Here is a 124,264-nt window from a genome sequence, read left to right as displayed (position 1 = left end):
TCAGGTGGAGAGCAGGTCTGTCGAGTAGACAGAGTCTGAATAGAAGAGCCAAGACAATTTAATATTAAACTTTCCTTTCTCGCCACGGACCATCTTCACGTGATGCCACGCGTTACGTACGTGCGCGTGTGTACGTACGTCTAACTTATTTCGCCACCGTAGGTAGCCAACGGCGCTAATCGGAGGTGAAAGGGCGGTGCTGACGCTTGCCCAACGTGCTCCGGCGTGCGAGGAAAGGCCCTGGTTTCTTTCGGTATGGGGAGTTAAACGATGAATTGGGAATTAAATCGGTTCACAGTCGCTACTTGGGCTCGGAGTTCGATGGCAGCTTCAGTTTTTGTCGTTGTTGCTTAAAATCAAACCGCGAGCCCAGTATTACATCGCTGAAGATGGCTCCGCTGTGGGAAAAAGGTGCGCCGCAATATTGTCTACACAAAAACAACGACCTCAATTTGACCATCGTTTAGGATGCATTTAAAATGTATTGCGCAAAAGAGGACACGTAAAACATTGATAAAAAAAAAATAAGAGCAATATTTAAAATGTACAGTCCTGTACAAATGTGGTTATAAAAGCCCCCCCCCCACCCCGCATGACATCGGGCATTGTTGGTTGTTTTGTCCATACTTCACCACGCTGGTCAGTGTGGGATATCGCTCGCCACCGATGTGAGCCGTGGCCAGGAATTTGAACGCGGGTCGTCCTGTTTCACGGTCCGAGTGCGCCAACCTCTGCACCGTCGCTCCACTGCTGGATGAAGGCCTTCCACACGCGGTCGCCACGTCCATCGTGTGTACGTGCAGCGGTGGCAAATAAAATTGATATTAAAGATAAAACTAACTTGAGCGAATTTGCGCCATTTTGCTTCCCGCTCGCGGCTCACCACCGCTCTCTGGATGTGCCAATCAAACAAAACAGTCGCTTTTGAAAGGAGTCGGCTGTGACGATCCCCGCGTGATACACAACGTACGTATGAGGCGCAGAAAAAATTAGAACTCTAATTAACGTCGCGAGAGGCAATTTCAACGTCGCTTCTGTCGATCAACCCATTTAAACGCCTTTATTTTATCATATTTCTTGGTCGTAGGAGATATTTTATTTTAAAACCACGATCGTCAATTAACGGGGGGGGGGGGGGGGGGGGGGCAGAGAGCCCGACCCCCCTCCCCCCCCGACCACCCCCCCAGATTCCGTTCTTGTGCCGAGAAATTTTGATTCGGAACCTCGTGCCAATCCGGCACGGTGCTCCTTGCCGGAGGGCACCTCGGGGTGGAGGGGGGGGGGGTGTGTTTGTTTGGCCTACTCTTCCACGCCTGCCGGACATGTTGGAGTAGTCGGTGGGTGGGAGAGTAGCCACACTTCTTTACGCCACCACACGTGACCTGCCGACTATAACCGAGCAGCACCCAATGCCACAGCCTTCATCGCAGCATTGTACGCAACAACAAAAAATCGCGTTCAATTAAAGATTTGGCCTTTTTTCATATATGCAATGCAACACGTGTATTTTATGATTTCATATTTTATTATTTGTTTATATGCAGCTTAGGGAGGGGGGGGGGGGGGTATCGGGTGGGACGGCGGCTTGCGCGCTGCGCTGTGAACGCGGCCACCCGAGTTCGGCTCCCGGCCGTGGCTGACATCAGCGGTGGCGAGCGAGTGACACCCAAAACCGATCCCGGACCTCCCCGTCTCCTTCGCAAACGCGCGCTGACCATCGAGGTGAAGTATGGTCAAACAAAACCCACATTATCCATGCGGCGTGGGAGGGGGGAGGGAGGCCACTCATCCAGCAGCGGATCGATAAAAGGGCCGTTTGTGTCGTCACGTGACGAACACGATCGCTCGATGACACGCTTGTGTAAATGTTCATGGTAAAAAAATATCACGAATAAAATAAAGAAACCAGAAGTTGGGCCTAGGCGCGTTGCTAAACGCTTCAAAGATCACGTGACGATTCAGCTTGTTTGGCCATGTCGAGTGGTGGAGGGTGTTACGACACAAATCCGGCCTTATCGTTAGCAACGCGGCCAAACCAAAAGCAATTAAGAATCTAAACCGTTGCTGCGATGTAACCATCCACTTAATTTTGACAACCTTGGGCGTTGTATGTGTGTACGTTGAACTTCTTTCGCACCATACGTAGCGAACCGCGCTAATCGGAGGTGCGGGGGCAGGACAACAAACCAACCACAAAAATCAGTGCCGAAGAAATTCGTTTTCAATCAAGACGACTTCAAAGTTGCATATCTCCGGTAGGCTTCCTAACAACATTGAAAGGAAGAGCGTTCCAGACGGCCGCAGAAGCGCACCTGAACGGCGGCGACGCGGCCACAATCTCTGTCCGATCAGCCAGCCAAAAATCCGCTGCTCCTCCGGCTGCTGCTGCTGCTGCGAGGGGCGACTGGAGTTCGGGTGACGATGGTTGATGCACCCCTCGACGAGTTCGGCGGCGGGGGCGGTTGCAGGTTCGTTTGTGGCGAGCGCCTCCGCGTCGTTTGGAGACGCGGCGATGAAGACGGACGGGGAGATCGCGAATTTACCGGAGCTGAGGGATTTCACAACGGGAGTCGCTGGCGATGCGGCACCCTTCTAGAAACTAGAACTAAGAAGGAAACTGTAGACTTTTTGGATTTAAAGCTTTCGTGACTGCATGGATTCGTATTCTTGGTTCTTTCGGTAAAGTCACGTAGAAGGGAAATAATAAAATAATAAAAATAAAACGCAAGATAAAATGCTCACGACGTTTCGGCCACAACGCAAGCAGCCGTCTTCAGGTGAAGAACAGGGCTGTCATTCAGACGCTGTCTTTCCGACAGACCTGTTCTTCACCTGAGGACGGCTGCTTGCGTTGTGGCCGAAACGTCGTGAGAATTTTATCTTTTTATGTTGTATTTTTATTATTTCCCTTCTACGTGACTTTACCGAAAGAACCAAGAATATGAACGATAGACTATTTGTTATTTTACCAGGGAAGGCCCACTGAGCCGTGTAGCTCTTTTTCGGAAAGTGACCGGGCCACAAACGATAGCTCAACGGAAGTGGCTTATCGTCACGTGGACATTTCTTAGTTAAATACCAAATACACTAAACACGTGATGTTCATTCTTTAAATGTCGACGGAAAAACTGGGGGACCTGGAGAAAAATCAAAGTGACCATGCGGAGAGAGAGACACGCAAACTCCAAATATACAGCAGCAGGCATCAGGATTGGGATCGAACCCACGACCTCCTGTATACCAGGCGAGGGAGTTAACTAACTATACTAACTATTTTTATTTGATCACGTAAGGGCCCACTGATCTATGTAGCTCTTTTTCAGAAGCGCCGTGGCCACATGATAGCTCAGCGAAGTGGCTTATCACGTGGAAATTTATGGCAGTAGTCAAATATTCTAAACGTGGGATGTTGATTCTAAATGTGGAGTGAAAAAACCGGACGACCCGGAGAAAAATCCATACGACCATGGTGAGAGAGAGACCGAAAACTCCAAATATACAGCAGGCGTCAGGGTCGGGATCAAATCCACGACCTCCTGCATACCAGGCGAGGGAGTTAACATCTCATAGCCCCCGTGATGATCATGATGAGAGAGAGAGACACACACACGCAAAGTCCAAATATACAGCAGGCGTCAGGGCCGGGATCAAACCCACGACCTCCTGCATACCAGGCGAGGGAGTTAACGTCTTATAGCCACCGTGATGATCATGATGAGAGAGAGGAGGAGGAGGGGGGGGAGGAGGGGGGGGCGAGGAGGAGGAGGGGGGGCGAGGAGGAGGGGGGGGGCGAGGATGAGGAGGGGGGGGCGAGGAGGAGGGGGGGGCGAGGAGGAGGAGGGGGGGCGAGGAGGAGGGGGGGCGAGGAGGAGGGGGGGCGAGGAGGAGGAGGGGGCGAGGAGGAGGAGGGGGGGGCGAGGAGGAGGAGGGGGGGCGAGGAGGAGGGGGGGCGAGGAGGAGGGGGGGGGCGAGGAGGAGGAGGGGGGGGGCGAGGAGGAGGAGGGGGGGGCGAGGAGGAGGAGGGGGGGGCGATGCGCCGCTCACTGCGATACTCACGGAGCGCTTGCCTCCGCGTCGCTCTCGAAACCACGCCGCGAACGCAGCCGGGAAGTCAAATCCGCGCCCTCCTCTCCGTTCCCAATCGCCGACCGCCTCTCTCTGCGCCTCCCTCGCCCTGCTGCTCGTCACGCGCTCTCTCTCTCCTGCTCCCTTCTCGCTCCCATCCACTGGAGCCAACTCCCACTACAGCACACGGAGCAATCGTCTTCACTGTAACAACGACGACGACGATGTGGGCCTGCAGCTTCAGCTCGGTGTTAAAACGACCGCCGTCTCTTCTCTCTCCCCAGCCCCATTCTGCACCTCCTACCAGCCCCTACCCCGGCCCCTATCACTACCCCAACCCCTATCACCACCCCAACCCCTATCACTACCCCTACCCCAGCCCCTATCACTACCCCAACCCCTATCACTACCCCAACCCCATTCTGCACCTCCTACCAGCCCCTACCCCAGCCCCTATCACCACCCCAACCCCTATCACTACCCCAACCCCTATCACTACCCCAGCCCCTATCACTACCCCAACCCCTATCACTACCCCTACCCCAGCCCCTATCACTACCCCAACCCCTATCACCACCCCAACCCCTATCACTACCCCAGCCCCTATCACTACCCCAACCCCTATCACTACCCCTACCCCAGCCCCTATCACTACCCCAACCCCTATCACCACCCCAACCCCTATCACTACCCCAACCCCTATCACTACCCCAACCCCATTCTGCACCTCCTACCAGCCCCTACCCCAGCCCCTATCACCACCCCAACCCCTATCACTACCCCAACCCCTATCACCACCCCAACCCCTATCACTACCCCAGCCCCTATCACTACCCCAACCCCTATCACCACCCCAACCCCTATCACTACCCCAACCCCTATCACTACCCCAACCCCTATCACCACCCCAACCCCTATCACCACCCCAACCCCTATCACTACCCCAACCCCTATCACTACCCCAACCCCTATCACCACCCCAACCCCTATCACCACCCCAACCCCTATCACTACCCCAACCCCTATCACTACCCCAACCCCTATCACTACCCCAACCCCTATCACTACCCCAACCCCAGCCCCTATCACTACCCCAACCCCTATCACTACCCCAGCCCCTATCACTACCCCAGCCCCTATCACTACCCCAACCCCTATCACTACCCCAACCCCTATCACTACCCCAACCCCTATCACTACCCCAACCCCTATCACTACCCCAACCCCTATCACCACCCCAACCCCTATCACTACCCCTACCCCAGCCCCTATCACTACCCCAACCCCTATCACTACCCCAACCCCTATCACTACCCCAACCCCTATCACTACCCCAACCCCTATCACCACCCCAACCCCTATCACTACCCCAACCCCTATCACTACCCCAACCCCTATCACTACCCCAACCCCTATCACCACCCCAACCCCTATCACTACCCCTACCCCAGCCCCTATCACTACCCCAACCCCTATCACTACCCCTACCCCAGCCCCTATCACTACCCCAACCCCTATCACTACCCCAGCCCCTATCACTACCCCAGCCCCTATCACTACCCCAACCCCTATCACTACCCCAACCCCTATCACTACCCCAACCCCTATCACTACCCCAACCCCTATAACTACCCCAACCCCTATCACTACCCCAGCCCCATTCTGCACCTCCTACCAGCCCCTACCCCAACCCCTATCACTACCCCAACCCCTATCACTACCCCTATCACTACCTCAACCCCTATCACTACCCCTATCACTACGCCAACCCCAATTACTACCCCAGCCCCTATCACTACCCCTATCACTACCCCTATCACTACCCCTATCACTACCCCAACCCCTATCACTACCCCAACCACTATCACTACCCCAACCCCAGCCCCTATCACTACCCCAACCCCTACCCTTACCCCAACCCCTATCACTACCCCTACCCCAACCCCTACCCCAACCCCTATCACTACCCCTACCCCAGCCCCTATCACTACCCCAGCCCCTATCACTACCCCTACCCCAGCCCCTATCACTACCCCAACCCCTATCACTACCCCAACCCCTATCACTACCCCAACCCCTATCACTACCCCAACCCCTATCACTACCCCAACCCCTATCACTACCCCAACCCCTATCACTACTCCAACCCCTATCACTACCCCAACCCCTATCACTACCCCAACCCCTATCACTACCCCAACCCCTATCACTACCCCAACCCCTATAACTACCCCAACCCCTATCACTACCCCAGCCCCATTCTGCACCTCCTACCAGCCCCTACCCCAACCCCTATCACTACCCCAACCCCTATCACTACCCCTATCACTACCTCAACCCCTATCACTACCCCTATCACTACGCCAACCCCAATTACTACCCCAGCCCCTATCACTACCCCTATCACTACCCCTATCACTACCCCTATCACTACCCCAACCCCTATCACTACCCCAACCACTATCACTACCCCAACCCCAGCCCCTATCACTACCCCAACCCCTACCCTTACCCCAACCCCTATCACTACCCCTACCCCAACCCCTACCCCAACCCCTATCACTACCCCTACCCCAGCCCCTATCACTACCCCAGCCCCTATCACTACCCCTACCCCAGCCCCTATCACTACCCCAACCCCTATCACTACCCCAACCCCTATCACTACCCCAACCCCTATCACTACCCCAACCCCTATCACTACCCCAACCCCTATCACTACCCCAACCCCTATCACTACTCCAACCCCTATCACTACCCCAACCCCTATCACTACCCCAACCCCTATCACTACCCCAACCCCTATCACTACCCCAACCCCTATCACTACCTCAACCCCTATCACTACCCCAACCCCTCCTTAACCACTCCCGCCTGTCCCCCCTGTCACCACAGTCACACCTCCCCATAATGTTGTGTGAAGCGCCTTGGACGAAGGCGCTGCTGCTAGACGCATCTACTATATATCAGGTGTATCCTTAGAGGAGTTCAATGGACCCCCAAACAATAAACAAAACAAACATAGATTCGCCTCTTACACACAAAAGGTTTCCTTTGTTTTTCTGAGACACGTTTGGCGACGCGGTGTCGTCGAACCGGTTTTTTTGCGAAGTCGCCGTGAACCGTTTTTTTTTACGAAGTCGCCTTGAACCGGTTTTTTTACGCAGTCGACGTGAACCGTTTTTTTACGAAGTCGCCGTGAACCTGTTTTTTTTACGAAGTCGCCGTGAACCGGTTTTTTTTTACGAAGTCGCCGTGAACCGGTTTTTTTACTAAGTCGCCGTGAACCGATTTTTTTTTTACGAAGTCGCCGTGAACCAGGAACAGCGTCGTTCCCGTAGCCTCGTAACCCTCACGAGGAGTCACCGGCACTGCGGTAAACGGCTGTGTTCGATTCTAGATTTGAAGCTTTCGTGACTGCAAGGATTCATACTCTTAGGTTTTTTCGGTAAAGTCACGTAGGTAAAAAATAAAAAATAAAAATAATAATAGAAATAAAATAATAATACATCAATTAAATCACGACGTTTCGGAGGCAACACAAGTCTCCGTCTTCAGGTGGAACCGTCACAGCTAAAGTAAATTAGTAATACAGTAAATTTAGCTGTGACGGTCCCACCTGAAGACGGAGACTTGTGTTGCCTCCGAAACGTCGTGATTTAATTGATTTATTATTATTTTATTTCTATGATTTTTTATTTAAATTTTTTATGATTTATTATTATTTTATTTCTATTATTATTTTTACCTACGTGACTTTACCGAAAAAAACCTAAGGCTGTGTTCGAATCCGTGTTTCAGTCGCCTCGTTATTAAACCGAGCCCTTTAAAAAAAAAAAAGTCGTGAGCGATTTGATGGTCTGAGCTTGTGCCGCCGATGACCGCTGTTCAAAAATAACATCGAACAAAACCCATCGCGTAAAAATGTACTTCTGTACTGAACTTGACTCAAGTCCAGCTGTGAGGATTAAATATAAGGTTTGACCGTCCACGCCGACGAGTATTAACTAGCCTCGATTCTGTGTGGCAAGGCCGTAATTATAATATAAATATGTTGAAAATGTCTCCCCCCCCAATATATTGCTATAAACAATATTTTTTTTATTCTATGCTATGTAAATAAAAACAACAATTTGCTAAACCTTGGCCACAATATCTGGACTTGCTTGTCTTCATATAACAATGCATATATTTATTTTCATATGATTGTGGTTATGGTTGTACTTTATTAATCCCTAATCTCTGTCATTACATACAATGAAACAAGAAAAGGTAAAAAAGAAAAAAACAGAGCAATGTAATGCAATACACTATTAGACATTATTTTAAAGAAAACATTAAAAGTCCATCCTGTGTGTTAGTGAATTAGTTTTATATTTTAGGCAGGAAATTAGTTTCAAATTTAGATTTTTTTTCTGGGGGGGGGGGACCCCAGACCCCCTGGAAGATTTAGTCCCCCCCAATGTTGACTCCATGGCTACAGCCTCTTGCTGTGTGGACCAGAGGTCATTTGAAGAAAGACATCTCAGAGGCGGCTCTGTGCTATCCACTTTCGCGGGACCATTCTGCGTGGACCAGAGTGTTGACCTGAAAACGAAAATCTTAGAGGTGGTTTTGCGATATCCACTTCCGCGGGCCACTGAGTGTACTCAGTGCGCGAGTGGAACGCGTGGATTGTTGCCTCGCGCGTCACGCCGTTGGCACAACCGCGACGAGATTTGGGAGGAGGGGGAGGGGGGAAGATGAGGGCGGGGGGCGGGGGGCGGAAGGAGGGGGATGAGGGGGGGGGGGATACAAAAACATATTTTAAAAAATATTCACCAGCCCACAATTCCGTGCGGCTATCGCAGGCGGTGATGTTTCTAAAAAAAAAATGTTAAATGTTGCAACAAAAAAAATTTCGCAATCGGAGAAGGAGGGAAACCTCGCGCGGGCACGGAGCGTCACGCGGCACGGAGCGTCGTCACCGCCTCGCTGCACGCGACGGAGCCGGCGCGCGCCCCCCCCAGCCCCCCCCCCAGCCCCCCCCCCCAGCCCCCCCCAGCCCCCACTCGAATTGTAGCCCTGCGCTTAATTCCGTTTTTATTATCGCGGCTCCGACGGGCCTCTTATTTTAGTTATTTATATTCATTCTGTGTGTGTGTGTATATTTATACACACACGCGCACAAATAATCCACCGCACGTACACATCGGGCAGATTCGAGGCACGGAGGGTGGGGGGGTGGGGAGCGAGGGAGCCGTCACGCGGTCCGTGTTGTCGTGGTTGGTTTGTAGTTTTTTTGGGGGGGCGGAGTTCTGCTTCAGAATCAGAATATTCATTTGCACTGGAGCAATCCGAAAAGCTATGAAGCTCTTCCCCCCCCCCCCACACAGATGTCCAGCAGACGCGGCATTGCGGCCGGTCCTGCGATGTTGGGGTGGGTGTGGCCAGCGCCACACCCGACCGCCTTTGTCTCCCCAGTGGCGATGTCTTTACACACCGCACCAGGTACTCATTTCAGGCGGAGTCGACCTAGGGGAGGCCCAGGACCGGTTTAGATAATCGTCACTGCTGTTGGCAGTGAGCGGGAATGGATATGGATACATGACACTACGTTGTGTGTCTGTCTTGTGACCCACGCATTATTTGGCATATATAAGTGTGTAGGGTGTTTTGTAGCGCAGTGGTTAGCACGCTGCGCTTTGAACCCGGCAACCTCAGTTTTGATTCCCGCTCACGGCCAACACCAGTGACGATTATCTGAATCGGTCCTGGGCCTCCCTTAGGTCTACTCAGCATTAAATAAGTACTGTACCAAGGTGCGGTGCGTCAACATCGCCACTGTGGGGAGACAAAGGCGGCCCGAGTTGGTGAGGATTGTTCTGTTTGTCGCGCTCAGCGCCTGTTGTACGCGTTTGTTTGTCTATGCAGGGTGGTGGAGGGTTTCACGACGAAAATAAATGTGTGTCCAGATCGTCACGTGGCATAAGGGGCCGTCTATAAATGACGTCACGCACCTCGGTGGGGGGCAGACATTTTTGACGATGTGTGACGAGGGGGGGGGGATTTGAGAAATGTGACGTCACATCGAAATGCGCAACTTTAAATCAATATAGACAACACGTTCTACTTAATTAAATAGACGTTTTATTAAATGTTTTCTCCTACAACATCAGAGTGCAGCGCCACATTAAATACGCACTACAATGACAATAGTTTAAAGCGATTTCAAGCATGTTTTATTTGGGGGGGGGGCAGAGCTTTGTGACGTCATATTTGAAGGGGGGGGGTCTGACTTTTTGTGACGCCGTGTGACAAGGGGGCGGGTCAGAAATCATCCAAAATCGCGTGACGTCATTTATGGACGGCCCCTAACACAAAATAAATAATTCGTAAAATTGTCCACCAAAAACCCACGTGTTAGTCTTGGTGGTATATGTGTGTGTGTTTGTGTGTTGAATGTGCCTATGTGTGTGTACACGTCCTTATACATACGACAAGACAAAGATCCCCCGTATAGCCTTCAACAGACTGTTGGGGCAAGTGCTGTTAGCGAGCACCTATTGAAGGCCGGTACGGCACACGAGGTGGCCACCACGCCCGGCCGCCCTTGTCTCCCCAGTCGCGATGTTACACATCGCACCAGCTACTCATTTGAGGCTGAGTCGACCTAGAGGAGGAGGCCTAGGACCGGTTCAGATAATCGTCACCGGTGTTGGACGTGAGCGGCCTCTGTATGTCAATGTGTGTGCAGGACGTCTGATTAGCATTTTCTCTATGTACCAATAACACTGGTCAACAAAAAAAAAACATTTTTTTCTGGCCTGGATTTTGCAGCTGTTCTAGACTAATTTCAGGGTGCTGATTCCAAATCTGATCTTAGATTTGCTCTATCACATCTCATTTTTATGCTATCGGCATACCCCATTTTCATTGATTTTACCCGAAATTAACTCTGTCACTTATGATTGCAAGTTGTTGCGAGTCAGTGACTGCTTTAGTGTTAAAATATGGTGCTGTATTTTTAAGATAGTGTGTTTATAATATCATTTTATGTAGATATCCACATTTATTTAATATTTTTCTTCTGCAGTTTTTATTGGAAATGCAATATTTTATATCTCAAAAACCTGATGTGATAGACAAAAACTGATGCCAGATTTGGGATTAGCACCCCAAAATTACATTTAAACCGTTGGAATACCTTATGCCAGAACAAGTGTGTTGACCAGTGTAATATTTGTACAGTGCAAAACCACAACGGCACTGAATGAAACTAATTGCGTTAAGCATAAGCAAATAAATACATGAACATTACATCTAATTTTTTTTGCTTTAATGTATTGCAATATTAAATATATGTTTTGTCCCATCAACCCTATTCGCCATTCGGAATACATTTTATTTCTGTTTGTTCCGCCAGAATTTGTTTTAAGTGACGTTATTCTGCGCTGTTTGCCACTGAAGTTGCCATCATAGCGGTTCACATCCACGATGCCACTCCACTGCTGGATGAAGGGAGAACCCCACCACGCCCACGTGTCGATCACGGCCATCGTTTCACCATACTTCACCACCCCTACCACCACTCAGGGCTGGTCCACTCCACTCGACACCGGTTTGGTGAATATTTTTTGTTAAATATTTTTTTTTACTTTTTGTTTAATTGACCAGGTAAGGCCCGCTGAGTTGCTCACATTATATATCGCTTTTTTTCCAGAAGCGACCTGGCTATCACAAATGAAGTGGCTTGTCATCGTGTGGACATGTGTCGCGTACCAAATACTTTAAACGCGTGACGTTGATTCTAAATTGCGGAGGGAAAAACCGGAGGACCCGGAGAAAACATCCACGCGAGCACGGGGAGAGAGAGAGAGAGACCACAAACTCCTAATACAGGGTGCTTAAAAAAGGTTGTTAGCACTTTTTATGGCACTACAGTTTTTAATGGAAAAATAACGGGTAATAATACACTGTAACGTGATAGCAAATGTATGCCAATAGCTTCAAAAAGTCAAAGAGTCTCCACTTTTTCGCCATCATTGTCAACGCGTGTCTGGGAATCTTCTCCAGATGGTCTCCAGAGCCCGAAGGCAGCGCATTTCCCGCGGTGTTGTTGCAAATTCTCAGAAGTGTAAAAAAAAATGTTTGGAACACCCTGTAATACAGCAGGCGTCAGAGTCGGGTTCGAACCCACGACCTCCTGCGTACCAGGCGAGGGAGTTAACATCTCTTAGCCACCTTGGCACGCCCCCTCTGCAGGGAGTGCATGGGAGAGGTTCAGATTTCATCGCCGCTGATGTCAGCCGGGACCGGGTGTCAACCTGTGTTGGTGACCGAGTTAAAAGGATAGTTGTGCTAACCGCAGCGCCACTAATCGCCAGCTCCCCACGTATGCATGCATCATGGATGCATGAACGTATACCATATGCATGCGCACGTATAACCTTTGCACGTGTATGTACGTATACCATATGCACGGATGTGTATGTACGTATGCATTGGAGCGGTGGCGCAGTGAATAGAGACCCATTCTAAAACATGTGATCATTACTGCGTCCGCATGCTTCATGTCTGTTTGTAACTTCTGCATTGTATAAATATAAGCTAATGGTTATATATATATTTTTTTCAGTTCAATGCATCACGGTATTGCAAGCAGGGGAAAGCCATAGACAATGGTGTTACGTGGAAATTATAAAAAAAAAATTCCATGTGTTACAATACAGTACTGTACGTAAACATACGTGTTTTGTATTTGTTGAATGTTATAAAATCAATTCAACGTTCCGGGCGACATCCTCTTTAAGCCACTACTGTATTTCAATGGCTCCGTGTTACTTACGTCCTTAGCATCAGCGAGTCGTGGGCGTCTGCCTACAAAGACAAAGATCCCCCCTCGTATAGCCTTAGCAAACTGTTGGGGCAAGTGCTGTTAGCGAGCGCCTACGAAGGCCGATATCTACGCTGTACACGCGCGCCTACTGGGTGATAGGTCAATGGAATTGTGTACAACACATGTGGGCAAGTTTTTGGTAATTTGTTAGCATCAGCGAGTCGGCTATCTTTTGTTTCATCACGTGATCGTTATGGCGGTACCCCGGGGTAACCAAATCATACAAACTGGCCTAGGCAATTAAATATGTTATTTCTGGGATACAGTTTTTTTCCAGGGGTGTACTGAACTCCGCGTCTGGGGTACCGATCAATCCGAAATCGGCGGTGCTACTCCGCTATGTCGAAACGCCAAACATTTTTGCATTAAAAAATCCGTGATCGAAAAATTCAACTTTGAATCGTGCATCGTGTACAGCTCGTCGAGATGAGTCGATTGCCGCATCGCCGACCATCAACAACAGACTAAACGTGACTGCATCACGGACACGATGCGGGTACCGCCATAAGGTGCATGCGTATACACGCATATTATATACACACACACACACGTGTTTATACACAGACATAATTATTCACAATATGATACTCGTAATATATAGGCTGTGCGTTTTCTGAGCGTGTATGTTTTTTTGCCGATATTGTTGGACACACGTGTGTACACACGTGTCAATTTTGTGACTGAGGCTAATTTTTGGGGGGGGGATTAAGCGATTTTTAGATCATTTTAAACACCACCATCACACATTCACTAATAGTATTCGTGTAATTACGTCTCGTTAGTTCGAGTTTACCGGTTCTCGGTATCCCACGTCAGTGCAATACAACCCTCTGATGGACATCGCGTGTTTACGCGTGGCGATTACTCCGCGCGTAATGTTTGTTAATTTCCACGTCAAATTAAAACAAACAGCACTTCTGCAGCGTGCGTCACGTCACGTGTGTGTGTGTGTGTGTTTATGTGCGCCCGCCTTCATAGGCGCTCGCAAACAGCGAACTTGTCCCGAAAGTCTGCCGAGGCTGTACGGGGGATCTCTATCTATGTGTTCGTAGTGTGGGGAGCGGTGGCGCAGTGGTTAGCGCGCAGCGTTACGAACCCTGCGAGTCGAGTTCGATTCTCGCTCAACGGCCAACAGCGATGACGAGTGTCTGAGCCGGTCCCTATGCCTCCTCGAGGTAGACTCAGCCTCAAATGAGTACCTGGTGCGATGTGAAAACGTCGTCACTGGGAGAGACAAAGGCGGCCGGGCGTGGTGATGGACATCCACCCCCTCGTGTGCCCTGCCTTCATAGGCGTATACGTACATAGCTAGCAGCACTTGCCCCAACAGTCTGTGAAGGCAATACGGGGGATCTGTATCTTTGCTTCATGTATAAATGTTCTATGTGTATACACGGTATTGTGTGTACTGTATACGTCTGCATATGTTCCATATATAATGTGTTCGTGTATTTAGTAATTATTGTTGTGTGCGTGTGGTGTGTTTCCCGGTGTATGTACAAATATATGATGTTTCTGTGTAATATCCACACGTGTGTGAGCGTGAGCGTATAAATAAAAATGTGTCAATTGTGTATTTGAGTGTACGTGTATGTAGAAGTCTACATATATGTTCGTGCCGATACCTGTACATATGTAGTGTATTTATATTGTGTATTTGTGTTTATACGTGTAGTGTGTACGTGTGCGATTGTGAATGCTCCTGTGTATGTGTACATCTGTATCATATGCATTATATATGGGTATATGTGCGTGTCCGTGAGGTTGTCTTTGTGTACATGTATGTATCTCTCTGTGTAAAATATACTGTGTAACTGTGAATGTATATGCATTTATTATGTATTCGCTGGTGTGTTTTGTGTGTGTGCGCGAAATTGATACGTATATATGTGTGTGTGTGTTTGTATTTGTATATATAATACAACATATATATTGTGTGTATGTTATGTGTGCCAGTCTAATATCGACGAGGTTAACCCAGCCTCAAATTAGTACCTGGTGCGGTGTGTAAACATCGCCACTGGGGAGACAAAGGCGGTCGGGCGAGGTGCTGGCCACCCACCCCTTCGTGTGCCGTGCCGGCCTTCATAGGTGCTTGCTAACAGCACTTGCCCCTACAGTCTGTTAAGGTTGCACGGGGATCTTTGTCTTTGCTTGTTTGCCAGTCAAATGTCGTGGTGGTGGTATCATCATGAATCATGGTCGATCCACTGCTGGATGTCGTCCGCACTACGCAGTCAAATCCATCGCGGCGGTCCCACGATTTCACAAATCATCTCGCACACCTGGCCAGCTTTTTCATAATAATAATAATAAAAGTGCTATGAAGAAGTGGCATTGCCCGAAACGTCGCCTACCACTTAAGTGTTTAATTGTAAGGCCACGCATGTACTGGTACTGTTGCTAATGACGAATGTGTTAAAAGTTGTATCGATAATTTGTGCACCACTACCAACGCAGCAGCAGCATCGTCAATATTTAATATTTGTTAAAATCATAGGCGGAATTTAACTTCCATATTTGTGGGAGGGGGGGCATAATTATTCATTAATTAAATATGTATTGTTAACTACTGAAAATAAATTTAAAAATGTGCCCATCCATAATAGAGATTTTTAGATTAGACCGCGTAAATATAAATGTGTCGTTAAACCCGCCACCACCCGACACAGCCAAATTAGTAAGGTTTGTCACATAAACGGAACGTGTCAATTCGTTACTCGTACAGCACACCGGGGTTGTGTGCTGGAGAGTAAACCCACAACATTTACAATTCGTAATCAACGTTTTTGTGTTTAGATCGCGTTATTTATAAATGTGTCGTAACCCTCCACCACCCGACATGGCCAATCAGTAAAAAAGTGTCACGTTGACAAAAGACAAATAGTTCACTGCTTTAGCCCACCAGTGTGTTGAAGCGGGTGGTGGAGGGTTACGACACATTTATAAATAACGCGATCTAAACCCAAAAACGTTGATTATTAATAATATTGGTCGCGAAAGCCTCACAAATTTATAATTCGATTGCGACGTTCCCCCGGTAACTACAACCAGCATCATCAGGCTGTCGCCTGTCGCCCGATGATGATGATGGTTGTGATTGCTACTGGATGTCGGGGCACTCCGCAGTCAAATTTGCAATTACTGGCGAAACATCTGGCGGTCGCCTGATTATGCTGGTTGTAATTACCGGCGAAACGTCGCACTCGAATTGTAAATGTTGCGGGTTTACTCACCAGCACACAACCGGTGTGCTGTACTAGTAACGAATTGGCACGTGTTGGGTGGTGGCGGGTTTAATGACACATTTATATTTACGTGGTCTAACCCAAAAAATAACTTTATCATGGATAATATTGGTCGCGAAATCCCGACCACGTGTTCATAAAGGTGTCCATTTTGGGCGAGGCATTGCCCCCCGTGCCCCCCCCCCCCCCCCGCAACCTCCGCCCATGGGTAAAACCCATACATGATTTTTGTATTGATGTTGAATATACATTTAGGGAGAGAGAGAGATACGTACTCAACAATGCGCTCAAAGAGGATATAATTTCAATCGGTTGCGCGCTCACCTCCCTACGACGCGCAGAATCGACCGCGTAGACATTTGGTCAAGGGGGGGGGGGACGTGGAGTGCGCAAAAGAAGCGTGATGGTGGCGGTGGTGGTGGCGGTGGCGGTGGTGGAGACGGAGGGGGGAGACGGAGCGCTGCGTGGAACCACCACGGAGTGGTCGAGGGATGAGAGAACACGTGACGGTCTGCTGGTGCGAGAGCTGCAACGGCGTGGCAGTCGACGGCGGGAGGGGTGAAGGGAACGCGCCCGGACTGGGCTCAAGTGCGCGGCTGGGTGATTCACACGGCAGGGGGTAGCGTTGGTTTGAGCGGAAGCCTCTCGTCCAGCAGCAGCGGATCGATCGTGGCCGACAGAGACGGTGAGATGGTGAGATGCGCGTGACAACGAAGACCCCACCACCACCACCACCGTATAGCCTGTAACAGACTGTTGGGGCAGGCGATGTTAGCGAGTAGCACCGATGAAGGCCGGGAAGGCACACGAGGTGGTCAGAACCACACCCGGCCGCCTTTGTCTCCCCAGTGGCGATGTTTACACACCGCACCAGGTACTCATTTGAGGCTGAGTCGACCTCGGGGAGGGCCAGGACCGGTTCAGATAAGTCACCGGTGTTGACCGTGAGCGGGAATCGAACTCGGGGTCGCCGGGATCGTAACGCAGCGCGTTAACCGCTGCACCACCGCTCCCTACACACACACGCACGCCTACGCGTGCCGTCCAGCGCTTTGGAGGCAAGGGTTGGTGGGACGCGTAAAGAATTGTATATGAAACTCCTTAACCCAATGCTAAGTAAGCTGCTGTGAAGTTCAGGCTGATACTGGGCAGTACAGCAAGTTGGATTCAAATATCCTGCCCATTGTCTGCACTGCCGCGCCTGGAGGTCAAACCGACTGCTGTTGTCGTGTGATTACCATCACACCACGGGCCAAAATCCATAGTACTTCATGTCATATATATACCACGTGTACATTTGAGCTCATTAACATAATTGGTTTCACCTGTCACCTGGACAATTGCAGGGCGTGGTGCGTGTGTGCGTGGCGAGCGGTGGCGCTAGTGGTTAGCGCACCGCGCTACGAATCCGAGACTGGCGTTCGGTTCCCGGTCGACGACCAATATCAGTGGTGAATATCTGTACCGGTCCTGGGCCTCCCCCTAGGTCGACTCAGCCTTAAACCAGTACCTACTGCAGTGTGTAGCATTGGGGGAAGACAAAGGCGCCCGGGGCATGGTGTTGGCCACCCCATCCCTCGTGTGCCGTGCCGGCCTTCATCTACGTCTACTCGCTAGCAGCACTTGCCCCAAAAGTCTATTGGAGGCTATACGGGGGGGTGGGGGGAGGCCTTTGTCTTTGTTGGGGTTACGCTAGGCCATTCGGTCTTAACAGACTGCAGCGAAATGCACAATTACACACTGGGGCTGCCAATCTTATAATCACGAGCCATTCATTCATAGAGCAGTACGCCTCGAATTACTCAATCGAGCCCGCCGCGGGGGGGGGGGGGCTCCGCTCGTCTGTTGGGATGCGTTGCGTAATTTCGTGTCCCGAGCTCTGTTCTTGCGCGTCTACCGACGGCGCATGCGCGGGCAAAAGGCGCAGCGCTGCAAGCGCTCGCTCGGCGACTGCCGCAGATGTCGGCACGATGTCGCGAGGTGCTCTGGGAAGAAGGGGCACGTGACCCGAAACGTCACCTTTTATTCTCATTCAGACGCTGTCTTTCCGACAGACCTGTTCTTCACCTGAGGACGGCTGCTTGCGTTGTGGCCGAAACGTCGTGAGAATTGTATTTTATTATGTTTTATTTTTATTATTTTTATTATTTCCCTTCTACGTGACTTTACCGAAAGAACCAAGAAGATATTATTCTCTGTTACAATTTTAATGTAATCCTTATTTTTTTTAATAGCCACGGTGTTATTGAAGAGCTGGAGGAGATCCAGCGATTTCGTTTTGCATTCAACTGGGGTGTCTGTAAATGGATCGCCCCCCGTCTTATTCCATGAATATCAAAAACGCGCGCGCGTTGGATCACTTCTCCTGCACCACCCCCCCTCCTCCTCCTCCTCGCCACTCCCCCTTCACTCGCCCACGCTGACCGGAGAACAGCCCGCGAGAGATGGATGAGGGAGGAGGAGGTGGTGGTGAGTCGTCAAAGAAGATGAGACTTGGAAAGACGGGAACAACGAGGTTGGACTTGAATCATCATCATCATCATCTTTGACTTGTTCAAGGAAATCGCACCGAGTCATCTTTTTTTGCAGGATGCTCCTACATTTGGGGGGGGGGGTTCCTTTATTTTGTTTTCTTCAAGACGTTTTAAGCCGACGAACGAGCGGTCAATCCACTGCTGGATGAAGGCCTCTGGAATCACGGCCTTGTGTGGATCTTGGCTCGTGGGAGGTTTTTGAGCATACTTCACCACGCTGGTCAGTGCCGGTTGGTGGAGGGTGTCGGAGCAGAGAAGTTAGTGCAGTACAACTACTACATAGAAGTTAGTGCAGTACAACTACTACTGGACTGAGTTTGCCGCTCAGCTCTGCGTTGCACACAATGCAGGCCCGCAGCATGTAGCCTATAGCACCTGCTATGCATGGTAGTCGTCAATCCAAGTACTCATCCAGTGGCTAGATTATTCAAATTATTTATGTAAATAAACATCACGTCGTTAGCGCACTGCGCTATCAGCTCCACAGGGTTCGATTCCCGACCACGGCTAACATGAGTGTCGAGTGATATGAAGTGTGTGTGTGTGTATATATATGAATCGGTCCGAGTTGTAAACCTTCATCCACATTCGTCATTCACCACCCAGCGCTGACCAGCGTGCTGAAGTAGAGTCAAAGCCCATGACAGATACGACGTAGCGGAGAGGGAGGCCTTCAGGCAGCCAGCGGATTGATAAAAAAAACAAGTTGAAAAACAAACAACGTACACTTAAATTTCGATTTAAAGCTTTCGTGACTGCAGGGATTCATCTTCTTGGTTATTTCGGTAAAGTCACGTAGAAGGGAAATAATAAAATAATAAAAATAAAACATAGTAAAATACAATTCTCAATTGAAAAATAAAACATAATAAAATACAATTCTCAATTGTGAGAATTGTATTTTATTATGTTGAATTTGTATTATTTTATTATTTCCCTTCTACGTGACTTTACCGAAAGAACCAAGAAAACGTACACTTAACTACACGGCAAGGCACTGCTAGGGCTGTTGGGACAACTTGTGTTATCGAGGACTAATTAAGAGCCGAGTGGTCAATATCACGAAGCAAATGAGTGATCATTTAATGCCGATTTCACCTAAGCGGAGGTCCACGCTAGCCACGGTCAGAGACCACCGCCAGAAATCGAACCCAGGTAGATTAGGTTCGCAGGGCGGTGCGCAAACTATTGTAACACCGCTCCGTCCAAAAGAGATTGTGCCAGGCTAGGTGCACCCCGAGGCCATCACGCGAAGTGCAGAGGGGGATCGTTATCGTCAGCTCACTGGACCGATCCAGGTGCTGTGGGTTGGCTGAAATGAGTTTGCTGACACACGCGGGAGACAATGAAAAAGATCCCCTCCCCCCCCCCGTGGAGCCTGAACAGACTGTTCGCGAGCACCTATTAAGGCCGGCACAGCGCACGAATCGGCGGTGATGCCAGAACCCACGCCCGGCCGCCTTTGTCTCTCGGAACTGATATTTACACACCGAGCCAGGTGCATTAGACCCAATTAGGACCGGGTATACCATGGTTAGTCGATAGGGAGGTCGCGTGCAGTGGGGTAAGGGGCCGTCCATAAATGACGTCACGCAATTTTGGACGATTTTTGACCCCCCCCCCCCTCCCTCTCTCGTACCACGGCGTCACAAAAAGTGAGACCCCCCTCAAATATAACGTCACAAAGCTCTGCCCCCCCCCCTCCCAAAAATTTAACATGCTTCAAATCGCTTTAAACTAGTGTCATTGTAGTGCGTATTTAACGTGGCGCTGCACTCTGATGTTGTAGGAGAAAACATTTATTAAAAAGTCAATTTCATTAAGTAGAACGTGTTGTCTATATTTATTTAAAGTTGCGCATTTTGATGTGACGTCACATTTCTCACCCCCCCCTCCCTCCTCGTCACACATCGTCACAAATATCTGACCCCCCCCCCCCTAGGTGCATGACGTCATTTATGGACGGCCCCTAAGGTGTGTGGGTGCGTGCACCCCCCCATTTTGATATGACGTCACATTTCTCAAACCCCCCCTCCCTCCTCGTCACACATCGTCACAAATGTCTGACCCCCCCCCCCTAGGTGCGTGACGTCATTTATGGACGGACCCTAAGGTATGTGGGTGCGTGCATCCCCCCCCCTCCTTTACAGTCTTGACTGCTGCTATAAATGTGTGATAGGCTGGTCGCTTCTAAAAAAAATAACTACGAAGCTTAGCGAGGCCTCACCTGGTAAACAAAAACAAAAACTACCGTAGCTTTTAGTTGTTCTAACACGTCTCGTTGACCAAATACCCCGCTACCCGCACTGCTCCCTCCAGTCGAGGAGGCTTCGCCATCAGCGGCAGGAACCTCCTTTAAACAGAGCCATGAGACTCGGTGAGATGTCTCCTGGCTAAACAAGTTGAATAACAACAACAGCAACACTTAAAATGGAATCGAATCAAATAGGCGACGTTTAGGGGCAACGATGTGCCACGAGGAAGAGCCATTGCCCGAAACGTCGCCACATTTGTGGGTTACACGGTGGTCCAGATGTCCTGTGACCCCCCAATTAATTGACCTCTAAAAAATACTTTGCATATTCATTTATATTTCAAATAAAGCTTACTTTAAAAACCATATATTACGTTTTACAGAATTAAAGGGGCAGAGGGGGGGTCACAAGACATCTGGAACATCCTCGACTCTGAAGGCCACACAGTGGTATTGATGGATGTGTTACGGTTTGGGCTATTTAATCTTTAAAAAAACAAAAATCAAAGGTGAGATGACATCACCGTGTGATTTCACTGGCACTAATCTCCCCCACACACAGCCCTGCATCAGTGATGGAAATTCCACATTCACATGGCGGGTGGAGGGGGAGGGGCACGTTTATTAATTGTAAAACCATTGTTCACCTCGCTTCTCCCCACAAAGTAGTTACCCATTTTATCGACTCTGGAGGGATGATTGGCTGAGTCCAATCCCCACAACCAGGATCTGAACTCGGAATCTTTCGATTGGGAGCCGCTCGCTCTCTCGACACCTGAGCCACGTGGCCGGTTGTGTGTTTGTGTGACTTTGTGAATGATTGTGTATGTTTGTGTGTGTGTAAGAGAGACGGTGTATTAGTGTGTGTGTATATACAGTGGGGAGTGGTAGTGCTGCACTACGAACCCGGCGACCCGGTCACGGCCAACACCAGTGACGATTATTTGAACCGGTCCTGGGCCTCCCCTAGGTCGACTCAGCCTCAAATGAGTACTGTACCTGGTGCGATGTGTAAACATCGCCACTAGGGAGACAAAGGTGGCCGGGCGTGGTGTTGGCCACCCACCCCCTCGTGTGCCGTTCTGGCCTTCATAGGTGCTCGCTTACAGCACTTGCCCCAACAGTCTGTTGTGTGTGTCTGTGTGCGCCCGGGTGAAATTTGTAACGTGGACTGGCAAGGGTGATCACGATAATAACCGCCTTTTATTTCGTTCGCGACAAATGACTCTAAATGGTTAAGTAAAAGGGACGTCAGTCACGAGAGATAATGGATCTCAGAGGGACCTCACCTGGTAAGAAATTAACCCGTAAAAACAAAGTTTTTCACTATAAATCCTTTATATGCGTGCCGGCTAGAGTCCTCTCGTCTTCTGGCTTGAAATGGCTGCCACCTATGGGTCAGATGATTGTCTGCCACCATTAAGCAATTGGTAATTAAATATTTAAAAAACATTTCCTAAAAGGTGTAAAAATTTTGAAAAAATGTTTTCACGAAAATAAATTGTCACGCACAACGAGTCTGTGTGCAAAATGTCAGCTCGATTGGATCACGGGAAGTGGGTTAAAAAACGACCGAAAGATTTGCACGGTCGTAAGCGCGCAAGCAAGCAAGTGAACTTAATATAAAGGATTTAAAAAGAAAAAGCTGCGCCCATCGCAGAATGTAACGAATCTCAAATGGCCTCTCACCTGGTTAAATCGAGGACGATAGTCACATGAGACAATGCATGGATCTCAGTCGGTCCTCACCTGATTAATTAAATGCCGTCAGTCAAAAGAGATAATAAGGACTATCAATTGGGCTCTCGCCTGGTTAAATAAAGGACGTCGTATTGATTTGGATCAAGCGAAGGGGGGGGGGGGCTGGGGGGAGAGAGGAGGATAGAGGGAGACGCGAGAGTGTGGCAGCGGCGAGGGAATGAGAAAAATGGTGGGGGGAGATAAGATAACATACAGGAGACGAGAAGAGATAACGGGGGGAGAGAGAGGAGAGAGATGGAGGAGATGGAGGAGATGCAGCCGAAAGGAGAGCGGCACACAGAGAGAGAGAGAGGAGAGCAGAGCGTGACATCTCTTGTGAAATATTTCATTTCAAAAGGGGGGGGGGGTTACATAAAGCAAAGCATTGAAAAAAAAAACTAAATGATGAACGAAGCAAAGTGCCGAATACACCGAGCATCTTCTTGTTTCCTCTGATCGTAAAAAAGAGAGGGATGAAAAAAATAAAAAAAAATAAAAAAAGAGAGGGATGGACAGCGAGTGAGGGAGGGAGAGAGAGAGAGAGACACGAGACGGGGAAAGGGGTGGAGGCAGTGAGGGAGAGAGGCGCGGGGAGAGGGAGGGGGAGGGAGGGGGAGGGAGGGAGAGGGAGGGAGAGAGACGCGGGGAGAGGGAGGGGGAGGGAGAGGGAGGGAGGGAGAGAGACGCGGGGAGAGGGAGGGAGAGGGAGGGAGGGAGAGAGACATACGGGGAGAGAGGGGAGGATGGAGGGGGGGTGTAGAGTCGCCTTGATAGAGCCTTACCCGTGACCGCATCTGCGTGACCCATTGGCACCGCGCGTGAGTCGTGCTCACACCCCACGTGGGGGGGGAGGGGCACGGGGGAGGGGGGGAGACTGGATTTGTGGTGGTGGCTGGGATGGGGGGGAGGGGGGACACGGCAGGGGGGGACACAGGGGGGGACAAGGGGGGGGGGGACACGGGGGTGCGACTGGATTTGTGGTGGTGGTGGATGGGGGGTGGTGGGCTGGGAAAGGTCGGGGAATGTGGAGATGTGGTTAGTGGTGGTGGTGGTTGTTGTTGTGGTTGTGATGATAGTGGTTGTGAGTGGTGTGCATTGTATTCGTAATAATCGTAGCAGTGCCCTTGGTTTAGCCAGGAAGGCCCACAGCGAGTCTCACGGCATCATGTTCAGGAGGGTCCTGCCGTGCATTCCAGGACAAACACGCGTGTTTAGAAATCATCAGGCGCGTTGCGTTGTTTAACTGCTTCGAAGCTTTATGTTTGTTGCCGAATGTAAAACGTTGCTAATCGAAACGAGACAGACAATAAAGAATAATAATACTGAACTGATTATGTTGGTGCTGCTGCGTTGCCATTGGTGCACAAGCACAGTCAACAACAACAACTCAACACATTCGTCACCAACATCACTGTGCTCATTGAAAATAAATAAATTATATAATAGGCGACGTTTCGGGAAATGGACCGTCTTCACAGCACAGAGAGAGAGAGTCCAGGGATAGTCTTAATATTAATAACAATCGATTCGTGACTAGACTCGCGACACTTAATCGACTCATCAATACGTTAAATTGTTGCTCCAAGATAAACATTGTTTCCGTATTTGACTATAAAGATATTGGTTGCACGTTGAGGCTAATGTGATGGCAGTGATAGTGGCTGTTTGATGATTATGATGAGGATTAGGGTGATATGGGTGATGATAATGGTGGTAGTGGTAGTGGTGATGATGGTGGTGATGATGGTGGTGGTGGTGGTGATGATGGTGGTGGTGATGATGGTGGTGATGATGATGGTAGTGGTGGTGGTGATGGTGGTGATGATGGTGGTGATGATGATGGTTGTGATGATGGTGGTGGTGATGATGATGATAGTGGTGATGATGGTGGTGATGATGGTGATGACGGTGATGATGATGATGGTTGTGATGATTATGACGATGGTCGTGGTGATGATGACAACGATGTCGATGATGATGATGGTGGTGATAATTTTAATGCTCGTTATTATGATGTCTCAGACATCTCTCTGTCTGTGCTACGAAGAAGGGCCATTCTCCGAAACGTCGCCTTGAGTTGTATGGCAGTGATGGTGTTGGTGGCTGTGTGCGCACGTGTGTCTTGGACTGGGTCACGTTCCCTCGCCTCTTCTCAGCCCCTTGCCGCTGATCTCCATTGTGATGCTAAACTATTTCATCTGCCAACCCGCGTGGAAACTTACATCCATAGACACGGAGAGGGAGAGAGAGGTGCGGGGTTAGGGGTGGCGGCGGTGGGGGGGCTAGCGAAGAGTGTGAGAGAGCGTGAGAGTGTTTGAAAGTGTGTGTGAGAGTGTGAGAGAATGTGTGTGAGAGTGTGAGAGCGTGTGTGTGAGAGTGTGAGAGTGTGTGAGAGAGCGAGTGTGTGTGAGAGTGTGTGAGAGTGTGAGAGAGTGTGAGAGTGTGTGTGAGAGCGTGCGTGTGAGAGTGTGTGAGAGTGTGAGAGTGTGTGAGAAAGCGAGTGTGTGTGAGAGTGTGTGAGAGTGTGAGAGAGTGTGAGAGTGTGTGTGAGGGCGTGCGTGTGAGAGTGTGTGAGAGTGTGAGAGAATGTGTGTGAGAGTGTGTGTGAGAGCGTGCGTGTGAGAGTGTGAGAGAGTGTGAGTGTGAGAGTGTGAAAGTGTGTGTGAGAGTGTGTGTGTGAGAGTGTATGAGAGTGTGAGAGAGTGTGAGAGTGTGTGTGAGAGTGTGAGAGTGTGTGTGAGTGTGTGTGAGAGCGTGTGTGAGAGAGTGTGAGAGAGCGTGAGAGTGTTTGAGAGTGTGTGAGAGAATGTGTGTGAGAGTGTGTGTGAGAGCGTGCGTGTGAGAGTGTGTGAGAGTGTGAGAGAGTGTGAGTGTGAGCGTGTGAAAGTGTGTGTGAGAGTGTGTGTGTGAGAGTGTATGAGAGTGTGAGAGAGTCTGAGAGTGTGTGTGAGAGTGTGAGAGTGTGTGTGAGTGTGTGTGAGAGCGTGTGTGAGAGTGTGAGAGCGTGTGTGAGAGTGTGAGAGTGTGTGTGAGAGTGTGTGAGAGTGTGAGTGTGTGTGTGAGAGTGTGTGTGAGAGTGTGAGAGTGTGTGTGAGTGTGTGTGAGAGCGTGTGTGAGAGTGTGTGTGAGAGTGTGTGAGAGTGTGAGTGTGTGTGTGAGAGTGTGTGAGAGTGTGTGTGAGAGTGTGTGAGAGTGTGAGTGAGAGTGTGTGTGAGAGTGTGACAGAGTGTGAGAGGGCGAGAGTGTGTGAGGGAGTGTGAGAGAGTGAGAGAGAGTGTGAGAGAGCGAGAGTGATTGAGAGAGCGTGAGAGAGTGTGAGAGTGTGAGAGAGTGTGTGAGAGTGTGTGAGAGTGTGTGAAAGTGTGTGAGAGTGTGTGAGAGTGTGTGAGAGTGTGAGAGTGTGAGAGAGTGTGTGAGAGTGTGTGAGAGTGTGAGTGAGAGTGTGTGAGAGTGTGAGAGTGTGTGTGAGAGTGTGTGAGAGTGTGTGAGAGTGTGAGAGTGTGAGAGTGTGTGAAAGTGTGTGAGAGTGTGTGAGAGTGTGTGAGAGTGTGAGAGTGTGAGAGAGTGTGTGAGAGTGTGTGAGAGTGTGAGAGTGTGTGTGAGAGTGTGAGAGTGTGTGTGAGAGTGTGTGTGAGTGTGTGTGAGAGCGTGTGTGAGAGTGTGAGAGTGTGTGTGAGAGTGTGTGAGAGTGTGAGTGTGTGTGTGAGAGTGTGAGAGTGTGTGTGAGAGTGTGTGAGAGTGTGAGTGAGAGTGTGTGTGAGAGTGTGACAGAGTGTGAGAGGGCGAGAGTGTGTGAGGGAGTGTGAGAGAGTGAGAGAGAGTGTGAGAGAGCGAGAGTGATTGAGAGAGCGTGAGAGAGTGTGAGAGGGCGAGTGTATGTGACAGAGTGTGAGAGTGTGAGAGAGTGTGTGAGAGTGTGTGAGAGTGTGAGAGTGTGTGAGAGTGTGAGAGTGTGTGAAAGTGTGTGAGAGTGTGAGAGAGTGTGAGAGTGTGAGTGAGAGTGTGTGAGAGTGTGAGAGAGTGTGTGAGAGTGTGAGAGAGTGTGTGAGAGTGTGTGAGAGTGTGTGAGAGTGTGAGAGAGTGTGTGAGAGTGTGTGAGAGTGTGAGAGAGTGTGAGAGTGTGAGTGAGAGTGTGTGAGAGTGTGAGAGAGTGTGTGAGAGTGTGTGAGAGTGTGAGAGAGTGTGAGAGTGTGAGTGAGAGTGTGTGAGAGTGTGAGAGAGTGTGTGAGAGTGTGTGAGAGTGTGAGAGAGTGTGAGAGTGTGAGTGAGAGTGTGTGAGAGTGTGAGAGAGTGTGTGAGAGTGTGTGAGAGTGTGTGAGAGTGTGAGAGTGTGAGAGAGTGTGTGAGAGTGTGTGAGAGTGTGAGAGAGTGTGTGAGAGTGTGTGAGAGTGTGTGAAAGTGTGTGAGAGTGTGTGAGAGTGTGTGAGAGTGTGTGAGAGTGTGAGAGTGTGTGTGAGAGTGTGAGAGTGTGTGTGAGAGTGTGAGAGTGTGTGTGAGTGTGTGTGAGAGCGTGTGTGAGAGTGTGAGAGCGTGTGTGAGAGTGTGAGAATGTGTGTGAGAGTGTGTGAGAGTGTGAGTGTGTGTGTGAGAGTGTGAGAGTGTGAGTGAGAGTGTGTGTGAGAGTGTGACAGAGTGTGAGAGGGCGAGAGTGTGTGAGGGAGTGTGAGAGAGTGAGAGAGAGTGTGAGAGAGCGAGAGTGATTGAGAGAGCGTGAGAGAGTGTGAGAGGGCGAGTGTATGTGACAGAGTGTGAGAGTGTGAGAGAGTGTGTGAGAGTGTGTGAGAGTGTGAGAGAGTGTGTGAGAGTGTGTGAGAGTGTGTGAAAGTGTGTGAGAGTGTGAGAGAGTGTGAGAGAGTGTGTGAGAGTGTGTGAGAGTGTGAGAGAGTGTGTGAAAGTGTGTGAGAGTGTGTGAAAGTGTGTGAGAGTGTGAGAGAGTGTGTGAGAGTGTGTGAGAGTGTGAGAGTGTGAGAGAGTGTGTGAGAGTGTGTGAGAGTGTGAGAGTGTGTGTGAGAGTGTGAGAGTGTGTGTGAGAGTGTGTGTGAGTGTGTGTGAGAGCGTGTGTGAGAGTGTGAGAGTGTGTGTGAGAGTGTGTGAGAGTGTGAGTGTGTGTGTGAGAGTGTGAGAGTGTGTGTGAGAGTGTGTGAGAGTGTGAGTGAGAGTGTGTGTGAGAGTGTGACAGAGTGTGAGAGGGCGAGAGTGTGTGAGGGAGTGTGTGAGAGTGTGTGAGAGTGTGAGAGAGTGTGTGAGAGTGTGAGAGAGTGTGTGAGAGTGTGAGAGAGTGTGAGAGTGTGAGAGGGCGAGAGTGTGAGAGAGTGTGAGCGACACGAGTGAGAGTGACAAGAGATAGTGAGATAATTCATTCATGTCTGTAAATGACGCCAAAATACCAACGCAACAGAATGATACCATGGTCTGTTTGGTGAGATGGAGAGAGTGAGTCAGTGCGAGATAGAGAGAGAGTGAGTCAATGTGAGATGGAGAGAGAGTGCGAGAGAGAGAGAGTGAACGAGAGAGTTAGAGACCTGGGTAGAGGATATACGGTAGAGTTGGAGGGGTGGGTTTAGAGAGGGGGGAGGGGGTGTAAGAGGGTAGACTGTGGGGGGGGTGGGATGGTGGGTGGGTGGGGGTAGATTTAGGGGATGGAGGGTAGAGTGAGAGACGCAAGCTCGCTCCCCACAAATAATCCATTATACACCCAGTGGGTGGGGTGACGTGGAGGGGAGAGAGGTGGGGGGAGACGTGGGTGGAGGAGGGATGGGGGAGGGGGGCTATACAATGACCCCCCCCCACCACCACCCCCCAGCATGCGGGATTTATGTCTGTATGCCGGGGTGGGATCACGGGAGCTGTGGTTTTTCCCACCAGTGTTCGCATTGAACGCGTCCCAAGTACGTCTCCGTATTCATGATAGCGCATTCACAAAGACAAAGGTTCAGCAGCCCCCCCCCGGCCCCACCGCCCGTATAGCCTTCGACGGACTGTTGGGGCAAGTGCTGTTCGTAGCGAGTAGCGACGGGCACCTATGACATGTCACCGGCGCTGTGGCGCACCACGCCCGGCCGCCTTTGTCTCACCGGTGCCGATGTTTTTACACACCGCGCCAGGTAATTATTCGAGGCTGAGTCGACCTAGGGGAGGCCCAGGACCGGTTCAGATGAAAGTCACCGGTGTTGGCAGTGAGCGGGGGAATCGAACTCGGGTTTGGCGGGTTCGTAGCGCAGCGCGCTAACCACCACGCCACCGCTCCCCAATGATCGCACATTCACACACACACAGACACATCCGCGCAGAGATGCATACAAGCAAACAGAGAGATGCATACACGTGTACAGATACATACACACAGAGATACATACACAGATACATTCACACGGAAAGATACACCCACAGAGATGCATACATACACAAAGACAAAGATCCCCCGAATAGCCTTCATATACTGTTGGGGCAAGTGCTGTAAGCGAACGCCGATGGAAAACCGGCACGGCACACGAGGGGGTGGGTGGTCAACACCACGCCCGACCGCCTTTGTCTCCCCGGTGCCGATGTTTTTACACACCGCACCGGGTACTCGTTTTCGGCTGAGTCGACCTAGGGGAAGCCCAGGACCGGTTCAGATAATCGTCACTGCTGTTAGCCATAGAGCGGGAATCGAACTCGGGTTTGGCGGGTTCGTAGCGCAGCGCGCTAACCGCTGCACTACCGCTCCCATAAATACACACAAATATTCGTGCACACAGAGAGATACGTACAGATACACGCCGAAAGATACTTACACTTAGAGAGATGCATACACACGTAGGAATACGTGCACACGTAGAGACATACACCCCTCGAGGTGTATACGCCCATAGAGACACATCGTTATTCAGAGTACATGCACACGGAGATGCATATACATTGAAATACTTACACACGTACCGATACATGTACACGTGAGATACGTAGACACATGGAGATAGCGAGGCACGTATCGATTCGCACGTAGAGATATACAGACACACGGAGCGATGCAACGGACTGTGTTGGGGCAAGTGCTGTTAGCGAGCCCCTATTAAGGCAGACACGGAGGTGGGCTACGTGCCGTGCGAAAGAAGTTCCAAATACCAACGTACATTTTATGAACAATTTAAACGCACGCTACTTCCTTTAACCTGCACAAAGTATAGCAGCCATATATTGTGAAGCAAGATGCAATGTATACATCAAGAAACTAAACTACATTTTTATTTTACCAGATAAAGCCCACTGAGCTAGGTAGCTCTTTTTCAGAAGCGATCTGACCACAAATGATAGCTCAAGTCAAGACCGTAATTATAATATATATAATATATATTCAAATATGCTCAAAATGCCCCCCCCCCAATATATTGCTATAAAAAAAATTATTGCTATGCTATGTAAATAAAAACAACAATTTGCTAAACCTTGGCCACAATATGTGGACTTGTCTTCATATAAATCAATGCATAGATTTCTGTTTATATGATTGCGGTTATGGTTGTACTTCATTAATCCCTGATCTCTGCCATTACATACAATAAAACAATGAATGGTAAAAAAGTAAAAACAGAGCACTGTAATACAATACACTATTAGACATTATTGTAAAAAATTAATAAAAAGTACATCGCGTGTGTTAGTGAATTTTGAAATATTTTAGGCAAGAAATGAGTTTTCAAATTTAGAAACAAGAAATGAGTTTTCAAATTTAGAAACAAGAAATGAGTTTTCAAATTTAGAAATGTTTCTGGGTTGGGACCCCCAGACACCCTGGAACATTTGGTCCCCCCCCCCCCAATGTTGACTCCATGGCTACGGCCTTGGCTCACTCAAGAAGTGGATTATCATCATCGCGTGGAAATGTACAGCCGCAGCCGAATGCTCTGAACGCGCATGATTCTCACGATCAAGCAGTCAAACCGGCACAGCCGAGATCCTGGATTCGAATCCGGGATTCAGTCACTGCCCGTGATCAAACCCTGGTTCTCAGATTGTCGCGAGATTGCGGCCTCAGCTCGCTCAGCACGACACGAACACATGAAGCCATCTCAAATCAGCTCTGAGAATGTCAAATATCGAGTTGACTTTTCGATTTAAAGCTTTCGTGACTGCAGGGATTCATTCATCTTCTTGGTTCTTTCGGTAAATTGACGTAGAAGGGAAATAATTAAATAATAAAAATAAAATACAATTCTCACGACGTTTCGGCCACTTTATTTTTTATGTTCTTCACCTGAGGACGGCTGCTTGCGTTGTGGCCGAAACGTCGTGAGAATTGTATTTTATTAGGTTTTATTTTTATTATTTTATTATTTCCCTTCTACGTGACTTTACCGAAAGAACCAAGCAGATCGAGTTGACTGTTACGCGATGAACCTCAGAGGTAGGTAAGCCCTACGATATTCACTCCCCTTAAGCGATATCCATCTTCCCCACAACTCCGTATTAGTACGGTTGGCGACGTACGGTGCGAAAGAAGTTCAACGTACATACGCACCACCGCCTTCATCATTACTGCGGAGTGCATAACAGCCCGCCGTCTGCTCCACAGCGGACGTTAAAGATCCCGTGACGTTATTCAAAAGAGGAGTGCCCTGCCATCATCAGGGTCCACATTTGCCATACTAGAAAAACTCGCATTGCAAATGACTCAATTTGGATTACACAAAGACAAAGATCCCCCCGTAGCCTTAACAGGCTGTTGGGGCAAGTGCTGTTAGCAAGCACATATTGAAACTGCACACCAGGGAGTGGGTGACCAGCACGACCCCGACCGCCTTTGTCTCCCCAGTGGCGATGTTATTACACACCACACCAGATCCTCAGTCGACCTAGGAGAGGCCCAGGACCGGTTCATATAATCTTCAATGGTTGTTGGCCGTGAGCGGGAATCGAACCCGTGTTGACCGGGTTCGTAGTGCAGCGCGCTAACCGCTACCCCACCGCTCCCCACACACAGCAGCAGCAATCAACGCCGCCTACTGAGAGAAGAACGCAAAATGAGACTTGTTTGCTAGTCTCTTGAGTTCTCTCTCACCTGGTTAAACAACATAAAGTTATCACAACCATCGTCGCCACCACCCCCTTGTCGCATCTATCCCATCACCCCATTGCTGCCCCCTAGTGACACCACACAGCGCGCACTGAGCTTTATCGCAGAAGCAGAATCTCTATTTAGACTGAAGGAATCCGATGAGCTATGAAGCTCTTTTTTCACAGACGACCGTACTTCATGTGTGTATGTTGAACTTCGTTCGCACCGTACGTAGCCAACCGTGCTACTCGGAGGTGCGGGGGAAAGGGCAACAAACTGAACACACGCGCAAAAAAAATCAGTCCTAAAGAGATGAGTTTTCAACCTCGATTTAAAAGTGCGTAAGCTCCAGCGGCTTCCTAATATCGGAAAGGAAGAGCGTTCCAGACGGCCGCAGAGGCGGTGACCTCCGCCGTCTTTGTTCGACGGCTCAACCAAAAGCCGCCAGAATGACCGCGGTGCCCGTGACGATGGCGCATCGCGTTGGCTTCGTCAAAAATGCATTGAACGTGTGGAAGCAACAGCAGTGGAGTTCTCTACGAGTTATGAAAAACATTTTTATTAATGAATTTTGCTTCGCTGCCCTCTGCTGCCCGCTCATCTGAAACACTGCCCAGGCTCCCAACCGCTCAGAGCTTCTGGTGGTTGTGAGGCCAAATTGTGAATTCGCTGACCGTGTGAGTTGGCTTCAGTGCAATCTCTTAACCCAGGGATGGTTAACACCCTCGACCAACCCGCCTCGAAGTCACATCAACTCGAGTCGGCTCCGAGTTCAATTCCCGCTCACGGCCAACACCGGTGACGAGTATTCGAACCGGTCCCGGTCCTGGGCCTCCCCTAGGTAGACTCGGCCTCAAATGAGTATCTCGTGCGGTGTGTAAAAATATCACGATCAGGGAGACAAAGGCGGTCGGGCGTGGTGCTAGCCACCCACCCCTCTGGTTTACCGTGTCGGCCTTGATAGATGCTCGCTAACGGCACTTGTCCCAACAGTCTATTCAGGCTATACGGGGGATCTTTGTCTTTTGGTAGTGATTTGATAACGGGGGGGGGGGGGGGTGTGTAAACACCTCTTTCTGGGGAGACAAAAGCGGTCGGGCGTGGTGTCATCGGTGCTACTCGCCAACAGCACTCGCCACATAATCTTAGGTTTTTTCGGTAAAGTCACATAGGTAAAAAATATAATAAAAATTTACTTAAAGTAATAATAGAAATAAAATAATTGTATTTGAGTAATAATATTTTATTTTATTTCTATTGTTACTTTTAGTAATTTATTTTTTTATTTTTTAATAGAATTTTTTTTATTTTATTTTAGTTCTATTATTACTTTTAGTAATTTTTAATTTTCTTTTTTACCTACGTGACTTTACCGAAACAACCTAAGAGTATGAATCCTTGCAGTCACGAAAGCTTCAAATCTAGAAGCACTCGCCACAACAGTCTGTTAAAGGAGGCACCTTAATGGGGTTGGCATGACGTGCGATCGAGTCGAACTGTCCTACTGCTTATGTGGATGCTGCACCTTTTTATTGTACACGCTTTTCATTAACTCACTCTGTTCTCAAATCTTGTAACTCAATTTTAACCCACTTCCCAATGTGGTATCGACTGCAAACTTGGTATACGTATGTCATACTGATGACAATACTATATTCTATCATTAAAAATAAAATGAAATATTTTTAAACATTATTTTATATATGTTATGTTTCGGCTTGGGTCTAATTGTCCACGCTCAACTCACGTTGGCTGTAATTGCCCACGTCCCCTTAGGTTATGGCAAGCTTCGGGGCCACTTCCTGGAGTCGTGGAGTTCTTCCATTACGAGTAGGGTACATTTCATTAAAGCGTGTTTTAAAAAACGTTTTTTTTATATTACTTATTTTGACCACAGTTCACGAGTAACAGGCTCAGAGGTCAATGCGCCAAACAGCAATTAACCAGCAGCACTATTCACGTTAGAATATGCAAGCGTTGTTAACACACAGTGTGTCAACGCGAACGATTTCTCAACTGATCATCGAAGCATTGTTGCTCATCTGCTTTACAATCCTGAGCCAAGTGGTGGCAATTCCACATTGCTATGGCGGAGGGCGAGTATATCCAAAGGATAAGAAGCTATAATAAAGGTGTTTGTTTTGGGTTGGATCGCGTCAATATATGTGTCGTTAAACGGTATAAGAAGCCGGTTACTTCGCCCACAGCATTTACTTCCCCACAAATTGGTCCCTATGTCTATCGAACCCGGAAGGATGATGGGCTGAGTCAAGCCCCTACCAGGATTTGATCTCTCAGCCTTCTCGATTGCGCCATCGCTGAGCCACGTGCAGTGTACGTGTGTGTGCGTGTGTGTATATAAGAAATCCTTGAAAGATCTGGGCAAAGTCCCATCGGTGAGCTCCTTCGGCAGGCAAGGCTGCGTTGGCTGGGTCATGTAGCCCGCATGCCCAGTCACCGCATGCCTCAACAGCTTTTGTTCGGCCGGATCGAGGGGGCTAAACGGGCGCGGCACGGGCTAGAGAAGAGATGGAGTGATGTGGTACAGGAGGACGTGGAGCTGAGTGGACTTGCCGATGACTGGTACCAGCGGTGTCAAGATCGGCCTTTGTGGAGGAGGCTCGTGAAGGACGCTGCTAGGCAGTTGGAGGCAGTCGCCCTCCAACAACAACGGAGGGCGGAGGAGCGACGCTCACAACAACTAGCGGAGCGCCGGGTGGCTAAAGCACAGCAAGTTGGCACAGTAGGGGGCACAGGTGGTGCATCAGCCAGTCATCTCGGTCGTCTCAGTCAGTCGACCCGTGGCACCTGCTGGGTCTGCCCAGTGACCTCCTGCCAGCGGGCGTTCGACACTTCACGTGGCCTCAAGGGGCACATGGCCTGGCACAAGCGTCGTGGTGACGTCACCGCCACTTTGTGGCGAATGGCGGTTGTTGTTGTATATAGTCTGGTAATCACAAACTAGTACCTGGTGCGGTGAGTAACCATCAGCACTGGAGAGACAAAGGCGGCCGGGCGTGGTTGTTGTTCCACATCAGCCCATTGTGCACTGACTGTTCTGGCCTGGATAGGTGCGGCGAATGGAACCTGCCCCAACAACCCGAGTAGCCTACACGGGTGATCGTTGTCTTTATAGTACATGTATGTATATGTCTATGGATAGTACACATGTTGTATTCGTTTATAACAATTGCATGCCGGTGTGTAGAGATGATATATTGTGAGACTGGGGAGCGGTAGTGGAGCGATTAGCGCGCTGCTCTACGAGCCCTGCGACCCGAGTTAGATTCACGACCAACACCAGTGACGATTGTCTGTACCGGTCCTGGGCCTCCCCTAGGTCGACTCGGCCTCAAATGAGTACCTGATGCGGTGTGTAAACATCGCCACTGGGGAGACAAAGGCGGCCGGGCGTGGTGCTGGCCACCCACCCCCCAAGTGTGCCGTGCCGGCCTTAATAGGCGCTCGCTAACAGCACTTGCCCCAACAGTCTGTTAAGGCTATAGGGGCATATTTGTCTTTATCTTTATATTGTAAGATAAAGTCCACAATGATCGTATCTTGTGTTTTTCATTTTCTGAAAGATATTATCTCGGGGGCTAAATATTTCTGCAATTACTAAATTCTAAATAAATATAATAGCCGATTTAAAATTGAGTGTCGTGTTAGGTTACGTGGTTTTATAGCCAAAATGTTGTCTTGTAAGACCCTCCCCCAACCCGAAATGTACTAACAAATAAAAAAACGTTTCACGTGTCCATGCGTTCAGCTCCCAATCATCATTGCTTAAGTCGAAGAATAATTCTCACAAACAAATGTAACAAGTATTATATTTTCTAATGGATCAGTGCTTTGTGTTGCGTGGCTTAAATACAGCACCCTGCACGCATTACACTATGTGCATGTATATGTGGGTTTGCGTATGTGTATTATATTTGTCAAAATTGTTTATATCCATGATATATATATACGTTTGTGTTTATGTACATACAAGCACGTATGTGTACAGCATATGTGTACATATTTATATGATTTGATGTATTATCCCTTGTAGTATATACATAGGCATATGGATACGTACGTTTATATGTATCATAGCAATTATTTAAAAATACAACACATTCGTCCATAGCACTGACTTAAAAATATATATAATAGGCGACGTTTCGGACGTTTGCCTATATCAGGTTTTTCTTTTTGACAGATATATTGTTAATTGTGCACCACTGCCAGCCCGACTGCAGTTTGTAAAAGACGAAATACCTTTACATATATATCTGTGCCAGTGCGTGCGTATGTGTAAACTAATTGTATTATTTTATGTATTATACGTACAGTATATATTTATAGTGCATGTGCATTAGGATCCACTGATGATTGACAAATACATATGCTACATACATACGTATACATAAACATTTCAAGATCACCCATATAACCTGTCAAATTCTGGGGCGTACAAGGGGATGGGTGGCCGGCACCTCGCCCGGCCGCCTTTGTCTCCCCAGCGACGATGTTTACTACACACCGCACCAGGTACACATTTGAGGCTGAGCCGACCTCGGGGAGGCCCAGGACCGGTTCAGATAATCGTCACTGGGTGTTGGCCGTGGACGGGAATCGAACTCGAGTCGCCGGGTTCGCATACACGTACTCAGGCTATACATAACACGTATGTATGCTACACGTGTGTGTGTGCGCCGTACGTACGCATACACATTCACACTTCGTCCAAGACCTATCTCCAGAGCCTCCCTCTCAAAAAGACCCATCATCTAGCAGTGGCGTGAGTCATTTGAGGGCTTCACTTTCACCCTGTGTGTGTGTGTGTCCAAGTCTCTGATCATCTGCGTAGCTGCTAGCGCTACGCTGCGCTACGAACCCGGCCACCCGAGTTCGATTCCCGCTCACGGCCAACATAAGTGGCGGTTATCTGAACCGGTTCTGGGCTTCCCCTAGGTCGACTCGGCCTCAAGTGAGTGCCTGGCGGGTTGTGTAATAAACATCGACGCTAGGGAGCCGAGGTAGTTCGCTAACAGTACTTTCCCTAACAGTCTGTTAAGGCTAAACGGGGGATCTTTATCTTTCTATACGGGGGATTCATCTTCTTTCTATACGGGGGATTCATCTTCTTGGTTCTTTTCTGTAAAGTCACGAAGACCAGGTCTGTCGGGGAAACGCTGTCTCTGAGGACGACTGCTTGCGTTGTGGCCGAAACGTCGTGAGAATTATTTTATTATGTTTTATTTTTATTATTTTATTATTTCCCTTCTACGTGACTTTACCGAAAGAACCAAGAAGATGAATCCCTGCAGTCACGAAAGCTTTAAATCGAAATCTATACGGGGGATCTTTGTCTATGCGATATGAACGCGGCAAAAGCCGAGTTCGATTCGTCGGCCACGGCAGTGGCGAGTGATGTTTAAACTCAACCCGTTCTGGGCCAATACCCCCTCCCAGCGAGGTGAAGTATGGTCAAGCGAGTCCATCCAGCAGTGGATTAATTCGTCCGTGCAAGTGTACGCGGCGTAGAATAGGAGGAGTGCTGTGTACGATGCTGGTGATTTGTACGCTGGCCCCCGAAGGACGCTGCCGTTAACACGGCTAACAAACGCGCACGTGTATTTAAAGTGCGTTCACGGCCAAGTGTAACAATCAAAACAACAACGAAATAAATAAACAATCCCGGATGGACATCCCTTCCCCCACCCCCATCCATGGGCTCCACGCACGTTCACAGAGACGGGGAGGAGGCTCCATTCGCAAGGAGGGACCCAGAATGTTCATGCCCTGAAAGCTGAGATCTCCCCAGAGCCTGGCCCAGCCTCACCTCATCCTCCTCCACCACCACATCATCCACCACCTCCTCAACCACCTCCTCAACCTCCACCACCTCATCCTCCACCACCACCACCACCACCTCATCCTCCTCCACCTCAACCTCCACCACCTCATCCTCCTCCACCACCTCATCCTCCACCACCTCCTCATCCTCCACCACCTCCTCATCCTCCTCCACCTCATCCTCCTCCTCCTCCACCACCACCTCATCCTCCACCTCCTCAACCTCCACCACCTCCTCAACCTCCACCACCTCATCCTCCACCACCACCTCATCCTCCACCACCACCTCCTCAACCTCCACCACCACCTCCTCCTCCACCTCCTCAACCTCCTCCACCTCCTCAACCTCCACCACCTCATCCTCCACCACCACCTCATCCTCCACCACCACCTCATCCTCCACCACCACCTCATCATGCTCCACCACCACCTCCTCAACCTCCACCACCACCTCCTCCTCCACCTCCTCAACCTCCTCCACCTCCTCAACCTCCACCACCTCATCCTCCACCACCACCTCATCCTCATCCTCCACCACCTCCTCAACCTCCACCACCACCTCCACCTCCTCAACCTCCTCCACCTCCTCAACCTCCACCACCTCATCCTCCACCACCACCTCATCCTCCACCACCACCTCATCATGCTCCACCACCTCCTCAACCTCCACCACCTCATCCTCCTCCACCTCATCCTCCTCCACCTCATCCTCCACCACCTCATCCTCCACCACCACCTCATCCTCCTCGATCTCATCACCCTCCCTCCACTGCGTCAACACCGCCGCTAACTAATCACCACCGCCACCAACAATCTCAACGCTCAGTTTTTGTTGTTGTTTAAACACGTAGGCTTTCGCGATTATTGTCATCGATAAATGTCGTCGGTTTATTATCCAAACACACCGGTGTGCTGAAGTAGCAACTAATTGACACGTTTTTGTCTACGTGACAAACCTTGCTAATTAGCTGTGTCGGGTGGTGTCGGGTTAACGACACATTTATATATTTACGCGATCAAACCCCCAACAACAAATCTTTATTACGGCTCAACTCTCAATGCTTCTCCTATCCATCCGCTCACTACCACAACCACCCCAGTTTCTACTACCACCACCCATCCACAACCAACGTTCCCTTATCTCACCACCACCACCACCATCATCATCATCACAACTCATTGCGCCTCCATCATCCCACCTCCACCAACACGACCACAACTACTACCATCATCATCATCATCTTCCCCCCATCGCTCATGCAACCCTCCCACTATCATCAAAGACCCCCCCCCCCCCCGTGTAGCCTAAGGGGCCGTCCATAAATGACGTCACGCACCTAGGGGGGGGGGGTCAGACATTTGTGACGATATGTGACGAGGGGGGGGGGGGGGTTGAGAAATGTGACGTCACATCAAAATGCGCAACTTTAAATATAGACAACACGTTCTACTTAATTAAATATACTTTTTAATAAATGTTTTCTCCTACAACATCAGAGTGCAGCGCCACATAAAATACGCACTACAATGCCAATAGTTTAAAGCGATTTGAAACATGTTTAATCTTTTTTTGGGGGGGGGGCAGAGCTTTGTGACGTCATATTTGAGGGGGGGGGGTCTGACTTTTTGTGACGCCGTGTGACTAAGGGGGGGGGGGGGTCAAAAATCGTCCAAAATCGCGTGACGTCATTAATGGACGGAGCCTTAACAGACCGTTAGGGGCAAGTGCTGTTAGCGAGCACCTATGAAACCCGGCACGATACACGGGGTGTGGACATGTCAGTACCGCACCCGGCCGCCTTTGTCTCCCTAGTAGCGATGTCTACACCCTGGTGTTTGCTGCGAACGGGAATCGAACTCGGGTGGTCGGGTTCGTAGCGTAGCTCCCTAGCTGCTACACCACCACGCCCCACCATCAACCACAATTACCACAACCACCATCAACCACAATCACCACAACCACCATCAACATGAACCACAACCACCATCACCACAACCACCACCATCAATCACTATCACCACAACCACAATCACCACAACAACCATCAACCACCATCAACATCAACCACAATCAACCACAATCACCATCAACCACAATCACCATCAACCACAATCACCACAACCACCATCAACCACCATCAACATCAACCACAATCACCACAACCACCATCAACCACCATCAACATCAACCACAATCAACCACAATCACCATCAACCACCATCAACCACAATCACCACAACCACCATCAACCACCATCAACATCAACCACAATCACCACAACCACCATCAACCACCATCAACATCAACCACAAGCAACCACAATCACCATCAACCACAATCACCAAAACCACCATCAACCACCATCAACATCAACCACAATCACCACAACCACCATCAACATGAATCACAATCACCATCATCACTGCAATCGCCACCAATCACTATCAACTACAGCCACCATCAACCACAACAACCACCATCATCACCACCACAATCATCAACCACCATCACTACAATCACCACAACCACCATCATCACCACAACCACCATCATCCCCATCAACAACCATCATCCACCACAACCACCATCATAATCACAGCCACCATCAATCACAACCACCATCATCACAACCACCATCATCATCACAACCATCAATCACCACAACCACCACAACCATCACCACAACCACCATTATCACCACAACCACCATCACCATCATCACCACAATCACCATCATCACAACCATCAATCACCACAACCACCACAACCATCACCACAACCACCATCACCATCATCACCACAACCACCACCAATAACCACCATCACCACCACAATCACCATCATCACCAGCACCACCAACAACCACCACCACCATCAACACAACCACCACCATCAACCACAACCAACCGCCCTCCCAACCCCGATAGTAGTCACGTGACGTGCCAGGCGGTTGCCATGGTGACGTCATGCAGATTTATGCAAATCGCGCGAAAACCGCCAGCGAGGCGGCTCTGAGGGCCCCGCGCGGTTTTTTTTTGATGCCAGAAATTTTTTGTTTTTAAATAAAATTGTCCACCCTCACTGACGACATTTCTCCCTTTCTCTCTCTGTCGTTATCCTCAATAAATGCGCAGCGCCCACGCAGTGGTGGCAGTAGTGGCAGTCATAATCATGACGACGTCCAACTTGCTCGCGCGCCGTTAATAAATTGACGGTTGACCAAACATTTTGAGCATTTTTTGTCGTAAATTTATTTCCACCTCCAAACGATTAATTGACGATTCACCAAACATTTTGAGCATTTTTTCGTCGTAAAATTTTTTCCCCACCTCCAAACGATTAATTGACGTTTCGCCAAACATTTTGAGCAATTTTTGTCGTTAATTTATTTCCACCTCCAAACGATAAATTGACATTTGACCAAACACTGAGCATTTTTTTGTCGTAATTTTTTTTCCACCTCCAAACGATAAATTGACGTTTGACCAAACATTTAGAGCATTTTTTTCGTCGTTATTTTTTTTCCACCTCAAAACGAGAACGTCACCCACAGTGTGTGGACTGTTGCGCGGCCTTTTGACGCCAGTACGATTGGCATTGTCAGTGGGCACGAGAATAACCTCGTACCGTTCCAGTGCATCGCTACGGTGCCTTTGTGTTTGCCGGACAGGGCGACCTCGTGTGACCCCTTCTCTGAGGCTCTCGTGTCGCGTAAAAGGAGGTTAATACAGCCCCTCGGTCCGAATGTTCATTTTTATATTTTGGTCTTCACGGTGCCACGATTAAACGTTCGGCGTGGTGCGGAACGTGGCGAAAGAAAGCCACGCACACAGAGACACCAACACACACACACACCCCAACACACACACACAGACACACACACACCAACACTCATACACACCAACACCCAGACACATCCACACACACACCAACACACACACACACACCAACACATACCCCAACACCCAGACACACCAACACCCAGACACACCAACACCCAGACACACACCAACACCCACATACACCAACACACACACCAACACACACACACACACCAACACATACCCCAACACCCAGACACACCAACACCCAGACACACCAACACCCAGACACACCAACACTCAGACACATCAACACTCAGACACACCAACACACACACACCAACACACACACACACACCAACACTCACACACACCAACACCCAGACACACCAACACACACACCAACACACACACCAACACTCACACACACCAACACCCAGACACACCATCACTCACACACCAACACTCACACACACCAACACCCAGACACACCAACACACACACCAACACCCAGACACACCCACACACACACCAACACCCAGACACACCAACACTCACACACACCAACACACACACCAACACTCACACACACCAACACCCAGACACACCAACACCCAGACACACCAACACACAGACACACCAACACCCAGACACACCCACACACACACCAACACCCAGACACACCAACACTCACACACACCAACACACACACCAACACTCACACACACCAACACCCAGACACACCAACACACAGACACACCAACACACACACCAACACCCAGACACACCCACACACACACCAACACCCAGACACACCAACACTCACACACACCAACACACACACCAACACTCACACACACCAACACCCAGACGCACCAACACCCAGACACACCCACACCAACACCCAGACACACCAACACTCACACACAACAACACCCAGACACACCAACACCCAGACACACCAACACTCACACACACCAACACACACACCAACACCCAGACACACCCACACACACACCAACACCCAGACACACCCACCCCCAGACACACCAACACACACACACCAACACACACACACACCAACACTCACACACCAACACCCAGACACACCAACACACACACACCAACACACACACACCAACACTCACACACACCAACACCCAGACACACCAACACTCACACACCAACACTCACACACACCAACACCCAGACACACCAACACCCAGACACACCAACACACACACCAACACCCAGACACACCCACACACACACCAACACCCAGACACACCAACACTCACACACACCAACACACACACCAACACTCACACACACCAACACCCAGACACCCCAACACCCAGACACACCAACACACAGACACACCAACACACACACCAACACCCAGATACACCCACACACACACCAACACCCAGACACACCAACACTCACACACACCAACACACACACCAACACTCACACACACCAACACCCAGACGCACCAACACCCAGACACACCCACACCAACACCCAGACACACCAACACTCACACACAACAACACCCAGACACACCAACACCCAGACACCCCAACACACAGACACACCAACACACAGACACACCAATACCCAGACACACCAACACCCAGACACACCAACACTCACACACCAACACTCACACACACCAACACCCAGACACACCAACACCCAGACACACCAACACACACACCAACACCCAGACACACCCACACACACACCAACACCCAGACACACCAACACTCACACACACCAACACACACACCAACACTCACACACACCAACACCCAGACACACCAACACCCAGACACACAGACACACAGACACACCAACACACACACCAACACCCAAACACACCCACACCAACACCCAGACACACCAACACTCACACACACCAACACACACACCAACACTCACACACACCAACACCCAGACACACCAACACACAGACAAACCAACACACACACCAACACCCAGACACACCCACACACACACCAACACCCAGACACACCAACACTCACACACACCAACACACACACCAACACTCACACACACCAACACCCAGACGCACCAACACCCAGACACACCAACACTCACACACAACAACACCCAGACACACCAACACCCAGACACACCAACACTCACACACACCAACACACACACCAACACCCAGACACACCCACACACACACCAACACCCAGACACACCCACCCCCAGACACACCAACACACACACACCAACACACACATACCAACACTCACACACCAACACCCAGACACACCAACACACACACACCAACACACACACACCAACACTCACACACACCAACACCCAGACACACCAACACTCACACACCAACACTCACACACACCAACACCCAGACACACCAACACCCAGACACACCAACACACACACCAACACCCAGACACACCCACACACACACCAACACCCAGACACATCAACACTCACACACACCAACACACACACCAACACTCACACACACCAACACCCAGACACCCCAACACCCAGACACACCAACACACAGACACACCAACACACACACCAACACCCAGATACACCCACACACACACCAACACCCAGACACACCAACACTCACACACACCAACACACACACCAATACTCACACACACCAACACCCAGACGCACCAACACCCAGACACACCCACACCAACACCCAGACACACCCACACCAACACCCAGACACACCAACACTCACACACAACAACACCCAGACACACCAACACCCAGACACCCCAACACACAGACACACCAACACACAGACACACCAATACTCACACACACCAACACCCAGACACACCAGCACCCAGACACACCAACACTCACACACACCAACACACATACCAACACCCAGACACACCAACACACACTCACACCAACACTCACACACACTAACACCCAAACACACCAACACACAGACACACCAACACACACACACCACAACCCAGACACACCCACACACACACACACCAACACACACACACACCAACACCCAGACACACCAACACACCAACACCCAGACACACCAACACTCACACACACCAACACCCAGACACACCAACACCCAGAGACACCAACACCCAGACACCCCAACACACAGACACACCAACACACAGACACACCAATACTCACACACACCAACACCCAGACACACCAACACTCACACACACCAACACCCAGATACACCAACACACACACACCAACACTCACACACACCAACACCCAGACACACCAACACCCAGACACACCAACACACATACACACCAACACCCAGACACACCCACACACACACCAACACACACACACCAACACTCACACACACCAACACCCAGACACACCAATACCCAGACACACCAACACTCACACACACCAACACACACACCAACACACACCAACACCCAGACACACCAACACACGCACACACACCAACACTCAGACACACCAACACTCACACACAACCAACACTCACACACCAACACACACACACACCAACACACACACACACCAACACTCACACACACCAACACCCAGACACACCAACACACACCAACACCCAGACACACCCACACCCAGACACCCCAACACCCAGACACACCAACACTCACACACACCAACACCCAGACACACCCACACCCAGACACACCAACACCCAGACACACCAACACTCACACACACCAACACCCAGATACACCAACACACACACACCAACACTCACACACACCAACACCCAGACACACCAACACCCAGACACACCAACACACATACACACCAACACCCAGACACACCCACACACACCAACACACACACACCAACACTCACACACACCAACACCCAGACACACCAATACCCAGACACACCAACACTCACACACACCAACACACACACCAACACACACCAACACCCAGACACACCAACACACGCACACACACCAACACTCAGACACACCAACACTCACACACAACCAACACTCAGACACACCAACACACACACACACCAACACACACCCACACCAACACTCACACACACCAACACCCAGACACACCAACACACACCAACACCCAGACACACCCACACCCAGACACCCCAACACCCAGACACACCAACACTCACACACACCAACACCCAGACACACCCACACCCAGACACACCAACACCCAGACACACCCACACCCAGACACACCAACACACAGACACACCAACACACAGACACACCCACACCCATACACACCAACACACAGACACACCAACACACAGACACACCAACACCCAGACACACCAACACCCAGACACACCAATACTCACACACACCAACACCCAGACACACCCACACCCAGACACACCAACACACACACACCAACACACACACCAACACCCAGACACACCAACACACACTCACACCAACACACACACACCAGAACCCAGACACACCAACACCCAGACACACCAACACTCAGACACACCAACACACACACACACCAACACACACCAACACACACCAACACGCACACACACCAACAGCCACACACACCAACACTCACACACACCAACACCCAGTCACACCAACACCCAGACACACCAACACTCAGACACCCCAACACCCACACGCGGTTTGCCCACCGCTAATTGAATGTCCGTTCGTGAACGCGGATCAGCATTTGAATAAAAACCACGCTCGTTCCCACGCCAGCCTTGATTGTCTGTCCAGACAAGATGAGGATTGCCCTTCCATGTAGCCTTGACAGACTGTTGGGGCAAGTGCTCTTAGCGAGCACAGATGAAGGCCGGCACGGTACACAAGAGGGTGCGTAGCCATCACCACGCCCGGCCGCCTTTGTCTCCCCACAGTGGCGATGTTGACTACACACCGCACCAGGTTACTCATTCGATGCTGAGTCGACCTAGGGGAGAGGCCCAAAACCGGTTCAGATAATCATCACCGTTGTTGGTGGCCGTGAGCGGGAATCGAACTCGGGTCGCCAGATTCCTTAGCGCAGCGTAGCGCTAACCGCTGCACCACCGCTCACTCCACTCTGCTCACCATCCTAACCATGACCGCCCACCACCGCTTGCAAACCTCTTGAACAACTTTTAATAAGAACAATTGCGCCCGTCTGGAACGTTCAGGCTGCTCCGGCCTTCGATCCATCCTGGCTCAACCAGACTGGATCGTGTGAGGAACTCGCAGATACATTTTTAAAGATCTGGAAACACCGTTCCATAATTATCAGTGAGCTCCTCCGGCAGGCGAGGCTGCATCGGCCGGTGTCACGTAGCCACCGCACGCCCAAGCAGCTTCTGTTTGGCCGGATAGAGGGGGAGCTAAACGGGCGCGACACGGGCTGTAAAAAATTTACCCGTAAAAACAAAGTTTTTCACTATAAATCCTTTATATGCGTGGCATCGGTTTTATTTTATTATTCATTTCTGTTTTTTCTTGAGTAAGAGTTTCATTTTTATCACATTGGTATTTTAAATTAAATATGAAAAAAAAATTCTTCCTAAAAAGTGGAAAATTGTGGAACATTTTTTTCACGAAAATAAATTGTCACGCACAAACGAGTCTGTGTGCAAAATGTCAGCTCGATTGGATCACGGGAAGTGGGTTAAAAAACGACCGAAAGATTTGCACGGTCGTAAGCGCGCAAGCAAGCAAGTGAACTTAATATAAAGGATTTAAAAATAGAGACAGAGCTGAGGTGTGTCACAGAAGGACGTGGAGCTGAGCGGACTTGCCAATGACCGGCACCAGCGGTGTTAAGGTCAGCATCTGTTGAGGAGGCTCGTGAAGGACGCTGCTGGGCAGTTTGGAAGCAGTCGCCCTCCCAACAGCAACCGGGGATGGAACGCCGGGAGGATGAAACGCAGCAACTTTGCGCAGTGCATGTGCCGGTCACCCAAGTTAAGTCGACCCATGGCACCTGGGTCTGTCCTGTGATCTCCTGCCAGCAGCGAGCTTATCGACGCTTCAACGTGACCTCGAGGTGCACCAAGCTTGGCACGAGCGCCGTGGTGACATCACTGAGAATTCGTTGATAATGGTGTATGTTAATATTTTTCACCGTGTGTCTGCATGTGTACTCTACGCATAGATATATGTGTGTGTGTGTGCGCATCTAAGTACTACGTGGGTATGTGTGTGTGGTTTTTTTACGGTCGTCTTCAACGTGCGCGTTTCTCTCCCAAGCGAATCGCGAACCACAGCCCATTTTATATTGAAAAGACATTAAAAAAAAACCTCGGAGTCCCATAGAAGACGCGCAAGAAAGGCGTTCACAATGGGCCCTTTTCAGCTCAATTTAGCTCTGGGAATACAAACCCAGCCTCTGAGCGTCCTTAAGCTAAACCACAGGCTTGCGAGTCGCTGGTCATCAACCCCACACCCCCCTCTATCCCCTTTCTCTCTCTCTCTATGCCCCCATCATCACCACCGCCCCTCTCCCCAAACTCTCCAAAACAATCTCTCACGCTCACCCCCACCGCCACCCCCCCCCCCCCCAAGGCTCTTCCCTTACTGCTCGCACACGCTGGGGTCTGCCCGTCGTGATGTGCATACCTAAGTACGTCTTTAGAACAACAACAAAAACACGCACGCGCGCGCGAGAGAGAGAATCCCAGGCACGGTCATCACCGCCGCCACCGCCACCACCGCCACCACCACCGCCACCATTCAATGGAATTCCTCCCTTGCCCGCCCGCGTTCCACATGGAGGTAACAAAGGACCGCCCGTGGAACCAGGCAGAACAAAGTTTTCAATCGGTTACTTTAAATAAAAAAAAAAGTTTTCTTTTGGGTCCAGGTGAGAAGAGAGAGAGCAGTGTGTGTTGGATACAAAGTGGTCTACAGCGATGCGGACACGACTGGGGTTTGAAATCGACCTAAAATGTTGGCGACGTTGCACCGCCACCTCCCCACTCTGCCCTGCCACGTGACCGAAGTGGTCTTGTACGCGTCGCGTCTCGCCTGGTTGAGTCTGGTTTTCACACTTGGATGGGTGACAACAACAACAACGACGACAAAGACAAAGATCCCCCATATATCTTCTTGGTTCTTTCGGTAAAGTCACGTAGAAGGGAAATAATAAAATAATAAAAATAAAACATAATAAAATAACAATTCTCACGACGTTTCGGCCACAACGCAAGCAGCCGTCCTCAGGTGAAGAACAGGGCTGTCGGACAGACAGCGTCTGAATCAAGGTTCATTCCGACGCTGTCTTTCAAGAAGATGAATCCCTGCAGTCACAAAAGCTTTAAATCGAAAAAAATCCCCCATATAGCCTCAACAACTGCTGGGGCAAGTGCTGTTAGCGAGCACCTATGAAGGTCGGCACGGTACACGAGGGGGTGGGTGGCCAGCACCACGCCCGGCCGCCTTTGCCTCCCCACAAATGGCGATGTTTTTACACACCGCACCAGGCACCCATTTGAGGCCGAGTCCACCTAGGGGATGCCCAGAACCGGCTCAGATAATCGTCGCTGGCGTTGGCCGTGAGCGGGAATCGAACTGGGATCACCGGGGCTTGCCAGGTGTTGTAGGCGTGGGGCTGTGGTCCAGGTGGTGACAGTGCCGAGTGTCTATCCCATCGCGGTGTTGGGTTGTCTCGTGCTCTCCGGCCTCCTCCTAACCCCCCTCTCGTGAACAATGGGATTCATGGGCAAACATCCCAATGTGGCCGCACCCTCCTGATAATGAACCTCGAGACTCAGCGATTGTTCCGCGGTGGCTAGGAGATGTTAACTACCTCGCCTGGTATGCGGGAGCTCGTAGGTTCGATCGGCCACAACTGCTTGCGTTGTGGCCGAAACGTCGTGAGAATTATTTTATTATGTTTTATTTTTATTATTTTATTACTTCCCTTCTACGTGACTTTACCGAAAGAACCAAGAAGATGAATCCCTGCAGTCACGAAACCTTTAAATCGAAATTTAAATAGGTTTACTTTTGGTCTAGTTAAGTTTTCATAGAATATACAGAATTGTATACCCACATCACGTTACAAATGTGTCCCAGACGGTTCTGATATCCCTCGCCGTACTGACGTTAGCCGTGGTCGGGAATGAAACTCACTCAGATCGTGTCTGGCAGCATGATGCAGTGCGCTCACCTTATTCTTAGGTTTTTTCGGTAAAGTAACGTAGGTAAAATTTTTAAAATAAAAATGAATAAAAGTAAAATAAAATCAAAATAAAATTTAAATCCCCGCACTCTGTGATTTTTTTTATTTTTTTTTATTTTACTTTTATTAATTTTAATAGTTTTTACCTATGTGACTTTACCGAAGAAACCTAAGAATATGAATCCTTGCAGTCACGAAAGCTTCAAATCTAGAATTAGTGCGCTCACCGTTTCACCACCGCTCATCAGCTCAGCCATGCTTGATCCACCGTTGGCTGAGACCCTCCCTAAGCCGCTAATCTGTCACGTATCCTTCCCAACGGCAGTCGGTGCATTCTCAGACAATGCCCGACCAAAGAAGAAACCCCACAACACACGCACATCGCACATTGCGCACCGGGTAAGGGTCCATTAAGGGGCACTTTATAGGTCTCAATAAAGTTTTGTAGGGGCGCCTTGTTGTGTCTCGGTGGGGTGGTTGGGTGGGTGGGCGTGGGCGGCTACACTCCCAGCGGACGGGACGCAAATCCACACTTGTTCTCATCGAGTGGCTCCCTGTTTGTTTAAGTGCGCGCTAACCACATTGCGTCGTACGCCCGCCCGCCCGCCCGACCACCCACCACCACCACCAACCAACCACACAACTCCCGCCTTTTGTCTCCCGCTGTGTAAACATCCTAAGCTGCTTGGACACACAGCGGCGTGAGTCGCCGCCGTCGGGACGGGGTTGTTTGGCCATTGGCCGCACAAAAGAGGCCAGGCGCGGTCTTGCTTGGATTGAATCGAAGCTGCTGAAATGATGAAATCTTTAAAGGCGACGCCGGCCGATGAGTTATGTGAAGAGGAAAGTTAAAAGATTGTGTATGCAGAGACACGGATACATAAATGACACATTGTCCGTTTAGCGTATTTTGTTAATATGAAAAAAAAATTATTGCTGTGGTTTTCCCACCTGATGATGATTGCTTGTGTTGCAATCGAAACGTCGTGATTTATTTTATTTTTTCCCTACGTGACATTACCGAAATAACTAAAGAGTATGGATTCCTGCCGGCACGAAAGCTTCAAATCTGGTTCAAAGCCAAGTTTTTTAATACTATTATAAATTATATAAAATATATTATATATTAGACGTTTCAGTTCATCAGCCGATCACAGTGACGAATTCAAGACCCAGAAAATGTGTATTTATTGACAGTGATGTTTCTTACACGAAATTTGTTTTATTAATGTAGGGTCCGATTTAAATATCTTTTAAATTCTGGACCATAATATGAAGAAATCAATATTTAGTTTATGAGACGATATTTTGCAAAAGGGACGATACGATTACCATCGACCTTATATCGTACATTTGCCACTTACTGTGAATCTGCGAAAAAGAGCTTTATAGTTCATCGGATTCCTCCAGTAAAAACACACATTCTGTTATCGCGGCAACCGTTAAAAGTAACAAAACAACTGAGCAGACAATACGACTCCTTGCCACATCTGTCCCTTCACATGAAACATGTTTTTTTACGCATCACATCAGACACACAGCTTTCGAGGAGTGCATACTGTATGCAATCAGCATTGGTTCAACACAAGCACACGACTGTGTTATGGACCGGTTTCGACGTGCAGTGTCTCATCAGCAGAGCGAGGCTCTAGATTTGAAGTTTTCGTGACTGCAAGGATTCATACTCTTTGTTTTTTTCGGTGAAGTCACGTAGGTAATTTTTTTTTAAAATAAACTAAATCACGACGTTTCGGGCGCAACAGAAGCGTCCTTCTTCAGGTGGGTACAACTTAGCGAAGGCACAATGCTTAAGCGCTTTAATTTAAATTTCGATTTAAAGCTTTCGTGACTGACCTGTTCTTCACCTGAGGACGGCTGCTTGCGTTGTGGCCGAAACGTCGTGAGAATTGTATTTTAGTATGTTTTATTTTTATTATTTCCCTTCTACGTGACTTTACCGAAAGAACCAAGAAGATGCTTTAATTTATTTTAATTTCTTACCTACGTGACTTTACCGAAAAAAACTAAAAATATAGAGCCAGGCTCGCTTGAACCCAATTCAGGCTCGCTTTAACCCAATGCTGGTGAGCTTGCCAGATGTGTATAGACAAGGCAGTGGCGTAGTAACGACATCATGAGATCAGGGGTGGCTGCGGCAGTCGGTCACGTTAGTGCCCCATTATTTGATTTGTCTCGCACGGTCGCACCTACAGACTATTCTACATCGCTGCTCCTCTTCCCCAACCACTTAATCACGCACACGGTCTCGAACATTTGACGCTGTAGGGGCACTCGGTTTTAAATAAGATTTGTTTTAATGGTGCTTGTCAAGGGGGGTCTAACTCGTCGCTTTGGCCACCAGGTGGAAGGGAGGGGTGGATGGTGGCGGGAGGGCACCCACTGGCTCCCCACGCGAGTCAAGCTGCTGAGATTCGGGTCCGTGTGGCTCCTGATGACTTTCGGAGTCATCTCGCCCGCTGCCTGCGCGCGTTCCTCGTGAAGCGCTACCGCCGCGCGGTGGCTGTGTGCGGTAATGCGCCGTGAACGTGGTCTATACACTGCTGGAGGGTTAGGGGTTTTAATGTTATCATTCATAATTTTCCTGCTTAACAAAAAAACTAGGGTTTCGAACGTTTACATTCCTCTCGTGCATTGTCAATTAGATTTTTTTTTAAAGTTGAGCATTAAAAAAAAAGCATTCGTTCCATTGTTTTGTCTTGTATTCTTAGTTTTTTCGGTAAAGTCACGTAGGTAAAAAATTCAAATTAATAAAAGTAAAATAAAAGTAAAATAAAAAATCACGACGTTTCGGAGGCAACACAAGCTTAAAAATGTAATAAAAGTAAAATTAAAATAAAATTAAAAATTACGACGTTTCGGAGGCAACACAAGCTTAAAAAATTAATAAAAGTAAAATTAAAATAAAATTAAAAATCACGACGTTTCGGAGGCAACACAAGCTTGTGTTGCCTCCGAAACGTCGTGATTTTTTATTTCCTTTTTATTTTACTTTTATTAATTTTAATTTTTAACCTACGTGACTTTACCGGAAAAACCTAAAAATATGAATCCTTGCAGTCACGAAAGCTTCAAATCTAGAAGTTTTGTCTTGTGACATATGCTACGAAGAAGGGCCATTGCCCGGAACGTCGCCTATTATATATATTTTATTTTTAAGACCACACAGTGATATTGACAAACGCGTTCAGTTGTGTTTTCGTTGTTAAAAGTGCTTGTTCACCGCTACCAACGCAGCGCCAATAAATAATTTGTTTAATTTCACTGAACGTCGATGTCTTCATTAAAGCCGTTGGTGGCGGTTCGATAGATCGACGTTTTTATTTCAATGTCCCCATCCCTCCTCTCCCGGCTGCCATGGCAACGAGAGTGTGGCTCCAGTGGTACGAGTCATAGGGAGGTGGGTTCAAATCCAACTATACTCTTTGTTTATTTAGGTAAAGCTATCTCTGGTGTGGACCAATCAGTTTACAAGACAATGCATAAATGATCAGAGTATTGTTTTTTGTTTGCATTTGACTGCAAGTATTGTGGTTAATGTAAGCTTGATTCCTTGCAAAAGGTATCAGTTTTGTTGCCAGAAAAAAGGGGAAAAACCCTATTAGTATATTTTGGTACTGGCAAAGGAGGTCCCATGATGTTTGTTGTTGTTGTTGTTAAATATGCCACTTGCACGTTGATGTCGTCAAGCGAACTCCAATCACGACAGCCGCCTCAAGCCTCGTGGGAGCTGTGGTGGTGCAGCCCGCTGAGCGAGAGGCCGGCAACGTGGACGGAGCCTGGGTTCGAATCCCACCCACGAACAAAAACCGTGGAATAACACGGCCCATCGACGCCGGACTTCAAATAGAGAGGCGCGTGATTCACTTACGAATAAAGTGCGTACGTGGGATTTGTTAACGTGCGTCTCTGTACCAATGACAGGTGCTGTGGTGTGTGCAGGAGGGGGATGGAGAGGACTACGCCGGGGAGGATGTAACTTGGAAGAAGATGGGGGAAGCGGAGAGAAGCAGATGGGGGAGAAAAAAAAAGTGAAAACTTTTCTTGGAACTTAAAAACGTTTGTCCACTAGGGAGCGCTGTTCCGTCACTAGGTGGCGCTGTTCCATTACATTGTATCTTACAAACGCTCCTTTTCAAGCATATTTAGCGATTTCCGCTGGATTCCCGACACATTAAGCCGTAAGCGAGATGTCATGCAAATATCAACTTAGGGGCGCTAATATCAAATTCAAACTGCTTATTTGTGCAATTAAAATTGAACAGAAATTTACAAAAAAATAAAACGTACATTTGCGAAATAAAAATGCCTCAATTCTTAGATTCACTTTCATTTCACGTAAAACGTATGGCTTACACCTCAACATGTTGGATAATCGATGTATTTTCTTTAAAATCATCGCTTTAAAGGCAAAATGTCGTCAGACGCAGCAGCACACCACGGACAAATTCAATGGAAGTTAATCTTGACTTAAAACTTTCGTGACTGCAGGAATTCATACTCTGTTGATCTTTGAGTGAAAGACCATTGCTTGTGTTGCGATCGAAACGTCGTGTTTTAAAAAAAAAACATTTTAGTATTTTTCTATCTACGTGACTTTACCTAAAGACCCAAAGAGTATCAATGTAAGTGGCTTTATCACCGTGTAGAAATGTAAATGCACGTTCATTCACACCCTACAGGACTCGTGACGGGGCAGCAGGCACATCGCTCGGTTGACTGATGACCACGAGACTTGAAGCAACATAGAACACAGGTCACGCTCACCTCACGGTCCGCTGCTCCAGGTACGGGATTTCCAGGTGACCCGTGACCCCGGGTTGCCCAGGTGCAGGTTCCCCGGATTTCCCCGGTGGCCCAGGTGTGCCCAGCAGCCCCTCAACTCCATCATCCTGACCCATCCCTACTGGACACCTGTGAAAAAGAGCTTCATAGCTCATCGGATTTCTCCAGGATAAATAAATACTCCGATTCTGATCTTCTCCGCAGTGAAGGAGCGGTCCGGGCAGACCCCCTAACTCCCGAGTCGCGTCTTGGCCTCCACTGAGCATCTGAAGCAACCACCTGGACTCGGAACTCAGGTGGCGAATTCTACCCAGAGTCCAACAGGGTGTGTATGGAGGCGTTAAAGTTGCGTGTCGACTCAGCCTCAAATGAGTACCTGGTACGATCTGTAAACATCGTCACTGGTGAGACAAAGGCGGCCGGGCGTGGTGCTGGCCAACCACCCCCTCGTGTACCGTTCCGGCCTTCATAGGTGCTATTCGCTAACAGCACTTGCCCCAAAAGTCTGTTAAGGCTACACGGGGGGGTCTTTGTATTTGTAGGAATGTGAGTAAGTGGTGGAGTCGGGGTCGTGTTTATGGAGTAGGAATGGGCAAACACATAGGTACGGTACACCGGTCACATCGATGTCCTGCTTTCGATACATCAATGTTTTGGGACCTGGACAAGACAAGACTGGGACACTCAGGATATCTCCCTGGCCACGGCGACCAAACGGTGATCGAACCCTGGGTCTCCCTTCAACCCGCGATGACCAGCATGGTGAAGTATGGTCGAACAACACTCGTGACCGACATGGCGTGTGGAGGGGGGGGGGGGGACCTCAGCCAGCAGTGGATTGACCAAAGGACCGTCAAGCTGTGATGATCATCACATGGGCGAACATCGATTCCCTCTCCTCCAGGAATCGAGTCTTTGCTGCCTCTCAAACATTGAACACATTCGAGCATCTTCTTGGTTCTTTCGGTAAAGTCACGTAGAAGGGAAGTAATAAAATAATACGAATAAAACATTATAAAATAATTCTCACGTTTCGGCCACAACGCAAGCAGCCGTCCTCAGGTGGAGAACAGGTCCGTCAAGAATTTTATTTTATTACTTCCCTTCTACGTGACTTTACCGAAAGAACCAAGAAGATGAATCCCTGCAGTCACGAAAGCTTTCAATCGAAAGATTCGAGCAGTTCACCGGCACTGCTCGAAGAAAGAATGCCCCTGGCTGATGAGACAACTGAATGTTTAACAAAAAAAGCAACAAACGCGGCTGAAATAATTCACTGCTAGAAGAAGGCCGTGGTGGCCGATGTGATGTGAGAGGGTAAAAAAAAAACGTTATTTATTTATGCGACGGAGGAGGAGGCGGCGGAGGGGGCAGATATGGGAAAGAGGCTGCGTATTGTCTGATTATTTCTATCCCATTCAACCCCCGATTCCTTTTGGAGACTTGGAATCCAGTCATATGCTAATGCGCTTGGGTCAGGCATGACTTCACTCTGTACACAGCTCTTTCACAATGCACAATGGGTCAAGCACACACATAACTCTTTCCACCTCAATGCAGCCTACCCCTCCACCACCACGCCCCCCAATTCAAATTTTCATCATGTTACTTTTTTTTATTCCAGGGCACACATACGGGTGTCGACATTTTGACTTACACGGTGGTGGTGGTGGTGGTGTAGTTTAGTGAAACAGAATCCATTGCTGTGTTCGGCTACACGGCCATTCACCGAGCCGTGTTGGTGAAGTATGGTCAAATATACCGCCCTCCACGATGACGGGAGGACGGACATCATCTAACAGTGGATTGGCACTAGGCATGTACCGTCTGCACAAGGGTCCTCTTTGATTTTATAGGTCCGCCAATAACAAAACTGTTGCATGTCAAATCAAAACATTTCAACTTAAACATCTGCGTTTATTGATGCGTTACAATCATAAATTTGACGCGCAAGTCAATTTATGCTAATTAATTAACCATTACACGCCTTCACCAAAGCCCCAAAGAGTTGGAGGGTATTTTTCAGCAGTCCCGATTGCAATGTTTGGCCAATTACTTAAAAAAATAATTTGAAAGTGCAGCATCATTACTGGTGTGAAAAGAAAAAAAAAGTGCATTGAGAAAACCCACACGTACAATAGGCAGAACCACCTACTTGCTGTACTCCAACAAAAATCACGATTCATCATCAGCCGATGATCTATCCCAGGCGTTGGCAACATGCGGCTCATCAAAGGAACGGATTCGTGACGTCACTTACCAAGGGCCCCACCACGTGACCTCGTGTTCACCACGCAGTGCATCGTGGGCTCTTGAAATATTGAGTTGTTTCTTTCAACAATACCGACTTCGACACAAAAATGATTCTTGTTATTTTTTTTTGGTTTGCCGGGCGAACTTTATTGCTCCATCTCCACAAATGGAACGTTCCTCGCGACGTTTCGAGCCCCCCACCTCTCGTCTGTCTCTCGGTGTAACTCCGAGCGTGCACCGACCTCTCCATGCTCCGGCAACATTACAATAATAATAAACACATTCCTGCGGAGGGAGCTGGTAGGAACGTTGGGTTGCTCGGTCAATGGCCTGCAGGGTCAACGGCAGCGTGGTGTATTCCGCAAATATGCCCGACTGTGAGGGCGGGCACAAGCCGGCGTGAGTAGGTTAAACATTTAATTTTATAAGGGCACCACGGGGTGACCAGCCCCTCCCCACCCAGCCCCACCCCCCACCCAGCCCCTCCCTCCCATCCCAGCACCTCCCTGCACGACGGAAGGACGGACACAATAATCCCCTGTGGGCTAGTGTAACCTCCCCAAGCCTCCTCACCCAGCCCCTCCCCACCCACCCCTCCTCCCCACCCAGCCCCTCCCTGCACGACGGACGGACACAATAATCCCCTGTGGGTTGTTGTAACCAGGAGGTTCCTACCAGTATAACAGTCTGCGCTGCTATAACGCTGCGCGTTTTCATAACGCGAATTGGACAGAACGCGATGAATGTATTCGGGAAGACATTTTTTTAATATAACGCGGATGCGAATCGGATATAACGCGATCGAGTGAACAGAACCACGTTGCGCGAGTGGGAAGAAGCGGCAGAAACGGCTGCCTCGCAAGGCGGGATGCTGCTGGATGCTTCTGGACGCTACCCACGAGCCTCAGCCTTTATTCAGCCTGCGTACGCATCTCACGTGTTATCGCGTACTGTGCTCTACCCGACATTATTCATTTGCAACGCGATTTTTCCATAACGCGGTGTTCTTCAGGAACGCAACTACCGCGCCGGAGGAGAACAGACTGTAACAAGAATGAACAATAAGCCAACGCTCGTGCTGTCGCCGCGTTAGAGAACAGCTGACAATGCTCGGGCCGACAGCCAATCTGTGGCTGGGACCAGTAAAGCTGGGGTTTGAGGGTCACGTTGGTCAGAGGTCAAATGCCACCACTGACCCCGTGCCATTGTGGAAGCTCAGACACTCGGCCGCGAGAGCCGGTGCACAAACAGAAGGCGTCTAGACTGGGGGCTCTTCGAGGATTCGTTGAGACAGAGACACCCCTCCACCCCCCGCATTGTACGCACAGCGGTTAAGAGCACCGCACTGTGAACCCGAAGGCCCTCGTTTGATTCCCATTCATGGCTTGACATTCGTGGAGAGCGATACCTCAACCGGTCCTGGGCCACCTCTTCACAAACTCCACGCTTACCCCCACCCACACCCACCTATGACCGACACAAGCAGTGGGAAGCCTTCATCCGGCAGCGGATTAATACAAAGTTGGCAATACTTTGATGTGTTGTGGCCGGCTCAGATGCCGCTCGACCCTCTCATACAATTTCAATTAATACAGCCTCTGCATGAAACTGCATCTGAAGACATTGTACATCGTGTGGAAATGTGTCGCAACCAAATACTTTGAACGCGTGACGTTGATTCTACATTGCGGAGGGAAAAACCGGAGGCCCCGGAGAAAAATCCACGCGACCACGAGGAGAAAGAGACACGCAAACTCAAAACACAGGGTGCTTTAAAAAACGTTAACACTTTTTGAGGGAATATCGTTTTTAATGTAAAAAGAACGGATAATACACTGTAACATGATAACAAATGTAATGTTAATAGCTTCAGAAAGTCAAAGAGTTTCCACTTGTTCCCCATCATTGTCAACACGTGCCCGGAATCTTCTCCAGGTGATCTCCAGAGCCCGAAGGCACCACATCTCTCGAGGTATTGCTCCAATTCTCCGAAGTGTTAAACAATTTTTTGAAGCACCCTGAATATACACATACGGATACGCAGGCAGGGCGGGTGGCGGTGGGGTGGGTGCTAATAGTCAGAGAAAGGGAAACACACAGGAGAGAGGAGAGAGAGAGAAACGCTGCAGCACAGCCTGGGACCAAGCAAACCAGACCCCGACACCACCACTCCGACAAAAACGATGAGCCCCAGGGGCATCCAGGGCAAGACCAAACGAGTCCCGAAGCATCCAGAGACACTGGGAGCCATTCACTCACAAGCCCTGAGGGCAGCACAATGAGTTTCAAGGCAACCTCCCCCCGGGGCATTAGACAACGCTCTCGACAGAAATATGAATACACAACTGTGAGTGGGTCAGACTCAAAGCTACGCACAGATGGGTGCACACAAAAAGCCTCGATGTACTGCCACCTCCTGGCCACCTCGCAGCCGAGGGGATTTGAAGCGGTAACTCCCAAAGAGAGCGAAATCAGGTAATTATTGATTTCCGTCGGCGTTTTTCACTTTAACGGAACGTGGTTGTGAGAAGCAGACTTTACAGAACTACTTTCAACATCGCTCCCAGTGACTTCGTCCACACACACTAGAGGGGTCAACACATTCCCACGCACTCTGCCGCAGAGGAAAAATGTTCATCACACATCAAAAGCCAACGTTTGATTCCGAGAGAAGCAATTTTTTTGCTCCCAAAATAAATTGCAAAAAAACAAATGTGTAACGCGACCGTTTGGCGTGCGGTCATTGGTGACCGCGTTACGACCATCGACTCTCTCCACTTGGCAGGACCCTCCTGGAATAAAAAAAGGCATGTGACTTGGTGGGTAAACAAGTGGGGGTACAAACAAAAAATGATCTCATCGGTGGCTGACTCCGCACCCATGACCTCCGAACTACCCAGCAGCCACCTCGCGTGGAAAAAAAACAAATTCAAAGCGACGATCTTTCTTTCTTGGTGTGCGAACGTCGAGCGACCGTGCTGACCGAAACCCACCGCCTCTATCCACACTGGAGACCCCCCCCCCCCCGCGCTCATGTCACGGTCGAGTAGCCGCCGACACCCGGATTCAAATCCAGGATCTCAACATCCACAACAAAAAATAAAAATTTGGGTTAGATCACGTAAATTTAAATGTGCGTCGTTAAAGCCGCCCACCACCCGACACAGCCAATTAGTAAGGTTTGTCACGTAAACAGAACGCGGCAATTCGTTACCACTTCAGCACACCGGTTGGGTTGTGTGTTGGAGAGTAAACTCACAGCATTTAAAATTCGAGTCCTGTGACGTTTCGCCGGCGATTACAACCAGCTTCATCAGGCGACCCTCTCCCCTCCCCTCCCTGACCACCTCACAGGGCATCAACAACAACATCAACAACCAAACAGTTGACGTAGTAAAGGTAACGAGGGCTAAACGCTGTGACGGATGGGTTTTTTTTTCCCCTTAAAACCTCAGCAGGTTCACATGGTGCTCTCGAGGGTGCGGTAACTGTCCTTGCTCTTGAGCTCCAGGAAGTGTTTGGGTCTCCGCGTGCGGGGCCCCGCCGCCGGGAGGTACGTGACCTGCACGGTGGCGGCTGCGGCTGCGGCGGCGTCGGAGGTGTTGGAGGCCGCCGCAGCCGTGGCTGACGAGGACGACGAGGGGACGTTGGCGGTGCACGTCGACGACGACGGAGACGTCGGGGAAGCGGGCGACGAGGTGGAGTTGCCCGCGGCTCTCCGCGGGCCGGAGGTGCTGTGACGCCCGTCCGAGGGAGGAGAGTTGGTGTCGCCGCTCGTTGACGAGCCGCCGCCGCCGCCACCGCCGGGGAAGCCGAGTTCGCGAGCAGCTGCCCGGTGCTGCTGCTGCTGAGCGATCGCCTGCGACTGCACGCTGCGGGGGTTTCGGCAACACAGAGTAGCGGCCGTAGTTCACAGGTCGCAAACGGGTTTAGATTCCTTACCCGTACCCGACCGCACCAGGGTCGCAAACGGGTACCCGTACCCAGCCGGGTATCGGGTAGGGTACGGGTATCGGGTACCCGGTTGCGACCTCTGCCGTAGTCAGCTGGGCGCAGTGGTGGTGAGATGTTAACTCCATCGCCTGGTGTGCAGGATGTCGTGGGTTCGACCCGGACCCTGACGCCTGCCGTATATTTGGGAGTTTGCGCGTCTCTCTCCCCGTGGTCGTGCGGATTTTTCTCCGGGTCCTCCAGTTATTCCCTCCACATTTAGGATCGACATCAGGCGTTCAGAATATTTGGCTGCTATAAATGTCCGTATGATAAGCCACTTCGTTGAGCTATCAATTAGCGGCTAGGTGGCTTCTGAAAGATATCTATATAGCTCAGTGGGCCTTACCTGGTGAAATAAAAATCAGTTTAGTTTTTAGTTTAGTTTGTTCGCTATTGACTGAAGGCCACGCCCGAAGCCGTCGCCTTCCGATGGCGTTGCCGGCCGACACAACGTACGCCGAAAATTATGTACTGCCGCCCCCTGGCCCTGCTTGGGCCCAAGCTAGACCAAGATGTCTCATGAGGCCAGCGTATCACGGGCTTGTGTCTGGCTCGGCTCGGCAAAGTCAGTGGGAAAGCACCCATACCCGTGCTGGCTTGGCTAGGAGAATACAAGACGTCAAACGTTACACATTCATTAAAATATTATTGCATTGTATATTTTTTCACTCGCTTGCTTACCCATTCATGAGCTCATTCAGGAGATCCATGTACTTCTCAAATTCCACCTCTCCAAACTCCTGGGAAGGACAATCAGGACACGGATGTTACATTAATCACAGGACGTTCCTTCCAGCCCTTCCGATCTGAGTACCGTCTAAGTGTAAATCCGGTACAGGATTTCCTTAAACACACAACCAGAGCTGGACTTTGCAGGATTGAAAGACAAACCAAATTTAATATTACGATTTAGCCAGGTGCGGTGACACACACCTACGATACGGAACCGTGAAGGCAAAGATTGGTGGATCACGAAGATTTGTGAAAAACTCCGAACCCACTTCACTGCGAAGTTGCCAGGAGAAACTATTTTTATTTTACACCATTGGTACCTCATTTGCCAATAAAAAATACGATAATTGTTTTTTTACCCTTTTATCTGGCAACAAAACTGACACCTTTTTTTACGAGGAGTCATGTTTGCATAGACCACAATACCTGCAGTCATAATGCAAACAAAAAACATGTTTTCAGTCATAATGCAAACAAAAAACATGTTTTTTTTTGCATTATGACTGCAGGTATTGTGGTCTATGCAAACATGACTCCTCGTAAAAAAAAGGTGTCAGTTTTGTTGCCAGATAAAAGGGTAAAAAAACAATTATCATATTTTTATTTTACCAGGTAAGGCCCACCGAGCTATGTAGCTCCTATTCAGAAGCGACCTGGTGACAAGTCATAGCTCAACGAAGTGGCTTATCATCGTGTGAAAATTTATAGCAGCCAAAGACTCTAAACCAGTGGTTGTTAACCTTTACTGCAGCGTACCACCACTCACGGAGTGACTGATGCGAGATGCAACTCTGCTTCTCAGAAAGGACATCTCGCACCCCCAGGGGGTGAGCGCACCCCACGCTAAGAACCAAAGTTCTAAACGAATGACTTGAAATGTGGAGGGAAAAACCGGAGGACCCGGAGAAAAAAACCACGCCACCACGGGGAGGCGTCCTGGTTGGGTTCGAACCCCCGACCTCCTGTATACCAGGCGAGGTAGTTAACATCTCACCATCACGGCACCCCTAAGTGGGTTAGTCAACCCGTCTTACGGTGAGTAAAAAATTAACCCGTAAAAAAAGTTTTTCACTATAAATCCTTTATATGCGTGGCGGCTAGAGTCCTCTCGTCCTCTGGCTTGAGATGGCTGCCACCTATGGGTCAGATGAATGGCTGCCACCATTAAGCAATTGGTAATTAAATATAATTTATTTTTTCCTAAAAAGTGTAAAATATTGGAAAAAAAATTTCACGAAAATACATTGTCACGCACAACGAGTCTGTGTGCAAAATGTCAGCTCGATTGGATCACGGGAAGTGGGTTAAAAAACGACCGAAAGATTTGCACGGTCGTAAGCAAGCAAGTGAACTTAATATAAAGGATTTAAAAATGGCATTTACTTGCCGAGGAAAGCCTCACTGAGTATCGCGATTATTTTTCAGGAGGGTCCTGCCACGTTTTCACAGTAGGGGGCGATAACACGATGTAACACGATTTTTGTTCCTGGGTAGGAAGTGTTATTTTCTAATCGCTTGTGCCTCAAAAGTACAGAAAATGGCTGTTATCCCCCACAAACTTTGCTTTTGTGACCAGGACTTTACGTGATAGACGACCGAAAGATTTATACGGTCGTAAGCAAGCAAGCAAGCAAGTGAACTTAATATAAAGGATTTAATAAGTATAACCCGTAAAAACAAAGTTTTTCACTATAAATCCTTTATATGCGTGGCAGCGAACTTAATATAAAGGATTTAAAAATATATTCGCCTGTGGAGGACGCGGGGATCGATCCCGCGACCTTTGGCATGGGAAGCGAGGGCGCTACCAACTGCGCTACTCCGCCACGGCCTGTGGAGGGGTTACGCTCTGGGCTCTTACACTGTGACGTTCAGCCAAAGCCATGAATGAGTTCTATTTGAATATATGTAAAATAATTTTTTTTGCCTAAAAAGTGTCTCGCCCAACGAGTCTGTGTGGAAAATGTCAGCTCGATTGGATCACGGGAAGTGGGTTAAAAAACGACCGAAAGATTTGCACGGTCGTAAGCAAGCAAGCACGCAAGCAAGCAAGCAAGCACGCAAGCAAGCAAGCAAGCCAACTTAATATAAAGGATTTAAAAAGGCCCCCCCGCCACCCACTCCCACCACGCCTCCCTCTACTCGCCTGCGTGCCGTAGCGGGCGTGATCGTAGGCGTCTGCGAACGCGTGCACGGTGCTGTCGCACACGGTCAGCTCCCCCGGGTGAGTCCTCAGCAGGTCGAGGAGGTGCACCCGGAGGTTGCGCGCGTGGCAGCGCATCAGCGGCTCCAGCTCCTGCAGCCGCTCGTCTGTGCCAACCCCAACGTTGTTGTGTCAGGGGTTAGGGCGACGCGGTGGAGAGATGTTAACTACCTCGGCTGGTACACAGGAGGTCGTGGGTTCGATCCCTACCCTGACGTCTGCTGCTGTGTATTTGGAGTTTGCGTGTCTCTCTCTCTCATCATCATCACAGTGGCTAGGAGATGTTAACTACCTCGCCTGATGTGCAGGTCGTGGGTTCGATCCCTACCCTGACGCCTGCTGCTGTATATTTGGAGTTTGCGTGTCTCTCTCTCTCATCATCATCACAGTGGCTAGGAGATGTTAACTACCTTGCCTGGTACGCAGGAGGTCGTGGGTTCGATCCCTACCCTGACGCCTGCTGGTGTATATTTTGAGTTTGCGTGTCTCTCTCTCTCTCTCATCATCACGGTGGCTATGAGACGTTGACTACCTCGCGTGGTATACAGGAGGTCGTGGGTTCGATGCCGACGCTGACGCCTGCTGTATATTCGGAGTTTGCGTGTCTCTCTATCTCCCCGTGGTCGCCTGGATTTTTCCCCGGGCCCTCTGGTTTTTACCTGCACGTTTAGAATCAACATCGCGCGTTTTTTCCACGCGAAGATAAGCGACTTCGTTGAGCTATCGCTTGTGGCCAGGTCGCTTCTGACAAAAAAGCCGTGTAGCTCGCTGGGTCTGGTAAAATAAAACATAGTTTCGTTTAGAGAACAAGGCAGCTTAAGTCGAGGGGGTGGGTGGGGGGTTTCATGTCGAGTGACGAAGGTGGCCGGACGGGCCTAGTGCCGATGCCACTCCGCCCCATCGTGCACCGCGCTAGCTCACAGCTCTTGCCCCAACAGTCTGTTAAAGGCTATACGGGCGATCTTTGTCTTTGTGTGTGTATGGTGATGGGGAGCGGTGGTGTAGCGGTTAGCGTGCCGCGCTACGAGCCCGGCGACCCAGGTTCGATTCCCGCTCACGGCCAACAACACCAGTGACAAATACCTAATCCGGTCCTGGGCCTCCCCTAGATCGACTGGGCCTCAAATGAGTACCTGGTGAGGTGTGTAAACATCGCCACTGGGGAGACAAAGGCAGCCAGGCGTGGTGCTGGCCACCCACCCCCTCGTGTGCCGTGTCGGCCTTCATAGGTGCTCGCTAACAGCACTTGCCCCAACAGTCTGTTAAGGCTATACGGGGCATATTTGTCTTTGGTGGACCCCAGAATGTTCGACTCAAACCTCAAACAACGCAGCACATGTTCAACTCACCCAGCTGATCAACAGCATCAAGCGCTTTCATTCTGTACAAGTAGTTATATCCACCTGCAACACAACCCACAGACACACCGTCAACAGGTCGTGATCCATCCACTGTTGGATGTAGTAGTCCTCTCCCACCCTCCCGCACCAAGTTGCTCCTAAATTTCCACGTGATAAGCCACTTCACTGAGTTATCATTTGTGGCCAGGTTGCTTCTAAAAAAGCTAATAGCTCAGTGGGCTTCTCCTGGTAAGATAAAACATTGTTTAGATTTATTTGTATTTTTTTTTAAGTGATGTGTTTACCTTTCCTATACTTTACACTGCTACTGTGTTTTTGCACTGTTTGTTGTTGTAACGATCTGACCCCGTGCCCCTGACTGGACCATCTGTCAAACAAAGCTTCGAAGCTCATCAAATTCCTCCAATATAAACAAAGATCCTGATTCTGTCTCGCTTGGCTCTCGCAGCGATCCACTGTCCGCACAAACAAGCCCCGATTCCTTCGCTCTCTTCCCGATTCCTTCGCTCTCTCCCCGAGTCCATGGTGGACGTCTTCTCTGGTGTTGTCCCCTCCGTTGGCTGCCACTTCGGTCGTCGAGTCTCAACCAGTGGTCCCTTCGAGCGGCGCGTCTCGCTCAAACCCATCGGGGAGGCCGCTAATACTAACGATGATGACATTTTCACGCGCCACATTTTGCAGACAAGTCAACAACTCAAGTGGCGCGGAGGCGAGCTCAGGGCTGCTCGAAAGCCTGACCCAAACGGAGAGAGAGGCCTTCAGATGTTCCTTGAAAGTCACAGTGCATTTGATGTTACGGATGTGCAAAGGATATTTAAGTCGATAAACAAGAAGCCAACGTCACGCCCCCACGGGTGGGGTAGGAACTCCTCCGCACCACAGGCGGTTGGGTGACCTTTCGCGGCTCGGCATCGCGATCTGATTCAAGTGGCGTGTCGGTTTTTAGTTTGTATTCATCTCCTTCGTGTTATTACATTAAGTTGTCAGCGGGCTGGGCCAGGGTTTGGCAAAAGATGTTGCTCACTTTTCACTCGGGAAGCCAGAGAGCAGAGTCTCGCCGCTAAAACAACGATTACTTATATTTAACGCACAAGTAACAAATATACTCTGAAAGAGAATTAAAATTTAAACAACTTCAAACATTGATGATTGCCAATGATTCTCATCGTGTTATCTGGGACACTGTTCCAGTATCCAATCAAGCTATTATTTACAACACCGTTAGATCCAACTGATCTTCGAGGAGAGAATTTTTGCAATTTAAATCCAGTGCTTGAACACCATCTGTCTGGGTGCACAGTAAGATAGGTAAACTTTTCCTTAAAATTATTTTTTTCTCCAACAAATAAAATCTCGCGTATAAAGAAGAGCAAAGTGTTCCCTTTCCCTTACGTCTGCAAATGAGATTTAGTTTAACTTGAAGAGATCAACAAGGTGCTTCCTGCTGTAAGGTACCTAGCATCCGCCATATTATTTCCCTCCCTCGTCTCATTTGTAGGGTTTTGTTCACGGGATGAAGAGTCTGGCAACGGATATTTTTGATCGATTTTGCAGAGTTGGCGTGAATGCGCCCTCAATCAATCGATTGATCCCAGTTTATCACGCTCTAAATTAAGGCGGTTCTGGTTCCTGTACGCTTTAGAGATCAGATTAGATTGAAAACTCGTTTCTTTAGAACTGCTTTTTGCGTTTAGTTTGTCATCCTTCCCCCGCACCTCCCATTAGCACGGTTGGCTATGTACGGTGCGAAAGAAGTTCAACACACGTACCCACGTACAGTATTGTTCTTCTTCTTCTTGGTTCTTTTGGTAAAGTCGTCACGTAGAAGGGAAATAATAAAATAATAAAAATAAAACATAATAAAATACAATTCTCACGACGTTTCGGCCACAACGCAAGCAGCCGTCCTCAGGTGAAGAACAGGTCTGTCGGAAAGACAGCATCTGTATTGTTCTTGTGAGCACTACATCCGCCTGTGAGAATGCGCCGCAAGGGAAGCTTACGCACAATTTGGCCCGAGCTCCTGCAGCTGCTGAAGGCGTGGGTCGGACTCCGTCAGGAATTTGGGTGCCCACGAAAGCTCCTGGATACGACTCAACCGCCTCTCGATCTCCTCCCTGAGATCCTGGAGACACACAAAGAGACAAAGATCCCCACCCCCACCGTATAGTGCTTACCACATTGCATTGGCCCTTCCGGTTTCTGAACGAATACATTACAAGGTTGCACTCATTACCGATCGCTCGCCACAAATGAACCACAATACCACGCCGATCTCGTCGAGGAGTATAAACCATCACGCCAACTCCGGTCATCCTCGCAACGGCTTTTGGCTAACCATCGAACAAAGATGGTCACTGCATCGCGCGCTCCGGATGCGCTTCTGCAGCCGTTTGGAATGCCCTTCCTTCCGATATTAGGAAGCCATTGGAGCGATGTGCTTTTAAATGAAGATTGAAAACTTATTTCTTTCTAACTGCTTTTTTGTGTTTAGTTTGTTGTCCTTCCCACGCACCTCCGATTGGCACGGATGGCTTCATATGGTGCGAAAGAAGTTCAACATACATACATACACTGTTGGTGGGGCAAGTGCTGTTAGCGAGTAGTAGTACCAATGAAGGCTGGCACGGCACACGAGGGCAGTGGGTGGGTGGCCAGCACCACGACCAGCCTCCGTTTCCCTCCCCATGTTTACAAACCCGCACCAGGTACTCGTTTAAGACTGAGTCCAGCTAGGGGAGGCCCAGGACTGGTTTAGATATTGGTCGCGAGCGGGAATCTAATTCAGGACGCTGGGTTCTCGTAGCACGGTGTACTAACCACTACACTGCCACTCCCCTGTAGAAACGCACATGGGGACACACACACACAAACACCACACTCTTACAGCCAGAGCTCCAGAGGTCTAGAAAATCAAACAAACTATTTAGTGCTGGCAGTGGTGCACAAGTAGAAATAACAAAACACTCAAGACATCCGTCAACAACGTAGTGTGTTCTTAAAAGGAAACAAATATTGAATAGCTGACGCTAAGGGCAATGTCACATCTTCATTACGCATCAATGGGCTCACCGGAACGTGAATAAGGGCCAAAATATTACCTGTTATATATATTACTTTTAAGGCCAGTGTTATTGACGAATGCGTTGAGAGGTCACGAGCAAGGCTACCATTCGGAACGGAACACACGGAGGTCATAGTGAGCACGGAAAATCTATAAACCAAACTATTTTTTCTTTTATTTTATCAGGTAAGGCCCACGGCGCTATATAGTTCTTTTTCAGAAGCGATCTGGCTATCACAAATGATAGCTCAACCAAGTGGCTTATCGCGCGGAAATGTATAGCAGTCAAATACTCTTAAACGAACGTTGATTCTAAATGTGGAGGGAAAAACCGGAGGAGAAAAATCCACGCGACCACGGGGAAAGAGACACGCAAAGTCCAAATATACAGCTGTCAGGGCAGGGATCAAACCCACGACCTCCTGTATGCCAGGCGAGGGAGTTAACATTATCGCTACCGCGGCGCCTAAAATCGCGAATTTAAATGAAGCCTAAAAGCGAAATTTAGCAAATTACTCTTAGTCACACATTAGGGTTAGGCGCTTCCAAATATTTATTTTCACAAATAAAATGTCCGCACATCGTGCGCTGAAAATACAAAGATACTAGATTTGAAGCTTTCGTGACAGCAAGGATTCATATTCTTAGGTTTTTTCGGTAAAGTCACGTAGGTAAAAAATTTAAATTCATAAAAGTAAAATTAAATTAAAATCACGACGTTTCAGAGGCAACACCTGAAGATGGAAGCTTGTGTTGCCTCCGAAACGTCGTGATTTTTATTTTATTTTTTATTTTACTTTTATTAATTTTAATTTTTTACCTACGTGACTTTACCGAAAAAACCTAAGAAAATACAAAGATACCTCTGTACGTTTAGAATGTCCCTCTCTTTACCTTGGGTGCGTTGTGACCCACGGCCACATGGGGGCCTCTGTGACTTCGCATGGTGAAGCGCATGATCTGCCGCTTGGCGAAGATGAAGAGCAGCACGAAGACCTGGGGCCACAGGAAGAGAGACAAAGACGGCTCAGCCGTCGCATTCGGCGTCGTCTTTTTGTGCGCACACACACGTGTACCTGAGCAGCGGGTAAAGGGTGCAAGCCCTTCGTAGTACTTGGCTCACACCGCTGGAGAACCCCTCTTAGAAGTCTCTCTTCATAATCAACGTTTTTGGGTTGAGATCGCGTTATTTATAAATGTGTCGTAACCCTCCACCACCCGACACGGCCAATCAGTAAAAAAGTGTCACGTTGACAAAAGACAAATAGTTCACTGCTTTAGCCCACCGGTGTGTTGAAGCGTGAAACCACAACATTTACAATTTGAGTAGCACGACGTTTCGCTGGTAATTGCATCCAGCATCATCGGGCAATTCGCCAGAATGGTGAGGCTCTGCTCTGTCTCCCGTTCTTATATAGAGCAGCAACAGGGTGACGTCATCATTAACTCATTAACTCATCAGGTGCAACGATTTGAGGGGGGGGGGTTATTGTAATTATATACTCTCTTCACTAACTTTCACTGGGATTTTTGCACAGCGGTTTTTTTTTTGGAAGATTTGCTGGTTTATCCCAGGATGTTTCTGTTGTGCGTCGTCGCTTTAAGATGTTCTTCGTTCATATTTTGTTTGTTACGGTTGGACCCGACTTAAGAGCCGCATGGCTCATAGGGCTATGCCAAATAAATTAAACTGGAAACTAATAACTCTTTGGTTTTTTCGGTAAAGTCACGTCAGTAAAAATAAATAAATGAAAAAACTAAATTAAATCACGACGTTTCGGAGGCAACACAAGCTTCCGAATTGAAACTAATTTTCACAAGGGAGACCGCTTTGGCCGATAATTAATACATCGACTTAAAACTTTCGTGACTGCAGGAATTCATATTCTATGGTTCTTTCGGTAAAGTCACGCAGATAAAAAATAAAACATATATTTGTATAATTTTTTCATTTGTATTATTTTTATTTTATTTTCCATCTACGTGACTTTACCGAACGAACCATAAAAAAATGAAGACATCATCAGCGTGAGGGCCCCGCCACACATTTGAAACCATTGTGGGTTTGACAGCAGCACGGTGATGGGCGTTAACGTCACACGTTGTGTATCGTCTGGGGCCGCACTACAGGCCACCAGGGGCCACACTAAAGGCCACCGGGGGCCGCACTACAGGCCACCAGGGGCCACATAAAGGCCATCAGGGGCCGCACTAAAGGCCACCAGGAGCCGCACTAAAGTCCATCAGGGGCCGCACTAAAGGCCACCAGGGGCCGCACTAAAGTCCATCAGGGGCCACATAAAGGCCATCAGGGGCCGCACTAAAGGCCACCAGGGGCCACACTAAAGGCCATCAGGGGCCGCACTAAAGGCTACCAGGGGCCACACTAAAGACCACCAGGAGCCGCACTAAAGTCCATCAGGGGCCGCACCAAAGGCCACCAGGGGCCGCACTAAAGTCCATCAGGGGCCACATAAAGGCCATCAGGGGCCGCACTAAAGGCCACCAGGGGCCACACTAAAGGCCACCAGGAGCCGCACTAAAGTCCATCAGGGGCCGCACTAAAGGCCAACAGGGGCCGCACTAAAGTCCATCAGGGGCCGCACTAAAGGCCAACAGGGGCCGCACTAAAGTCCATCAGGGGCCGCACTAAAGGCCAACAGGGGCCGCACTAAAGGCCATCAGGGGCCGCACTAAAGGCCATCAGGGGCCGCACTACAGGTCACCAGGGGCCGCACTAAAGTCCATCAGGGGCCGCACTAAAGGCCATCAGGGGCCGCACTAAAGGCCACCGGGGGCCGCACTACAGGTCACCAGGGGCCGCATTAAAGGCCGTCAGGGGCCGCACTAAAGGCCATCAGGGGCCGCACTAAAGGCCACCGGGGGCCGCACTACAGGTCACCAGGGGCCGCACTAAAGTCCATCAGGGGCCGCACTAAAGGCCATCAGGGGCCGCACTAAAGGCCACCGGGGGCCGCACTACAGGTCACCAGGGTCCGCACTAAAGGCCGTCAGGGGCCGCACTAAAGGCCATCAGGGGCCGCACTAAAGGTCATCAGGGACCGCACTAAAGGCCATCAGGGGCCGCACTAAAGGCCAACAGGGGCCGCACTAAAGGTCATCAGGGACCGCCAGTGACCCGCGGGCCCTGCAATGAAGACCACCAATTCAAGGAATGAACTTTAACCTCGTAGTCCTGGGAGTGGATGGGTGTCTCAAGAGGTCAGGGGTCGCTGAGCCTGGCACCGCTCAGGGCCAGGGTTCAAATCCAGATTTCGGCCGCACGTGATTGAAGCAAGGACTGGACACTCACCCTCACCCCCTACCACTCACTATCTCTCACACACAAGCTAAAGCCGAGTTTCAAGATCCAAAACCTCATCTCTCACGTTCACCCAAGCGACACAGCTCACTCGCAGGCAAGGTAAATACTCACCCACCCTCACATCTCTCCCGTCACTCAAACTCAACCACCTCACCCTCACCAAAGCTCGCCTCCGTCTCCCCCTACAACCCCTTAGAGATCTCTCCCCTCGGCCAAGCTCAACCCTGAGACCCTCACCCCGTTACTCACCAGGGCTCCGTACGCGATCACGAGCACCGCGTTCACCCCCGCGATCCTGAACCGCTGCCCCTCCTGACTGCTGCTGTTACCGGCCATGGTAAGAGGCTCCCTCCGTGAGTGAGTCTCCCTCCGTGAGGCTCCGTGAGTCTCCCTCGGGCTCCCACGTGAGTGAGTCTCCCTCCGTGAGTCTCCGTGAGTCTCCCTCGGGCTCCCACGTGAGTGAGTCTCCCTCCGTGAGGCTCCCTCCGTGAGGCTCCGTGAGTCTCCCTCCGTGAGGCTCCGTGAGTCTCCGTGAGGCTCCGTGAGTCTCCGTGAGGCTCCCTCCGTGAGGCTCCGTGAGTCTCCCTCCGTGAGGCTCCGTGAGTCTCCCTCCGTGAGGCTCCGTGAGTCTCCGTGAGGCTCCGTGAGTCTCCGTGAGGCTCCGTGAGTCTCCCTCCGTGAGGCTCCGTGAGTCTCCCTCCGTGAGGCTCCGTGAGTCTCCGTGAGTCTCCGTGAGGCTCCCTCCGTGAGGCTCCGTGAGTCTCCGTAAGGCTCCGTGAAGCTCCCTCGGGCGTCAGGAAGAAACTGTTTGTGTACAGCGCGTGTATCGATTCACAAATCGCGCTCCTTTGAAAAGATTTCGGAATCGAGTGTTGTCGATTCCTCTTGGTTACAGCTGGAGTTCACCCCCATGCCTGTTTATTGGACCTGTGGTAGTTAGTTACCTGTTCCAACTCGTTGGTAGTGCTGTTTGTTGCTGGCTCGTTTACTCTCTCTAGCCCCGAGCTCAGAAACTGCTTTCAGCAATCGATTCTCACATTCACGATTCTATTGGGTACACGTTAATCGCGATTCTAAGGGGCTAGGTACACGTATCGATTCTAAACGCGATCGACTCTGAAACCTCGCGAAACGGGAATCGATATCGGAATCGCGTGAGAATCGATTCCTGTATTGAGTCTATTTTTTGACAGCTCTGAGCCGGTGGTGGAAATTCCACGTTCCGATGGCGGGACAAAGATCATCCATCGAACCGCAAATTGGTAGTTAATTTATCGGCCCTGGATGGTCGATGGGCTATCATACCGCTCGCTCTACCAGACCCCATACGCACCCTATATATCCCCACAAAGTGGTAGGTATTTTATCGACCACGGTGTGATAATGGACTGAGTCAGCAGGATTTGAATTCTGCTCGCGTTACCGCTGAGCCGCCTGGCCAGTTAGCTTGTGGGTTCACACCACCACAGACTGATTCTATTTCGATTTAAAGCTTTCGTGACTGCAGGGATTCATGTTCTTGGTTCTTTCGGTAAAGTCACGTAGAAGGGAAATAATAAAATAATAAAAATAAAACATAATCAAATAATTCTCACGACGTTTCGGCCACAACGCAAGCAGCCGTCCTCAGGTGAAGAACAGGTCTGTCGGGAAGACAGTGTCTTTCCGACAGACCTCAGGTGAAGAACAGGTCTGTCGGAAAGACAGCGTCTGAATGAACACCACCACGCTTGGAGCGTATATTTAAGCTGGGTTGGAAGGGGAAGAGCGCCTTGACAAAATAATTAGCATATCAAGAGGAATTTAGCATATTTATCGGAAATGTAGATATGGGATTATTTTATTAGTTTTATTTTTATTTCCCTTCTACGTGACTTTACCGAAAGAACCAAGAAGAAGACTGATTCTATTCACCAGAATACAAAAGTATAGCAAATAAATAATAAAACATGTATTTTTAAATCAAATCAGGATTTGTGATTATTCATGGCATCTTTGATAACGTTCGTCAGGACTAAATCATTATGACCGGACATATCACACCACAGTTTCGTTTGTTATTGAAATTGTTTAATTTCAACTTAACAGTCATTCGTTTAAAAATATGCACGGCTACATCGTGAGCTGCAGATGGCAGGGCCGAATTCTAATTTCGCACTTGCATTTCCTACGATTCGGCTTTACAATGATCGCAAGCCACCAAACTCAAAAAAAGCACAAGTTCAAACACTGGCTCTGCTTTTCGTTTCCATTGCAACTGTTAACACTAACAAAATGTATGCGGATAAGACAGCGAAGGTCTGACAACCGCAATAAAACCAGGAGCAACTCGTTAAGACAACCTGTTGCTCATCACGCTCATCTCCAAAAAGACTCGCTTTGATGCATATGATTGAAAAGGATTTCCGAGCTAAAGGAAAAGTAACCACGTAAACTTTTGTCGAAAGCTATTTGAAATGCCCTTCCTAAGGGTGAACGGTCTCCCAACCCTCAAATCGAGTCACCACATTAATTTATAATACAAAAGTACAAAATGAAGGGCTGAGAAACGAGCGTTTGAAACGTGCTCACCGCAGCCCGTGATCCTAACCAAGGAAAGCGTTCACACGCTGGCAGGTTAGACGGGAAACGTTCCCCCGTTACAGCCGATGAATACGACCCAACGTTTCTCCACTACGCGGGTTTTAAACGGCCGTGCCTCCGCGTGGCTCTCGGTTGCGTTTTTGAGTTGTGCCGCGTGCGGTTCGGCACGGTGCCGCACGACGACGTTTCGTTACAACGGAGCCGTGGGGTTTTCTTCTGGAGCCGAAGCGAATTCATCCCTGGAGAAGCGCGTGGGGGGGGGGGGTGGGGAAACGTCGGGACGTCAAACCGAGCACGCGGTGCAAAATAAACTAAAACTCAACGGAGGGTTACGATCTTTTTCCCGGCTATTTGAGAAGAGAGTCGCGTGTTGAGAGGCACCCGGGCGTCACTGTAGGTCAAATTCCTCCTCGCTCGAGATGTCGTCCTGCCGAACAAAAACATAAAATCACAAAACAATAAGCACGCTTCAGAAACAGGCACGTCTCTGTACGTTAACGAACGAACATACGAAGCATTTCCCCCTCGCCGCTGGGGACCGAGGTCTAGGCGGATATGTGAAAAGGTCAGTTATGTAAACATCTAAATAAAGCAGACTGCCTTGAACATTAGAAAATAATGTTTTTAAAAGTGAATGCGCACAAGACTAGTAACACATTACCGTGCGTGAAAAGGTCAGATTGGCGAACATGTATAGAAAGCTATAGTTTCATTATGAAAAAACAATGATTCAACTTGTAATGCACCACACGGTATGGGGCCATCCATTTAGCAGGTACGCAAAAATCTGTCAAAACTTGACCTCTCCTCCCTGTACGCACGCGTACTTTTAACATCCCCCCCACCTGCATAAGTTCGCTTGACGCAGCCCCCCCCACCCCCCCAAATCCGATATTTAATCCACGCAGAAACGACCAAGAATTAACAATATTAACGTGTTTAAGCAAACAGATAGTCCACCACCGGACTATCAAACTCATTTGAAGGCCAATGTAGACAAATTATTATCGAGGCTTCACCCCCCACCCCCCCCCCCCGTTTCCTATGCGTAGATTGTCAGTAGACCCCCCCATACGTAACCGTACGCATTTGGGTTAAACCCCACCCTCCCCCCTCCATGTGTAACGTACTAAATGGATGGGCCCTATTCATTCCCTCTCGATGAGCAAGAGCTGCAGTTAAGCAGTAGACGAAGTAGCCAGGCCGGTGAGCTGGCACCATCAATTGCCCAAGCTCTGTGGACCTCTACACATTAAGGTGTTTTCAGCCAATTAATGAGTGTTTATACATTTGGGAGGAACCCAGAGCGCACGGAACAGACCCAGCCATGCGAGGGGGAAACACTCTACCCCATACAGGTGGAACAACAGGCGGTCGGATATGCGACGTTGTACTCAACGACGCGAGTGAATGTACAGAGAAATTCACGGGTCTACCAAGTTCACCTTTTGCAGTTTGGCCCTTTTCTGCACGTTTCCATCCGAGTGGTCGTCTTGAGCGGTCTTGCGCTTATTCCTGAAGGAAAGCAGGGAAACGTGGAAACGTGTCACCAGCTCCACAGTGCAGTGTATCTACAAGCATCGTCATCATTGTCGCAGGATATCCCAGGTGAGCAGGAAGCAGAGGTCGCAAACAGGTTTTGATTCCTTACCCGTACCCGGCCGCACCAGGGTCGCAAATGGGTACCCGTTCCCTACCCGTACCCGTACCCTACCCGAAATGAGTGACAAACGGTTACTCACCAGTGACTCACGGCCTACCCGTACCCGTACCCGGCCGCACCAGGGTCGCAAACGGCTACCCGACCGGGTACGGGTAGCCGGGTATCGGGTAGGGTACGGGTATCGGGTACCCGGTTGCGACCTCTGGCAGGACGTGGTGGCACGCAGGAGTAGTCATGTACTTGTGGAAGAAAACAGAGATGACACACAGAGAGACTTGGAAATCGAGAGACACACATGGAAACAGAGACAAAGACAGCAAGGGAGACACAGAGGCATGGAGGGAGACATCGACACAGGGATTACAGTCACAGAAACACGAAGAAAGACACATGGACAAAGATATACAGAGAGACATAGAAAACAACATCATAGAGAACGACGACAATAACACACACACGGAAAATAAGACACAGAGACACCGGGACTTATGAACACGCGTAAAAAGACACAGAGAGACACTGCGTGACGTGAGCTGTGGGATGGCGTACAGGCCACAGGGTGAGCCCAGGGCCTGGCAGTGAGCGGCACACTGCTCCAGATGCTGCTTGATGGTCCCCACCATCTCCGCTTTTGGCAGCTCCACACACTTCACCATCTTCCGGAGGTCTGCAACAGCAGCAGCAACAGCGATAGCAGTAGTAGCAGTAATAGCAACAGTGGCGGCAGCAATCATAGCAACAGCAGTAGCAGTAGTAGCAGCAACAGCAGCAGCAACAGCGATAGCAGCAGCAGCAGCAGCAGTGATAGCAGCAACAGCAGCAGCAGCAGCAGTGATAGCAGCAACAGCAGCAGCAGTAATAACAGCAACATGAGCAGCAACAGTGGCGGCAGCAGCAGTAATAGCAGCAACAGCAGCAGCAACAGCGATAGCAGTAGCAGCAGTGAAAGCAACAGTGGCAGCAGCAGCAGTAATAGCAGCAACAGCAGCAGCAACAGCGATAGCAGTAGCAGCAGCAGCGAAAGCAACAGTGGCACCAGCAGCAGTAATAGCAGCAACAGCAGCAGCAACAGTGGCGGCAGCAGCAGTAATAGCAGTAGCAGCAGCAGTAATGGCAACAGTGGCGGTAGCAATCGTAGCAACAGCAGTAGCAGCAGTAGTAGCAGCAACAGCAGCAGCGATAGCAACAACAGCAAGGTCAATGATAGATCAACATATGACACAAAGTTTAACGTGAACTCTCTTGAAATTAAATATTTTTTACATTAATTTTACCAATCGATTGCATCAATATAATGATATCAGCAGGGGATTGCTGGGTGGATCAAGGGTTATAGACTGGGTCAGAGACACTTAGTCCATTGGTAGGCACCACCCAAAGGTAGAAATCTTTAGTCGTACCAATTTATTTATACGACTAATACAAGTTAATTATTTCATAACCCACTCATGTCAAGTGCTTATCACATGATTCACTGTTATTGGTCACACGAAGAAACGGGAACCACTTAAGCGTTATGACACCTAAGGTGAGACTGACAAGTAAAATATCTGATTTGGGGGCTCATGGGCTGAACCGGCAAAACTGAGATCCTAAGATCAAACATGGGCAGTCCCCTTCTTGAGCTTCATAGGTAATGGGATTTTTCCAGGATAAATACAGGTTTTGCTTCTGATGAAACTGGAACTCAAGTGTGGCGAGTTGGAGTATAAAAAAATTAACCCGTAAAAACAAAGTTTTTCACTATAAATCCTTTATATGCGTGGCATCGGTTTTATTTTATTATTCATTTCTGTTTTTCTTGAGTAAGAGTTTCATTTTTATCACATTGGTATTTTAAATTAAATATGAAAAAAAATTTTTCCTAAAAAGTGGAAAATTTAGAAAAAAAAATTTCACGAAAATAAATTGTCACGCACAACGAGTCTGTGTGCAAAATGTCAGTTCGATTGGATCACGGGAAGTGGGTTAAAAAACGACCGAAAGATTTGCACGGTCGTAAGCGCGCAAGCAAGCAAGCAAGTGAACTTAATATAAAGGATTTAAAAATGGCATTTACTTGCCGAGGAAAGCCTCGCTGAGTGTCGCGATTATTTTTCAGGAGGGTCCTGCCACGTTTTCACAGTAGGGGGCGATAACACGATGTTACACGATTTTTGTTCCTGGGTAGGAAGTGTTATTTTCTAATTGCTTATGCCTCAAAAGTACAGAGAATGGCTGTTATTCCCCACAAACTTTTCTTTTGTGACTAGGACTTTATGTGCAGGAATGACACAAATGCACACCACGTTTTCTCATTGAAAATATGTAAATTTCAAAAAATCACTGTCTTGGTCACAAAAGCAAAGTTTGTGGGGAATAATTTTCCTGTACTTTTGAGGCATAAGCAATTAGGAAATAACACTTACTACCCAGGAACAAAACATAAATATTTATTTGTTACACAGTGAATTAGTTGTTGCTGTGTAAATACCTGCGGAGGTAATTTTCACGTTTGCCTAATTTGGACTGCGATGGCGGCACACGATGCCTTACCCTTGCTAGCAACATCACAGGATCTTTTAACGTCCGCTGTGTTAATACACCCCGCAGTCATAACCAGGGTGGCCGTTTTCTGACACGTGGCAGTACACGGCTCTCTGCGTGAAATGACTCCGCTTCGCGACGCCGATGAGACCAATCGGGATAAAACTGCTGTGGGCAATTCAGGGGCGGTGCGACATCATCACTCGAGGGAGCAGAGACTCACTCTGCACGGTGTCCATCAGACAGGTCATGTCTTCCTTGAACTCGTCACCGCACAGACACTCCTTGATGTATCTGCGTGAAACGGAGACAGTGACAAGAGGGTTCGTAACGGAGTCGAGCACAGCCGCTGAGTGTTGCCCACCCACCCACCCTACCTCCCCAAAACCCAGTGGGTTTTCTTGGGGTGCTCCAGACGCTGTCGCCTCGACAGACCTGGTCTTCACCTGAGGACGGCTGCTTGCGTTGTGGCCGAAACGTCGTGAGAATTATTTTATTATGTTTTATTTTTATTATTTTATTACTTCCCTTCTACGTGACTTTACCGAAAGAACCAAGAAGATGAAGGTTTTTTGGGGTTTTTTTGGGGTTATTTGGGGTTAGATCGTGGAAATATAAACGTGCGTCGTTAAAGCCGCCCACCGCCCGACACAGCCAATTAGTAGGGTTTGGCACGTAAACAAAACACGCCAATTAGTTACTACTTCAGTACACAGACGTGTTGGAGAGTAAATCCACAACATTAACAATTCGAGTCCTGCGATGTTTCGCTGGTGATTACAACCAGCTTCATCAGGCGATAGCCAGGTTTAACTACACATTTATATCTACACGATCTAACCTGAAAAACATGTATTATGGATATTGGCCGCGAAAGCCAAGGTGTTAACTCTTTCCCGTTCTGTACATGGACGTCATCAGTTTTTCTTCTGATTCCGTTTGGATTATGTACATTTACGTTATCGGAACGGAATTGATTCCGAACAGAATCTAAAGTAAAGGGCCACCACGCGGGAGGGCGCGTGGCACAGTTTGGCGCCAGCTATCGTAAACTGCGGTTGTGTGTTTAGTTGCTGCAGCTCCATACTATTAACATTCCTTCCCTTTATTAATGCTAACCCTACTCACTCCCTTTGATGCTGCTAATCCTGCATAATGCACGGGCATAATATGACTTTGAAACCCCACACCCACCTCCTACGCATTCCACAAGTAGTACTAATCACATATCTGCATTTCCCATAAATATGCTAAATTCCTCTTGATATGCAAATTATTTTGTCAAGGCGCTCTTCCCCCTCCAACCCAGCTTAAATATACGCTCCAAGCCTGGTGGTGCCCATTCAGACGCTGTCTTCCCGACAGCCCTGTTCTTCACCTGAGGATGGCTGCTTGCGTTGTGGCCGAAACGTCGTGAGAATTATTTTATTATGTTTAATTTTTATTATTTTATTATTTCCCTTCTACGCGACTTTACCGAAAGAACCAAGAAGATGTGTCACTACAGTTTTCTGCGGTGAGTACAGTGTCTTTAAAAACAGCGGCGCTACGCATTCACAAATAAAATCAACGCTGAAACTGCTCGCGCGTTCCTAGATTCAGCGGCGATTCAACGGGGGAGCCGCCCCGCGTCTTTCAGGCGTCTCGGAACAGGAGAAAAAGGGGTTAACGGACGGCACTCACCGCTCGATGGAGACGGAGGTGCGCGACGCTCCGGCGAGGAGGGCTGCGAGGGCGATCTGCGCGGGGCTCGCGAGGAGACACGCGTCCGTCGAGAGCGCCCGCTGCAGGAACTCCTCGGCCCCTTTACGCAGAGCCTCGGCCTGCGCGACTTCCGCGAAGTTTGTCTGCCGTTGGCGGTGCCGTCGACGGCACAGGTGGAGAGGGTGAACATGGATTCATCGTTTAATTTTTTTTTTTTTGGGTTGGTCACGTAACTGTCCGTTAACAATTCTGGGACAATTTTCCTGATGGAGCTGGTTGTAATTACCAGCAAAATGTCACAGTACTCAAATTGTAAATGTTGTGGCTTTACTCTCCAACACTGAAGTAGTAACGTCACAAACAACCTTACTGATTGGTGGGTTTACGACACATTTAAATTTACGCAATCCAACCCAAAAATACTTTTATTACGAGTGACGGTCTGGCCAAACACGTGTCATAACACCCTCCACCAGCTGACACAGTGGACACAGGCGAAAAATATTTGTGCCCTCAAATGGGCAGGCGAACATGTGTGTACACCACGGGTCTGTCTGTAAACTAATTTTTTTTTTACATTTTACCAGGTAAGGCTCACTGAATATATAGATCTTTTTCAGAAGCGACCTGGCCAAAAATGATAGCCTGACAAAGTGGCTTATCACGTGGACATTTATACAGGTAGGAACAACAGTTCCACACTGCCCACCAGGGATTATTTGTCTGTCTGTCTGTCGTGCATAGCCACGCCCTCGATTTGTATTTCATAGAGCACTTCGGGCGGGCTCAGCACCACGTGACGCAGCTTACGCCGCGTCACACGGACCGCGCGAATGCGCTGTCCAACCAAGTTCCTACCTGCCCCTCCGAAGGAACGTGTTAGCAGGCAAATACGCTAAATGAGGAGGGGAAAAACCGGAGGACCCGAGAGAAAAATCCATGTTGACCACGGGAGAGAGAGACACATGCAAACTCCAAATATACAACAGGCGTCAGGGTGAGGATCGAACCCACGACCTCCTGTATACCAGGCGAGGCAGTTAACATCTCGCCACCGTGGCGCCCGTCCGCGTATCTCCATGGCACCGCATCGGCCACACCTTGATGTGAATGAGGAAGCCCTCGAGCGGGCGGTAGGGCGTGTGAACGGTGAGGTGAAAGCGCAGCTCCTGCGTGAGCAGCAGCTCGTGGGCCAGCACCAGCTGCAGCGCCTGCTCGCGCCCGCTCTCCGCCTCCTGCTGCAGGTTGCCCACGAACTGCATGCTCGACACGTTGAACTCGTCCGCCTTGCACGCCAGGAAGGCGGCCGTCAGCCTATCGCGGGGGGGAAAGCCGGGTGGTGGTGGTGGGGGACGTGTTTAAGGAAATTGTGAGTATGTGCGACGGTTCCAACGCGAAGCAGTAGGGAACCTACGGGCCGTGACTTCACACGTTGCATATTTGGTGTTTGCGTGTCTCTCTCTCCCCGTGGCCGCGTGGATTTTTCTCCGGGTCCTCCGGTTTTTCCCTCCACATTTAGAAACGTGCGTTTAGAGTGTTTGGCTGCCATCAATTTCCACGTGATAAACCACTTTGTTGAGCTATAATTTGTGTTAATTCTAGATTTGAAGCTTTCGTGACTGCAAGGATTCATACTCTTAGGTTTTTTCGGTAAAGTCACGTAGGTAGAAAATAAATAATACAAATAAATAATAAAATGATGGAAATAATAATAGAAATAAAATAATAAATCACGACGTTTCGGGCGCAACACAAGCGTCCGTCATCAGGTGGGACAACCGCAGCACGAAGCAATTGCTGCAGTGGGCTATAATTTGTGGCCAAATTGCTTCTGAAAAAGAGCTACATAGCTCAGCGGACCTTACCTGGTAAAATGAAAATTGTTCAGTTTAATTTTGTAAACGGCCTGCGGACGATAATTATAATCCATCGCTGCAAGCACCTGAACCATGCGCCGACTTGGTAACTGCGACCCAACATCAGCAAGGCGTCAGGGCGGTTGGATTGGTTTAGGATCGAGGGTTAGTGCAGGGGTGAGGAACCTATGACGCACGACTTCATTTCATATTTCATTTCATTCAGCCCGTGACTTCATTTCAAATGGCTTGCGGCATAATTTCATACGGACCGCGAGTTCATTTCACATGGCCAATGGCTTCATCATTTCATGCGGCCCACGATTACATTTTAAGTTTTTGTTCAGAAACCTTGTGCTTAAGATGTAAGACTCGAGTGACTGCATAGCCCGTATGTTGGCATTCATCAAATGAACTCATCACTTAAAGGTAATGTTGCATTTTACCCGTGATTCACGCACATGCTCTACTCACTAAAAAATTGAAACATAAACTACTGAATAAAAAAACCTATCTGGGCCACTTGGTCACACTGCTGTCAGAACTGACCTCACTAATGGAATGTGATAACACTCACAGGATGTTGCGTGGATGATATTCCATCACCGAGTTGTTGAGATAAAACCTCTTAAAGTAGCAGCAGGCGATAGCCTGCAAGTCACACACATGGGAGACACGAGTTACGTCAATCATTTATCCCGTCGTCTTTTTCCCAATGTTATTCCAATCGTGCCAAAGGCGTCACGGGCACAAAGCGCTGCAGCAGGAGTCGAACCTGTGTGGAGCGGGGCATGGGCGGCTTGAACTTGGTGCACAGGTCTTGGAGGCAGCGCTCGTAGTGACGACAAAGGGCGAGCTCTTCCGACGGGGTGAGAAGCAGAGAGTCGTTGACGGGGCCCTGGGAGCGAGCGGTGGACAAGCGGTGGACACGCAGGGGAGGGGTGGACGACGCACACACATTGCTGAAGATTCCTCAGGGTTCTGTGGAAGTGCATAGGGCCCAGAGAACCAAAATACAAAATAAAAAATCATCTATCTTTCCCCCCAATTGTGTTATTGGCATCAGGTCGTGGAGATGAAGAATCCGTTTTGATGTCTCGCAGAGCAGTGACACCCTTCGTCGCGAACAACCAATGGCAGTGATCACCAACAGGGCTACCTCCAAGATCCTTTCAAGCGCACACTTTGGAATGTAGCTAAAACCAAGTAGACAACTAAATCTAATGGGATGGATTTACTCTTTTTCCAGTTGTCCGTGACCGGGTTGAGACCATGAACTCAATGCCCTTGAGAACCCGGTCTAATCGCAGGTGGCTGAAACCCAGATTTGAAGCCCAGGATTGTCAACGACGCCGGCTCAGTGAGGCCTGCCACCAGTAGTGAGATGTTAACTACCTCGCCTGGTATACAGGATGTCGTGGGTTCGACCCCGACCCTGATGCCTGTAAATTTGGAGTTTGCATGTTCTCCCGAAACGTCACGTGGATTTTTCTCTGGGTCCTCCGGTTTTTCCCTTCACATTTAGAATCAAAGTGCGTTTGGAGTATCTGGCTGCTATGAATCTCCATCATATGATAAGCCACTTCGCTGAGCTTTCATTTGTGATAGCCAAGTCACTTCTGAAGAAGAGCTGTATAGCTCAGGGGGCCTTAACTGGTATAATAATAGTCCATCGGTTAAGTGACATTGGTTAAGGTTTTTGTGGTTTATGTTTTGCCTCCTATAGGACCACGTGGTTTCGACAAATGTAAAAATTTTGACTAACGCACGCGGGCGCCAATTTCGGCAAATCCGAGCGCTGGTAAGTGGGCTGAGCATGCCTCAGCCGATTAGCGATGCCCATTTATGAGACCTCGACTGGCTTTGTTTACATTGTTCCCTGTTATGGCAGCGAAAAAACTCTCTTGCAGACTCACGTAATTCGTATATTCGATGCTATTTCGGTTAACCGTAGTTTTCATGGAACGGATTAAAAACGCTAACCGTGGGACTACTGTAGCTGAACAGTTTTTAGTTTCTCCTACCTCTGAACAGACATCATTCAATTCAATTAAATCATCGATGCAGGGAACTCAGGTCCCACACCTTAGCATTCTTCCTGAGCTTGGTCTTGAACCTCTCGTTGGCTTCCCGCCTTAACGCCGTAATCTCCTCCTCCTTGCCAAACGTCCAGTGCGTCTTCTGCGTGCTGTTGTGGTACATCGCGACCGCCGCTCGCCGCTGTGCGGACCAGAGCGGAGGGTGGAGAGAAAAGTTAAAGAGTAATATTTTAAACAACTTTTTTTTTTAAACACGCTTTTATGAAATGTCCCGTACTAGTAATGGAAGAACTCCACGACTCCAGGAAGTGGCCTCGAAGCTTGCCACAACGTAAGGGACCGTGGGCAATTACAGCCAACGTCAGTTTACCGTGGACAATTAGACCCAAACCGAAACATAACATTAAAAAAGACTTGTTTTAAAATATATATTTTTTGATAGAATATAGTATTGTCATCAGTATGACATATGTATACCAAGTTTGCAGTCGATATCACATTGGGAAGTGGGTAAAAATAGAGTTATAAGATTTGAGGATACGACAACAGACAGAGTTCAGGATATAACAGACAGAGTGAGTTAAATAAAAGCGTGTAAATAATTATAAAAAGGATGACTGGGTTATAAGCACGGGGGGGGGAGGGGGGTAATAGCTGAGCGTAGGTGTTGACCTTTGGTTAAGGTGAGGAATAGGTAGTGTGGTTGGTAAGTGTGGTTATGGTTAAAGATATTTAGCTTTAATTTAATTTGGATAGTGTGGCTATGGTCTGGTTGGCGCGTGTGGTTAGCATTGGAGGGTAATGGCTCGTGTTTAGTGGGTCTGTGCGCTGGGGGTTAGGGTTCGTGTTTGGTTAGTTTGGTTACGTGCAGAACGAGTGCAAGGCTTTAGCTGGTTGGCATGTTACAGTGTAGAGATATGGCTGGTGGTGGAGATGAAGGTTCGTGTGGTCGGATTTAAGAGTTATCGGTTAAGAGCCTGGGGTTGTCATTCAGACTCTGTCTCCCCGACAGACCTATTCTTCACCTGAGGACGGCTGCTTGCGTTGTGGCCGAAACGTCGTGAGAATTATTTTATTATGTTTTCTTTTTATTATTTTATTATTTCCATTCTACGTTACTTTACCGAAAGAACCAAGAAGATGAATCCCTGCAGTCACGAAAGCTTTAAATCGAAATTTAAATCGAAAGTTGTGTAACAGCTTGTTCGGCTCACGTACTCTCTCTATTACAGTACAAACAAAATCATTATACATTGTCTATCCATGGCTGGATGACCGCCTCATCGCCACCTAATGTCTCATAAGGAAAACCCCACACATGGTAAAACGAATGGTGGAGTATGGTGGAGTATGGTGGAGTGGTGGAGTATGGTGGAGTGGTGGAGTATGGTGGAGTGGTGGAGTGGTGAAGTGGTGGAGTGGTGGAGTATGGTGGAGTGGTGGAGTATGGTGGAGTATGGTGGAGTGATGGAGTATGGTGGAGTGGTGGAGTGGTGAAGTATGGTGGAGTGGTGGAGTATGGTGGAGTGGTGAAGTATGGTGGAGTGGTGAAGTATGGTGGAGTGGTGAAGTGGTGGAGTGGTGAATTATGGTGGAGTGGTGAAGTATGGTGGAGTGGTGGAGTATGGTGGAGTGGTGGAGTGGTGAAGTGGTGGAGTGGTGTGGAGTATGGTGAAGTGGTGGAGTGGTGATGTATGGTGGTATGGTGGAGTATGGTGAAGTGGTGGAGTGGTGAAGTGGTGGAGTGGTGGAGTGGTCCCTCACGGTGTGACGACGGCGTGGTGACTTCCACACTCACACACGGCCTGAGTTCAAGTACTCGTGTCACTTGCTGAGGCACATCGGCAGACTCGAGCGCAGGGGATTCCGAGGGTTCAGGCGAAGCGTTGCGATCGAGAAGAGGCCTCACAGCAAAGACAAAGATCCCCCGTGTAGCCTGTAACAGACTGTAGGGGCAAGTGCTGTTAGCGAGTAGCACCTATGAAGGCCGGCACGGCACACGAGGGGGTGGGTAGCCAACACCATTTAGCCCGGCCGCCTTTATCTCCCCAGTGGCGATGTTTACACACCGCAACAGATACTCATTTGAGGCTGAGTCGACCTAGGGGATGCCCAGGACCGGTTCAGATGTTGGCCGTGAGCGGGAATCGAACTCGGCTCGCCGGGGTTCGTATCGCAACGCGCTAACCGCTGCACCACCGCTCCCCATCAGCGCGCACACAGCACAAAATCCCCCCTCACAGCAGAACTTAAGCAGCAGGAGACGAATGCGTAGAGCTCACTTTACCGGCAAAGGGGCGCGCGTTCTGTTGAGTTCCAAACGCAGGGCGTCTTCGTCTTTAATTTGGACGACGATAAGAATTTGCGATCGTCAGACGGGCTGATTTCGACATTTACTATGACAACAACGTGGGTGCAACCACGGTCACTCGCCGCGGCGAAATCGTCCGGGGGAAACGCGCGGCACGGAGGTTTTGGTTCCGGGTCAGGCTTGCCACCAACGCGAAACAACGTGGGGCATTAGCTTGATCTTCTTGGTTCTTTCGGTAAAGTCACGTAGAAGGGAAGTAATAAAATAATAAAAATAAAACATAATAAAACAATTCTCACGACGTTTCGGCCACAACGCAAGCAGCCGTCCTCAGGCGAAGAATGAAACACCACCAAGCTTGGAGCGTATATTTAAGCTTGGTTAGAGGGGGGAGGAGGTGGGAAGAAGAGCGCCTAGACAAAATAATTTGCATATCAAGAGGAATTCAGCATATGGAAAATGCGTAGGAGGTGGGCTGGGGGGGTTCCAAATCAATACTATGCCCGTGCATTATGCAGGATTAGCAGCATCAAAGGGGGGGGGAGGGGGGTAGCATTAACAAAGGAAAGGAATGTTAATAGTATGTAGCTGCAGTTACTAAACAACCACGTAAAAAACTAAAGTATAAACAGCATAACAAACTAAAGTATAAACTACATAGCATCATCAGTATACTTACTATATTCTACAATAAGCTGAGTTACTAACAGTAAGCAATACATACAAAATTCTACGTTGTAAAAAATTATATAATATGCTTCCATCTAAACTTTATTCTCTTACATCACACGCGTCTATACCGTACTATATACTGCCATAGACAAACCCAACATTAAATTACATACTGTATTGCTATAAACCACTTATACATTTTAATATAACACTATGTATTATTCTACCCACCCTAATGTGTATCGAAATGGTTTATTACGTCCTTCCAGTGATTGCTAAGCCAGAATCCATCTTCTCGGTTAAGATTGTCTCTGTGTTTGTATATGTGGATCGCCTCATGAACGAATCTCTCATGATAGCCAGATGGCTTGCAGAGAACCTCTGTCTTGGAGAAGTCAATGTCATGTGAGCCCACTGAGTTGTAACAGTGATATGCCACGGCTGAGGTGTTTGTCCTACCGTGTTTCAGGTCAGCTTTATGTTCACGGATGCGGTCCGAGACATGTCGCATTAGCTTGACTTGAAGCTTTCGTGGCCGCATGGATTCATATTCTTTGGGTCTTTCGGTAAAGCCGCGTAGATAGAGAAAAATAAGAAAAGTAGTTGGATATTTTTTTTACCTGATGACTAATTGCTTGTGTTGCGATCGAAACGTCGTGATTTTTTAGGATTTTTTTTTATATTACTAGAGCATGTTTGTTTGCAAGTTTTTGCCACAAGTACGTGTGGTTAATGCAGATTTGACGCCTTGGCAAATGCATTCATTTGGTGTTTCAACATCTTTAACACCTGTTTTATTGCCAAAAAAAAGAGGAAAAAGCCAATTCTTATTTTGCATCATTTTGGATACTGGCAAAAAGGTGCCATAGGGATTACTGTACAACACACTGCAGCAGCAATCGCCGCCCACTATGAAAACTTGGCAGGACCCTCCTCAAACAGTCACGAGTCTCAGTGAGGCTTTCCTGGCTTAAGGACAACAATACTGTAATGAATCTTGACTTAAAGCTTTCGTGACTACAGGAATTCATATTCTTTTGGTATTTCGGTTAAGGCATGTAGATAGAACAATTATACAATATAAAAAAATAGAAAATATTACTTTTCTATCTACGTGGCTTTACCAGAAGACCCAAAGAACAATAGTGTAATGATATTCTGTAATACCACAACCACGCCGGCCAGTGTGGGTTGATGAAGGTGGCCAGCCATTGCTAATATTGAATACAAATTATGGTGTTTCGCCGTGAAAATTATCAACAATAAAGTTAACACGTTTACAATATTTCCACCCAAATTATCCTTCGTGCTGCACAGAATGGCCCACGGAAGCAGATGAGACAGAGCTACATCTGAGAACCACCCCGTGACCTCTGCTCCACGCACAGTAGAGGGCAGCACTTGCGCGATCACTTTGCTACCAAGGGTAATGAAATCTATGGGGAAAACTTATTTCGCATCGTACGTAGCCAATCGTGCTAATCGGAGGCGCGGGGGAATGACAAACTAAACACAAATATCAGTTTAATTGGACCTCCTTTGCCAGGACCAAAATATGAGAATAGTTTTTTCCCCTTTTTTCTGGCAACAAAACAGGTGCTAAGTTGTTAAAACACCAAACTGAAACCTTTTTAAAGGAATCATGTGTGCATTAACCACAATACTTGTGGTCAAAATGCAAGCAAAAAACACTCTGAAAATATATGCATTGTCTTTGAAACTGATTGGTCCACACCAGAGACGGCTTTCTTTTGAGCCTCGTCTCAAACGGTGTTAGACCTCTGGTGGGGTTTGTGTGTTCCAATGATCTTCAGAGCGATGTCGCTTGGAGTATTGCACTCCTGGTAGGGTCTCCCTTGGCGAACAGGTCTGGGGGGGGGGGGGGGAGCTTCCAGACAAATAACGGTCCAAGAAAAAGCCACTCACGGATGGTTAAAAAAGAAAAAAAAATCAGAGAACCTCGACCGAACAAGGTATAGTGGGACACCCCCCCTGGAGCCAGGCCTGGGGCTTGGTGTACGCCGCCAAGCGCCTGGTGGCCGGGTGACCCTGGGTGACCCCGGGTGACCCCCGGTAACCCCGCCCCCCACGTAGCCCGGTCGGGCCCGCTCCGTGACGCCGTATTGTGGGCCCCACCATCCGAACGGACGAAGGATGAAGGGGCCGGTGCGATGCCAGTCTGGCAGGAAGAGAGATGGTCTCAGACGGGAGAGGGAGGTGCGGACCGCCACGACTCAACAACACGCTGCAGACTGAGACCGGTGCAGCATACATTGAGAGGAAATGCATTTTTTTATTATTAAATAACCAAAGCACGATTTATTTTGAACATTTTCTTATTTATAAAATATAATCGAGCAATAGTCTCGTATCACTAGTATAAAATTTTCTTTTACTCATGCACTTGAGCAATCTTTAAAAAAAATGTATCAGCGTGCCGCCCACAACACCGGACGGACGTACATAATTCGAAGTCTGTTAATTCCTCTTCATCATTGGCGACAAAAGCAAAGGGCGCGCGCGTAGCGTCTTAACGGCCGCTAAAAAAAAACCATTTGACTCCCAACAGCAACTCAAAATTAATTCTACATCAAAACTAATTTGCGAAAGGTCCGCCCCCGGTTGAGTCATTGCTGTTGGTGACAAGAGCTGGTGGTATGTTAGCGAGTAAAGACCCAAGGGCAGGTAACACACACACACAAGTGCAATGTCATATCGTGCCAACCACCATCGGCATCACCGACCATCACCTATCCACTGCTGAATAAAGGCCTCCTCAAACGGTCGACATTTCCCACGGGTTTTTGCAATTTCAAACGCATCCACCCTGCTCCGACAACACGAGTCGATTTCATTTCTTCTATTTCCTAAGTAATCGTCCTCCCTCCCTCCCAGGTGAGCGAGCTCCCTCATTTGGCTGTGGTTCCGTCGTTAGTCTCGACCACCGGTGTCCATCATCCCCCCCCGACCCAACTCCCCCCACTTCAAGCGAGCCTGCGTTACTGCCCGAACCCACTTAATTCTTAATTCGTAAATGTCGCAAAATTGCGTCTGCTCTCTAATCCCACGTGTGCTCCTCTTCGTGTGTCTCTGTGTAATTCCAAGCAGGGGCTCTCTCTCCATGCCTCTTTGATGAGAACGACATTTCTGAAAAGGTGGACAAATTAAGCATGGAGAGGCGCTTGCTTGGAATTACACGGGAGATGTGTGAAGGGACACGTGCAATCCACTCATTTGCAACAAAACGCAACCCCGGGATTTAATAAAGAGACGTGCTCACATTTGAATAATGGAGATGACCCAGGTGCGTGTTGGGAGGCCCAAGGGAAGAGATATCCTTAGAATGATTTTACAACTTTTATAGGCTTCTAAAATAAAACAATCCCTGGATCCACTCACATTCCAGTTATTCCAGTCAGGAACATAAAAAAACAATGACATACAAATAATAATTGAGGCGTGTGACAATACACCGACATATGTTAACTGACTGGGCATTTTACACACACGCGGGCTTAATGGCAGTTGCTGCCACATCTTTGCACAGGCAAACATGTGTTGTACTGTACTCATATGCTCCCCCGTCTTCACCAACCCACGCTTGACCGGCCAGTTTTTCAATCCACTGCTGGATGAGCGCCTCCCTACGCCGTGCGGGCCGTGGTTATTTGCCTCACCTCGCTTCTCCACGCTGCTCACAGCGCGTGTTGGAGGCAGGGAGGCACGCACCTAAGTATATAGCATAGGTGGGACAAAGTCATTGTTATGCAAGTCCAAGTCGAGTCGCAAGTCATCAAATTCATGACTCGAGTCTGACTCGAGTCCAAGTCACATGACTCGAGTCCACATCTCATAGGTGGGACAAAGTCATTGTTATGCAAGTCCAAGTCGAGTCGCAAGTCATCAAATTCATGACTCGAGTCTGACTCGAGTCCAAGTCACATGACTCGAGTCCACACCTCTGGTGTATAGTACATGCGCTTTCGTTGCAACCGTCCGAGCAAAGCCCCACAGCCTCCCGTGACAACTTGGTGTGCACGTTTTGTACGCTCATCCAAGCAATGTCCAGGCTCAACCCCGCTTAGCTTCCGAGATCCGGTGCAAGCCGGGTGGGGGGAGGAGGGGGGGTTTATTTGATCAATGGCAACTCGTTATTGAACCGAGGGGAGGAAAATAAAATTAACCCGTAAAAACAAAGTTTTTCACTATAAATCCTTTATATGCGTGGCGGCTAGAGTCCTCTCGTCCTCTGGCTTGAGATGACTGCCACCTATGGGCCAGATGATTGCCTGCCACCATTAAGCAATTGGTAATTAAATATAATTTATTTTTTCCTAAAAAGTGTACAATTTTGGGAATTTTTTTTCACGAACATAAATTGTCACGCACAACGAGTCTGTGTGCAAAATGTCAGCTCGATTGGATCACGGGAAGTTGGTTAAAAAACGACCGAAAGATTTGCACGGTCCTAAGCAAGCAAGCAAGTGAACTTAATATAAAGGATTTAAAAATTATCGTCGGTCGGCGAGGTCGTGCCGGGCAGCTCTGGGGTCAGCTTCGGGGTCAGCTCCAAACACGAGCGGCGGTGTAGCACCGAGACTCACGGGACACGGGGGACCGACCACGTGCTCTGAACTGCGATGTTGGGGAGGATTGGGGGCGAATTCCCCGCACTGGGGCCCACGCCAGCCACGCTTTTATTTCTTGTCGCACGGCCGCTGATGTAGTTGCAGCAACAACTTCACACTAAGGTGGTCAAGACGGACAAAGGGCATCAGGCGTAGCGGAGTGCATTGCTGTGATGTCTCCCTTTCGTATTTGTGCATCGGGCATTGCGTCCTCATATCTTGTATGGTCTGTTCGGGATGAGCACAGTCGCGCACTGGAGAGTTTTTAATTTCCCATTTGTGCGTCGGGTATCCGCATCTGCCATGGTTTTCGCAGTGGATGCGGCTTCGGGTGGACCGTGAGCCTCGTGGAAGATCAAACCCAGGGATATTTTGTTTGCGTTGGGTGTTTCACAACAAGGTGCTTTGCTTGCGAGTTCTTTTGAATTGCATTCCGCTAACGCCGATGGACACGCCGCCGTACGTGTGCAACTCCGACACGGCACAAGAGCTCTCACCTCGTGAAACAAATACCCTCTACTTAGCCTCCTCGGGCAAAGGATGTTTAACAATGGATCGGGCGATTTAATTCATTTGCCCCAGGGCCTATGCCACTAGGATCACATACTCATATTGAACCGATATATATATCGAGAGCGTTAGCATCGGGAACCATCGGCCAACGTGAATGGGCCCCGTGGCGTGGCTATCAAGTGTGCGGGCGGTGCAACTGCTGCACCAGGGCTCACGGGCACTTTTTTAAGGTGGGGGAGGTGGAGATTGGATAGAGGGCATTTCATTCGTTGCAACAGGGGCCCCAAGCCAACCTCAGCTACGACACCACTGCGGCTACACGTCACGTGATAACCATAATCTGCAAACAGGTGGGTGGGGGAGGGGCATTGAATGCGCTTGCGATAATTACATTAAATGCTCGAATTATTTGTAACGTCTACATCACTGAAGGGTAGATAAGGCAGAGAATTAATCGAATATTTTTCTGAACATTCACGGGATTTTTGTTGTGGAAAAACACTACCACACGCTCGCTCTCTCTCTCCCCCTGCTGAATAAACTCGAGGCAATACGCTGCATTTGGGTAGAACGGGGAATGGGGGATTTGAAAAACCTTGAGCACGGGACGCACATTCATTCCATCTCATGTCCACCAAAACCGACCTACATCAACAATGACCATTCGCGGTGGGCAAAGGACCAAGCGCACGCACACAGCATCGGTAACGAAAACCACCGTCATCTATGCTCGGCTCCTCGAGCAGACGACACCGGAGCAGATGGGCGAGCGGGCATTGTCCGCTCGCGGTTCGTGTGTTCTGGGTACGTGGCCGGGCCGCACTTTTAACGCGCGCGCGCCAAAGGCGATCATCTCCTTCCGGTTGCTGCAAGACATCCTGAGAGTGTTGCCAAGGTCATCGAAACATTCTCCCCTCTAGCATCCAATTAGTGCACCTCTAGGACGCATGCTCTTCTACTCCTTCTTCTCTCTTCCTGTCCGCCCGCTTTACCGACACCGCTGGCATCGCAAACGCCTGGCAGTGGCAGCAGCAGCAGCGCTCCTCCTCTGCGGTTGGCGATCGTCGTCACGCCCCATCCGTTTCCCGATTTTTAAATGACTTTCACCCTCCGTTCTAGTTAGTGCTGCCACCTGCTCCACCAGGCAAGTCCATATTATTGGAGACCCTCCTCCTACACCCGCTGGGCCATTTCCAAGCGGGAGGGCCTCGTGTTGCCCTGGCCGTTTGAAATTAAGTATCGGGACCCATCCGACCCATGGGCCATGTGTTCCCCTACCCCTGGAAAAAAAGGCATAAGCGTGTGTACGTGTGTGTGTGCACCCGTGTGTACTCGTGTGTATACATGTGTGGTCTACTCAGAAGCTATGTGCATCATAACAAAATGGTACCAAACGTGATTTGACATCAGAGGTCATGCTTTAGCGAATGCGCCAAGTTCTTTTAAGCGAAAAAACAATATATACTGAAATTATCATTTTCTTTGAAAACCCACAAGAAATCATTTTAATTCAACTCAAGCGAAACAAAAAAGACAGTAGAAATGTAATGATTCATCGACTGAAATCGATTGTAAGCACGATGCGTGCGGTGGGCTGTTCGCGCAAGAATCTGTTGGGCCACTCCACAATTTTTAGACGCAAATTTCAGCTTTGTGGGCAATCGTTCACATAATCACGGGGCGGCTTTCTATTTGGACAAAGGACGTGAACCAATTAGGGCTGTAATCCATATAGAAATCATTTGTCCACCTTTCTTGATAAAGGTAAAGACGTTCATGAATTTACACGGCGTCCGACGTGCTTGCACAAATTGACTTTTTCGTTCACGATGGTAGTTGTCAAGCCGTCGACTTATTCCACGGGTCATGTTTTCTACAGGCACAATTACCCCGAGGGCGATTTAGTCATTTGGACCACGAGGCTGCCGAATTTGTGGGACTGCCCAATTAGTTACGACCCCGTCCGAGCCAGAACTCCTCTTTTCCTTTTTGCCCACCGCAGCGAACGTGTCCCCCGGCAGGAGAGGTCGCAACCGGGTACCCGATACCCGTACCCTACCTGATACCCGGCTACCCATACCCGGCCCGGTATGGGTACGGTTACCCATTTGCGACCCTGGTGCGGCCGGGTACGGGTACGGGTAAGGAATCAAAACCCGTTTGCGACCTCTGCCCAGCAGCCGCCGAACCACAGCGGTGCACACGTTGGAAACTTGCAACACGCGTCGGAAACAGCCGAGTGGCGCGCACGCATTACGCCGTGATCACATAAACGAATCGATTTCAAATCGGCAAATCGACGAGCCGTGCTGCTGCCCACAACGACGCTCTCACCACCCCCCGCCACCCCACCACCACCACTATCTTCGGACGATTAAAGGGCAAGCCGAAACTCGCCTGCTCACATGCTCACTCACTCTCCAACTCACTCGAGATCCCAAACCAACAAGAGACATCACCCCCCTCCCGCATTGCTGTGTCCTCGAAATAACTCTGGTGGATAAAGCGTGGTGTCCCGCATATAACAGCGTTGATCGGGAAGGAACTCTAAAAATGGGAAAAAGTTTTTTTTTTTATTAATTCGTATTTTGTACTCCCAAAGAGCTCGGTAGTGCGACCAAAAGTCAGTCTTGTCATCTCGCCGTGTCCCCACGCGGCGCTGAAACGTCACGTGCCAGAGCTGTCCCCACTTCCGTGACTGTCCTGCGCAATGTCTGCCGTCGTGTTGAATTCTGTGTTCCAGAAGTGGTGGTTGTCAATGGTGGGTTTGTTTGTTTTTACTTTCATTCATAAAGCTAACAGTATTCTTACTTTCATAATAGCAGAAAGGCCGCGCAAATAACATCGCACGCTGTAAACTGCCTAAATTTGGCCTTTGTGAGCGAATGTGGGTTTTCGTAAAGGAGGTGGCAGAGGCGCACACACCCGCCCGCCGCTATTTCGAGGACACGTGGCACCCCAATCGTCACTGCGCGCAGCCTGAAACGAGTGCGATCGATCAGCGAGCTTCCACGAGATATTGTTCCCCCGCCCCCCCACCACCACTCCCTCCCATCCTCATGACCCGGATTCGCCTCCTGCTCCTCCTCCTCCCATCACCGCTTCCGCTGTCGTCATTATCGTCATCATCATCTTCGTCGCCACCCTCGTCGCTGGCTCAGAGCTTGCGATGCACTGGCTGCTTGAGGCAGAGCTCCGAGCCGGCCGAGATGATGGGCAGCTGGTTGTCGCGATGGAAGCTGATGAGATGATTGACGCTGTCGAACTTGCGGTCCTTGGTGCGCACCTGCGGATAGCGGGAGAAGGGGTTAGAGGTTAGAGCGGGTTCAGGTTGGGGTTTTGGTTGACTTAGTTGTTAGTAGCTTGGGGTTAGGGTTAGAGTTTTGGTTTGATGTTAGAGTGGGTTAAGGTTGGGGTTTGGTTGACTTAGTTGTTAGTAGCTTGGGGTTAGGGTTAGAGTTTTGGTTTGATGTTAGAGTGGGTTAAGGTTTTGGTTATGCTTGCGTTTTTGCTTTGAGTTAAGGTTGTGGTTTGTGATTGGATTAGGATTTGGGTTAGAGTTAGGGTTTACGTTCAGGGTCAGGCTTAGCATTCGCGTTGGGTTAGGTACTAGGGGTTTTAATAGTTTAAGGTAGGAGTTAGGGTTAGTGTGTGTGGTGACTGCACACTATGCCACCGCTGAACACCGTACCGGTCACCACTCAGTCTGTAGCTATGACAAAGTGCAGCGGTTGTGGCACGGTGTCATTTTCCCACGGGCAGAACGCACAGCCTTGGCAAGGTACGGGGCGGCCGTGGCAGAATGTGTAGCACACAGCACGGCGTGTAGCCTTGGCACGTTGCATCGCTGTGTCGCAGAGTGCGGCCGTCCGTAGCGCAACGCAAGCTTGTGGCGCACACGAGCCACGGCACAATGCGTAGCGGCGGCAGTGTGCGCGGCTCTGGCACGATCGCCCAAACGGTGACATGACACCGCGTGGCGCAAGGCACGGTGCGTGTTTGCGGCACGCCATTGCGTCTCTGCGACACAATGCGTAGCACTTTGCCACACTGTGCGGCACGGACGCAAGACACCGGCTCCGGTACAATCGTCCCACAGTGTCACAGAGACAACGGTTGTGCTTCGTACGGTGCTAAAGAAGTTCAACAAATAATCTAGATTTGAAGCTTTCGTGACTGCAGGAATCCATACTCTTTGGTTCTTTCGGTAAAGTCACGTAGGTAGAAAATAAAAAAAATCACGACGTTTCGGGCGCAACACAAGCGTCCGTCATCATATAGTTTCTGTTCTTCTATAACGCCACGTGTTTTCATCATGCAAATTGGACATAATGCGATGCCGCTGGGTGCTTCTAAATGCTGCCCACGCGCCCTCACAGTCTTTGTCCGGCCTGCATACGCATCTCATATCGCGGACTGTGCTTTACCCAACATTACACGTTACTTAAAATAACGCGGCGTTCTTCAGGGACGCAACTACCGCATCATAGGAGGAGTGACTGCACACATGCACGTGACCTTGCCACAGACGCACACGCGCCACGCCGCGTCGCTCACCACGCCCTCGGGGTCGACGAGCAGCAGGTGCTTGGGCCGACCGCCCTGCATGCCGGTCAGGACGTACTGGCCCGGCGTGGAACCGCTCTCCCGCACCAGGAAGTCGCCATCGCGGCTCAGCAGCTTCTCGGCATCGCCGCGACTCACGCGGCCGTGGAACCACGGCTCTCCCCGCAGCCGCTCCGAGGACAGCCCCCCTGGGGCCGGGGGGGTAGGGGTGGACGGGGCGGAGTGAGACGATGGTGGGGGGTGCGACGTCGATGACGTCATGCGCGTTACGAAGCGCGTCTTTCGCCGCCATTGTTGTTTTTACATGGGGGTTGAACGTACGGCAAAAAGTCATTTACACCATTGGAACCTCATTTGCCAGTAAAAAACATGATAATTGGTTTTTTACCCTTGTATCTGGCAACAAAACTGACGCCTTTTTTTTACAAGGAGTCTTTTGGCGTCAACTGGTCCAACACCATGTGAGACTAGGCTCTAAGGAAAGCTGTCTCGGGTGTGGACCAATCAACTTCAAGGACAGTGCATACATTATCAGAGTTATGTTTTTGGTTTGCATTATGACTGCAGGTATTGTGGTCTATGCAAACATGACTCCTTGTAAAAAAATGTGTCAGTTTTGTTGCCAGATAGAAGGGTAAAAAACCAATTATCGTACGGCAAGTCCTCGCTTGACGCGCGGTGTTCGCACTATTACCGCGTTCTTGCTACGACGCGGTTCTTGCAAGACGGAATACTTTTCTTACATTGCGGAACGCGCGCCCCGTTATAACGAGGAACTCGCGCCCCCCATCATAACGCGGTTTCTGAGTGGTCGACGACTAACTAACTTTCTTGGGCTGCTCGGCTTGAGCAGAATGATACGGTACGCAGAAGAATAAAGCACGGGGCGACTTTCCCTCATCTCAATTCTCTGTTCCACCACGGGATGACTGCAGGCTGATGTTCTAGTGCAAATGCGATTCAAAAGTAGCGTTGTTTTTATTTATTTACGCCCCGTAATGTGCATTCATCAAGGAGTACTTCGCTTAAAGCGGCACTCGTCAGGAGCGCATCGGCCGCGTTCAACAACGAATCCCCGTCACCTCCGTCCATGTCGCTCGTGTTGACGTAGCTCGGGTCCTCTGTGGCCTCCATGCGGGCCCCAGGCCGCATTCCTCCACTGCCGTCTGAAGGAAACAAGAAAACAAAAATGCATTGTAAGGAAGGACGTTATTAACCAGGTAAAGCCTTCCCTCCTACCTGCCTATGTCAGCTGTTATTTCCGACTCTCTGTGTCTCTCTCTATGCCTCTCTCTTAGATCTCTCATGCTCACATGTCCTTTGCATTGCACTCTCTCTTGCCTTTGGATTGCGGTCCCATGCCCTTTGGATTGCACTCTCATGCTCACAGGTCCTTTTGATTGCACCCGTTGGGTTGCACCAGAGGTCGCAACCGGGTACCCAATACCCGTACCCTACCCGATACCCGTACCCGGCCGGGTACGGGTACCCGTTTGCGACCCTGGTGCGGCCGTGTACGGGTACGGGTAGGCCGTGAGTCACTGGTGAGTAACCGTTTGTCACTCATTTCCCAACGTCTTGTCTCTTCTCACAATTCAAGTGCCTAGAATCAACCCACCCGCGCCTGCAACATGGCTTCATCCCAGAGGTAGCAATCAGGCACCCGATACCCGTACCCTACCCGTACCCGGCCAGGTACGGGTAGGGTACGGCCGGGTACGGGTAAGGAATCAAAACCCGTTTGCGACCTCTGGGTTGCACTCCCTCGTCTAGGAGGCCGCTCTCCTAGCGTAGTCACATGCTAATTCTCTCACATTAACAACACGCTAATATCTCACATTAACATCATGCTAATCTCCTCATATTAACATCATGCTAATCTCTCACATTAACATCATGCTAATCCCTCACATTAACATAGCCACTTCCGTGCCCTCTAATCTCTCACATTAACATCATGCCAATCCCTCACATTAACATCATGCTAATCTCTCACATTAACATCATGCTAATCTCTCACATTAACATCATGCTAATCCCTCACATTAACACCACGCTAATCTCTCACATTAACATCATGCTAATCTCTCACATTAACATCATGCTAATCTCTCACATTAACATCATGCTAATCTCTCACATTAACATTATGCTAATCCCTCACATTAACATCATGCTAATCTCTCACATTAACAACATGCCAATCCCTCACATTAACATCATGCTAATCTCTCACATTAACATCATGCTAATCCCTCACATTAACATCATGCTAATCTCTCACATCAACATTATGCTAATCCCTCACATTAACATCATGCTAATCTCTCACATTAACATCATGCTAATCCCTCACATTAACATCATGCTAATCTCTCACATTAACATCATGCTAATCTCTCACATTAACATCATGCTAATCTCTCACATTAACATCATGCTAATCTCTCACATTAACATCATGCTAATCTCTCACATTAACAACATGCCAATCCCTCACATTAACATCATGCTAATCTCTCACATTAACACCATGCTAATCTCTCACATTAACATCATGCTAATCTCTCACATTAACATCATGATCATTTCTCACATTAACATCACCAGCCCCGGCCACTTTTTTTATGACCCTTGGGCTACACCCATTTCAAACCTTTTAAAACAGTCTGCCTCAGCAGCAGACTATGCTTTCCCACCTGATGACGGACGCTTGTGTTGCGCCCGAAACGTCGTGATTTATTTTATTTTATACCTACGTGACTTTACCGAAAGAACCAGAGAGTATGCATTGTAAGGGTTAACATCGAGTTCACATCCAATCGGTGGTCGCTCCTGCGAGGTCACGACTGGTTACACGGTTATTTTCGTTGGCCTCGGTCGCCATCTGTTTGAGCCCTAGCGTGTGCCCTACCCAAATCAAATTTACGTCACGAGTTATACAACTCTTTGTCAGAAGCGACCTGGCCACAAATGATAACTCAACAAAGTGGCTTATCGTCACGTGGAAATCTATGTCAGCCAAATACTGGAATGTGACGTTGATTCTAAATGTGGAGGGAAAAACCGGAGGACGCGGAGAAAAATCCACGCGACCACGGGGACAACATGAAACCTCCAAATATACAAACATCGTCAGGGTCAGGATCGAACCCACGCACTCCTGTATACCAGGCGAGGCATTTAACCTCTCGCCACCGTGGCGACGATGTCTCTAACGCGTGCGTTCCCTAATCCACGTGTTCCTCTTCCTCACAGAAGCTGCTATAGATGCCGCGATGTCACTCAAAGAGGAGGCAGGCAATATTGCGTGCCCGTGGCATTCACGGTCAAATTGTGCCAAATCTAAAAAATTACACCGCAAAAACGCATCGCAATCGTCACCCCCCCTCCGCCCTCCTCCCCCTCCCAACTGCGAAGGCTTGGCAAGACCCTCCTACAAAGGAGTCTTGAGACTCGGGTGAGGCTTTGCTGGGCAAGCAAGCGTAGTGATGACAACACGATGGCCATGAGCCTTATGCAGATTGCTCGCTGTGTGCACTACCGGCTGCACTCGATGACTGCCTCTGGTAGCTCGCGTTGCTGTCGTACACAGACTTCCCCGCCGCCGTCCCGTTCTCGCCTCTTGTTGCCTGCGCGCACAAACACACGCACGCACGCGCACACAAACACACACAAACACACAAGCGCACACAAACACACACGCGCACACAAACACACACAAACACACACACACACACGCGCACACACACACACACAAACACACACAAACACACACAAACACACACAAACACACACAAACACACACAACACACACACGCGCACACAAACACACACAAACACACACACACACAAACACACACAAACACACACGCGCACACAAACACACACACGCGCACACGCGCACACAAACACACACAAACACACACAAACACACACAAACACACACAAACACACACATGCACACACAAACACACACACGCGCACACAAACACACACAAACACACACACGCGCACACAAACACACACAAACACACACATGCGCACACACAGCGAAGGGTCAGCGCAATCCGCCACAGCGCAAAATGATTAGTTGATGAAAATATTCTTAGGCTCACAATGCGTACACACACACACACACCACGCCCGGCCACCTTTGTCTGCCCAGTGGCAATGTTTGCACACTGCACCATTTACTCATTTTAGGCTGAGTCGACCTAGGGGAGGCCCAGGACCGGTTCAGATAATCGTTACTGGTTTTGGTCGTGAGCAGGAATCCAATTCGGGTCGCGTTAACAGAGCGTTAACAGGTGTACTACCGCTACCCACACACGCACCCCACACACCGCACACGCACACCATATGCACACCGCACACACACCGCACAGCCGCTGACCATGGACGATTGCGGAGGCCGCTGTGGTCGCGCCCCGGCCCACGCAGCGCCCCCCGCTCCTGCCCCGCCCCCTCCGGCCCCCTCCAGCGTGCGTGCGTCCACCAGCCCCCCAGGGGGGGGCTCCTTGGCGGGGAGGTCATTGTAGTACTCGTGGTCACGCCCCGTGGCTCTGGACACCTCCTCCTCGTCCTCCTCTCTCTCCGTCGCACCATCGCCGCCCTCCGGCCTGACGAGAGGCAACAAAAGGCAAAGATCCCCCCCCGTGTAGCCTTAGCAGGCTGTTGGGGCAAGTGCTGTTATAGCGTGTAGTGTCTATGAAGGCCGACACAGCACACGAGGGGGTGGGTGGCCAGCACCACGCCCGGCTGCCTTTGTCTCCCCAGTGGCGATGTTTACACATCGCACCAGGTACTCATTTGAGGCCTAGTCTACTTGGAGGATGCCAAAAAACCTTTGTTTTGGGCAAGGCATCGAAACAAAAAACAACAACCAGAATCCAAAACCGAGGTTGCAGGCAGGCTTGGCTGCACGTGGGAGGCTGCACATCGCGGTTGAGGTATGCATGGAAGTACAAAGAGCTTCTTTCCCAACGTACATAACCAACCGTGCTAACCGGAGGTGCCGGGGTCTGGTTAGGAAGGGGCTGAGGTGTGGGTTACCTGGAGTGTGGGATGGCGGTGGCGGCGGCGGTGGCGGTGGCAGCAACGGCCGCGGGCCGTGCGGGACTCTTGAGGTACTGCTTGAACCTCTGCTCGAAGGCCTGCCCGATGGTGCAGATCACGTCCTGCGCCAGCCCTTCCAGACACTCGAGTACGTGGCACGCTGCCCGGAGAGAGAGAGAGTGAGCGAGTGAGTGATCGAGAGAGTGCGCGAGAGAGTGAGCGAGAGAGTGAGCGAGAGAGTGAGAGGTGGGGGTTTTACATAAAGCTAAGTTTAAAAATGTAAATTTTTTTTTTTTTTTACGAAATGATGAACGAAGCAAAGTGCCGAATATACCGAGCATCTTCTTGTTTCCACTGATCGTAAAACAAAAAGAAGAGAGAGCGTGTGTTGTGGGCGACAGCGACATGCCGATGCCAGACAGGCGCAAGTAGGTCTTCACGGATAACATGTTACGAATGCACAATTGGAACCTGATTTGCCAGTAAAAAATATGATAATTGGTTTTTTACCCTTCTATCTGGCAACAAAACTGACACCTTTTTTACAAGGAGTCAGGTTTGCATAGACCACAATACCTGCAGTCATAATGCAAACAAAAAACATAACTCTGGTAATGTATGCACTGTCTTTGAAGTTGATTGGTCCACACCCGAGACAGCTTTCCTTAGAGCCTAGTCTCACATGGTGTTGGACCAGATGACGCCAAAAGGTGCACAACTCAAAGACAATGCACCAGCAGAGTATGTTTGCATTATGACTGCAGGTATTGTGGTCTATGCAAACATGACTCCTTGTAAAAAAGGTGTCAGTTTTGTTGCCAGATAAAAGGGTAAAAAACCAATTATCATATTTTTTTACTGGCAAATGAGGTTCCAATGGTGTAAATGCTTACCCAGAGCTCTCATATTCTGCTGATGCATTGTCTTTGAGTTGTGTGCCTTTTGGCGTCATCTAGTCCAACACCATGTGAGACTAGGCTCTAAGGAAAGCTGTCTTGGGTGTGGACCAATCAACTTCAAGGACAGTGCATATATTATCAGAGTTATGTTTTTTGTTTGCATTATGGCTGCAGGTATTTTGGTCTATGCAAACATGACTCCTTGTAAAAAAGGTGTCAGTTTTTGTTGCCAGATAAAAGGGTAAAAAAACATTTTCATGTTACGTACGATTCGTTAATTTGATTTTAGTCGAGACATTGGTGCTCATCTTCTATTTACAGCCCTGAGCCACTGGTGGAAATTCCACATTCCTAAGGTTAGGGGCGAGTCTCTCTATCGGATGTTGTCTGCTGGCTGAGTCGCCCTTGAAAAAAAACTTCTTATCTCAACGAACTCGGGAAATAGGATTCTGACTTCCTAACTTCGTATCGTCCTCTTGGTTCTTTCGGTAAAGTCACATAAAAGGGAAATAATAAAATAATAAAAATAATACATCATTAAATACAATTCTCACGACGTTTCGGCTACAATGCAAGCAGCCGTCCTCAGGTGAAGAACTGGTCTGTCGGAAAGACAGCGTCTGAATGCACACCACCAGGCTTGGCAGCGTACATTTAAGCTGGGTTAGGGGAGCAAGGGCGTTTTATGTTTTATTTTTATTATTTTATTATTTCCCTTCTACGTGACTTTACCGAAAGAATCAAGAAGATGAATCCCTGCAGTCACGAAAGCTTTCAATCGAAATTTCGTATCGTCCATTTCACAAATGTTGAGATTCCGTGAAATGAGTTTGCCAATTTAAAACTTTCGTAATTTTATTTCCGGACAAAAAAAATACATTATGAAAGAACAAACACAAGCTGTAAATAACATCCAATTTGTGTAGTTAACCGCTATAAGTACTGCACACTCCGTTTTACAGGTAACGGATGCATGAGTGAGCGAATGGTGAATGGGTGAAGAAGAGTGAATGGATGCGTGGCAAGTGAATAGCCGAGTGAAACATTAACTGCGCTGGCTCACCTCTCTGATTCACAGGATCTTTGGCCACATATGCAACGTAATCGGTCGTTTCCTATGTTGCAAAAAAACACAAACATACACAACAAGAAGGAATTATATATCTGCCCATGCTGCTACATTGGCAGTGTTGCACAAGCGGAGTTAACACTAAAACTCGGCGTACATGGCCTTGAAAGGAAAAAATATACATATATACGTAAGAGGCGAAGTACTGGGCAATGGACCTTCTTTATAGCAAACAACATTCAAAGAAAATATTTAGAAAAGTATCAAATAAGCAGTGTATTCAGGCAGTGTTATTGATGAATGCATTGAGTTTGTTTGTTAAAACAATGCAGGTATGTTCACAATAAAATATATTTTGCACAAGTCAAAAGTCAAAGTGATTTCCATTTCTAAAGAGCCCCGAGGCATTGGTGTTCATCTTCTGTGTACAGCCCCCGTAGAGCCAGCGGTGGACATTCCACATTCGTATGGCAGGGGCGAGTTTATCCAAGGAGAACCGCTGTTAAGTTCCCCGCAAAGTAGTGTTCATTTTAGCCACCGTGATGGTAACATGGGGGCTGAGAGAGTGCACAACAATAATTCTAGATTTGAAGCTTTCGTTAAAGTCACGAAGGTAAAAAACAGTTACATGCTAATTTCTTACATTAACATCAATAGACCTAGCCACTCCTTTATAACCCTTGGGCTACACCCATTGAAAACCTTTAAAACAGTCTGCATCAGCAGTAGGCCACGCTTTCCCACCTGATGACGGACGCTTGTGTTGCGCCCGAAACGTCGTGATTTAATTTAGTTGTTTTCATTAATTTTATTTTTTACCTACGTGACTTTACCGAAAAAAACAAAGAGTATGCACAACAATAAGTTCACGGAGAGACGACAGACAAATGCCATACCTGGTCTCCGCCTGAAGCGAAGGATATGGACTGCATGTGGTGGTTGGCAATGATCTGTGGGACGGGCAAAAATGGCATCTGTGAAAAAGAGCTCGACAGCTTATTGGATTCCTCCAGTCTAAATAAAGATTCTAATTCTAGAAGACACGATGATCACCATCATCCCCAATAGCTGTGCAGTGAAACTCCAAATATCCGCCACCAAAAAATCCGCATTACAAAACTCCACGAATCTTGAAATCCGCGTCCCCACGTGCAAAAACAAAGATCCCCCGTCTAGCCTTATCAGACTGTTGCGGCAAGTGCTGATAGCGAGTAGACACGTACACAAAGACAAAGATGCCCCTACAGTCTGTTAAGGCTGTTAGCGAGCACCTATAAAGGCCGGCACGGCACACGAGGGGGTGGGTGGCCAACACCACGCCCGGCCGCCTTGATCTCCCTAGTGGCGATATTTACACATCGCACCAGGTACTAATTCGAGGCTGAGTCGACCTAGGGGAGGCCTAGTACCGGTTCAGATAATCATCACCGATGTTAGCCGTGAGCGGGAATCGAACCCGGGTCGCCAGGTTTGTAGCGCAGCGCCCTAACAGCTACACTACCGCTCCCCACACGTACACACACACACACACGTACACACACACACACGTACACACACGTACACACACGTACACACACGTACGCAGACAAAGGATCCCCCATACAGCCTGAACAGACTGTTGGGGCATTTCACGAGCCACACAAATGCACACGTACGTACGCGCGCACACGCAAACACACACATGCGTATAAGAACGCACACGAACGCGCACGCACACACACCTGTTTGGTCTCGGGCGTCATGAGGTTGAGGCTGGAGATGGATATGGTGAGGATGATGTCGAGACCGGCGAACTGCAGGTTGCTCTTGCCCAGGACGTCGCCCAGCGTCTGGCTCGGGCCCTGGCCGGTGCCGGAGAACACACGCAGTGGGGATCACTTCCGCTCAGCAGAAGGCACGATCCAAAAACTACGAGGGAGAGCCATTCGTCTAAAATAATACGACCTTTTTATTTGAACATCAGAGTTGTATTTATGCTCGTTAACCCAGGAGAGCCTCGATGAGTCTCGTGACTCTGTTTCAGGACGGGTCCTGCCAAGTTTTCACCGTCGGGGGTGATGTTGCTGTGTCTGATCCCAATTGAGTAAATTTCATGTGATTCTTCAGCACTCAGAGATGCGGCCAACAGTAGTTACGTTAAATTTTGAGTTAAAGCTTTCGTGACTGCAGGGATTCATATTCTTGGTTCTTTCGGTAGAGTCACGTAGAAGGAAAATAATAAAATAATAAAAATATTAAACAATAAAAATTATCATGACGTTTCGACTACAACACAAGCAATCATCATCAGGTGTGACTTCACCGAAAGAACCAAGAATAAGTAGTTACATTGTTAAAATAAAAAAAATCGTCATTATCATTAATACCGTATTCTCCAGATGGTAAGATTCCCTTTGTTCCCCCCCATGCATTTAAAACAAAACAGTTGGGGGCAGGTGAGTTATTTTCCAGAGGGACTTATATTTCACACAACACGGTGTTACAATCTACAGAAGCAGACAAATGGGGGAACAGGAATCAACAAATAACAGCGCGTATCTCACGAGTACGGTGGTGGCAGCACGGTTGAGAGATCGGGTTTACCTTTCGTCGTCGGAAAGATCCATTTGAGCCCGGCACAGCCTCGCACACCCTGCCAATCGCCTCCCTGCGGGAATCGATGCCGACACAAACGTTCACTCACCTTCTCACTGGCTCGCTGCTCACTCTCTCACCCAACTATTCATTCAACCAACTAACCAACCACCCATTCATCCACCCATTCATTCATCCATCCCTCCATCCATGTGATCATTGATCCATCCATCACTCGATCAATTAATCTATACATCCAACCATCTGTTCATCCATTCATCTATTTATTCAACCACCAATCCGTTCATTTATTCATCCATTTGTCCATCTATCTATTAATGTATCCATCCATCTGTCCATCCATATATATAAATTCATTCATCCGTGTATATATGTATTCATTTGTCCATCCATTCATCCGTTCATTCAATTATTCGAGGACCGCAGCCTTCGTCCGGTTCGAACGCACGCCCCTGCTGACTCACCCGCCCGTTCGTCTACCCATTAGTCCAAGGAATCACCCGCTAATTTATTCATTAATTCATCCGGTCATAAACAAATAAATAATGGGCAGGCCCACGGCTTCGGCCAAGTTGCAAACCCCGGCGTCTCTCGCCTCGCATCCGCTTGCCTCGGCAAAAAAATCAATAATGCATTTACAAGCGGTAAAGCCATCCGGCCGTCTGCTGCTCGCCCCGTTAAATTATTCATGCTATGCCACCGCCTCCGCCTTCACTACCGCCACCACCACGACCGCTACCACCGCCTCCACCGTCACGACTGCCACAGCTGCTACCACTACCACACCACCTCTGCCTCCATCTCCACTACAACCACAGCCACCACCGCTACCACCACCGCCGCCTCCACTACCACCATCGCCTCCACTACCACCACAGCCGCTACCACCACCACTACCACCTCCATCTCCACGACCGCCAGAGCCGCATCAGCTACCACCACTGCCAACTACCAATTCCACCGCCACCTCCACTACCACCACCGCCTCCGCTACCAACCACCGCTGCGCCTCTTGCGACAGAGGTTTTGCTGGCCCACCGCACGTACGCACGCACAGGCCTACGCAACTCCAGAAACCGGACAGGAAGGCGATTGCCACTGTCAAAAGTCGTCTTGTCAAAGCGTCTCCCCACAGAAATTCTATGAAGACGTGAAGTCTTATGCCTGCCCGGCCTCCACATGCCTCTAGGATAGCGATGGCGAACTGGCATCTCCTGAGCCTCACGCGGCTCTGTAATCCACCACATGTGACTCTATCGAAGGGGGCGTATCACAGGACACACTATCACAGTAGCAAAGAATAATGAATGTCTCCCATGCTGTGTCGAAAACTGTCAATATATACACACACACATATATATACACTTGACTCTTTACAGAAATCATGGCTACTTTTTGGCTCTGGGTCTGTTACAGGCTGGCCGCCCCTGCTCTAGAATACAGCGCGTCCAGTGGCTGCGGGAGTCACGTGACACCACGATGCCAGGCTGGAGGGGCGGCGCAGTCGTTAGCACTTTTCTGGCCACGGCGAACATCGGTGGCTGAAAAACGAGTGGCCAAGGTTTGACCATCCCAACTCCACACCGCCCCTTTGTCACTCCACTGCTGGATGAAGCCCTTCTGAAGCAGGGTTCATCGTGGGGGGGGGGGTCGGTGATTGACCATACTTTCATCATACTACTGGTCAGTGCAGGTTGGTGATTGGGGAGAGATTAGCACGGTTGGCTACATATGGTGCGAAAGAAGTTCAACATATCATGGGACCTCCTTTGCCAGTACCAAAATATACTAATAGGGTTTTTCCCCTTTTTTTCTGGCAACAAAACTGACACCTTTTGAAAGGAATCATGTTTACATTAACCACAATACTTGCAGTCAAATGCAAACAAAAAACAATACTCTGATCATTTATGCATTGTCTTTGAAACTGATTGGTCCACAGCATAAATTATCAGAATATTGTTTTTTGTTTGCATTTGACTCCAAGTATTGTGGTTAATGTAAGCATGATTCCTTGCAAAAGGTGTCAGTTTTGTTGCCAGAAAAAAGGGGGAAACCCCTATTAGTAAGTTCAACGTACATACACAGGGGGGTGGGAGGAGCGTTCCTTAGAACCGGTTCATATATCGCTCGACACCGATATTTCCCGCGGCCGGAAATCAGTCGCAGGGTTCACAGCGCAAGCAGGAAGCAGCATCTAGGCTCGTTAATTATGGTCGACTTCCTGCACGGCGATGGGCTATTGTTCCAACGGCTAATGAGGCACCGCGCCCTGCTCAATAGACGCACGACAGATTCGGACCATCATCGATTCTTTGATTAAAAGGGGGATGAGATTCTACCAGTGGATTCTTACCTGGTCACAAGAGTCCGAGTGTTGAAATCCAGAGACCGCATCGACTTGAGAACCTCAACACAGCCCATGTACTGGAAGACCAAAACAACAAATATCAGCACATTAAATTTGGTTCTGCAATTTATTTGTCAATATTCCAGCTCTGAGAATTTTAAATATCGGTTTGACTGTCATACCAAGACAAACATCTCTCTTATTCTTGGTTCTTTCGGTAAAGTCACGTATTTCCCTTCTACGTGACTTTACCAAAAGAACCAAGAATATGAATCCCTGCAGTCATGAAAGCTTTCAATAAAAATTTAAACATCTCTCTGTAGCAGTGGAAAGCAAAGTGCTGTCCCCAAACTGTTGTGGATTAGAGGTCACTCTGGAAGGGATTTCAAAACTCGCTCTGCGATATCCACTTCAGCGGGACGCCAGAGTTCTAAACGGATGCTTCGTCTTGTGACGCGACACTGAGAATACAAATCGGGATAAAAATTTGAATCACATTTATCTTTTCGTATAATTTGAAAGTATGTGAAAAGCCTCGTTATGAATGCATCTCAAGATGCTGTGCATAAAGGAATAATGGGCGCTCTTAGCTTATGGTGGGGGAAAAAATGGAGATGCTCACCACCATCATCCCCAATACATACGGGTGAAAGTAAAAATATCCACCACCCAAAAACCTGCATTCCAAAAATCCACAAATCCTGAAATCCGCGTCCCCCCCCCAGTCAGCAACAGTCCCGTAACAAAGACAAAGATCCCCCGTATAGCCTTAACAGACTGTTGGGGAAAGGGCTGTTAGCGAGTGGCACCTATGCAGGCCGGTACAGTACACGAGGGGGTGGGTGGCCAGCACCACGCCCCGGCCGCCAGTAGAGAGACGAACTTAGGGGGGGTGCAGGAAGATGACTTCTTGACCGATCAAGAGAAGCGGATAGCTGCTGCACCGTGTTAGCTTCGATTGCAAACAGACAAGTAGCCTCAATGGGCCCTCGAGCGATTTGAACAACGCCGATGAACAAATTAAAAAGCAGGCGGGGGAAAATCGTCCAAACGCCGCACGGATCCGACAACGCAGTTCCAAAACGCATCTGTCCTCGGGTGCAATTAACTGGTGATGATGACGTAGGTTAACAATCAGAAGTTTGTTTCCCACCGAGTAAAGCCCATCGAGCTAAGAAGCTCTGTTTCCCAAGGGTGACTTTGGCTGGCAGACAACATAAAATCAGTCCACAAATAAAAGCTGCAAAAAAAACCGTAATATAGATGGCAATTACGTTGTAAAATTACACAGAGTCAGTTAACATGAGGACAAAGATGGCAGAATGCAATGTGGCCAAGAGACAAAACTTCGAGGTGGTCCCAAAAATTTGGCGCAGGTTCCAAGCCCGTACGAGATGACGTCAATCGGAGCAAGACGCGTGGCGTCACCATGCGTGTTTCACCCACACGCTGCGTGTGTGCATAAGTACGTACGGCCAACACCAGTGACAATAATCTGATACGGCTACTGGGCCTCCCCTAGGTCAACTCAGCCTCAAATGAGTACCTGGGGTACGATGTAGGGGCATTGCTACTGGGGAAACAAAGGCGGTCAGGCGTGGTGTTGGCCACCCACCCCCGCGTGTGCTAACAGCACTTGCCCCTACAGTCTGTTAAGGCTATACGGGGGATCTTTGTCTTTGTGTACGTGTGTACTCGCTAACAGCACTTGCCCCAACAATCTGATAAGGCTAGATGGGGGATCTTTGTTTTTGTACGTGGGGACGCGGATTTCAAGATTCGTGGAGTTTTGTAATGCGGATTTTTTGGTGGTGGATATTTAGAGTTTCGCTGCACAGATATTGGGGATGATGGTGATCATCGCGTCTTCTAGAATTATAATCTTTATTTAGACTGGAGGAATCCAATGTGCCGTACCAGCCTTCATAGGTGCTACTCGATAACAGAACTTGCCCCAACAGTCCATTTGTGCGTGTGTACGCGCGTGCGTGTCTCACCCGCACAGTATAGGCCACGCCAGAGCCCATGATCTGATCGTCACCATGGATCCATCCGCGTGTCGGCTTGCTGATGAAGTTGCCGTTGCTCCTCCACTCGTCGCCGGGGTCGCCCCTCCCCGCTCGCCCGCTCGTGTAGCGACTCGAGTCCTGCGGTGGTGGCGACAGACATTTTGCGAAATTCTAAGATTTGCTCAACTCGGAAAAACTAACAATTCCGTTGCTGTTGGTTTTAAACCAATAGCCCATTTCACGTTAAATTTGCAATACTCCAGCGCTAAGAATTTTACATTTCTGGTTGACTATCACACCAAGACAAACTTCTCTCTGTAGCAGTGCAAAGCAAAAGTGCTGCTGTTGCTATTGGTTTTCACCACCTATTGGTTTTCACCAATAAGCAACATCGCCCCCTACTGGCAGCCTAATGCCCACTTGCAGGCCGGTGCTGGGTACCATTTAATGCCACTCAGGGAACAGATGACACCAGAGTGTACCTGATGTTTGACCATACTTCACCATGCTTTTTAGCTCGGGATGGTGAAGGGCGGTATGGGTGGGGGGGGGCACCCGGGACCTGGTTCAGATATCGCTCGCCGCCGATGACGACGACGACGATGATGATGATGTCTCACAAGAGGCAGTGACGACAGCACCGATGTACGCACGTGTGTGCCGTACCTGCCGTAATAGGTGCCCGGTCTGTGAAAGGCTACACTGGGGGACATCTTTATCTTTGGACTTGATCAGATAACCCAACCAACTGGATGTTGTCAACATCGTCATCATCATGGACACTATAACTGTCGCATTCTAAACGGCTAACGGTTCAACTAAGGGCAAAACATTGAAGCGCATAACTTCGACCACCTGTCCTCATAGGGACATTGGATTTTTTTTTTAACACAAGTTCACTCCAGGACAAGCCAAGTCTCACCATAAAAAAAAGTTTTAAAAAAATGTAAACCCCAATTACATCTGTCAAGATCCTGGCACTGTGGACTGCTGATGCAGTGGAGAGGGAGGGGGGGGTCCCCCCAAGGCCTCGTGTTTTTTTTTTATAATCACGTTCGCAGAGCAGAGGTCCAAGACGCCAATCGACCAGCAACAGACGGCACGACCAAACGTACAAGAGAGACAAAGAGTTGACTGCGTGTCTGGAATCGAGCAGTTATGAGGAAGCTGGGCAACGAGATTACGGGGCGGGGAAGAAGCGGAGCAGTGCGGCACGGTGTTTGATTGCGGTGTGGGTGGGACTAAAGTGTGTGTGTGTGCGTGCGTGCACGATGACCACGGCAGTAGCGATAGAAGAGCGATAGGGAGGCGACTGACCCGAGTTGAGCGAGTCCCTCTACTCAAGGCCAGCACCGCAAAGGTATCAACTCAGACTCACACTCTCCCGACGCTATCAATTCCAGCAGTGGGAATCTGTCTTAACAGTAGCTCTCGCTAATCAAGTCTCCTTTGTGTTATGAAGCAACGCAAACTATTCATAGAAAAACAGACATCTCAAACGTGGGTCTCTGCGCGAGTCCGTGGCTCTCTGTGCAATTCCGTGGGTTTCCAGGCGAATCTGCCGGTCTCTACGCGAGTCCATGGGCCTCTACGTGAGTTCGTGGGTCTCTACGAGAGTATGTGGGCCTCTCGGCGAGTCCGTGGGCCTCTAGGCGTGATTCCGTGGGTCTCTACGCAAGTGTACCTGTCTCAGCCGTAGAGCGTGTTTGGCATGGGTCTCTCTGGTCCGTGAGCGCTTGTGCAGCTACACCGCTTGCACACCCAATAGCCACGCCACCGAGCGACCGCAAATCTCAAATGAAACACTGCAGTAGCAGCAGCAGCAGCAAAAACCTGCCAGCGTCGGTAGTTTCGTCGACAATGGCTTGAAAACATTTTGTAATCACTTTCAGATTTTCGATGCGAGTTCAGAGGAAGGCGCCCTGCGGACGTGGGAAGCAGTGGGGACGTGGGATGGGCCTCTTCCTCAAACGAGCACGATGCCAATTTATCGCAGAGGTTTTCTCGGCCGTTTGTCAATCGCAGTGCGGCGAGCATGGCCGGGTTCCGCCCAGAGGTCGCAACCGGGTACCCGATACCCGTACCCTACCCGATACCCGGCTACCCGTACCCGGCCGGGTACGGGTACGGGTACCCGTTTGCGACCCTGGTGCGGCTGGGTACGGGTACGGGTAGACCGTGAGTCACTGGTGAGTAACCGTTTGCCACTCATTTCCCAACGTCTTGTCTCTTCTCACAATTCAAGTTCCTAGAATCAACCCACCCGCGCCTGCAACATGGCTTCATCCCAGAGGTCGCAATCAGGTACCCGATACCCGTACGGCCGGGTACGGGTACGGGTACCCGTTTGCGACCCTGGTGCGGCCGGGTACGGGTATGGGTAAGGAATCAAAACCCATTTGCGACCTCTGGTTCCGCCACGCACTTCTTCCCTCCGTCTTTCGCCGCGCACTACCGCTGGGCATCTTCAAGAGCCGACGGCGGCAACCCACACGGCCGCAAAAAGGGGGTGGTGGAGACCTGTGCCGCTTTAATGCAAGGGGCAACATTGTTTTTAAATGTTGGCTCATGCTTTACCAGGTCAAAGGGTGAAGCACTGCACAAGAATGTTTCACACCACTCTATTAGGTTGGAATGTTGGGTTATTACCTGTGTATTTCATTTGTTTTTTCAGTATTTTTTTATTATTATCGTCATCATCATCAGCTACGATCAATCCACTCTCAACGATGCTGCCGTGTAATAATAACAAAAGCCCCCATTCGCCACAAAGTTGCGGTGATGTCAACATGGCTTGTGCCAGGCTAGGTGCACTTTGTGCGCCATCACGTGAAGTGTGGAAGGCTCGCTGCTGGCAGGAAGTCACATGACACTCAGGGGTTATGGGTCAACTGACCGAGATGACAGACAGATGACAGATGTAATAATCAATGTAATAATCCACCTAGTACGGGCACACAAACAAATCTCACCACTCCATGAACATTAAAATGGCTTTAGTCACTTCCTGTCACTTTTCTATAAGGTCGGTGCACACTGATTGTATTTAACACATTGAAGGACTCTTTCTAGAGGCGATAGAATATCTCAAATGTTCTTTATATAATATAAGCAGCCTAAGTAAAATTCGGAATTGACGCTGCACAAACCCAGTCACGGTGTAAAAAATCCGCTGCTATTTTCGCCGAGGTGAAGAGTTTGGTGTTGAGGAATCCCATGTCAGACTCCCGCCGATACCCGCAGCAGCAGCGTTGCAAATGCTTAAGAGAATAAACACGCAACGCACCGGCTAACCTTTAAGACGGTCAAAATTGTACAAGAGCAAAGAACGTCGACAACTTTACACGTGCCTTCTCGCGTAGGAGCAATGCACGAGTGTGACACATTGCACCCTTTTCTGCGAGCTCTTCCGACCTCGTGGGTTTGCCCTCGCATAACCTTTCGATGGACAGGCTTGGCAAGATGTCTCTGGTGCGGGACCCCGAGTGGAGGTTTGGTCCCAAAGGCCTCTCGGTTGGAACCGAGCAGGCAGAGCATGCTGGAGACAAGAAAGAGGGCTTTGGGCCAAATCCTCCACTTATTGGTTGCGACCAGGGACCTCCTTGTCAAGCCTGTCCGTCAAAACATCACGCACCTCCGATTAGCACGGGTTGCTACGTACGGTGCGAAAGAAGTTCAACATACATTCAAACTACTACACACTACACTACTATACAATATACAATACACCGTACACGACGCTAGAACATACACTACTACACACTACATTACTCTACACTACACTGTACACTACTATACACTATACTACTGAGAACTCATTTCTGTAGAACTGCTCTTTGTGCTTAGTTTGTCCTTCCCCCGCACCTCCGATTAGCACAGTTGGCTACGTACGGCGCGAAAGAAGTTCAACATACAAAGAAGTTTGGAGAGCTCACAACGAAGGGTGAGTGGGGCCACAAGACGACCAAGTCATCCCACAACGGCCAAAACACGCTTATTGTCTTGCCGTGGTCTGGGACTGCTGTTGTTGTTGTTTTGCTGCCTTGCCACCAGGCCTTGCATTTAGTGTAGAACAATCAGCAGGAATGTATGTACTTAAGCAATTTGTATTTACATTATTTGTTGTTATTTACTTATTGAGAGCGAATTGCTTACCTTTCTCTCTACTTTGCACTCCTATTGTTGCGTATAGTATTGTTTGCAACTTGCTACAGGATATCTGTGCAAAAAGAGCTTCCGTAGGCTCATCAGACTCCTCCTCCTCCTCCAGTCTAAATAAACATTCCGATTCCGATTTAAAAAAACGGTTGCAAAGCGCCCGGAACGTTACTAGACGTCTCTCGGCGCAGTGCGTGACTCTCATTGCCAAGGGGGGGTCACCTTGCTGGCGCTTCCACCGCCGCCGCCAGCGCCGCCTCCGCCGCCCGAGGAGGGGGCCGGAGGCACGGGCGCGCGCGACGGCGACGCGCAGCCATCCCTCGCGGGGCCCTCACAGCTCATCCGGGAGATGGTGGCCAACTCCCGCACCAGCGAGCGCAGGCCCAGGCGGCCGCGGCTAAGCCCTCGCATCCGCGGCAGGAACGCGCAGAGCGTCGTGGTCTCCTCCTCTTCCTCCTGCCGCCTCTCGGCATCGCGGTCCTCCTCCCCCTCTGGGTCGTTGTCCTCGCTGACATCGTCATCCTCCTCCCCCTCTTCGTCCTCTCCGTCGCCAAAGCCGCCGCCGACGCCGACGGCGCCGGGCGGCGCGTCGCCCGGCGCGGTGGGAGCGAACGCGAGCCGGGAGTCGGAGTCCGAGAGATGGCGCCGACGTTGCCGCCTCCACAATCGCGGGGTTCCGTCCGAGCCGGTCCTGCTCGGCGCCGGGGGCGGCTGCTCCGCCGGCGAGGGCAGCGGCAGCAGCCGGTCGCACGATCGCGCCGACCACCTGTCCGCGTCGTCCGGCGGCGGGCTGCCAGCGGTGGCGCGCGCCGGATGTTCCGGCGCGGATTCTGGCGAGGCGTCACCGGAGTCCGACTCGCGTATGCGCATGTACTTGGGTCGGGAGATCATGCCGACAGGCGGGTCGCCTTGCGAGCGTTGACCGAGGGTTTTACCGCCGCTACCGTCGCTACCGGCACCGCCGCCGCCTCCGCTATTGCTGTGACGGTCGCCCTCATGTCCTGAAGGCCCCTGAACTCAGAACGGATCCAGCGCGGGGCGTGCCGGCGAAACGGGACGGTGGTCGGGAGGTCGCCATTTCCTCGCCAGTGTCCCGTGCCAGGGCGGTCTGTTTGGCTTCGGATGTTCGCTGCTGGCGTTTTCCCCACCGTTCTACTCGAGAGAAAACCACAAACACCTTATTTGTCCCTAGGGTCTGAGACGGCCCGAGTCCCAGGTCTACAGCTTCGTACACCCGCTTGGAAGTGCAACGAGAGGTTTTCTGGATTTTTCTCAACTTGATGGAATTAGAAGAGCTTCAACATTACACCAACGTTACTGGTTTTTTTACGAGCGTTCTTGGCGGAACGAAACTAATTCGTACTTTTATTTTGTTTACCGGCATGAGTCTGCGTTGCGCATTAAGCTGGGCGGGACAGCCAAAGTCAACACTTCTCTCCTAACAATTGGCATTGCGCTTCATTAGTGTTCCCGTTTGGTTTTTCTCTCTCCCAAGGCCGGCTAACGGCCTTCAATCAAAAAGCGCTGAACGCAGCCGATTAATTTTTTTAACGAGCGTCCTGTTTAAAGCAGTGACTTTAACAAAGTCCTTAGAAGACGGCAAAACAGAGTTTCTATTGTGTTCCCCCCCCCCCGCGCCGTTGCACGATTAGTCAGATTTACCAACCGCCTGATACCTGCAAATTTCCGCGTAGAAGCTCGATTCAACTCCCGCGCGCTCACTCAGCGTTTTCGTGGTCGGCGGCGTGTTGACGCGGGCTTGACGGACGACGATGACAAATTATTTTGCCCGTCTCTCTCTCTTCTCTCTTGTTGCAGCCGTCGTCCCAATAACACCCCATGCGTTTTCGAGCTCCACACAGCCGGTGGGTGCAGAGAAGTCGAGCGCAAAAAAAATATAAAGGCCAGAGCGACGGATGCGTTTTTTTTAAAGGAGCGCGGTACCACGAAACAGTTCCCGAGAGGTCTTAATGGAAGGAGTAAATTGCTTCCGTTCTCTCTGCTGCTTTCCACTTACTCTCTCTCGGTTTCTCTCTCCCTCAGTCTCCCTCCTCCCTCTCCTCTCTCTCTCTCCTTCCCCCTGTAGCTTTTCTCTTCTTTGCACTCTTGCCCAGCGCTCCCTCCCCCCACCCACCCACCCTCGAGCTCCGTTTGCCGCTCCTCCTCTGGCCCTTGTTCTTGTCTCTGCTCTCCCTTTCGCTCCGTCTATCTCACACGCTCGCCCGGCCGCTCGCTCGCGCGCGCTCCGTCACTCGCTCACTCTCCCCCTTGGCCCACGCATGCCCACGCTCGCCGAGAGAAAGACTCGCACAATATTCACCCCCCACCTCCCTCTCCTGTCCTCTCGCACTCCACTCCGACAAAAAAACCCAATCCAAGCCCTGGGTCTCCTCCTCTTCTCCCCCCCACCACCAATCCCCCCACCCAACCCCCACACCCTATCCTAGCCGGCAACCACCTCACCCACCCACCCACCCTGGCCACAACTCCTTGCACCAGCCCACGCTCAGTCTCCCCTCTCTCCACCAACCACCTTCGTTGCTCACTCTCAGTTGCCACCTCTCTCTCCCGGGTAGGCACCAGGATCAGACCCCATTCTCCACTCCTGCCCTCCGTGTCCACCACAATGGGATCATTCAGGAGTAGCTTCCTCCCCCACCACCGCCACCGCTCGAGTAAGTAAAACCCGAGTTCACGGACGGCCAGGATGTCTCCGCGCCTCCCCGTCATCCTGCCCTCCCAGCGGCGCAGCAACGTACAACACGATGGGAAGCTGCCACCCCAACCTGCACCCCGCCCCCCACACAACCACCCCCCTCACACCTCCTTCTCTGCGCGCCCAGCCCCCCAGCTTTCCCGGCCACCACCACCACCGTCGCCCCCCCCTCCACCCACCCACCGGCCATCATTCCACCCGGGCCAGCACCGCACGCACAAACCCCGCTTGCCGCCTTCTTCACAAAATCTTTACATCCGCCGCATCGTTCTCTCGCCATGGCCGACACAAAGGCACTGTGTGTTTCTGCCGGTTGTTTTTTCCCCCCCTTTGCTTTGGGATTGAAGGGGCTGGGGGTGGATTTGTGATATTTTTTTTTCTTCGGTTTTTGCTTTTCAGCACAGATGTCCCTTGATTTTTATTATTATTTAGGAACAACGCAGCTTTCTGTTTTTCTGTTTTTGTCTTGATCCCCCCTCCCCACCACGACCCCCAACCACTGCATTTGCATCGCACCGTTACAACCAACAAGGATGTAAAGGCGCATCGGCTCGCAAAAGGTAAAGGTGCAGCCCTGAAAGTGCCTGCTCACGCCACTGCTGGCCCAAGGGCCTCCACCAGATGGGAGCTCTGGAGCACCCCTCGAGAGAGAGGGCATTTTGACCCCCTCTTTCACGCAGGCCAGACTTCTCGGAAGAGGTGGGAGTAACCACACTTTACCCCACCACATGCAACCTCCTGATCGACTTCCCGTGGATCAACACATTGATACCGCTGCGTGGACAGAGGCGGTGATTTAAGAAACTTGCACCCGTTGATTCAGCTGCAATGCAGGGAGATCTCTAACCAGCGACCTCTGGATTGAAAAATACAGTGTGATAACCGTTACCACCACGGCAGCTTCCCATCGTAGATTACCATCGATAATTCTTAAACAAGGGATACATGCATGCAATGCCGTGTGTTGGAATCAATATTTTTTTATCACACGTATGTGTGTGGCTGCAGCAGTGCCTTAATGGTGTACGCACCGCGCTACAAATCCAGAGAATTTAGTTGAATTGCCCAGCCGGGACTAACATCAATAACAAGTGGAAATGACAAAGCAAGCATCGCATTTTTTTCTATTAATAATAAGGCACGGAGCGGTGGTGCAGTGGTTAGGTCGCGTCTTCACCGACACGTACTGGCAAGTGTAGTGAAGTATGGTCAAACAAACCCCAGGGGAGGCCGTCACCCAGCACTGGATCAAAGACATTGCAGTATAGAACATCAAATTATTTTCACGTGTACATTCATCCGTCATTAACGATTAACTTGTTTTTATTACGCAATTCCAAAAATCTGCTCACGGTTGAGTGACTGCCAGTGTTACACGATTGCATGCACACACAGACACAAAGACAAAGATCCCCCGGATAGCTTTAACAGACTTTTGGGGCAAGTGCCATTAGCGAGCACCTAATGAAGGCTGACACGGCACACAAAGGTGGTCAGCACGACATCCGCCCACCTTTATCTCCCCAGTGCTGATGTTTACACACTGTACCATGCACCCAGTTAAGGCTGAGTCGATCTAGCAGAGGCCCAGGACCGGTTGAAATATTCACCAACCGTTATTGGTTGTAAGCGAGAATCGAACTCAGGTCACCGGGTTTTGCGGTGCAGCATGCCAACCACTGCACTACCTTCTTGGTTCTTTCGGTAAAGCCACGTAGAAGGGACATAATAAAATAAGAAAAAATAAAACATAATAAAATACAATTCTCACTGCACTACCGTTCAACTGCTACACACGCACGTACACACTAATCGGCTCCCTCGTTTGTTGCATGCTAAACCCACCAGGGCCTGCCAAACGCTCGCTTGTGCGCCTGTGACATTCGCCACGGCGTTCCACAGCGGCACAGTGAATAGCAAGTGGCTGCCACGTTGACCGACTGTCCTCGCTCTCCCTCGCTCGCTCTCCCTTTCTCTCGCTCTCTCCCCCCCCGCTCTCTTCCAGGGGGGGGCATATTTACACTCTGCTCATGCTTCCTTCCGGCAGCTAGGGTTTCTTACAGCGCTGGGGCAACTGCAGAGCAAATACAAAACACGACCCAGCAGCCGCCTCGTATCGGTCCCAGCAGCCCTCCCTCCGCTCGCTTAAACGACGAGCGGAGCTTGCGCCATCATTGCATTATCCAAATGGTTTGGTCAATAGGCTGACCGCTCTGCTGATGAGACTGAAGATCTTCTTGGTTCTTTCGGTAAAGTCACATTCATTCAGACGCTGTCGCCTCGACAGACCTGGTTTTCACCTGAGGACGGCTGCTTGCGTTGTGGCCGAAACGTCGTGAGAATTATTTTATTATGTTTTATTTTTATTATTTTATTACTTCCCTTCTACGTGACTTTACCGAAAGAACCAAGAAGATGAATCCCTGCAGTCACGAAAGCTTTAAATCGAGACTGAAGATGTTGAGAACCGGTTCGGAGTTCGCTCGCGAAAGTAAATGCTGCCGAATAATGCTGATCTGGAAAGCACGAGTACTTAAAAAGATCATTTTTTTTTCTAGATTTGATTTTGTATTTTTGTATTTTACTTTTGCTCATAATGCTCCACAGCAAAGAGCAACACGAGTTCGCGTACACGGCATTGATTTTTGGGTTGCAGGCGGGTACCGTAGTTTACATGGAGTGCTCTCGCCAATAATATCCGGAAATCCAGGGCCACTTGCTTAACGATCCTGACTGGTGATGAGACCCACAAGGTCGAAACAGGTCGAGAGTTTGCTTGATTGATAGCAATGTCCTGGAAAGCCGATAGGCTGACGGACGAAAACATATTTGTACGTGCAGTATATGCGGCGGAAGAGAACGGAGTTCTACTTATACTGCACTTGCTTTCAACCAAAATGATTAATGAAAATGACAGTCTCGCCGTTAAAAATAAAACATAATAAAATACAATTCTCACGACGTTTCGACCACAACGCAAGCAGCCGTCCTCAGGTGAAGAACAGGTCTGTATTTTATTATGTTATATTTATATTATTATATTAATTCCCTTCTACGTGACTTTAGTCTCACCGTTGTTATCATCATCATCATCACCCAGGGGTCTATTCACATCACACATTGCGTGTTGTCATCTCGTACCGCTAGAATCGCCAACGAAACACTCCCAAGGGGACAAAAACGCTCACTGGGAAAGCGTCACAGAATCCATGAGTATGCATAATTTTGCTTCTCTTAATTGAGAATTCACTCCTCAACGTGAAATATTCCTGCGTCCCTAAATGGCTTTCAGGCCGGACCCTCCACCTCAGCATTACAAGTAATTCTACGCCACCCTCTCACACTCCACTAGGCTCAAACCCACACAGACCCACACAAACACACACGCGCGTCACATCCAACCAAAAGCCCCCTAAAACTGTTGAACACTCAAGTTACGCGACAATGGAACGTTCGATCTAATCATCTATATGTGCGGGCAATCACATTAGTCGCTTCCGGCATTTGTTGCACAATGTGATTTGAGACTCCCCGTCTGCGTGGGGAGGGAGGGGGGGGCAGGTGGGGGGTGAAGCAGGGGGGGGGGCAACGGGCGGGAAGAGTTCCACAAAGGATGATGTCCTCGATTTAAAGCTTTCGTGACTGCAGGGATTCATCTTCTTGGTTCTTTCGGTAAAATCACGTAGAAGGGAAATAAAAAAATTCTAAAAATAAAACATAATAAAATAATTCTCGCGACGTGGCCGAAACGTCGTGAGAATTATTTTATTATGTTTTATTTTTATTATTTTATTATTTCCCTTCTACGTGACTTTACCGAAAGAACCAAGAATATGATGTCCTCCTTCACATCGTGTCGCACTGTCGATAACGCTGTGCTATGGCCAAGCGGGCGCGGGGAGTGGAGAAGAATTTAAAAATAGCACTGTAAATGCATTTATTAAATGCGCAATGAATAAATAGATAGGTAGTGTGTGTGTGTGTCTTTTTATTATTGTGGCGGTAGTGGGGCGGTTGGTGCGCTGCGCTATAAACCCGGCGACCCGAATTCGAATCCCGTTCATGGCCAGCACCACGGACAGTCATCTGAATCTGTCGTGAGCCTCCCCTAGGTCGACTCAGCCTCAAATGAGTACCTGTGTAAACAGGGGAGACAAAGGCGGCCCCGGAATGGCACTGGCCAGCCACCCACTCGTGTGCCGTTCCGGCCTTCGTAAGTGCTCACTAACAGCACTTGCCTCAACAGCCTGTTAAGGCTATGTGGGGGATCTTTGTCTTTGGCGAATATATGAACTGGCCCTGGGCCTTCCCTAGGTCACCTCAGCCTTAAATGAATACCTCGTGTGATGTGTGAATATCAGGATTTTTAAATTTCGATTTAAAGCTTTCGTGACTGCAGGGATTCATCTTCTTGGTTCTTTCGGTAAAGTCACGTAATATCAGGATTGTGGAGACAAAGGCGGCTGGGCGTGGTGGTGGTGGTGGTGGTGCCGGCCACCCACCACCTGCACTGAACCTGCCGCCTAGAAAAATTCGGAGGTGTTAACCGCACCTCCGATTAGCACGGTTGGCTACGTACGGTGCGAAAGAAGTTCAACATACATACATACAAATGAGTACCTGCGGAAACGTGTAAAACATTAGCATTGAGAGATATTGGTGGCCAGGCATGGTGTTGACCACACGACCCCATCGTACTCGGTTCTGGCCCCAATAGGTGCTTGCTAACAACACTTTCCCCAAAGGTATGTCTGGCGAGAGCGGGGGATGTTTTGTTTTTTGTGTTTGGTCACAGATCAAAGATTGAAAACACATTCCTGCGGAGGGAGCTGGTAGGAACGTTGGGTTGCTCGGTCAATGGCCAGGGTCAACGGCGGCGTGGTGTATTCCGCAAATATGCCCGACTGTGAGGGCGGGCACAAGCCGGCGTGAGTAGGTTAAACGTTGAGTTTTATAAGGACACCACGGGGTGACCAGCCCCTCCCCACTCAGTCCCACCCCCCACCCAGCCCCTCCCCACACTCCCCACCAAGCCCCTCCCCACCCAGCCCCTCCCTCCCCACCCAGTCCCTCCCTCCCTACCCAGCCCCTCCCTCCCTACCCAGCCCCTCCCTCCCTACCCAGCCCCTCCCTCCCTACCCAGCCCCTCCCTGCACGACGGACACAATAATCCCCTGTGAGCTGGTGTAACCAGGAGGTTCCTACCAGTATTACCACTACTCTATAACTTTTGCACGGCACACCAGCCATCAGCAATACTAAAGTGAGCAGCTCCATTCAGTCCCTGAAGATGCCGCCAGCACGTGGCGCGAAACGTCGGGCAACGAGCCGATCGACGCGTGGTACGACCCGAAAAATACACATCGGACAAAATGTCTGCACTCGTGACAAGACCACTTTGGCAGCGGCAAGAAAGCAGCTAAAATAAAACCTTCTCTTTTTCTTGGTTCTTTCGGTAAAGTCACGGAGAAACGTCATGAGAATTTTTTCTCATTATGTTCAATGCTTATTATTTTATTATTTATCTTCTACGTGACTTTACCAAAAGAACCAAGAAGATGAATCCATGCAGTCACGAAAGCTTTAAATCGAAATAAAACCTTCTCTCTTGACACAGAGCATATGAGCGCAGAGCGTACGAACAAATGAGAACACTTACGCAGCGGGAGCCCCCCCCCGCACCGCTCCGCCCACCTTTGAGGGTTCATGTCCGGTGTTTCAGCAACACAAGTTAATTGATTGATCAATAGCTCTCCGCCTGATGCACAGAATATAGACGATGTCTTTTGAGCGGGAAAAAACGGCCAAGCGGGAAAGAGCGTTTCGCCTCCCTGGCCAGGATTTGCCAAAGTGGTCGGTTCAAATCCAGCACTGGCCGCTGATAATTAAAATACATTTTAATTCGTGAGCTGTTATTAAATTATTACCGTGAACACAAGAAACCCTGCGATGCGATGTTTACAAGTGCAGGGCACTGTCTGCGAGTCACCGCAGCTGAAACGGCAAATGTGAAAAAAATCTGCCACAAATTGTGAAAATAAAAAAGAATCCAACAGCTGTAACTGTGATTATTACTATGGATGCAACAAGCCATTCATATGGAATGCACCCGATCACGCAAGCGAGCTAAGTTCTCTCTGGTTCCAAGTCTGGCTTCCAACCCACTGTCGTGTCTAATCATGCAGCAGCGCATTAGAAAAAGTGCAGCACATGTACGCGCAACCAGCTCTAGGCCGGTAACAGAAATGTCACGTAAACCTTTTGCTTCTTCCTCCCATGCCTCGCAGTCCAACCCAGTGGGCAGCCCCCCCCCAAAAAAAAAACAGCGCCCCCCCACCTGCCCCCCCAAAACCTCTGGACCCATGGCACCGTCACCAAGCCTAAAAAAATGTTGCACCGACCACCGCACCTCCGATAAACACACATACGGTGCAAAAAAAGTTCAACATACATACACGAATGGCATTTCATTTTTTTTTACTTAAAGCTTACTCTAAATCGTAGAACGGCGTCTAAAAAAAGTTCCGGCCCAATTCCCACGGCCTTGCTGAGCCACTGGTCGAGCACATGTCTGTCTAACCGTGGAAGGGCATTCACCAGTCGAGCACTGCTTCTCACACCACGGCAAACTTCCGCGAGTTGCCGGGGTTATTGGCTCAACGCCGTGACCTCGCAGCCCTTTAACCCCCTTCGCACAGAGACGGCATTCAAGTGGCGAGGGCGTTGAACCGTAGGGCTCCCACCGCCCCCCCCTGGCTACGCCAGAGAGACCGTGGCAGGTCTCGGCGACGTACAATGTGCGCGTGACGAGAGCAGAATCGTGAGAATTATTTGCCGCAGCGTAGACAAAACAAATGAGCTGCTTCCTTCCGTTTCGCCGCAGAATCTTAATAAAATGTTTTATTTTTTCCATTCCATAAACCTCTTTCGAAGCATTGTTTAGCGAGTACAATTTGTTTAAGGAGGAAAACGGCGAGCGGGTTTTTGACTTCATGGATCTCATCAGCAGT

At 49.3% G+C, this 124,264-nt stretch overlaps 3 protein-coding genes across 6 annotated transcripts; all 3 read right to left on the bottom strand.

The window, feature by feature from the left end:
* Nucleotides 1-57,276: 57,276 nt before the first annotated feature.
* LTAP1 (lipid transport auxiliary protein 1) lies at nt 57,277-72,350 on the bottom strand. Of its 2 annotated transcripts, none has more exons than XM_078879287.1 (7): nt 71,589-72,350; nt 68,909-69,010; nt 66,958-67,075; nt 64,939-64,992; nt 63,533-63,696; nt 61,336-61,394; nt 57,277-60,533 (listed from the first exon to the last, which is right to left on the bottom strand). In XM_078879287.1, exons 1-7 carry the CDS (start codon nt 71,673-71,675, stop codon nt 60,122-60,124), a joined length of 996 nt encoding a protein of 331 aa, XP_078735413.1. In that variant the 5' UTR covers nt 71,676-72,350; the 3' UTR covers nt 57,277-60,121. The 2 variants fall into 2 exon arrangements, with proteins under 2 accessions (XP_078735413.1, XP_078735414.1); XM_078879288.1 differs by having other exon boundaries at nt 71,669-72,238.
* Nucleotides 72,351-73,314: 964 nt separating this feature from the next.
* On the bottom strand, nt 73,315-86,143 carry CCNH (cyclin H). Of its 3 annotated transcripts, none has more exons than XM_078879283.1 (11): nt 85,998-86,143; nt 85,475-85,656; nt 83,757-83,891; nt 82,447-82,569; nt 82,249-82,322; nt 80,916-81,129; nt 79,795-79,958; nt 78,335-78,405; nt 76,135-76,252; nt 75,368-75,437; nt 73,315-74,349 (listed from the first exon to the last, which is right to left on the bottom strand). In XM_078879283.1, the coding sequence occupies exons 3-11, from the start codon at nt 83,871-83,873 to the stop codon at nt 74,311-74,313; spliced, it is 990 nt and encodes a 329-aa protein (XP_078735409.1). In that variant the 5' UTR covers nt 83,874-83,891; nt 85,475-85,656; nt 85,998-86,143; the 3' UTR covers nt 73,315-74,310. The 3 variants fall into 3 exon arrangements, with proteins under 3 accessions (XP_078735409.1, XP_078735411.1, XP_078735410.1); XM_078879285.1 differs by having other exon boundaries at nt 85,509-85,656; XM_078879284.1 differs by lacking the exon at nt 85,475-85,656.
* Nucleotides 86,144-93,304: 7,161 nt separating this feature from the next.
* On the bottom strand, nt 93,305-116,639 carry LOC144949319 (SHC-transforming protein 1-like). Its single transcript, XM_078879277.1, has 13 exons — nt 114,761-116,639; nt 110,369-110,518; nt 108,378-108,448; nt 106,010-106,073; nt 105,148-105,267; nt 104,323-104,376; nt 103,421-103,472; nt 101,456-101,618; nt 100,797-101,022; nt 99,945-100,032; nt 97,483-97,566; nt 96,392-96,588; nt 93,305-95,120 (listed from the first exon to the last, which is right to left on the bottom strand). The coding sequence occupies exons 1-13, from the start codon at nt 115,427-115,429 to the stop codon at nt 94,992-94,994; spliced, it is 2,067 nt and encodes a 688-aa protein (XP_078735403.1). The 5' UTR covers nt 115,430-116,639; the 3' UTR covers nt 93,305-94,991.
* Nucleotides 116,640-124,264: the final 7,625 nt, after the last annotated feature.

This window comes from Lampetra fluviatilis, chromosome 53 (assembly GCF_964198595.1).
Source record: "Lampetra fluviatilis chromosome 53, kcLamFluv1.1, whole genome shotgun sequence".
Lineage (NCBI taxonomy): Eukaryota > Metazoa > Chordata > Hyperoartia > Petromyzontiformes > Petromyzontidae > Lampetra > Lampetra fluviatilis.
The sequence above is the reverse complement of the archived record's forward strand: the minus strand, read 5'-3'. Positions and strand labels throughout refer to the sequence as shown.

What these genes read in the sequence shown, in the direction of transcription:
- LTAP1 (XM_078879287.1), bottom strand. Translation starts at nt 71,675, where the DNA reads ATGGCCGGTAACAGCAGCAGTCAGGAGGGGCAGCGGTTCAGGATCGCG. An exon ending in GCAGGAGCTCGGGCCAAATT is followed by an intron (nt 64,993 to 66,957) that starts GTGCGTAAGCTT and finishes GTTGTGTTGCAG; the next exon opens with GTGGATATAACTACTTGTAC. An exon ending in CTGAATGAGCTCATGAATGG is followed by an intron (nt 60,534 to 61,335) that starts GTAAGCAAGCGA and finishes AAACCCCCGCAG; the next exon opens with CGTGCAGTCGCAGGCGATCG.
- LOC144949319 (XM_078879277.1), bottom strand. Translation starts at nt 115,429, where the DNA reads ATGATCTCCCGACCCAAGTACATGCGCATACGCGAGTCGGACTCCGGT. An exon ending in GCGTGGCCTATACTGTGCGG is followed by an intron (nt 108,449 to 110,368) that starts GTGAGACACGCA and finishes TTGGTCTTCCAG; the next exon opens with TACATGGGCTGTGTTGAGGT. An exon ending in TCGCTTCAGGCGGAGACCAG is followed by an intron (nt 103,473 to 104,322) that starts GTATGGCATTTG and finishes TTTGCAACATAG; the next exon opens with GAAACGACCGATTACGTTGC.
- CCNH (XM_078879283.1), bottom strand. Translation starts at nt 83,873, where the DNA reads ATGTACCACAACAGCACGCAGAAGACGCACTGGACGTTTGGCAAGGAG. An exon ending in TATCATCCACGCAACATCCT is followed by an intron (nt 81,130 to 82,248) that starts GTGAGTGTTATC and finishes CCCCCGCGATAG; the next exon opens with GCTGACGGCCGCCTTCCTGG. An exon ending in ACCTCCGTCTCCATCGAGCG is followed by an intron (nt 78,406 to 79,794) that starts GTGAGTGCCGTC and finishes CGTTTCACGCAG; the next exon opens with ATACATCAAGGAGTGTCTGT.